Raw genomic sequence first — 134,662 nt, forward strand, 5'->3', positions numbered from 1 at the left:
TTTGACTCACACTGGTCTGTCCATCAGCTGGTAAACAAGGCACTGTGGCTGGGCATGATATGTGTGTGAGTGTGTGTCAGGTGACGGGGTTGGAAGTTATGGAGGAAGCTCAGGGAAACATAAGGAAGTTGTATGTGGGGTGCGTGCCCTCAGGAAGCCCACCATGCATTGGCAGTGGGCAGAGACTGCTATTTATGTGACCCTCTCTCCCTGGGCACAGGAAGGCAGTGACCCCGAGTCTGCCTGTGCTGAGGTTGGGGCTGCATGCCCCAATTCTGGCAGTGCGATGCGGACAGAAGTGACGCGTACCACCTCCAGACTTGGAGCTAAAACTGTCTTTTCATGTTTTCTCTTCCACCCCCAGCCCCCAGGCATCATTATGGGTCTGCCTATTTTGAGGACCGTGGCTATGAGTATTTCTGCACGTTTCTTTGCATTTCTGTTGAGTGTATCCCTAGGGCATGCCTGTGTTCAGAGCTGTAATAAGGCTCTTTCCATATGACCCCATCACCAGATGGAAGGAGCCTGAACCCCCAAGTCACCCCTTGGAGCAGGGCCAGCTGTTTGTCATGTGAGCAAGAAATAAACCTGCATTGTATTTACAGCTGAGATGTTTGGGGCTGTTTGTTACAGCAGCTAGTGTGACTTATCTTGACTAATGCAGGCAGATAACCCAGAAACATGCTGAATCCTACGATTAGGTCACAGGGCACGAGAGGGACCACTGACAGGCACCGCATGACAACGGGGGTCTAACGCTAGCTGGTAGATGATGTCAGAGCAAGGGACAGGCACCGTGAGTGGGAGCACCCGGCAAACAGTAGGTGCTCAATAAAATCGGTGGCACAAGTGAAATACGTGGGAACACTGGGAAGGCTTTGTAGGGGTGGCTGAAGTCATCAGCGCCCTGGAGGATGGGTGGGTTTTAGATGGGGTGCGGGAGTAGAAACTGCTACCCGGAATGAAGACAGAGGTAAGAGGGAGTAACAGCTTCCCAAGCTTTCAGAAGTCAGTGAGCAGCCACTCTGGCCGGAAGCAGAAGAATAGTCAGAGATGGAGCCAGAACCTGGACGCCCTCAAAGGCTAAGCAATTTAGACCTCAGGCTGCCGGTCAGTGGTCTCCAAAGTGGGGTGTGCACAACTATTGGGGTGCAGGAAAAAATATTAAAGTGCCCATTGATATTTATCTCACTCTTTTAAATGCCTGTGTTTCGTATAGATGAAGCTACTAAGCTCAGAGAGGTTGAGTAACTCACCCAAAGCCACAGAGCTAGGAAGCGTGTCTGACTCCAAAGCTGTGCTCTTCGCATATGCTAGACTCATGCAGAAAGGGGAGGGGTTGGATGGGGGCAGAGGCAGGTCTAGGGCAGGCTGGCTGGGAGGAGTAGAAATAGACCCCAGCCCTGGTTGTCTCTGCCTTGGCAGCAGGACAACGGCCCACTGTGGGCAGAAGTCAAGGACCCTGCCCACGCCTGCTCACTGGGCCCCTGGGGCCTGGTGAGAGAAGCCATGCAGGGAGCCTCAAAGGTGCAGACCTGGCTGGCCCATGACCCAGAGCTTTTTCTCACAATTAATTCGCACTCCCATGAGCAGGATCCTGGGAGCCAGGAGAGAGAGGACATGGGGCTGAGAGGTCAGGCTGGGCTGAGAGAGAGGAATGGGGAAGAGTCAGGCCGATCAGGGGCTTCTCCCACCCCCACATGCTCAGCGGCTAACAGCCCCCCCACCATGGCCAAGGGAACAGAGACTCCAGCCCTAACCTGGTTTCCCACATTTCACTCTTGCTGCATTTATGGGTGACATCTACCTTCCGATTTTTACCTCTTAAACAAACAAACAAACAAATAAACAAACAAAACTCTTACCAATTAGAAAAATAAAGCAAACGTTTTAATGAAAATGGAATATACATACAGAAAAATGTACCCCTAATAGCAGTATAGCATGATGAATTTTTATAAAGGGTAACGAACATCCAGATCAAGAAATAAAACGTTTACCAGCCCCCAGAAGCCCTTATATGACCCCTTGTGATCACTACCCCCATCAGTAACGGCCATCCTAAACTTGTTTGTGAATTTTATATGAATGGAATCAAACGGAGTCTGTGCTCTGTTGTGTCTGGCTTAGTTCAACATTAGGTTTGGGCTGTATGATACACCCCAGCATGCGTATTCCACATTTTATTCATCGTTGTACTGTTGGGGGATATTTGAGTTGTCCCCAGGGTTTGCCTATTTTGAGGACTGTGGCTGTGAATGTTTCTGCACGTTTCTTTGCATTTCCGTTGAGTGTATACCTAGGGCATGCCCGTGTTCAGAGTTGTAATAAAGCTCTTTCCGTTTAAAAGGAGAATCTGCCTTCCTGCTTTGTTTTTGCTTTTGTCAACTCTACTGATGTATAATTAACTATAATAAAACGCACCCATTTTGAGGGTGCAGGTCGATGACTCTAGATCAACATATACACCCACGTGAATATGACCACAATCAAGATACAGAACATTTCCATCCTCCCAGAAAGTTTCCTCACATCCCTTTGCAATTACTGTTCCCCACCCACTCCTCCCTGGGCAACTACCGATTTGAATCCTATCGCCATCTATTAGTTCTGCTGTTCTTGAACTTCCTATAAATGGAATCCATACAGTAAGGACTTGTGTGTTGTCTGGCTTCTCTCCCTCAGCTTCTCTCCCTCCCTCTCGGTCTGTGGGACTGTGTCAGTTCATCCACACAGGGTTCTTCTGCCCTGTTTGCCTGTTCCAGATGCTCCTTTATATTCTGTGTGTTTTTTGAATGTATCCATTTGTTCATCCATTCTCCTGTTGGACATTCGGGCTGTTTCCAGTGTGGCTATAATGAACAATGCTGCTCTGATCATCGAGACACACATTTTTGTGTGGACACATGTTTTTATTTCTGTTGGTTGAATAGCTGGGAGCTGCCTTGTTGGGTCATAGGGTAAGTGTAGATGTAACCTTCCAGGAAATGGCCAAACTGTTTTCCAAAGGGGTTGTACCAACTTGCCCTCTCCTAAGCCGTGAATGAGAGGTCAGTTGCTCCACATCTCCTTGCCAACCTTTAGTGGTGCCAGGCTATTTACAATGAGCTATACAGTAGGTCTGAAGGGTTACCTCATTGGGAGTTTTAATCTGCATTTCCCTAAAGACTAATGATGTTGAACATCTTTGCATGTGCTCATTAGCCATTTGTACATTTCCTTTGGTGAACAGTCTATTTGTCTTCCTGATTTTCTGTTTGTTTTTTTTTGGTACAGATTTTATTTATTTATTTGATGTATATAGAGAGAGTGAGAGAGCACAAGCAGGGGGAGCAGCAGAGGGAGAGGGAGAAGCAGGCTCTCTGCTGAGCAGGGAGCCCGATGCGGGCCTTGACCCCACAACCCTGGGATCGTGAGCTGAGCCGAAGGCGGATATCCAACCGACTGAGCCATGCAGGCGCCCCTCAGTCTTCCTGATTTTGATTTCTCTCTCTCCCTTCCTACAGTGCCCCTCCCCTGCCATCTACATCCTCAGTACCCTCTTGTTTCAGGGTACTGAAACAGTCTCCAAACTAGTCTCTTGCCCTCCAATGGGCTACTCCACTGTGCCCAATGACCCTTCCTAAACACACTACACAAGTCACTCCTTTGTTCCAAAGTCTGCTATGGCTCCCCGAGTCTGCAAGAACAAGCCCCTTCTCTCAGTCTGCCATTCTCTGTGCCTCCAGCACCCAGGCCCAGCCGTTCTCTCCTGCCTTCCTTAATAATCTCCCAACCCTCTCTATGTCTTGAAGATCCAAAACGCCTTGTTCTCTTCCTTCTCAGGCAGATTTAAATCTGTTCTAAATCAAGTCCGCCTCTTTCCAGGGAGGCTGCCAGCCAGCTCCACCCATGGGGACTCCTGGCTCCTGGAGCTCCTCTAACACATATTTGCCTCTGCTCCTGTTTGACACTCAGCATTTGCTTCCTAACAGCGTCACTTATATGTCCAGAGGGAAGCGAGGGGTTTCTTGGTACTTTGTTCCTACCTTGGTAGGAAGTTTCCCAGTTTATGTGATAAAAGCCATGGCATGCCACCTTTATAAAATTGTATTATCATACTGTATATTAATATCATATATGCTTTTTAAAAATTGTACATGTCCCCTCCCTGAAAATTCTAGTATATCTGGGAGGGGGGCACTTGGAAGTAGGGTAGTGTGGGGGAAAGGTACCGCCTCCTTCTCTGTTTTAAGAATCTGATATAAAGGGGTGTCTAGGTGGCTCAGTCAGTTAAGTGTCTGCCTTCAGCTCAGGTCATGATCCCGGGGTCCTGGGATCGAGCCCCGCATCTGGCTCCCTGCTCAGTGGAGAACCTGCTTTTCCCTCTGTCTCCTCCCCCCCTCCTGCTCATGCACTCTCTCTCTCTCTCTCTCTCTCTCTCGCTCTCCTTCTATCTCAAATAAATAAATAAATAAATCTTAAAAAAGAATCCGATTTAAACAAAAGATAATTGAATTTGGAGGAGACACCCTGGATTTGAGTTCTAGTTCTGCCATTTAGTAATTTTGGGGTGGGTGTTGGGCAGATCAGTTCATCTCTTGGGGACTCCATAGATTAGATGGGGATGACGCCTTACAGAGTTGTGAGAAAAGATAAAACCTAATAAGGATATAGAAGCCAATGGTGAAACACACACGTGTGTGTCTGTGTGCGCGCGTCTGCATGTGGTGAGAATTGGTCTATTAGATTGTAGCCCCTTAGAACACTGACCTGGTATGATATGATACTGTATGTGGAAAACCCAAAAGACCCTACCCCAAAACTGCTAGAACTCATATAGGAATTCACTAAAGTAGCAGGATATAAAATCAATGCACAGAAATCAGTGGCATTCCTATACACCAACAACAAGACAGAAGAGAGACAAATCAAGGAGTCGATCCCATTTACAATTGCACCCAAAACCATAGGATACCTAGGAATAAATTTAACCAAAGAGGCAAAGGATCTGTACTCAGAAAACTATAAAATACTCATGAAAGAAATTGAAGAAGACACAAAGAAATGGAAAAACGTTCCATGCTCATGGATTGGAAGAACAAACATTGTGAAGATGGCAGTGCTACCTAGAGTAATCCACACATTCAATGCACTCCCCATCAAAATACCATCCACTTTTTTCAAAGAAATGGAACAAATAATCCTAAAATTTGTATGGAACCAGAAAAGACCCCGAATAGCCAGAGGAATCTTGAAAAAGAAAAGCAAAGCTGGCGGCATCACAATTCCGGACTTCCAGCTCTATTACAAAGCTGTCATCATCAAGCCAGTATGGTACTGGCAGAAAAACAGAACATCGATCAATGGAACAGAATCGAGAGCCCAGAAATGGACCCTCAACTCTATGGTCAACTCATCTTTGACAAAGCAGGAAAGAATGTCCAATGGGAAAAAGACAGTCTCTTCAACAAATGGTGTTGGGAAAATTGGACAGCCACATGCAGAAGAATGAAACTGGACCATTTCCTTACACCACACACAAAAATAGACTCCAAATGGTTGAAAGACCTAAACGTGAGACAGGAGTCCATCAAAATCCTAAAGGAGAACACAAGCAGCAACCTCTTCGACCTCAGCCGCAGCAACTTCTTCCTAGAAACATCGCCAAAGGCAAGGGAAGCAAGGGCAAAAATGAACTATTGGGATTTCATCAAGATAAAAAGCTTTTACAGCAAAAGAAACAGTCCACAAAACCAAAGACAACCGACAGAATGGGAGAAAATATTTGCAAATGACATATCAGATAAAGGGCTAGTATCCAAAATCTATAAAGAACTTATCAAACTCAACACCCAAAGAACAAATAATCCAATCAAGAAATGGGCAGAAGACATGAACAGACATTTTTCCAAAGAAGACCAACAGATGGTCTATCCAAATGGCCAACAGACACAGGAAAAAGTGCTCAACATCGCTCGGCATCAGGGAAATCCAAATCAAAACCTCCATGAGATACCACCTCACACCCATCAGAATGGCTAAAATTAACAAGTCAGGAAATGACAGATGTTGGCAGGGATGCGGAGAAAGGGGAACCCTCCTACACTGTTGGTGGGAATGCAAGCTGGTGCAGCCACTCTGGAAAACAGTATGGAGGTTCCTCAAACAGTTGAAAATAGAGCTACCATACGATCCAGCAATTGCACTACTGGGTATTTACCACAAAGATACAAATGTAGGGATCCGAAGGGGTACGTGCACCCCAATGTTTATAGCAGCAATGTCCACAATAGCCAAACTGTGGAAAGAGCCAAGATGTCCATCGAGAGATGAATGGATAAAGAAGATGTGGTGTATATACACAATGGAATATTATGCAGCCATCAAAAGGAATGAGATCTTGCCATTTGCAATGACATGGATGGAACTGGAGGGTGTTCTGCTGAGTGAAATAAGTCAATCAGAGAAAGACATGTATCATACGACCTCACTGATATGAGGAACTCTTAATCTCAGGAAACAAACTGAGGGTTGCTGGAGTGGTGGGGGGTGGGAGGGATGGGGTGGCTGGGTGATAGACATTGGGGAGGGTATGTGCTATGGTGAGCGCTGTGAATTGTGCAAGACTGTTGAATCACAGATCTGTACTTCTGAAACAAATAATGCAACATATGTCAAGAAAAAAGAAAAAGAAGAAGATAGCAGGAGGGGAAGAATGAAGGGGAGTAAGTCGGAGGGGGAGATGACCCATGAGAGACGATGGACTCTGAAAAACAAACTGAGGGTTCTAGAGGGGAGGAGGGTGGGGGGGTGGGTTAGCCTGGTGATGGGTATTAAAGAGGGCACGTTCTGCGTGGAGCACTGGGTGTTATGCACAAACAATGAATCATGGAACACTACATCAAGAACTAATGATGTAATGTATGGTGATTAACATAACAATAAAAAAATCTGCTCTGAGAACACTGACCTGGTAAAGAAATCTTACCCTTTTATACAGAATCGGTGGGATAAGCTTATAGGAATTCGTGAAGGAAGATGTCATGGCAGAGGGCAGGAATCACTCATTAGTGTCCCTAACCTCCTCACAGGGCTCTCCACCACCTCTCTCCTCCTCCTGCTTTTCTTTCTCCTTCCCAAAGATCTCCTCGGCGATGCTGCTGTCCTCTCCCAGCCAGACCTCATTTTGAAAGGGACTTCAGTATGAAACCAGGGGGGATGTAAAACAAAAAAGAGAAAGGAGAAGAGAGCTCCACATGCCGAGAAGGGAGTCTGCAGAGCACAAGGGCTTGTCCCCCAAGGACCTTCAGCAGCTCTGGGTGGGGCTGCACTGATGGGAAGGGGCTGCTCCCAAGGCAGCGGGGGTGGGGCGGGTGCTGTTTGCCATAACCCTGGGCACCCTGGAGCAAGTGGAATTGCAGAGGGGTCCACCTGGAATGACTTTTGTGTGTCCTCTATAGTCATGCCTTTCTCTATGGTTATTCCTTTTAGAGTTTCTCACTCCAAAAGTCACTGGGCTGGAAAGTGATTCACCATTGCTAAAGTCAAGGACGAGGGGGACCCCATGCCCCATCTGGCTGGACGGAGTGAGTCCTTGAACTTTCTGCCCCATGAATTCAAGAACGTTTATGTGCCAAGAACTGTTCTAGTTACTAAAGACGCAGCCTGAGCAAGAGCAGCAAAGGTAAGGCCCTGCAAACGCCAGTCTATTGGTGGAGACAGACAGGTCAGGGTCCCACGTGGGAGTGTCTGAGTGCTACTAAGAAAATACACCGGCTGGGGAGCCTGGGTGGCGCAGTCCTTAAGCGTCTGCCTTCAGCTCAGGTCATGATCCCAGGGTCCTGGGATCGAGCCCCACATCGGGCTCCCCGCTGTGCGGGGAAGCCTGCTTCTCCCTCTCTCACTCCCCCTGCTTGTGTTCCCTCTTTCGCTGTGTCTCTCTCTGTCAAATAAATAAATAAAATCTTTAAAAAAGAAAAGAAAATACACCGGCTAGGGGATAAAAACGTTACATTGGACTCCAGAGGGTGCAGGGACAGGAGAACGCGAGGAAGGTGTCTGAAGTCAGGCGGTCAGAGAAGGAAGGCCCTGTTGGGGGGGGGGGTTCTTCATGGGGGTCGCTGCCGAGGCAGCCGGTGTTCCCTCCGGCCCCGGCCGGTTCTCGCTCCGGTGGCCTCCCCGCCTGCGCGCATCCGCCCCGCTCCTCCTGCGCCGTTTCTGGTCTCTCCCGCCTGGAGAACGCCCCCCGGGTGGGGCCGGGTGGCCGCCGCGCGCGGCAGGAGGAGCTCGGCTGCCCAGCACGCACCGTGACACCGAGGGCGGCTGTCCCCGGCTGGCGCGTGACTCCGCCCCGGCCCGCCCCTGCTCGCGTCGTGCGCCTCGCGGGCCGCCGCAGACCGTCCCCGAGTCCTCCTGGGTCGCCCTGGTGGCCGCTGGGCGCGCGGAGCTCATGGAGCCGGCTCAGGGCGCCCCTCCGGGGAACGGCGGGGGCGAGGCGCTGCTGGGCGAGCTAGAGGCGCTGGTCCGGGACGTGGAGAGGGCCAGCTCGTGGTGGGAGCGCCACGGCGTGGACTGCGCCATCCTCGGGCTCAGCCTCCTCGCCTTGCCGGCCGGTGAGCAGCACGGGACAGGGTGACAGGGGGCCGGGCTGCGGCTGGGGAGCGGGGTGCGGGGTGGGGTGGTGGAGAGGCTGGGGACTGGGGCGTGGGGGAGATGGTGCTTGCCGAGGACCCCAGGAAGGAGGGGTTCATCCCAAATCGAAAGTCTGGTGGCAGTGTCCTGCCGTAGGTCCCCAGAGGATGGGACACTGGAGGAGGGAGAAGGCCTAACGGCCTGCAGGGCGGTGGGGGTGGGGGAATTAAGAGGGATGAGAGGGACTGGGGGAGGGGAGGATGTTCCGCAGGGGCACCAGGGATGGGGTTTCCCCTGGACCTTTCCTGGTCGGGATCTGCCTCAGCACTCTGCTTGTGGCAGCCCTCAGGCCCCTGGCCCCGTTTAGCCTGGGTTGTAGGGGTAGGGGCTAGGCCCAGGTGTCCAAGAGCTGAAGGAAAACCCTGCCCACCCCCTATCCCCCCATCTCTCCTTCCTCCATACAGGGTTCTTATGCCTGCGCTCTGAGAATGTCCTGGTCCTTGGGCTGGGCATCACCATCCTGGGTGTGTCCCACTACACACTCACTGTCAAGGGCAGCCACTTGGCCACTCACGGGGCGCTCACAGAGTCCAAAGGCTGGAGCAAGATCTGGGAGCTTTTCTTTGTGGAGGTGAGCCTAGTTGGGGTAGAGGTGACTGCTGGTACTGTGTGGGCGGATCTCACTGTTCATTCCTTTTTTATGCAATGCCATCATTGTCTGGGGGCGTGCAGGTGTGCACAGCTGTGTGTGCCTATGTGGACACTGCTGCAGCTGTTGATATGTGTATCCAAGCGTGCAGCACACACTACAGTTTGTGCGTGTGTGTGTGTGTGTGTGTGTGTGCACGGCCCCCGGCCCTCTAGAGGGTGCTCACACGGGTGGGTAGAGAGCTGCATGAGGAATGGATGCATATCCACCTACGGCAGTGGACCTGGCCTGGGCACCCCTGTTTCTCACCCTTTTCCTCTATGGGTAAAGCCAGAGGCTTCCGGCTAGGTTGTCCTCTCTGGACTGGTGTCAGGCCTTTCCGGTTCCTCTGTGCAACTTGTCTCCTCCCCGCCCCCTTCCAGGTAGACCCTCACCTGGTCGCCCAGGTCCCTTATGAACAAATATGAAAGTTGGCAGCGAAGCAGTCCTTTTCTGCTCACGGCTTACCATGACCAATTAACTCACTTATTAACTTGATATAACTTTAAAAAATATATATTTTATTTATTTATTTTTCAGAGGGATAGAAAAAGAGCGAGCACAAGCAGAGGGAGTGGCAGAGGCAGAGGGAGAAACAAACACCCCCCCCGCCCCCCAAGGAGCGGGGAGCCTGATACGGGGCTCAATCCCAAGACCCTGGGATCATGACCTGAGCCGGAGGCAGATGCTTCACCGACTGAGCCACTCAGGCTTCCCGAACTTTATATAACTTTATTAAGGTCTCTATAACTACGTGCACGCGCAGACCCACAGATGACATTTCATACGGTTACGCATTTCCTACCTAGGGCTCTCCATTCCCCCTTTCTCCCCTTCCTCTCCTCTCCCACCTGCACACATTTCTAAAGTGCTAACAAGAGGAACCTTCAGGTTCCCGATCCTCACGGCCTGTTTCAAGTCACTTCCCTTCCCCCGGGGTTCCCGGGGTGCTGGTGCTAGCTAGACTCTGAGGCCTGGGGCCAAGGTCAGATGCTCCGTAGCTTGTAATCACGGGAGGGGAGAAGCTGGGGGTAGGATGAGCTCTGTGTGGACTTTCCAAAGCTGTCCCAAGTGCCAGGAGCCCCGGGGGCAGCTGAGGGTAAATAGGTGTGGAGTTTGGACTAAGTTGCGACAAGGGATTTGACTGGGGAACACAGAGGTGACTGTGTTCTCAAACTTCCCTGCGCAGCTGAATGACCTGGAGGCCCAGGCTTATTGGAGGAGAGCGCCCCGGCCCCTCTCTTCCCCAGGTTCCCCAGGTGGATCTGATACCCACCAACGTTTGAGAACTCCCTGGCTTCAACTCCGGGGAATGAGGTAGCTATGGTGGATGCCAAGCGAAGGCAGGGAACTGGGGACACGTCCCCTGAGAAGCTTCCCAGGTACCCCAGCCGAAGAGCTGGTACAGAATCACAGTGCCTGACCTGCCACGAGGGACCCAGGCAGCTTGGTGGCTGCAGGCTGTCTTGTCCCCATGAGCCCCAGGGCTGTGGCCTCATCTTTGCCTCTTTGTAAGTTCAGCTCTTGGCACAGGGCCGAGCTCTAGGTGGGCGTTCCGTCAGTATATGTTGACGGTGACTTTGCACGTGATGTGGGCAAAAGGTCCAGGGAAAAGCCAGCTAATGGAGGGTCACCATCTAGAGGCCCCTGAGTCCCTTGTGGTGGGGGAGGCTTGGTTCTGCAGGGCATGCTTTTCTGCCCCACACAGTGTGGTTCTGGCTATGCCCCTGGGGAGGGTCTGGTTTCCAGTGTGGGGCAGGGGATGGCTCAGTCTCCCCCTACCCCTGGCCTTAGTGGGGCAAGTGGGATCCTCGGGGAGGGTGCCGGTCTTGGCAGCCAGGCAGGGGCCGGCATTGGGGCACGGCTGTGGAAGCCACAGGCCCAGCCCACCGGCCTCCTGACCTGGGGCAAGTTACTCAATTCAGTGTTGGCTTCCTTGTCTAATAAACAGGGATCATAACATCACTGGCCTGGTGGAGCCAGAGCGAGGCTTAAATGGGACCATGGAGATCTGGATTTAGGGCCTGGGCCTGACTCTTGGATGCTCACCAAGTGTTGGCATTGTTTTTTTTTTTTTTTTTTCTGGAGGGAACATGAAGTCAGCTACAAGGAGAGGGTCAGCAGTTATGTTGTTCCTGTCCGTTAGTGCTGTTTGTGTTTAAGAGAAAGCCTCCCGCATTAGGCAAAGCTGGACAGATCGAGTGTGTGAGTGTGTGTGTGAGTGAGTGAGTGTGTGAGCGTATGAATGTGTTGAGGGCACTGTTTGCTACAGGGCTGGCCCACCCCCTGTTCACGTGGCACAGAGGGCAAGTTCTCGCTGCCCGGGAACCTCCTGGACCCTTGACTCCCCACTTCTGCCACGTCCTGTTGTCTTCTCTCTTTGATCCTCCTCTTGTTGGCTTCCTGTGCTCGACCCAAACCTTGACCCCCCAGGAGCCACCAGCACTACAGGATGATCTAGTTCTCTAGTCTGGAGCCCCAGGTGCCAGCAAGGGCCATTGGTGTCGCTGGGCAGCCAGCTTTGGCCAAGTTTGTCTCAAGGTCTGCTGGCTCCAGCTGGGGGTGGGACAAGGGCCTGGCCTCTCTGACCGCTTGGATCTGGGGGAGGGGCAGGCAGGATGGACAGGGCAGTGACACTCCAGTTGTCCTTGTTTCTTTGAGGTATCCCCAGTTATGCACACCTGCCCACACTAGAGTGAACTTCCCTCTGAAGACCTACTTCTGGTCCGCATGAGAAAGTTCCATTCCTCCTGCTAGTGAGCCTCTGAGCCTCTCCCCCGTCCACTGATGGCCCTCCTGCAGGAGCACCTGCCCCTCTCTGTCCTAGGTTGTGTGACAGCACTGCAGGAAGGCGTGGGCAGGGCCATCCTTGGTTTAAATCCCACAGCTTGGGAAGGATCGACTTCCCAGATCAGAGGGTTTAAGGACCTCCTTGTATTTCACAAACAATCAAGATGCTTCCAAAGAGGGAGGGAACAGTTCCAGCCAGTCACTAAGCTCTTAGTGTGTCTCAACTTCAAACTCTCCTTCTGAAGTTGGCTTTGTGCTTGCAAGGGTGGGGTCACAGCTGGTCCAAGGCGAGCATGGGGAACCCTGGCTCTGCCCTGGGGAAGGGGACGTCACACAGAGGAATGCCATCACCTTTGTTGGAGTCCCGTATAGTGGTAGAAACAGAGCTCAAAAGCCCCAGCTGGTCCTGATTCTCGAATGTTCTTGAGTTCAGTGTGGCCATTATCTTCTGGATGTCTCTCCAACTTTTCCTCTGTCTGCACCCGAACCCTGAGGGGCATTAGTCTGAGTATGCCCGACTATGATTTTTAATTTTTTTTATTTAAAAAAATTTATTTAGAGGGCAAAACTAGATCTGTAGTACAAAATATACTTTTGTGGAAAAAACCACAAACTTTAGTTTCTAAATAATTATAGATTCACAGGACTTTGCAAAAATAGGACAGAGAGGTTGAGTGTACCCTTCATCCAGCTTCCCCCATTTATTTGCGTTTATATATTATCTTTTTTTTTCAGATTTTATTTACTTATTTAGGGAGAGAGAGAGTGAGCAAGTGGGGGGAGGAGCAGAGGGAGAGGGACAAGCAGATTCTGTGCTGAGCAGGGAGCCCAACACGGGGCTTGATTCCATGACCCTGAGATCATGACCTCAGCCTAAATCAAGAGTTGGATGCTTAAACGACTGAGCCACCCAGGCGCCCCTTTTTATATAACATTTATATTTATTATTTTTTTAAAGACTTTTATTTATTCATTTGACAGAGAGAGAGAGAGACAGCGAGAGAGGGAACACAAGCAGGGGGAGCGGGAGAGGGAGAAGCAGGCTTCCCACAGAGCAGGGAGCCCGATGTGGGGCTCGATCCCAGGACCCTGGAATCATGACCTGAGCCGAAGGCAGACGCTTAACAACTGAGCCACGCAGGCGCCCCTATAACATTTAAATTTATATAAGTGACATTCGTATAAGTGTCCTTCAATAGCCAAACCAGGAAATTGAAATTGGTACTGTGTGTGTGTGTGTGTGTGTGTGTGTATTTGTGTGTGTACCTCTGCCATTTTATCATGTGTAGATTTGCAAAAGGGACTTGCAAGCAGCCCCCCACTCTACCCCCCCCCCCCGCCCAGCTTTGGTGTGGCTTCCTCGAGGATAAGCCCGAGGACTCTGGGAGGGGGGTCTCATGGCAATTCCAACTCCTGTGGGTCTGTAGAGCCCAGCTGCTGGTGGCGGGGACTGTGGGGGGCTTGCATATGGCCCCTCAGAGGCAGAGGACCCCGGAGCTGGCCAGGCAGTCATGTGTGGATGGCAGCCCGAATGCAGCCTTGAGGGAGGGGCTCAGGGAGAAGAGGTCCGGGCAGTGGCTGCCCCCCTGGGTGAGGATGCCAGTTTGAGGGGGAGCTTCGGGGGCTGGGACAGCGTCGGTCCAGGCTGAGTGGCGATGGCTGAGCATGGCTCCCCACATCACCGAGCTTCTCCTCCCTGCCAAGCCCTCCGCTGGGTGCTGGGGACACAACGGTGACCCAACGGTGACCCAGACCCGCTTCTAGTTCCCCAAGGGCTCAGAGTCAGGTGGGGAAACAGATACACACGAATGACATGGGAGTAATAAAAATCCTGATTATATCAGCGGACACTGACTGGACGCCTCCTGTGTATTTTACATGAATTATTGCAGTTAGTAGGCACGCCTCCCTGTGAGGTGGAGGCTGTTATTACTTCACTTCGTAGATGAGGAAACACTGGTCTGGGAGGTTAAGTCGCTTGGCCAGCGCTGCTCAGCTGGTAGATGGTGCAGCCCGGGACCGGGGCAGGTGGAACGTAACATCGAGCAGGTGGTGTGCAGGCTGTGAGCACAGAGAGAGCGTGGCAGGGACACGAGGCGGTATCTCCAGACATCTTTGGCTGTTGTGACCGGTGTGTGTGTGTGTGTGTGTGTGTGTGTGTGTGTGTGTGTGTGTGTTACTGGCCTCTAGTGGGTAGAGGCCAGGGGTGCATTTGGGATATACTTCTACAAGAAAATAATTGGTTGTTTATCTGAAATTTGAATTTATCTGGGTGTCCTATACTTTATCTGACAAACCTATGGCTGAGGCCCGTGGAACCCCAGAGGCCCCCATGACCCTGAAGCCAGCATGAAGGGACTGCTCAGCTCCTGGGAATCAGTGAGTGAGGGTCCACAGGGAGTCGGGGGCCTGTCCTCCCTGAGGGCAGCTGGTCCGGGACAGCCAGACGCCTTTCTTTCTCATCTGGTCTGCATTTGCTGCCCCCGTCCCTGTGCCCCGCTCTGGAGTTATGCCACCACGTGCTAGGCTGTCTGTCCCCCCCGGAGCTGGAAACCTGGTCATTGCCCTTGATCCCCCCTGCTCCTCCCACCCCTCCCCCTCTCAGACCCTGTGCCCCATGCCTGCCTGTCCCATCCCCTTTCCAACAGCCTGCAGCCCATCACCTGTCTCGTCCTGCCACTCCCCTTCCAATCCAGTAGAATGACCTATTGAAAACCGCTTTGCACCATAATTTTATTATGATACATTTTAATCCTGCGAAGTATTGTTTGTTTAAAAAATAAAAATATTCAAGGACACGTAAGAGATCAAGGGCCTCCCTTCCGTCCCAGGAGGAAAATGGGGAGCTGGGGGCGAGGTTGGAAGAAGACCCATCACCGGGCTTCTTGAATTCTGAACTATGTAAATGTATTACCTATTCAAAAAATAGGTTTTTTCAAACTACCACCTTAGCTATTAATTACCTTTGGCCACCGGCAGAGGTCTGAGGATGCTTCAGTGCACAGACAGCTAAGTGAAGGAATAAGTGACTGATGAGAGACTTGGGGCCCCTGATGTTTAGCGGAGGGAAGGTGTCAAGAGGACTTACAATGGCATCTGCCCCATGCACACTCTGGCCACTTGCATCGCCTGAGTGCTGCTAAGAGATTGGGGCCCTTAAGTCTCTGTGAGGGGCACAGAGCACGGTGACATCAAGAAGCAACACCAGCCTTGAGGCATGTGGCTGGCCCAGCTGGTGGAGTGTGTGCCTCTTGATCTCAGGTTCGGTGGGGAGATAACTTAAAAAAAAAAAAAGGAAGAAAAAGCAACACCGGCCGTGGGGCTTCTGGAACTCTCCTCGGGTCTGCGTGTGAAATCCTCTTGGGCGAGCCCTCTGCCTAATCCTTGTGAGCAGGACAGTCTGTTTTCCAGCTCCCTGTGCAGCATTTGGCCCCTGGCCCTGCCCTCCCGCCAATGGGTGCCCGTGGGCGGGAGCCGGCCGCAGTCTGCGTGTGGTCTTCTCTCCCAGCCCAAATCCACCCTCTCCTTTCCTCTATGGAAGGAACATCCAGATGGGAGTGAGAATTCCAGTGTTATGGAAATAGCCCCAAATCTGTTCTTATTCATGTAAAAAGGCCAACCACACACAGACTCTGGAAGTGTGTGCTGAGTCATGTGGAGCTCAGCCCCCCTCCCCCAATCCTGGGGTCCGGCCACGTGGCTGAGCTGCTGACTGGGGTCCCCACCAGGTCCCTGGGGGCTCAGTCCTGCTCAGGCGCCAGGCCGTTGGTGGCATCACTGCCCTGAGTGTGGTGAGCTGCCGGTTTGTCTGTGTGCAGAGGCGGACCTTGTGCCGGAAGGAAGGGCAACTTTGTCCCCATGCAGCCTGCAGGTGCCATTGGCCCTTGGAGCAGAAGTGCACGGGAAATGCGAATCGAAACAGTTGCTTCTCAGGGCACCTGGGTGGCTCAGTATGTTAAGCGTCTGCCTTGGGCTCAGGTCACGATCTCCGGGTCCTGGGATCTGGGATTGAGCCCCGCGTTGGTCTCCCTGCTCAGCGGGGACTCTGCATCTCCCTCTGCCTTTTCCCCCAACTCGTGCTCTCTCTCTCTCTCAAACAAGTAAATAAAATCTTTAAAAAAATATATGGTTTCTTTAAAAAAATAAAAAAAGAAAAACGGTTGTTTCTTCCAATTACATGGATAGAACTTTGAGGCTTAAAACACACTTGCAGGCCTTGGACAGGCAGGCTGGCCTCTGAGGACATCCCGCCAGACCCCAGCTGCAGCCCCCCGAGCCCGCTGCTGAAAGCCACTGCCTGTAACTCGAACCAGCCGCGTGGCCCCAATGGGTGCGTGCCCTGGAGACCAGCGGGCCTGGAAGAGATGTCACTTCAGCTGACACTGCCCACCCTGTGCAGCCTGCCCCAGGATCTGTGCCTCTGTGAGGTTACAAGAACAGTGAGCAGAATTCATCCCCGGGCAGGTTACCTCACCCTAGAGCAAGGCGCTTTGTCCTGCTTTCGTGGACTCCACAGCAAGGCTGTGCAGGGTGGGCATTTGCCTTCCCAGCATCTGCCTCCCGAGGGGCCCGGGCAGTGCTGGCTTGGCAGATCGGTCTCTTGTAAAACTGCAGTGGTCACGTCACTAGCTGTGCTCCTTGGAGTCCTTCAGCTGGAGCTTCCAGCTCCATTTTCACGCCATTTCAGTCTCTGCAGAGGGAGCATGAAGACAATGTCGTTCCTGATTTGTCTTCTCCTGGCTTTGGCTCTGCTGCCTGGACCCAGAGCCCGGGTTCCTGCTCCCCTGCAGTTAGCGGCTCGTCTCAGGGGTCTTATGGCTTACCTTGGGGGGATTCTGGGTTCCAATCCTCCCTCTGCCACCTTCCTAGCTGGGTGACCTGGCGTGGTCATGTCATGGGTGACCTAGCTGGGTGACCATGGCGTGGTCATGCCTCTACCTGTCTCAGTTTCTGCTTCTGTCAACTGTGGATCATAATGCCACGGACCCGCTAGGCTTGGAGGACAAACAGATCACACTTGCAAAGTGCAGGACATGGAGCACGAGGCTCACCGTGATCGGAACTGGGAAACTCCTCATGTTCTGGAAGCAGGCGGGCAGCCTCTTCGATAAAATTTGCAAAATCTTCTGGCCTGAATAAAATTTTGGAGGACGCTGACATCTGCATTTTAATTTGCATATATCTGCATAACACACACCTTAGTGCCTCTTTTGCATTCAGAATGACTGTCCTTCTTGGAGTCCCAGAGCCACTGTCCCGCTGCTCGTGGGCAGTTTGGAAGAATCCCATGAGGGTGAGGGTGCGTGCCAGAGGAGTCACCCCTGGAGAGAAGTTCACGCTCAGCCCCCACTGGGGCGCCTCACCCTAGGTGCCACCCTCATGGACAGACCTCCCCTCACTGCTGGGGGGCTCAGGATGTAGAGCAGCGCCGTGAAGATACAGATGTTTCCAAGAGAAACAGGCACAACATAATTGCAGTTGGAGCTTTACCTGCATGGCGCCCAGTCCTCCGACAGCCCCCTTAGGCTTGCAGGCTTACCTGGGTGGTCAGTGGCAGAGTGGCAACTGGGGCTGGCTTCCCACCTCCAAACACTTAGCATCGCCACACCGAGTGGATGCTGTCACTCTGCTGTCACGGAGACCTGAGTGCTGATGGTCCAATGAGCTCGGGGGTGTAGGGTGGGAAGGCCCTGGAAACACAGCATCCCGGGGGTGGGGGGTGTGTTTAAGAAACATATAAGAAACTTATATGCCTTGAGGCTTGCAAAGGTCCTGCTTTGCTTGATCGTGCCTGCCATGGACCCTGGTGCCCTCTCTGCCCCCCTCCCCTAGGTATGCTTGGCCTTCAGCGCAGAGTACGCCAAGTATGGACACGTCAAGATACACCATGGTTATACCAACGTGCTGGGCCTGGGGGACTCGAGCACGTGGAGACTGCCTTGCCTCAACCGCTTTGTGTACATGTTCCTTTCTCCTCTCTTGATCCCCATCATAACTCCACTGGTGGCTGTCGGTGAGTATGCCAGGGCCGTGCCCTGCAAGAGCAGGTTCCCCACTTCCCTTACTTCCCCTCCTGACTTCCTGGAGGCTGCTTGTGGAGGAAGCTGGGAGCCCCGAGGTAAGACCAGAAATTTTCTGAGACAGCCAGGCAGGGTGGAAGGAGCCTTGGACCCAGGGCCAAGACTGGCTCTGCCACTTACTGGCTGATGACCACAGGCAGGTAACGGACCCACTCTGACTCAGATTCTTACCTGGTCCTCAAGGGTGGTGTGAAGGCATCGTGAGGTCCTAGACGTAAAAATACTTCACAGATGCCTCGTGCTATATTACATGTCAGGGATCGTAATATTATGGGAACAATATCATTTGGTGGAAGGGGGGCTGGAGGGCGGCCCAACCTGGGTCCCAGCCCTGGATGGCACTTACCACTTCCTAGCAGAGTGGCCTTGGTCAAGTTGCTTAGCGCTCTGCTTCCTTATCCATAAAATGGGCGAATGTCCTTTTTGGGGCTGTGAGGATGAACAGATTGCTCTAGTTAGCACACTAGTTAGCCCCCATGGACCAGCAGGGAGCCTGTTTGTGTGGGATCTGAACCTTGCCTTCCCTCCCAGCCCCACACTCGATTTCTTGCTCCCTCTGGCAGAGCGGCTGAGGAAGGTGGAGCTCAGGTTGGCTGTGCGCACGCTGGGCCTGATTTCCCTGGGCCTCTATGCTCACTACTGGCTACTTCTGAACGTGTCTGGCTTCAGGAGCCCCGGCTCGGCCCTGCTCTGCATGTTCATCACCAGATCCCTGCTGGCCCACCCTTACCTCCATGTCAACATCTTCCAGGTGAGGCCTCCCCGACCTGGAACGCAGGCTAGACTCAGTGTTCTAAGGGAAGAGAGAGAGGCAGTCCCCCCACCTCCCACCCCAACTTCTCTGTGGGTTATCACAGAGAGTTTGGGTTTCAAGTAAAGTATTTGCTTCTCTTCAACCCTGGCTGCCATTCACATGTGGCTGGTAGATGGAAGATTTAAGAAACTTAAATGCCTAGGGCACTTGATCAGGTCCTGTGGAGACACAAGTGGTTAGGACCCCATCTCCCGTCCTCGGGGCACTTACTGGGACAGGCCCAAGTGACGTGAGCCGCGGGCCATCACCGAGGCCCCAGCGCAGGTCATGAGACAGGAGGAGCCAGAGACGGGAGGTCTCCAGGGGAGGCCAGGGGCTCAGCACTCAGGTCCATAGGGATGGGTCCCTGTTTCCTGGACATGAAGACGAGACGGATGAAGGTGAGAGCGTCCTTCATGCCCCCATCCCAGCACCGGCCACGCTCATCTCGGAGTGCGAAGCTGTGCCTACTGCCCGGGCCACCCGGCTGCCTGCCTGTCTTGCTAGAGCGGACGCTCCCGTTCACTTCCAAATCCCTTGGAGGAGGCACTTATCCATACTTGTTGAATGAAAAATTGCACAAACTTGATCTTGAATCCTGAGCAGAATTTTGATTCGTGAAAAGAGAGCAGAGAAGGGTCTCTCCAGGATGAGACAAAGGCATCGTGGCATGAGAGTGGTGGGCATGTCAGGATCATGGGGTCCAAGGGGTATCCAAGCCAAGCCCCTCATTGTACAGATGGAGAGAGAGGCCCAGAGATGCGTGAGATTGAGCTCAGAGCACAGACAGGAGAATCCCAGCCTCCTCTTGCCTCTCCACGGCCCGCCAGAGGTCCCCAGGTGGTAGGTGAGGATGTCCAGGGCGGGGCGGGGAGGCACAGGGCTGCCCGGCCTAGACCTAGGGTGTGACCCACATGTCTGTCACAGCACATTGGGCTGCCCATGTTCTCCCGGGACAAGAAGCCCCGGCGGATTCACATGATGAGCCTGGGTGTGCTGAACCTGCCTCGGCTGCCCGTGCTGGACTGGGCGTTTGGCCACTCCCTCATCAGCTGCCACGTGGAACACCACTTGTTCCCCTGGCTCTCTGACAACATGTGCCTGAAGGTAGGTGGTGGTTGGGCCGGCGAGGTTGGGAAGAAGGGACTATCTGAGGACAGAGGGAAGTGAACCCCGGGTCCCCCAGCTGGCCCGGTCAGAGGTACCCTGGAAGGCCAGCCCTGTGTCCAGGCAGCAGTGTGCGTTTCCGATCAGAGACAGGTGGGTTCCTTACTAGCACTGCGACTCTGGACAAGTTAACTGAATGTCCGGGAGCCTCAGCTTCCTCATCTGGACAATGAGAGTAAGCGGTGCTTGTTGGCACGCTTTAAGGATGAAATGAGATGGATCTGACGTGCTGGGCATGCAGTACGTGCTTGGCAAATGGGGAGCAGTTTTTATCCCCTATGCCAAGGGAGACTGTCATACAGTTGGGCACCCTGGGGGGGAGGATGTGGGGGAGAAGGCCCCCACCACCCCTTTCCCTTGCCTTCTGGGAGGGGAGAGGCAGGAATTCTCCCCGCCCCTCCGCTCCTCTAGAGCATCATGGAACAAGGCAACAAGAAATGGGGCTGGGAGGAGGAAGGGCCGCCCCTAGGGAGGGGGCTGTCCCCAGTTCTGGCTCAGCGGACCCTCCTGTCCACCTTCTGGCAGGTGAAGCCCGTGGTGTCCCAGTTCCTCCATGAGAAGAAGCTGCGGTACAATGAGGACTCTTACCTGGCTCGCTTCAGGCTGTTTCTCAGTCACTATGAGGAGTTAATGGTGCAGACCCCTCCCATCACCGAACTGGTGGGATTGCAGTGAGGGGTGGGCCACACAGTCACCCTGCACCCCCTCCCTGACCCAACCCTAGCTCTCTTGCTTCTGCTGGCCTGCCCTCACTCTAGGAGGGCCTGGGCCCTCCCCTAGTGCGGTGGCTGGGTTGCTGGTGGTGGAGTGGGGAGGCACTGGGGACAGTGAGGTGGAGCGCTCCGGCCGGGATTTCTGGGGATAACCTGCCTTGCTTGCTTTTCTGAGTTTTGAGGGGTATCTGGGGGAAAGGACTAATAGTGGCATTCTGGTCAGTGTGGACCTCAGCCAACCTTATCTCAGGGCTAAACAGCTGGATTCCTCCTGTGCTGTGTCTGAGCCTTGGTAGGGTTAAGGGAAGGTGATGGGGGGAAAGGAGGGGTCCTGGGCAGGGGGAGGCAAGGAGAGAGAAGGGCCAATCCCTCAGTTAGGGCCTCCCGAGTGCCAGGAGACCCTATGCGTGGCTGGCCACTGCTTCTTCCTGTGTCCTTTGAGGCTCTGTCTGCTAAGGAGCCTTCTGCCCAGGGACCACAGGGAGAGGTTACTTTGGGCAGACTTTCCTGGTAGCTCAGCCAGAGAAGCCTCGGCAAGACACAGGCTCAGCAGCTCCCAAGACCTGCAACATCAGTGAAATCAAAGTGTATGTGTTTTGTGGGGAGAGCCCTCCGGGGGAAATAAGGGCATAAATAAGAGTGTAAATAGCTTTGAGCTTGACCTTGGCTAGTTCTAGAAAAAGTCTGCTTTGTTCCGTGATGTTTAGAAGGGGTGGACCCGGAAGAACTATCAATTGCAAAGAGAAAAATTACTGGGAGGGTAGCCAAGTCTGGAGGGGGTGATGGGCTCAGTGTCTGGAGGACAGACGGCCTTAGAGGGGAGAGGAAGGAGGGCAGGGTGTAGATACAAAGGGTTTGGAGTCAAGAGCAGGGCTTGGCTGTGAACAGGTGCCCGCAGCCTGGGAGGGAGGCAAGGATACAGGGAGTCACTGATGCCAGCCAGAGGAGAGAGGCAGTGTGCTGGAGACACCACTGAGAATCAGCGCAAAGTGGGCAGCCTGGAGCGAGGGCTGGGGGCCACCCTAACTAGTGGCTGGATGACAGGGCACAAGGAAGAGCCCAGCTAGAGACTGAGGGAGGGACAGAAGAGGAGGCCAGGCCTATGACAGGAGCCCAGAGCAGTTAGTCCAAAGCAGGGTTTCTTACGTCCTAGTATTGACATCATGGCCAGATCGTTCTTTGTCACGGGGCCCTGTACTGGGCATCCCAGGATGTTTAGCAGCATCCCTAGCTTCTACCCACGGGGATGCCAGGAACCCAGGGTTGTGACAATCAAAAATGTCTCCAGACATTGCCAACTACCTGTCTCCTAGGGGGCAAAATCATCTCTGGTTGAGAACCTGCAAGTCATGTTCTGAGCACACAACTGCCTTGTTTTTCAGTGAAGCCTTTGGACAGGGTGGAGGGCGTGCTGGCTCTGCTGATGGGGAGGCTAAATGCAGCAAATGGGATGGGCAGAGTGGTTAGACAGCAGGCCGCGCCATCCTCTAAGCCTGGTCCTGGTGGAGAACCTGTCTCTGGGGTGGCTCTGCTGCCCCTCCAGATCCATTCTCAACCCCCCTCTTCTTCTCCACCCTGCCTTCCTCTACAAAAGACCACAGCTTCTGCCCGGCACCCTTTCCTATAGCGAGGGCTCTCACTACTTCTGCAACTGCTCCTTTGGGGCCTGGGGTGGTAATGGCTTCCAGTCTTTGCTAGCCAGGGGTGCTTCCCCATTCCCTTGATCCTGCCCACACCTCTGTACAAAGTTCCTTCATTAAACTCTTTTCAGCAGCCCTTCTGAGCGTGCCATCTCTTTCTTGCTGGGAGGTGGACCGATAGAGCCGAGTTTTGGACCCAAGCAGCCCTCTTGGAACAAGAAAGGGTTGGCAGCCTCCCCAGCCTACTGCTTTGCTATACGTTATTACTGCTCTTTTGAAATGCATTAACAGCTCAGAAATGGCCCTCAGGTCTGGGAATGTGATTAATCAAACTGCTAATTCTCCACATGAAAAAATGTAATGTCAGAAAAGGTCCCATTGCGTAGTCCTGGTTAATGATCAAAACCATCCTAATCCATACCAATGACTCATTGTTATTGATCTGGGCCTGAGTGGGGAAGAGGCAGCCCCCATACCAGACCTGGCTGTACCACAGGAGCCCGGGAACAAGGCACTTGATTTCTTTGAGGCTCGATTTTCTGTTACTCTAAGGATGTGGGCTGGGAATGCATGGGGCTTGAGAGGGAAGGAGGGAGGTGGTGATAGGAGAGAATGAAGCCCTCCCTGGACTCTACAGAGACCTAAGGCCTAATTTACAGAGGTATATGGGAGGTGGTAATATTGATGATGGTGATGATGATAGCTAACATTTTCAGAACTTATAGCAAACATTTTTTTTTTTTAAGAGGGAGTGGGGAGGGAAGGGCAGAGGGAAAGGGAGAGAGAGAGAATCCCAAGCAGACTCCACACCCAGCCGGAGCCCCACGCAGGGCTTGATCCCATGACCTGAGCCGAAATCAAGAGCTGGACGCTTAACCGACTGAGCCACCCAGGTGCCCCCACATAGTATTTTGGGCTTTGTGGACCATATGGCCTCAGTCATAACTACTGAAACACAAGTACTCAAAGCACATTGAGCCACAGAAAATATGGAAAGAAATGAGCATGACTGTGTGCCAATAAAACTTTCTTTGAACTTTAAGTAATTTTCACATGCCACAAAATATTATTCTTCACAATTTTTTAACCATTTAAGAATGGAAAAACCATTGGCTTGCCCTACTATGAAATCAGATGGTGGGCAGGATTTGGCCTGCAAGCCATAGTTTGCCTCCTCCTCGTCTAGTGGGACGGGCACCAAATACAATGACTTTGTAAAAACCAGAATAGTATTTACTTCTCAGTAGGAGAGAGCGGGAGTGACAAGGAGAGGCACAGGTCCCATTTCTTGAACCAGTTGCTGGTTTATATGGGTACATCTTGTGGTAATTCATCAAACAGTACATGTTAGTGATTTGTGCACTTTTCTGTTGTTAGACTTCAATAAAAAGACAACTAAAAAATGATAAGGCAGGGACGCCTGGGTGGCTCAGTCGGTTAAGCGTCTGCCTTTGGCTCAGATCATGATCCCAGCATCCTGGGATGGAGTCCCGCATGGGGCTCCCCGCATAGCGGGGAAGTCTGTGGTCTTCAATTTTGATCTCTTAAAATATCTTGCATTAAAATATTTTTTTACCTTAATTACTGAGGTTTTTGGCGCCCCCTGAAATTCTGCACCCGAGTGTCTTAGCAGCCTCACCTAGTACCAGTCCAGTTGGGACAGGAATGGGAGGTATGGCTCTGTCCTTAGTACCGAGGGCAAGCTGTTCCTCCCCTGTTTCTTAACCTACGTGAAGGGGAAGGGGGTGAGGTGGGGCTTGATCTCTCAGGTTTAAAATGCTGCCTGGCCGGAAGTGGACAGCATGTGGCTGGGGTAACACCTGCACAAGGCCCATGTGCGGCCAAGGCCCCACAGGAGCCCTTTTTCCCAGACTTCCGGACTCCGTGGTTATCACGCTAAGGGCAGGGAGGCTCCTTTGGAACTCGACTCGTGATTGGCTGGGAAGAAACCAGGCCCAGGCCAGGAGTGTACGCTATCAAAAAGGACCGGCCCATGCGTCATCAGAGAGCGACGAGCGCCTCCGAGGGGGAGAGGCTTAGTAAAGTTAGCTCCTTCCTAATTGGCTCTCTCCATCAGGCGGGATTGAAACAGCGATGGAGATTCGCTCTCGTTCAACGCTAGCCTCCAGATGATTGGGTTGGGGAGAAATTTATTAAGTCACCAAGGCTCGGAAGTCCTGGGGGCGGGCCCTCAGCGATAGGGGGTGGATCGGCGGGCCGGCTTGTCTTTTGGGGGCGGGCTTCTTTCCGGGATGGAGGCGTGGCCTCCACGCTGTGCGCTCCCAGAGCGCGGGAGGCGGGACTTGGGGGCGGGGGCAGGTCGGGGGCGGGGCCGGAGCCCGCGCGGAGCACGGATGCCCCCGCAGCGAGCGCGGGGCGTCTCCGGGATCCTGTCCTCTGGCAGGTTGCTCTTCCAAGCCATGGCTCCGCGTTGCTGGCGCTGGTGGCACTGGTCGGCGTGGCGTCGGACCCGGCCGCCTCCCGCCGGGAGCACCCCAAGTAGGAGCAGGGCACCTACCTGTAGGGCTGAATGGCAGCGCCGGGAGGCCTGCGAGCGTCAAGTGTGGGGGTCAGAGGGGAGCTGGGGCAGGGCTGGAGAGGGGCGAGAGGGGGCCAGGGGCGAAACCGGAGGGGTCCACTCCTACGGACGAGATTGGCGTGGGGTACGGGGGCAGGTGGGGGCCTGTGCGGTCACATGTGTGTCAACAAAGTGAGAAGGGGAGACCGTGAGGTGCACAGGTGTGAGACTGGGTGAATGGGGGTTATATGAAGGTCTGGAAGCCAAGAGCGAAGTCTGAGGTAGAACAGGGGTCTAAAGGAAAGACAGGGGTCTATAGGGACAATATAGCGTTCTGTGGAGAGAGAGTGGGTAGAAGAGCTACAGTCGGGCATTGTGGGAGATCCACGGGGGCAAGATTGGGATGATTTGGAGTCCGTTGGAGGGATGTGGTAGTCTAGCTGGGTGGGTAGGGAACCCTGTAAGAAAATGAAGTACTGTGCAGGGCAGCTTCAGGGGTGATGGGGATTGTTGAGTGGGCATAGTAAATTCATGGGTGCGATGCGGGGCTCTGGATGAAGACACAGCCTTTGGGGGTTCAGACAAAGTAAGGGATCCTGCAAACGCCAAAGCTTTGAGGAAAAAGAGGAGGAGTGTGCAAATAGGGGTGAAGCTTGGGAAGCTCCACCTTCTGCCTGATGCTGATGTTGGTTTGGGAAGTGCTGATCTGACCTTCCAACCCTTTTCTCTCCCCCCCCCACCAGGCTTCCGGCAGCAGTTCTCTACGCAGGAGCAGCCCCCTCAGATCTGTGTGGTGGGCAGTGGCCCAGCTGGTTTCTATACTGCCCAACATCTGCTAAAGGTAAGCCACATTTTCCTGGTTCCATCTCCTATGATTCACCTGCGGCTCCAATCTTGGGGGAAAGCCCCACCCCCTTTGAGTTTTAAAAGCACTCCTGGATCCCTGATGGGAAAGGGGCTCCCAGCACATCTAGACTGGACACTCCCTATATGCTTTGTCACCTACATCTGGGGCTCCCCACTCGAGGTCCTCAGCTATGGGAGAAGTGGTCAGTGGCAGATGGCCTGCTCTGCCACGTTGGCCAAGCCCTTCATGGAGTTTATGCAGACCTGCAGATGACTTTATCCTGCCCCTCATCTTCCCTTCCTCTCTCTCCTCTGTCCTCAACATCCTACGTCTTGAGGCTACCCCCTCTTCTCAGGGTTTTCTGTCCCTGTAGCCACCTTGTCATGCTCCAGCCCTCCCCATGCTATGTTGTTCTTTCAGCCTGCCCTCCGTCCCCCATTCCTCCCACCCCAAGGCCGGAGCCTCAAGGCTTACAGTGTTGGCCTTGTTGGGCCGGGCCCCAAGGCTGTTGGTTACCCTTGAGACTTGGGCAGATCTGGGTGGGAGGGAGGGGGGAGGGCGAACCGCAGGTGGGAGGGGGAGAGGGAGACCTAGGCTGACTAAGACATGACACAGTGGCCTTGCTTTGGAGGGACTTGGAGTGTCTGTGGAGAGAAAGGAGAAAGAATGAACATATTAACTGTACACACATATATGCAGAAACTGAAAAGGTGGGATAATCAATCGTCCTAGTTTGCCTGGGACATGGAGCTTTCAATGTTAAAGCCGGGAGGGTCTCGGAGAGACCAGCATGAGTTGGACACCCTGCTGAAAAGTGACCTAAACACGCCTTCCAAGCAACACAGGTGAAAAAGCTAATTACTGAGATGTGACCAGCATGAGCTGAGTTAGGCGAGGTCAGTCAGAAAGGGTTTCCTGGAGAAGATGCATTTGAGCTTCACTGAAGGAGGTGGGCTTTGGAGAGGACATGCCACATGTGGGAGGTCATGCATGGACAAACTGCCTTGTGGTAGAATAGCCCTGGGCCCTGGGATGGAGACCAGGGATCCCACGGGGTCTGGGGAGATCCTGGAGGGCTTTGTGTAAGGTACATTTGCTAGCTGAGCCTGAAATTTGGGGAGCGGGGAGAGTGGGCCTCCCAGGCAGGCTTCTCAGTGCCCCCAGTGGGAGCAGTGGCCCTGGCCTGCACTCAGCCGGCACACGCTTGCACGCACTTTCCTTGTGAGAGGCGCTGGGGGATGGACTCAGGAGCCAGTTACAAGCCAGTCCTTGCCCACCGGGAGTTCCAACTACTGGCTGTGCTCCCGGGACAGGAACGTGCGCCACACATGTGGGACGGTGGCACTTAGCTGAGCGGGCGCTGTACGGCATCTCATCTCCCCATGCCAACCTTTGAAGCAGGTGTCATGACTCTTACTTCGCAGGTAAGGACACCGAGGCTGAGTGACGTTGCCCAGGGTCCCCACCTGGACAGGGAAGATGCTAGGACCCGAGTGCAGGTGGTCTGATGGCAGAGCCGCTCTCTTTTTCTTTTTTTCTTTTTTAAAATTAAAAAAAATTATTTTGGGGCGCCTGGCTGGCTCAGTCAGAAGACCATGTGACTCTTGATCTTGGGGTCATGAGGTCAAGCCCCAGACTGGGTGTAGAGATGACTTAAATAAATAAAACTTAAAAAAATGTATTTTCATTGAAGTATAGTTGATACGCAATGTTACATTAGTTTCAGGTATTCCACGTAGTGATTCTCCACAAGTCTGTATGTGAGGCCCTTACTCTGTCTCACCTCAGGTGTAGCCACCGTCTGTCACCATATGTGGCCTTTACGATACCATCGGCTATATGCCCTGTTTCTGTACCTTTCATCCCTGTCATTCACCCACTCCATAACTGGAAGCCTGTACCTCCCACTCCCCTTCCCCCATCATACCCCCCCCCACACCCACCAGTCTGTTCTCTGTATTTACGGGTCAGAACTGCTCTTGAGTACCATGCTAGGCCATCCATTCAGCAGTGGTTTATTGGACGCTGACATGTTCCAGGCGTAGGCTCGACCCTAGGAACGTGGATATGAGCAGGACAGACGTAGCCCCTGTGCTCAAGGACATGACAGCCTAATGGGGGGTGGAGTTGTGGAGTCGAGGTGAAGAGGGTTTACCCAGGTTCTGAGGCTCGAATAGTGTAAGCACAGAAGCCAGGGGAGGGGGGCGTGGGGTACAGAGAGCTACGCCCAGCCCGGCCTGGAGGAAGAGATGTCCACATGGCTGTCTGAGGACAGAAGCTGCCAGGTGGACGAGGGGTGGGTGACAGGCAAGAGAGTCCCAGGCACAGAGAGCCACATGGACAAAGGCCGGAAAGGAGGAGAGGATGCCCCCCTGGGGACAAGTGAGCTGGGGAAGAAAGGCTTGTGGGTAAGGGCGGAGAGCTGATGGAGGAGGCAGGTGGGCCCAGATCCAGGGTACCTCGGAAGCCACTGCCTTGGAGGCAAGCAGTGTCTCGTGGTGCCATCCACTGCCCTCCCCTCCTTCCATCAGGGTCCTCGGGTGGTTATTCACATGCTCAGACCTAATCAAACTGTTGACTTCAAGGCTGGAACCTGGGAATCAACAATTTGTAACAAACACCCCAGGGGGTACTGCCCACTGCTCTGGGTGTAGTTGGCCTCACTGGAAGGGTTTAGGCAAGCACCCCGTTTTTGCCATGGAGCTCTCCTTGCCTGTAGGGCAGACAGTGGGGCAGGGCCGGTGGCCAGGAGAGCAACGGAGAGCTGCTGAGGGGGCGAGGGGGAGGGGAAGATAGGTGACTGGGCAGGGTTGAGGGGAGTCGGGGACAAACCCCTGGTTCTGGCTCAGGCTGCGGGTGGATGGGTTGGGAGGGAACACAGGAGCAGAAGGAAAGAGCTTTGGGGGCAGAGGGAGTTGACTTGCATCTAGGTGGGTTTGAGGAGTCTCCAGTGTCGTCCAGGGCTGTCAGGTTTGGAAGGGGGCAGCCGGGCAGGGGAGAGAGTAGAGCATCGGCATGTCTACAGGAATCCGAGGTCACAGAGAGTGGATGCAGCTTCCCCAAGGGAACGTGTGTCAGGGGGGTGGGAGGGGTCCCACACTGGAAGAACCTCAGAGAGTGTTTTCATTAGAGGGGGGCAGAAGGAAAGAAGCCTGAGGAGGAAGAGCCGGAGGGAGAGGAGGGAGCTGAGTTAGGGAAGAACGGGTCCCTGAAGACAAGGTCGGCCGGGAGAGAGATCCAGTAAACAGGCCAGCACGCCGAGCATTGCAGAGGTGGCCTTGGACAGGGCAGTGTGACCAGGAGGAACGGATCCGTAGCAGGAAAAGATGGAAGATAAAGGCAAAATGCTGGGCTGTGTGGGGCACAGACTGCCAAGCTGAGCAGTTTGAACTTTGCCCCTTAGCGGTGGGCAGCTGGGGAAGGTTCAGGGGCGAGGCGGTGACATAATAGGAAAGGACAGCTTTCTGACTGATCACCCACAGTGGGTCCGGTGCTGGACTAAGTGCTTCAGGCCTTGCTCTTTAATGAGAAGCTCAGAAACATTCCCCGTGGCACAGAAACATGCCCCGGGTTGGTCCCTGCTGTGTGGATGCAGCATCATGGGGTGTAAAGGAGGTGGTTCGGGCACTACCTGTGGCTGGCATGGGTGGGGAGAGCAGGAGACTCGGATGGGCAGACGGGGCGTGGGGGGCCTGGACTTGGGTACAGGCAGTGGGGGGAGGGCAGGAGGAGGTTCAGACAAAGGTGAGGAGGTGAGTGTGAGCCTTCGTAGGGGTGAAGGCAACTGGAGGGCAGGATCTCATTTGGCCCGGGTCCCACAGAGTTGGAACTATCACAGCAAGAGCCTAGGATGGGGGTGCAAGGCAGGGCAGTGTCATCGACCGAAGCCCCAACTGCTTGACTCCAAATCTGCGTCTCTCACTGTCCTGACCTTCTGGATGCTTCCCAACAACCCGGAGAGGGGGCTCTTATCTGTCCCAGTTTGCAGAGGAAGAGTCTGAGACCCAGCAGATCTTGGGACTGGCCAGGGCCATGTGGCTGATCGGTGGCAGAGCCAGACCCGACCTCTCTGCCCAACCACAACCCTTTGCCTTCCCTGAGGGCCCTCTAGGTGCCCCAGATGGCAGGCGAGGTGGGACCACCTATATAACTGAGCTCATTTTTTCCAAGACTGAGAGCGAGCCACTTCCATCTCCCTCTGACCCCCAGAAGCTCCGGCTGTGCCCCCCACCCCATGTCCTGGTGGTCCCTTTTCCAACAGGATGACTTGGGAGACTAGAGCTAAGGCGAGTATGCATTTCAAAGGGTAGTTGTCAGCTCCTCAGACTGGCTGGGCATTTCTAGAACTATCAAAGGGTTCTAGGGCAGGGCTGTGTGTCAGGCCTGGCCCAAGAAGATGAAGAAGCTCCCCTCGTACGACTCCAGTGGCGGGCGAGCTGCCTCCTTCCTTAGTGCCAGAGTCCTTGCCGTCTCAAGGGGCTGGCAGTCCCGAGGTCTGGCCTCTGCTGCCTGGGCTACTCTGCTGCCCCAGTCCTGCTGCCTGGCTCTCCAGGCAGACGGGGAGTCGGGGGCCTCTCTTTCTCCTCGTGTCCTCAGCGCACTGAGCCAGGCTCTCCTGCCCTGTCGGGGAAGGGAAGACCCATAGAGCCCAGCCACTCCCTCGGCCCCACCAGCTGCTCTCTCTCCCCAGCACCACCCCCGGGCCCACGTGGACATCTACGAGAAGCAGCTGGTGCCCTTTGGCCTGGTGCGCTTTGGCGTGGCGCCTGACCACCCCGAGGTGAAGGTGGGTCTCTCTGGGCTGGAGGAGGGGTTTGGGGACTTTGGTCAAGGTCAGGAGGGAAAGGAGGCTCCCTGGCTCCATGGAATGACCCCAGGCCCTCTGTGTGGATGCCGCACAGGTTCCCTCCTGGGGACACTGTGAGGCGAGGGTGGCACAGGCATGATCCCTGGAGTGCCCTACCCCTAACCCCTTCCCCTCTGGGGCCTGGCAGAATGTCATCAACACCTTTACCCAGACGGCTCGCTTGGACCGATGTGCCTTCCGTGGCAATGTCGTGGTCGGCAGGGACGTGGCTGTGTCGGAGCTGCGGGCGGCCTACCATGCCGTGGTGCTGGTGAGTGCGGACGGGTGGAGGGCAGGACAACAGCCCGAGGTAGGGTGGAAGGCAGTAGGGGAGAGGCCCCACCCACTGGGCAGGGCCTGGGGTGGCAACTGGGGAGGAGGAGCCAGAAGGAGGCCTGCCAGGGTCTGCCGGGCGCTTAGCCGGTGCCAAGCACTCTGGGTCTTTCCTCAGAGCTATGGGGCAGAGGACCATCAGGCCCTGGAAATTCCCGGCGAGGAGCTGCCCGGTGTTTTCTCGGCCCGGGCCTTTGTGGGCTGGTACAACGGGCTTCCTGAGAATCGGGAGGTGAGTTTGGGGAGCACTCCTGCTGCTTCTTCCTCCCCACTCCTCAGCCAGGGCCAGGGGCCGCTCTTGGATGCCACAGCTGGGGGACGAGGGAGCCACTGTCCGAAACTGGGAGGCTCCTAGGGAGATGAGATGTGAGACATCCGGCTGCCTGAGGGGGAAGGTCAACCAGGGAAGGCCTCTGGGAGAAGGTGGGGCTGAGTAGGAGAGGAGAGGCATCAGCTGAGGCTCAGGTGGGGTGGGCTTTCCAGGTGTGGGGAAGCCTGGGGGCTCGGCTGGTGACTGGACATGAGCTGAGATTAGCCTGCCTGGGGCCAAGGCTAGGGGAGCCCTACCCAGACCTCTCACTACCAGCTGGCGCCAGACCTGAGCTGTGACACAGCCGTGATCCTGGGGCAAGGGAATGTGGCTCTGGATGTGGCCCGGATCCTGCTGACCCCACCTGAGCACCTGGAGGTGAGTGGGCAGGTCAGGGGCTGTAGGGGTGGGGCTGGGGTCACACCGGGGAGAGGATGCCACTGCCTGCAGGGTTCAGGCCTCACCTTCCAAGCTGAGCTCAGTGCCTCTGTTTCCCTCTGGGGCCAGGCAGAGGCCTCCTGGAAGGCAGCCCTTGAGCTTTGCTTCATACCGGTTCTCCCTTCACTTTCTGTACCCCAGCTACATGGTTGGGCCTCTAAAAACAACAACTATTCAGTGTGTACATATCACTCCCCCTGCCAGTTAACCTGTGTTTATCTTAGTTCTTGGCTCAATTGTCCCTTCCTCCAGGAAGCCCTCCAGTACCACCTTAATAGGTCCATTTCCCTTCTTCTCATAGACTTGTCTCCTTCTCTTTCAAAGCGTGTTGTCACCACTACAACCTTTATACTTGTTGATGAATATTTGACAAGTATCACTGTCTCCACCAGATCAGAAGCTCTGTGAGGACCGGCACCATGTCTCTTTTGCTTACCGTTGACACCCCACCCCACCCCCATGCCCCTTGCCTAGTGCCTGGCTCTTGCTACACACTGAGGAAACACTTGTTGAAGGAAAGAGCAGGAGCCTGGGTTGCTACTGGTTGGAGCTATTTGCAGAATTGGAGGCAGTGCTCCATCTGGCCACCAGGAGGCGCAGTGGTGCAATTCCAGGCTGCAGACCTCCCCGCTGAGGGTAGGAAAACCGCCGCTGAATGCAAAGTCCCCTTGCCTGGTCAGCGTCCGATGACTTCAAGCTCTCCTTTTGTGCCAGAAAACGGACATCACAGAGGCTGCCCTGGGGGTACTGAGGCAGAGTCGGGTGAAGACGGTGTGGATAGTGGGCCGACGCGGACCCCTGCAAGTAGCCTTCACCATTAAGGTGCTGGGGCTGGAGGGGGGTCAGGGTCCCAAATAGATGGTCTGCCCTTGCGAGGTGTGGCAGGACTGAGCCCCTGAGAATGACTGCTGCCTTGGGGTGGGAGAGAGGGGGAGGCAGGCAGGGCCCGGGGGCCTGGCGCCTTCTGTGGTAGGTGGTGGTGGTATCTCCCATCTGGGCTGGGCTCTGGGGTGTGTGCAGGAGTGGACAGTGCTCTGGCCCTGAACTCCTCCCCTACCCCCTACCCCCACCCCCAAGGAGCTTCGGGAGATGATTCAGTTACCAGGAACCCGGCCCATTTTGGATCCTGCGGATTTCTTGGGCCTTCAGGACAGAATCAAGGGTGAGGGGCCCTGACCTGGCCCCCTAGCTCACTAGGGAGGGGATGGTCTAGGTCAGAGAGGGCTTGGGGGAGGGCTTTGGGAGAGAGGGTTGTAATCCAGGGACAGGCCTGCCTGAAATGTTCTCATTGCTGACAGAGGTTCCCCGGCAGAGGAAGCGGCTGACAGAACTTCTGCTTCGAACAGCCACGGAGAAGCCAGGGGTGGAGGAGGCTGCCCGCCAGGCGTTGGCCTCCTGCACCTGGGGCCTCCGCTTCTTCCGAAGTCCCCAGCGGGTGCTGCCCTCACCAGATGGGCGACGGGTAGCTGGCATTCGCCTGGCAGTCACCAGACTGGAGGTGAGTCTCGTGTTACCCAGAGACACCCCTTTCTCAAGTCTCCCCACCCCAGCCTGGTGTTGCCCACACTCTCCTCAACAGGGTGTTGGTGAGGCCGCCCGCGCAGCGCCCACTGGAGACACGGAAGACCTCCCTTGTGGGCTGGTACTGAGCAGTGTTGGGTATAAAAGCCGTCCCATCGACCCCAGTGTGCCCTTTGACCCCAAACTTGGGGTCATCCCCAATATGGAAGGCCGGGTTATAGATGTGCCAGGTGAGAGGATGCAGGGAGGCTAGGCACCAAACTATCGTGGGGGATGGAGAGGCTGCTGTCTCCCATTCATTCATTTGGCCAGTGACCCGCACTAAGAAACTACCCTGTCCCTGGACCCCATCCTGGGGCCCAGCCACCCTCCTCCTGGCTCGAGCTGGGAAGGAAGTTCCCCGGCTAGCCGACATGCCCACGTATGCCTGCTTACCTCGTCATTCACTTGACCGAGGCCTGCTCCGGGCTAGGCCCCCGTGCTCGGGGCTGGGATTAGAGATCACACAACAGCCCCTGTCCTGAGGGACCTGCCAGTCTGATTAAATACCCACATGGCTGCCTACTCATTCATCCCGTTCATGTTTAGAAGGGCCTGCTGAGACTGGAGGCGGGGCAAGGCCCATCTCCTACCCTCAGGGAGCTCCTGGCCCACAGCGAGACTGAGGCGGAAGGGGTGGCGTGGTAAAAACAGGTTGAGAAGATTCCAGGGCGCTGGGCCAGGAGCCACAGTGGGCCCAGGTGGCAGGGCTGCTGGGAGGACTTGAGGTGTGCGGATGTGTGTGCACGTGTGTGTGTGTGTGTGTGTGTACTGGGGGCTCAGGCTTGCCAGAAGTATCCAGCCACCTCCCCTTTCCTGAGCCCGTGTTGTCCCTTGCCAGGCCTCTACTGCAGCGGCTGGGTGAAGCGGGGGCCCACAGGGGTCATTGCCACAACCATGACCGACAGCTTCCTCACTGGCCAGATGCTGCTGCAGGACCTGAAGGCCGGGCTGCTGCCATCTGGTCCCAGGCCTGGCTATGCGGCCATCGAGGCCCTGCTCAGCAGCCGAGGTCTGGGCCCCGTGTGAGCTCTTGGGAGGTGTGGTGGGCAGCCCTGGGCCTTTCCGCTGTTTGGGAGGGGGTGCTCTGGGCTGGGGGTGGAAGAGGAGTGGGAGGCAGTGACTTATCTTCCTGTGCTTCAGGGGTCCGACCTGTCTCTTTCTCGGACTGGGAGAAGCTGGATGCCGAGGAGGTGTCCCGGGGCAAGGGTGCTGGGAAGCCCAGGGAGAAGTTGCTGGATCCTCAGGAGATGCTGCGGCTGCTGGGGCGCTGAGCCTAGATCCCAGCCTGGCTGGCAGGGAGAGAAGGCATGCTGTGCGCGGGAGAGGGGCCTGGGTCAGTCAGCGGGACTCTGCACCACAGCTGTGTCGCCTGCCCGCCCTGGCACCCGGTCTTGGCTGCCTCTTTTCCAGGAGCCTCTGAGCACTTCCTCCTGGCAGAAGGTTGCCCTTGCCAGAGATAACCTTAGATGGGGATGGGTGGAGGTGCAGGCTGACTTTCCTCCCTCCCACCTCTTTCCTGTCAGACTGTGGAGGGTCACCAGGTCAGGAATATACTGGAAATAAAACAGCTGTAATGGAGGGCCAGTGGTTGATATGTGACTTCTTTTGGGGCCTGGGGTCACCTTCCAGCCACAGCTCCCCTCCTGTCACCAGGTGGCGCTGCAGAGCCAGCTCCCTGCTCAGGGGCCTCTTGGGGGCTTGAGGGGGTTAGCCAGGCCTCGAACTCTCTCTCTCTCTCTCTCTCTCTCTCTCTCTCTCTCTCTCTCTCTCTCTCTCTCTCTTTCTCTTTCGGCTTGGCTCTGCTGCTGTGACCTGCCTGGCTGCCTTCTGCTCACGCTGCAGGCATCCTGGGACCCCAGCCTGCCTGCTCTGCTGGCCCTTCGGCCCAGTTCCCTTTCTGGTTAGCCCTCAGTAGAACCAAAACAAGAAGAGAAAAGCAGGAGTAAGGAGTCTGGGCAGCAGGTTGCCCCAGGCCATCCTGTGGCCGAGAGCATCTGGTATGGGTCCTCCCTTTCTGTCCACTCCCAAGGCCTTCCCACCTCTTGGTTTCCAGCCACATGGACAAGCCTTTTAAAAATAGTACCTCGTCTCTGTAGTGCTCTACAGTTTACAAGGCGTGTTCACCGTCTTTTATGCCAGGCCCAGAGGCTGGTCTCACTTCAGAGACCGGGGCCCTCGGAATTAACTGGCCCAAGGTCACACAGCTAGTGAGCTGTGGGCTCGAACCCAGGGCTCCAAATCGGCTGCGGTTTTCTCCGAGGCAGCACTTGGCCCCGAGTGTCAGGTCTGGGGACACAGTCCTGGGGAAGGGAGAAGGGACCCAGGCGTCCCACGCGCGGGCGGGCAAGGAGGGGCCTGAAGCGGGCGGCGGGGCGGGCCGGGGCGGGGCGGAGGCGGCGGGCCCCGGTGGGGCGGGCCCGCGCGGGCGGCGGCGAGCGCTCCGCCACGGCCGGCTGGCGAGCCCTGGGAGCCAGAGGCGCGGCGTGCAGCCCAGCACGGGACGGAGCCGGGCGCCGAGCGGACTCCGGGAGGGCGCGGGGCGCGGGGGCGGGGGCCCGGCCAGCTCAGCCCGCCAGGCCGCGCCACCGACCGACACGGGCCCCGCGTTTCCCGGGCTCCGGTGCCCGCCGTGCTAGGACGGAGCGCGCCAGCGCGCGGGGCCGAGGCTCCGGGACATGCAGCGTGCGGGAGGCGGCCGGCGCGGGCTCTCGGCGCGGGTGCAGCGCCCCTTCCCCCCGGTGAGTGGCGGGTGGCGAGCCGGGGACGCCAACTTCGCCGCCAACTTGGGGCTGGGCTCGGGCGCCGCGCGGGCAAGGACGGCGGAGACAGACGCGGGACTCCCGGGGACAGTCTGGCCGGCCCGGGGAGCCCGAGGAGGGGGCGGCTGGGGACCCGGGACCCTCGGGGACCAGGCCTGGGGTTCGGACCCGGGCGGGCGGAGGGGAGGCGAGGCAGGGAGGCCGAGGTGACAGGCGCGCGGCGGACGCGAGGGAAGGACGCGGGTGAAGCGCCCGAGACGTTCGTCTCCCCGGTCGCCGAGCCCTCCAGCTCCTCCTTCGCTGGGCGTCCGGCGCCGCGGGGGAGGGGGCGGTGCGGGGACGCGGGAGTCTGGGCCGCCGGCCCCCGCAACTGTTGCTGCTGGAAGCCGCTGGGGCGGGGAGCTGGGCCAGGAGCGGGGGCCGCCACTGCGCGAAGGGGGCTGGAGAGCGCCTGGGCAGAGAGGACGAAAGGGGGCTGTCGGTGGCTCCGGGAGCCCGGACCCCCGCCTCCCGGAGGTCTGCCGAGCACCTTCTGCGCGCCTCTCCCTTGACACCCCCGCCCCTTCACACGCTGCGAGTCCCCCAGATCCTTATCCCATCCCCCACCCCCAGCTCTCCTTCTTCCGCTCCTCTGCCCGGCGTAACGCTCCCTCCTCTGACCTCAGGGAATCAGCGCGGGCTTCCCGGGGTGGTGGGGACCCCGGTCTCCGAGGGCGCAAAGGCGCAAAAGGAAGGCTGGACGAAGGAGGACCATGGGGGAACCGTGAGCCCCGGAGCGCTGGGCCCTGGCTGTCGCACCAGCGGGTTGCTCAGGTCTCCCGGGGCTTCGGCAAGGATCCCCGACGGCGGGGAAGGGAAGCCCGGAGCCTCCTGCTGCGGAAGGCGTTTCGTGCCCAGGTCTAGGAGGGCAGGGCCAGGGACTTGTGAAGGCAAGGCATCAAGCAGCCAGAAAATTCCCAAGGGTGCGCCCCACGACCCAAAGGAAGGTCCTGCTGGGTGAGCGAAGCGGGGATCGCAGCCCGGTTCTTGACACTGGCACCACCCTGGTTCCCAGCCCTGCTCACCGGGCGGGACTTCTGGCTCGGTCCCCCAGCCCTCCCGTGGTGGTACCGCCCGCGCTCGGTCTCCGACCCAGGGCCACAGGGAAATCGAGGAAGGCTCATGTGCTTCTATCTTGCAGCCCGTCTAGTTTCTGGCTGCGCCAGTCGTTTTCAAGTCTGCTCCTTAACTCCGTCGTACTAAGAATTTGGATAGGAGCTTGAAGGGGACCCGGTAGATTGGAAACCAGATTTCTGGGTTCGCCCCAAGTCCTGGTATCCCGCCCACAGTCCGGCCTGCCAGGCGAGCTCTCCCTTCCCACCCCGCAACCTGCGGGGTTTGCGGGGAGTGGGGGTGGGGGGCCTAGGAACCGGGGACGCCTGCGGGGAGAGGGTGGGCTGTAGCAGCGCGGCGGGGGGCGCGGATGTGGTGCCCAGTTTGGCCGCCAGGAGGCGTGGCACGGGTCCCGGAGCCCGGAGTCGCCGCCGCCGCCGCCGCCGCCGCCGCCGCCGCCGCATCGCGAGTGTCCTTGAGACGCGGGTGACGGTGGCTCTCGTCGCTCGCGCCCCGTCCTCCCGCGGGGGGAGCCTGATGCCACGTTCCCTATGAATTATTTATCGCCGGCCTAAAAATACCCCGAACTTCACAGCCCGAATGTAAGAGATTCCTGCCAAGGGGAGGGGGCGGGGCGCCCCCCGGGGGGGGGGGCCCGGGACGGAATCAGCGGGGAGGGGGAGAGTTCATCGTGGAGGGAGACTTTGGTGCCCGCGCCAGTGCAAGTGAGATGCAGGGGCGGTCTTCTCCCCTGACGCCTGGGTTCGGATTTTAGCTCAGCAGAAGTCAAGGAAGGAAGGAAACCCGACGACAAAGTAGAGGCCGCTTACCAAAGGGCAGTGGATACGGCAAGAGCAGCTCGGGTCCCTCTGCTCCCCCGAAGCAGCGCAGCTGGTGGCTGGGGCCCCTTCCTGGGGCCAAAGCTCCTGGCCTGGGAGAGGGGGTAGCCACCAGGGTCTGGGGTGTGAGTGTGCATGTGCGCACATCCGTGTGGGGGAAGCTTGCCTGGGAATGGGGGAGGGGGGCTCGGCGGCGGCAAGAGCCATAAACACATGCAGGTGCTCAGGGAGCTCAAGGTGATGCCGAAGGTTTCTGAGAATTGACCATTGCGATGGTCCCCTGGGCCTTTATGGGGTCCCAGTGTTCACTAACTTAGCCCGTTAGTGAAAGGTGGGAGACCGTGAGAGAGTGCGGTTCCTAAGAGAAAGTCAGGTATGTGGCAGGGGCATCACTGAGTGGGCAAATACCTGCCAATCAGGGCAGTGGCCCAGCAGGGAGCTTCCCAGCCCCGGGGAGGGAGGGAGGGAGGTACGGCAGGAGGAAGGAGGTGGCCTACAGCCCCACCCAGACCCTATATCTTCTCACTGCCCGTGTCCAGAGCCTGGGGGAAATAGGGCAGGTGCCCAGTGGGAGAGGGATTTAGGTTGAGCTCTGAAAATTCTGGAATTTTGTTGTGTAGACAAGAGAGAAGCTGTGGGAAGAGGGCATTCCAGCCCAAGGGGACAACTGAGCAGAGACCCGGAGATGAGAACAGCGAGGGGCTGTCTGGCTAACAGACTGGCAGGAGTGTGGGCTCTGTGGAGGGGAGACAATGGGTTGGTGTCAGGTGTGTGGGGCCCTAGTCATGGGACCAAGGTGTCTGGACTTCATCTGTGGGCACCAGGGAGCAGCTGTGTCGTGTGAGGAGGGATGCAGCGCCCAGAACAACATTTCAGATCAATGGGTGGGGGGAGAGTGAGGTGGATGGGAGGTGGAGAGGTTGGGGGGCCAGGGCTGGGGGTATGACCCTCCTGCCTTGTGGGGGAGGCTGGAGGTCATGTGGTGATAAGACTCTGGGATCTGAATCTCTTTGAATCTGCCCTTGGCTATTGGAAGCACAGAGAGACTTCCCTGATGGGACCCCTCCCTGCAGAGGTATTCTGTGATCACTCCGGGTGAGAGGCACCACCTGCCTCGACTGCCTGTCCTTCTCAACCCCAATCCCAGAGGACACCTTCCCATCGAGGGAGTCTCTGGGGGTAGTGCCCCCCTGGGGTTGGGGGAGGGCCTGGGTCCTACATCTAGAGTCATGTTGTCCTAAAGAAGCAACATGAGTGCTGCAGGTGTCATTGTAAATTTTCTGTGGCAACACTAGAAAAAGTAAGGGGAAACAGGTGAAATTGGTTCTAGCGGTTTATTTTGTTTAACTCAGTGTATGGAGAATATTACTTCAACGTGTCATCAATATTAAGAATATCCCTGAGATAGTTTACGTTCTTTTTCTCACACCACTCAGTCTTCCATATCCAGCCTGTGTGACACTGACCGCGGACCTCAGTTTCCGGTGCCCACAGTCACCTGTGACCGGGGGTCGCTGTTCTGGGCAGCACAGACATGGAGCTCAGCGCTGCGAGGCAGAGATGGGGGAGCCTTGGGGCTGCCCAGGGGGGCAGGGAACCTACCGGGCCTGGGCTGTGGGCAGAGATGGGCACAGAAAGGCCTGGGAAAGGGAGGAGCAAGCACGGCAGTGCCCTTTGCAGGTGTCACTTGAGGTCCCTGATTGGTGGTAGCTGCAGTCCTGTGGCCCTGCCAAAAATGCTATCTTCTCAGCCTAAATTAAACCGGGTTCACCCTGGTCACCCTTTGGCTCTCCCCCGTTCAGAAGTTTTGCTGGGGATGTGATGAAGATGGAGAAGGTGGCATAGCAGTGGCCGATGGCAGCTGGGAGGGAGCGCTGCCTCAGTGGGCACCACTCACTGGCTTGGCTCTTGGTTCTGATCCAAAGCAATGATGTTTATTTAGCAGGGACGCACATCACGCCCTTGGGTTAGGTCAGAAAAATCTTGCACACCGATGATGGCCTGGGGAAGCAGCTCATGTGGAAGACACCCCAGGGTTTCAGGAGACCCTGAGCCCTGACCAAGTTGGTGGTGTCACTCTCCTGTGGAATGGTTGCTACTAGTTGAGGCCAGAGGGGAAGGGTGGGGACGTCTGGTGCCCAGGAGGGGGGGGGGCTCTGTGCCAGGCAGGGCCACACAGAGCAGGGCCCTCGGGGATGTTAGGCTCAGTTTAGGATGGAGAATATGGAGGCAGGGCAGAGAGTGTCACAAGCTACTCTCCGTCCCCTGGATGTGGGACTGTCACCCGTAAGATGAGGGTGCTGATCGCAGTGGGCAACCTCCTTGCTGCTGCGAGGTAGTTCCTGTGATTATCGCAAGAAAACCTAAGTGACTCCCCCAGGATCACACGGCTGCTAAGTGGCAGAGCTGGGACTTGAACTCAGGTCTGTCTGACTCAAAACTATGGACTTTGACACCATACTAGCATTTTCAGCGTCCCTTTCTACCGGGGCAGAACCCAGACAGATGCGTTTCCAAAGGTCTGGCCTTTCCAGCCAAGCATGCTGTTCAACAGCAGAATGGAAGGAATGAGCACCTATGGGGACTCACATTCTTCTAGCCCCTGCCCCTCCAGGCTGCCCTGGCGACGCTCAGCTAACCTGTCTCTTTCTCTTTATCTCTGTCTGGCTGTCTCTCCCTCTCTGCCCTTCTTTGTGGAGGGAGATTTTTCCCTCTTTTCTTTCCCACGGGATGTGTGTCTCTGACCCTGGGTGTTGCTCAGCTTTTCTCTTTGTGCTTCTGTCTCCCTCCCTGTACCTATCCTGATCTCTCTGCAGGACCCTCCGGTGGACATGGGTGGCGCCCTGGGGCCGGCCCTGCTGCTCACCTCACTCCTCGGCGCCTGGGCAGGGCTGGGCCTGGGCCAGGGTGAGCAAGCTGTGACGGTGGCCGTGGTGTTTGGCAGCTTGGGGCCACCACAGGCCCAAGTTCGTACCCGTCTCACCTCCCAGAGCTTCATGGACCTGCCTCTGGAAATCCAGCCGCTCACCGTGGGGGTCAACAACACCAATCCCAGCAGCCTCCTCACCCAGATCTGCGGGCTCCTAGGTGCGGCCCGTATCCATGGCATTGTCTTTGAGGACAACGTGGGCACCGAGGCCGTGGCCCAGATCCTGGACTTCATCTCCTCCCAGACCCACGTGCCTATTCTCAGCATCAGTGGGGGCTCTGCTGTGGTCCTCACCCCCAAGGTGCCTGTCCAAACTCATGTCCTCTCATCCGTCGGGCTGGGAGCCAGGCTGGCCCAGGGACAGACTTAGGTTCTGGGCAGCTGGGATTGGGTGGGACCAGCAGGGAGGTAGGGGCTGAGCGTGCAACATGGGCGAGGTGGGGAGAAGGCTGTGGGAAGGATGTTCCCATGTTCTAGAAGATAAACTTTCTGGGCTGCTTTCACATTGTGTCTGGATGAGGGGGTGTGGGTGGCAAGCTCACCTCTGGCTTTGGTGGGCAACCCTGGTCCACCTTCTCCCTGTTTCTCTGGCCTTTTTCGGTCAAGCTCCAGACCCAGCGGCAGAGGGCCAGGCTGGGCGGAGAACCTGATGCAGTTAACCTGCCGGGAGACCATCCAGTGGCAGGTCACTGTCCCAGGCATGGGGGTGGCATGCCCTCACAGAGTTTGCATCCTGTGGTGAGAAAGTTCTAAACACACATTTGTCTGCAGTCTCAGCTGGGACAAGCATTCTGAAGGAAAAACACAGGATGCCAGGAGGGTCTAAGAAGGCCCCCATTTGCATAGGGTGTTGGTCAGAGAAGGTCTCTTAAGAAATCATATCGAAGATCTGGAGGATGAGGGAGAGTTGGCAAGTTGTGTGTGTGGCGGGGTGGGGGGAGCGGGGACAGTATTCCAGCCAGAGGCATCAGGTGGTGTGAAGGCAGCCAGGTGGAAGGAGCCAGGAGTTCTTGAGAGAAGGCTGGAGAGGAAGGTGAGGTCCTGAGCACATAGGAAGATATTTGGGTTTTATCCTAAGTAATTGGGGGGCACAAGAAAGTGTTGAGGGGAGAGACCGATCTGGTTTGCCTTTCTTTTATGATTATTTTTTATTGTGGAGAAATTTGAGCATACGTAGAAGTAGAAGAGTACAACGACCCCATGAACCATCCACCCCCAGCCAACACCACCCCATCCTTACATCCACCCACTTCCCCCTCTTCTGTGTCATTTTGAGGCAAAGACCTATTGTCCCATCCAGAAATACTGCTCTATATATCTCTAATAGATAAGGGCTTCAAAACAAAACCACCATCCATTATCACATCTAAAAAACACAATTCCTTAACATCATCAAATATCCAGGCAGTATTCAAATTTCCCCATTGTTTCATAAACGTCATAAATGCATATTTTTAAATGTGTTTGCTTGATCAAGAAACAAATCAGGTTTCCACATAGTGATTGGCTGCTGTAGGTTCTGAGCCTCAATCTCTAGGATCCTGCTCTATCTCTCTTTTTCTTTTTCTTGCAATTTGTTTGTTGAAGGAACTGGGTTACTTGTCCTTTAGGGTTGTCCCGGATTCGTTTTTAAAAAAGACTGGGACAGTCGCAGTGTGGTGAAATCTTGGGGGCCTGCAGGGGCAGCAGGGAGCCCACAGTTAGGAGGGGATTGTGCTAGCCCAGGCGCCAGCAGGCAGTGCCCTCCGCATTTGGGATGTGGAGGCGGTGGAGAGGAGGAAATTTCTCCTCGCCAGGGCTCCGTGGAGGATGCTGTTTTCCCTGTTATCTTTGGGCCCGACAGTAACCCTCAGCATGGTGGTTCTCTACCTTAACAGGGCTTTAGAAAAATACAGACGCCCAGGGTCCCATCTCTGAGATTCTGAGTCAGTTGGTCTGAGGCAGCGCTTCCCAAACTGGGGGGCTCAAGAATTACCTGAAGAGCTTGTTAAAATACAGATTCATGGGCGCCATCCTCAGGTTCTGATCCAAGAGGTGTGCGATGCGCCTGAGAATGTGCATTTCCAGCAAGCTCCGCGGGGGCAGCTGATGCTGCTAGTTTTTGATCCAGCGTTGCTCGTCCGCTTGAGTAGTTTTAAAAGCCCTCCAGGTGATTCCAATGGGCAGCAGGGGTTAGGAACCACGTCGGGGCGGGAGGCAGGTGTTGCGGCACAGGGGCTCGCGGGGCGGGCGGCATCTTCGTCAGGGGACTGCGGGAGGGAGCAGAAGTTGGGGCGGGGCGCGCCGCCCCCGCCCCGACTCAGGCCCTGCCCCCGCCCCGCCCCCAGGAGCCGGGCTCCGCCTTCCTGCAGCTGGGCGTGTCCCTGGAGCAGCAGCTGCAGGTGCTGTTCAAGGTGCTGGAGGAGTACGACTGGAGCGCGTTCGCCGTGATCACCAGCCTGCACCCGGGGCACGCGCTCTTCCTGGACGGGGTGCGCGCCGTCGCCGACGCCAGCTACCTGAGCTGGCGGCTGCTGGACGTGCTCACGCTGGAGCTGGGCCCCGGCGGGCAGCGCGCGCACATCCAGCGCCTGCTGCGCCAGGTCGACGCCCCGGTGCTGGTGGCCTACTGCTCGCGCGAGGAGGCCGAGGTGCTCTTCGCCGAGGCGGCGCAGGCCGGTCTGGTGGGGCCCGGACACGTGTGGCTGGTGCCCAGCCTGGCGCTGGGCAGCACCGACGCGCCCCCCGCCACCTTCCCCGTGGGCCTCATCAGCGTCGTCACCGAGAGCTGGCGCCTCAGCCTCCGCCAGAAGGTCCGCGACGGCGTGGCCATCCTGGCCCTGGGCGCCCACGGCTACCAGCGGCAGCATGGTGCCCTGCCCTCCCCGGCTGGGGACTGCCGTGGCCACCCCAGGCCTGCCAGCCCTGCCCGGGAGGCCTTCTACAGGTGGGCTCCTGCCCAGGGCATGGGAGGGGGGCAGGGCGCTTTAACGGACCTGGGCTGCAGTGAGCTTGGGCTCGCTGGCCACACCTCCCACCAGCTGTGTGCCTGGGGCCAAGTTACCTCACCTCTCTGAGCTTGGGCTCCTCAACTGAAAAAAAAAGCAGGTGTGAAGGTGTGTTGAGGATTGTGGAGGGGGTGTGTCAATACAGGGAAGGAGAACAGTCAGGGCTACCTGGTGGTGGTGATGGGGGTGAGGTAGAAGGTGGGGGTGGGGGCCTCTGGTCCTGGGCAGGGCTGGGGGACACCCTGGTTTCTCTCCCCCACCGCAGGCACCTACTGAATGTCACCTGGGAGGGCCGAGACTTCTCCTTCAGCCCTGGTGGGTACCTGGTCCAGCCCACCATGGTTGTGATCGCCCTCAACCGTCACCGCCTCTGGGAGATGGTGAGAAGGGGGTGAGCCCAGGGTTCCTCTGTATCCTCTCATTTTGTCCCCAGCCCCTCTTGTCCCACAGCTGAGCAGAGGGTCCCTTCTGTCCTTCATCCAGCCCCTCATCCTTCAGGTCTCAGCTGAAGCATCTGCACTGCACCAGGGTGGGTGAGGCACCTCGGCTCAGGGCTCCCATGACACCCTAGCCTCCCACCACGATAGAACTTGTCAAACACTCCTCACAGAGTCCTGCTCCTGGGGGACTCACCCACAGCTATGCTGGCCAGACGGACATGTAAACATATAGAATTTGGGGAGCTCAGTGTTTGAGGAGAGATACGTGCAAAGCATCATGGGGACACAGAGAAGGGCAGGAAATCAGTTCTGTCTTCAAAGGAGGGAACTGGGGAAGGATTCACAGAAGTTGGGACATTTGGGCTGCACTGTGGAGGTAGGAGCCCATCAGGAAGGGATACTAGCCTGGTTTAGACAGAGGGGCAGAGGGTTTGAGGCATTTTTAAGTGATGTGTTTGGGGTGTGGAGGCTGAGGAGGGGTAAGGTGGACCTGAGTGGGGAAGGCCTTGAGTACTGGGTGAAGAACCTTATACTGAGGTCGGGGTGGGGGTGGGGTGGGGAGTGTGGTGAGACAGGCTCAGGTCTGGGCTCGAGGACGATGCGGTGGGCCAGCAGCAGTTTGGAGGCTAGATCAGTGAAGTGCAGGGACCAGAGGCTGGGAGGGGGCTGCAGGGAGCCCTCCCTTCTGGTCCATGCCCAGGCCCTTGCCCCGACTCTGCAGCTCCCCAAATGCTCCTGCCCCAGGTGTCCCTACGTTAGGGAGGGGGATTCTTGGGCCTGGCAGGCCCCACCGGAGGCCCCACCTAGAGGGTGGGGGGACTTGGGCTGGAGGTCCCTGGCTGAAGCTGGTCACCCTCTGCAGGTGGGGCGCTGGGACCACGGCATCCTCCACATGAAGTACCCGGTGTGGCCTCGCTATGGTGCGTCTCTCCAGCCTGTTATGGACAGTCGGCACGTGACGGTGGCCACGCTCGAAGAGCGGCCCTTTGTCATCGTGGAGAGCCCCGACCCTGGCACGGGCGGCTGTGTGCCCAACACCGTGCCTTGCCGCAGGCAGAACAACCACACCTTCAGGTCCGCGAGAACACATGGGGAGGCCCCGTGTGAGCCGTGTGCTGCCACTCAATGGCAGGCGGGTGTGGCCTGTGCTTGGGTGGGGGGGGGTGGGGGCCACCTGCTAAACGGGGAGAAGCTGCCGGCTCTGACTTCTGGTGGTCTCTTGGTGGCAGCAGCGGTGACACAGCCCCCTACACCAAGCTTTGCTGTAAGGGCTTCTGCATTGACATCCTCAAGAAGCTGGCCAAGGTGGTCAAGTTCTCCTATGACCTGTACCTGGTGACCAATGGCAAGCATGGCAAGAGGGTTCGGGGCGTGTGGAACGGCATGATTGGGGAGGTAGGCCTGCCCCCAAGGTCCACCTGAGCCCATCCCCCTGCCCGCTGGCCACCCCAGGCCCCACACATTGCCCACCACCCCTCGATGTTCCTGTGCTGGGGTCAGTCAGGGCGGGGCCTGGGCCCAGCTCCTGAGGCTCTTCCAGCCGTCCGGGAAGATGGGCTGTCACCAGTAATGCTCCCTGGGCTGGTCAGGACTACAATGGAGCTCTAAGGACCCCAGAGAGGAACAGCCGACTCAGGCCGGGGGGTGCCAGAAGGGTGGCCGGGGAGCGGCTGGGGTGGGTGCTCCAGCCGGTGGGATGCCTCCTCCAACCCAGGCCTGGCCCCCGTGGCCCCAGGTCTACTACAAGCGGGCAGACATGGCCATCGGCTCCCTCACCATCAACGAGGAGCGCTCCGAGATTGTGGACTTCTCTGTGCCCTTCGTGGAGACGGGCATCAGCGTGATGGTGGCACGCAGCAACGGCACCGTCTCCCCATCGGCCTTCCTGGGTGCGGCTCGGGGTGGGCAGGGAGGGCTCCAGGGTCTGAGGAGCATGCTCGGAAACAGGGAGTTTGCGGTGGGCCTCAGAGGGCCAGCCCGGCAGCCGCAGGGGCCTTGGAGGTTGGCCGGAGGCCTGAGCTGCAGCAGAGTAGGACGGAGAGAGAAGAGGTGAAGCCCAGGTTCCATTCTGAGCCCGGGTGTTGGGTGAGGAGGGTGGAGGGGCCATGTGGGGGCAGGAAAGCTGGGAAGGCAGGCTGACTTTAGGAGGTGCCTGGTGGGCTAGGACCCGCTAGGGGGGAAGCTTCCCAGGGAGTTGGAGGAGCTGACCCAGAGAGTGGGACGTGACGCCAGCTTGTGACCTGATGGGAATTCAGTGTTCGTGGGGCCGTCCCTTTGCGCCAAGCCTCACGCTAGCTGCTGGGGATATGGCCATAGTCCTGGGTGTCACCAAGCGCCCTGTCAGGAGGTCAGTGGGACTTGCAGTGTGAGGTTTACAGAGAGCCATGAGGACAGGCCAGCCTCAGCCAGGAGCAGAGGAGAGAATCCTCTTCCTGCTGTGTGGCCTTGAGCAAGTCACCAAACCTCTCTGAGCAGGGTTCCTCAGCCACGCGTAGAAGGCAACAGACCCCCACCCTGCAGGACGGGCATTGCATCAGGGGACCTGTGCTTCCTGCGGTGATGCCTCCTTGCTCAGGGAGACTGAAACCATTGGGCAGACTGGTCAGAGCAGCTTAGTTGGTCTCCCCAGCTCCTGGGGCTCCCGGGCCCTGTCAGTACGATCAAGAGTGAGACTTGATCTCAGAGACCCTGATTCCAGGCAGAACAGGAGTGTGGTTCGCAGTGCTGGCAGGGGAGGGAGGAGAGGGAAGGAGAAAATGCCTTGGGCAAGCTGCCGTGGCTTTGTGGAATCTGGCCAGGCCAGGAGGAGGAGGGGGAGGATGGGAGATGGCGTAGGTTGCAGGCCTTGCAGGCTGGGGATGGGGCACTGAGGGGAGAGCACAAAGGGCGTAAAATCTCTCTCTGTGAAAGAAAGTTGCGGGTGCGACAGGGATCCAGGGGAGATGTGCAGCCAAAGGGAAGTTTCCTGGGGTGGGGTGGTGGGATCTTGTCCCAGGGCAGAGGGGGCAGGGTAACCGAGAATGCTGGAGAGCCTGACCTCCCTGGGGGGTGGGGGTGGGGGTTCTCTCCTGGGGCTCTGCTGCTCTGAGAGTGAGAGACCCCTTGGCTCAGTCCTCCGGCCTGATGGGCCCCACCCTGACCAAGTGGATGCCCCTGCCTGCACCCAGTACTCTGGGCTGTGGGTGGGAGGGACGGTAGTGAGGCTTCTGAGCTGCCTCCCTCTGTTCCCAGAGCCCTACAGCCCTTCGGTGTGGGTGATGATGTTTGTCATGTGTCTCACTGTGGTGGCCATCACGGTCTTCATGTTTGAGTACTTCAGCCCTGTCAGCTACAACCAGAACCTCACCAGTGGCAAGAGTAAGCTCTCAGCTGGGCCTGGGAGGAGGGAGCATGGGGAGTGGGGGGTGGGGTGGGGCTCAGGGCCGCAGGGACCCTGCAGAGAAGGCTGGATCCTGGGGGAGGTCTCTGGCTTGAGGACAACCAGCAGGGGCCAATCAGATACATGAGAGGGAGAGAGAGAAACAAGGTGGGCTGGCTTGCCCTGGAGTGGGGATGGCTGGGGATGGGGCCCCACCCAGGACAGAGTGAAGAACTGGGTCCCCTCTGTGCCCACCCTCTCACTCCCAGAGTCTGGGGGCCCATCCTTCACCATCGGCAAGTCTGTGTGGCTGCTGTGGGCGCTGGTCTTCAACAACTCGGTGCCCATTGAGAACCCCCGAGGCACCACCAGCAAGATCATGGTCCTAGTCTGGGCCTTCTTTGCTGTCATCTTCCTCGCCAGCTACACCGCTAACCTGGCCGCCTTCATGATCCAGGAGCAGTACATCGACACTGTGTCTGGCCTCAGTGATAAGAAGGTCCTGGGGCCGCAGCCAGCAGAGGGCAGGGGGTGCCAAGAGCAAGGGCAGGCCTGTGGGACCCAGGAGGGGAATTTGGAATGGAGCAGGGAGCAGGAAGGAGCTGGGGAGCCTGGTGAGGAGAGGCTGGGACCTGGGGTGAGGGGGCGGAGGGCTCAGGTCCACCAACTGAGTGGCCTTGGAGAAGTCTCTTCCTGACCTGGCTTCAATGTCACCATTTGCAAAACACAGGAGTGGCCTGGACAGTCTCTCGGGGTCCTGTGCCCTGGGCCCAGGGGACGGGCTCGGGGAGTGTTGGTGCCTGCAAGGCTGGACGGAGGGTGATGAATGGCGCCTGTCCTCTGCCCACAGTTTCAGCGACCTCAAGATCAGTACCCACCCTTCCGCTTTGGCACGGTGCCCAATGGCAGCACAGAGCGCAACATCCGCAGCAACTACCGAGACATGCACACCCACATGGTCAAGTTCAACCAGCGCTCGGTGGAAGATGCGCTCACCAGCCTCAAGATGGGGTGGGTCCTCAGCTCTGCACCTACCCTCTGACTTCTCTACCCACATGTCTCCCTGATGACCAGCCTCACCTCTGGCCCTTCCTGAGAGATGCAAGGTGGGGACATTGAGCCTGGGATGTCCTGTAGGACTCCTGGGGAAGGGGGTAAGGAGGTCTTGGGACAGAGTAAACTTTCAAGCAAAACTAGATGCCCACCGTATGGCCCAGAGATGCCGCTGAGGTCTTGACCAGGGTTCAGCCTTGGCCTGAGGTGGTGGTTGTGACCTTCTTAGGGTCCTAGGGGCATGGAGGGGCTGGGCAGAGAGGGTGCGTCCTCTGGGGGTGGAGAGTTCCCTGGTCTCTCTGAGACGAGGGTAGGTGGGGTCCCCGAGCTACAAAGGGCTCTTCTCTGTATCCGGGACCCAGGAGAACCAGAGAAGGCTCTGCCCACCCCTCCCTCCTGGTCAGTGCTCAGCAGGCTCATATGGCCCAGATCCCTGTCAGGCCCCAGATTTGGTGTCCCCACCTCACATGACCCCTGGCCTGTCCCCAGGAAGCTGGACGCCTTCATCTATGATGCTGCTGTCCTCAACTACATGGCGGGCAAGGACGAGGGCTGCAAGCTGGTCACCATTGGCTCTGGCAAGGTCTTTGCCACCACTGGCTATGGCATCGCCATGCAGAAGGACTCCCACTGGAAGCGGGCCATAGACTTGGCACTCCTGCAGTTCCTGGGGGACGGTGGGTGCTGCTGCTGGGGGCTGGAGGCCCAGGGCGGGCCATGGAAGCTGAGGTGGGGACAGCTGCCTGATGGCTGGTCAGCATCTCTATTACTGTTCTCTGAGTCCCAGGGCCCATGGGCAGGACGAGGTCTCTGGGAGTGAGAGCTGGGCCCATGGGTGGGGGTATTTGGAGGGACAGCATGAAGACCTGGGGAAGAGGTGAGCTTGCCAGGACTACACGGGAGTCCCTGAAGGGCAGGAAGACAGGAGGAAGCTCAGGCCACACGGTGGGGCTTGGGGGGAGGCTCAGATCCTCTCTTTTTTCTCTAGACCCCTGTCCCAACCACTTCCATCTTGAGATCACCTAGGGTAGTGCCAAGGGCCTGCCCAGTCCCAGAGCCAGGGGCCCAGGCTTGCCTTGGTACCAGCGGCTCACATGTGTAAGCAGTCCAGCTGAACCTGCTCCCAAACCCAGAGGCTTCAGCGCAGTAAGATAAAACTGTGATTTTCCATCAGTACCACAGAATGAGAATGATAGCAATGAAGGTGCTGTGGTGTCCTCGGGGGCCTAGGCCTTTTGTCTCTGTGTGCCCAGCTCCGTGCCCGGCATGGAGATGCCCCATAAGTTTGGCCCCGATGTGAATGATAACATCAACCCAGCCAGCAAGCTTCTCCTGGGCATGTGGGGTGTGGGCACGTCAAAGGCTGGCCTCGCCTACCCCAGTCCCCCACTCTGCTTTCCTTTCTTCCTGCTCATTGACACCCCCTACCCCCCAATCCTGCCCCCGCTGGGCTAGATCCCTCTGTGGTCCTGCAAGGGGGTGGCACCCTGGCTCCAGACCCCTCCTTGCTCCAGGTTTGGGTGAGCATTGGGAGGGTCTTTCCTGAGCCAGTCGTCCCCCCAACCCCGTCCCAACCCTTGCCAGGGGAGACACAGAAGCTGGAGACGGTGTGGCTCTCAGGGATCTGCCAGAATGAGAAGAACGAGGTGATGAGCAGCAAGCTGGACATCGACAACATGGCTGGTGTCTTCTACATGCTGCTCGTGGCCATGGGGCTGGCCCTGCTGGTCTTTGCCTGGGAGCACCTGGTCTACTGGAAACTGCGCCACTCCGTGCCCAACACGTCTCGGCTGGACTTCCTGCTGGCCTTCAGCAGGGTGGGTGGGACCACCCCACCCCAGGCAGGCCCCAGCTTTAGGGGCACCAACCCAGATTAAGTCAGAGCTGGCCATGGCCCCATTCACAGATGTAAAAACTGAGGGTCTGCCCGCATCACACAGCAGATGATGAGAAGCAGAGCCCTTCTGCAGCAGGCGGGGCAGTATCTCTGAGCCAGGCTGACCCGGGTCCAAACCCTCACTGCTATTGACAAGCTGTGTGCCTTTAGGAAGAGAACCTCTTGGGCCTCAGACTCCGCCCGGGGAATTGCGCTCTCGGTTAAGGAGGCGCTTAACAAATGCTAGTTGCTTCCTAGGAGCTGGGGACGCCTGGGTTGGTGCTTGGACCGGGAGGTGGGCGGTCCCTGAGACGAGCTGGCGGCTCATGGCTGTCTCCTCCCGGCTGCCCAGGGCATCTACAGCTGCTTCAGCGGGGTGCAGAGCCTGGCCAGCCCCGTGCGGCCACCCAGCCCGGACCTGACCGCTGGCTCGGCCCAGGCCAACGTGCTCAAGATGCTGCAGGCCGCACGCGACATGGTGACCACCGCGGGCGTGAGCAGCTCCCTGGACCGCGCCGCGCGCACCATCGAGAGCTGGGGCAGCGGCCGCCGCGCGCCCCCGCCGCCCGCCTGCCCCGGCCCGTCCCCCGAGCCCAGCCCCACGGGCTGGGGACCGCCAGGCGGGGGCCGCGCCGCGCCGGGGCGCAGGGCCCCGCAGCCCCCGGGCCGCCCCCCGACGCCCAGGCCGTCGCTGCCCGACGTCTCCCGAGTGTCGGGCTGGTCGGCTCGGGAGGCGGGGCGGCAGGTGCGGGCCGGGCCCGGCGGGTGGCACCTCCGGGCCTCCGAGCGGCGCGCGCTCCCAGAGTGCCCCCTGTCGCCCGAGCGCTGCCACTACAGCTCCTTCCCTCGAGCCGACCGGTCGGGGCGCCCCTTCCTCCCGCTCTTCCCAGAGCCCCCGGAGCCGGAGGACCTGCCGCTACTCGGGCCGGAGCAGCTGGCTCGGCGGGAGGCCCTGCTGCGCGCGGCCTGGGCCCGGGGCCCAAGCCCGCGCCACGCTTCCCTGCCCAGCTCTGTGGCCGAGGCCTTCGCCCGGCCCAGGTCGCTGCCCGCGGGGTGTGGCCGCCCGGCCTGCGGGCGCTCGGCGCAGGCGCCGTTGATGCGGCTGCCGTCCTACTGGGAGGCCTGCCAGGAGGGCGTGTGGGCGAGGGTCCCCGCCTGGCCGCACAGACAGCCCGCCTGCCTGCACGCCCACGCCCACTTGCCGCTTTGCTGGGGGGCTATCTGCCCCCCTCTACCCCCCTGTGCCAGCCACGGCCCCTGGTTCACTGGGGCCTGGGGGCCTCCAGGGCACAGGGGCAGGACCCTGGGGCTGAGCACAGGCTACAGGGACAGTGCGGGGCTGGAAGAGGTCAGCAGGGTGGCCTGTGGGACACACGGCTTCCCTGGACCTTGTACCTGGAGGCGGATCTCCAGCTTGGAGTCAGAAGTGTGAGGGGTCAGAGACTCTGGTTCATGGTCAGCTGGATTCTCTGCCTGGCACTGTCAGGGCTGGTGGGGGCAGGTGACTTGCACTTTTCTGGCTTCTGCCTTGAAATCCTGGCTGTGGGCCCCCAGTGACAGATGTCCTCTATGGTCAGTTTGGTGACCTTGGCAGTCTCAAGTCCTGGTGTGGGCTCTTATGCAAACCCTTCCCACCTGTTCCTGAGTCACCGGGAGCAGTGGGGTCTCCCTGCCCCGCCGTTAGCTAGTTCTTAGTCATGACTGCTGGGCGCCTGGCGTGGGAGCATGGAGGCTGGAACTTGGGCTGAGGGCAGGGCGGTCCCACTCCTTACTCTGCCTGTCTGGAGTCTCTTCTCAGAGCATCTGGGGCATTAAACAAATCTTTTACAACCCACTGGTCCTGGCTGCCTCATTCTGCATCCCTGGACGGGGCACACCACAGCCCGTAGGCAATAGGAGCACATTGGGGGTATCCCAGGCAGGGTGTCTGCCTAGAGAAGCAGCTCCCTCTGGGGGAGTATCTGGAAGCTGAGGCCAAGGGAGGGCTCTGGGCAGCAGAAGCCACTTGGTATTCAGTGCCAGCTCCTACCCACCCTGGAGCTGGATGCGACAAATGTGCTCAGCATGGGGGCCCGGGTGGTGATGGATGGAGTTCATCCTTCAATCTCCTTGAAAAGAGAGGCTCATGCCAGGGGTGGTGGGTGTCCTGCCTTGCCAGGGGTCCACCTGGGAGCCTGACAGTGTATCAGTGGGAACGGGAGGTCTGCTGGGGGTAGCCTCCTGGGCTCTTCTGGGCCCTGGCTGGCTGTATTCTCTCCATGGTGAATGTGTGGGGCTCCGAACTGCCTGTCAGCTCTGGAAGTCTGGCAGAGGCAGCTTCTGAGATCAGACACGGCTCAGCCTTGCTGGTGCCAGGGCTCTTTGTGGGGGTCAGAGCCCCAGGTCAGAGAATCTGCTGGATGTCTCAGTCCTTCATTGTCCCTCTGGGCTCCCCGCCCCACCTCCTTGCTCTGTCACATGTCATCAGTCCTGGACCATCTAGAAGGCTGGCTCTTGCTTAAGAATTGTCAATGCTTTCCCATCTGTGGTTGTGTTTACCTCCCACAATGACTGTATAGCAAGCGAGCCCTCATTCTCCCATTCATTCCACAAACACGGTATGATTGGTGCCATCAGACGTTGTCTAAGTGTGCACATGGAAAGCCTGCGGCCTTGCTGTCCTTGGCAGGTTGGGTGAGGCAGGGCAGAAATTACCTCCCTGTAACAGGGAGGAGGCCGACACCACAAGCAGCCCCTGCCCTGTGCCCTTCCCACACCACTCTTGCTGGTTCCCTGTCTCCCAGTACTCCATGACTGCGGGTGGAGGGAGCCCTGAAAACTGAGGTTTTTTGTTTGGTTTTAGGCATGAAAGCAGCTGAAATGGTGGAGTGGGAGAAACTTTTTTTTTTTAAGATTTATTTGAGAGAGAGAGCAATTTAGCAGACTCTGCACTGAGTGTGGAGCCTGACTTGGGGCTTGATCTCATGACCTTGAGATCATGACCTTGAGATCATGACCTGAGCCTAAACCAAGAGTCAGACAATTAACCGACTGTGCCACCCAGGCGCCCCTGGAGTGGGGGGAAATTTCTAACACTGCTCCTTTCCTGGCTGGAGAGCCAGACTCTGCCAAGAATGGGTGTCCATTGCAGACAATGTCATGTACTCAGCCCTATGGATTTTCACGGATCCAGGTCTCAGCCACAGGTGGTAAATGTGGGTCTAGGTGAGTGCTCGAGGCCAGTGCCCTGGGAGTTGACCTTGACTACAGCCACAGGTGGTGAGAGAGTTAACTCTTGGCTACCAGCCCCTGGACCGGACCCCTCCTGGTCCCTGAATCTGAGCGCAGCTCTGGGTGGAAGGCTACAGCAGGTAAGCTGGGAGGAGTCTTGAGGTCCAGGCTGCTCTCCGCTCACTGCCCAAGATCATTAATAACCAAGAACCGGGAAGATAATTAAAAGCCAAATGTGGAGCTGAGCCTACTGCTGACTGGCTCCGAGGAGGGGCCAACCCTGCTCCTGGAGCCAGGCTCTTGGCTGCCTCGTTCCTGCTCTAGGAATGTATTCTGGGGAGAAGTGAGCCCCATGGGAAGTGGAGGCAGGGAGGACGCGTCCTACAGGTTCAGAGCTTGCTTGGCCTGGCTCCCCAGCCTCCTGCTCGGAGCCGTGGTGCCCCCTGCACCTCCGCGGGAGGACCAAAGAACAGCCCTGCACTATCGAAGAGGGCAGAAAGCCTGACAGGGGAGAGGAGGGAGCTGTGTCACCAGGCCAGAGACAATCAATCATCATAAACAAGGGCCTGACTGTGTAGCAAAGAGCAAGCAGAGTCCACCCAGACACCAGACACCTGCATGCTGGCTTTTTCTTTTGGTGGAATACGAGAGGAGGGAGGCCCCGGGTCACCTGTCTCACCCTGCTGCTGTGTGCGTTTCCTTGCCTGGCTTTCCTGGGAGCTCACTGTCCACACCACCACTTTCCTGGGGTCTGTGAACGGGCAGGGGACACAGGGCTTAGCCAAGGGCAGGCATGATGGCCTCGGTCCGGATACCTGGGCTTCAGTCCTGGCTCCAGAACTCTCCAGCTGGGCCTCAGTTTGGCTCTTAAGTTCCCTGGAGCCAGAGAGAGACCACTTTCTCCCCCAAAGCCCTCTAGACCCTGAAGAATTCAGACCAGTTTCCCATTTCCGAATTGTAGCCGGCAGTTGCCACAATTCTGCAGGAGGCTATGAAGCCAGCAGGTGCCGGGGACCCGAAGCAGGGTCTTCAGTGAGTCCTGGGTCTGTGGCGTCAAGCCGTTTTGGCTGGCAAGTGATAAGAGAGCCAAGCATCAGTACGTAATAGCTTTATTGAGCACTTTTGTGCCAGGCACTAAGCCTGGTCACAGGCTTCCCACAGCCGATCAGGGCTGCAGGTACTATTGCCTCCGTGTTACAAATGACGGGGATGAGCATGGAGGCTTGCCACCTGCAAGGGGCAGCTCTGACTTCTTGATCCACGTTCTCAATCCCTAAGTTACGCCAAGGTTCATGCGGAAAGCACCCAGCACCACGCCTGGCACATACCAGGCACTCAGGAAGCTATTCTTCTCCCTTTCTCCTACCGACACCATGAGCCCCAGCCCCGGGTGGGGTGTGGGGGAGAAGGTTTGCAAAGCTCTCTCCTGCAGTCCTGGGTCTTGGTTTCAGAAGGGCAGCTTTTCAGTGGCTGTTAGCATGGCCAGCTTGGGGTCAGCCCTTCCCGGGAATCGGACGCCACACCAAGAGAGGTGGAGACAGGTGTGGTCACACGCCCGAGGGCTAGGCCCTGCCAGGCTCCTCCCCTGGGGCTGGATTCCCCTGAGGTGGGGCGCAGCCCCCATCCTCTACCACTCTGACTTTAAGTCTGCCTATTGCCGAGGCTGCTCCCGGCCTCCATGTGGCGAGAACAGCTGTGTCGCTAAGGGCCTGGCAAGGTGCCCGCTGCCCACCTTCCACCACTCAGCAGTGCCTCCCAGCCTGTCACCTGCCATCTGCCCCATCCATAAGACCGTAGCCGCCCCTCTGGCCTCAGGTGAGGGAACAGGCAGGAGCCCCTGGCCCCAGGGCCCGAGGGCCCGGGGACTCCCACCTTGGCCCAGCCTGCCCTTGGGGCCAGTCTGGGTGAAAGGCACCAGGTGGAGGCTACTGAGGTTATGTGCTCCTCCACAGCCACATCTGTACCCAGGCCAGGCCGGCGGGCCTCTTCCTCTGTCCTCCCTGCCACTGGCCCCGGGGGCCCATCTGTAAAATGGAAATCATGATCCCACTCGCCCACCTTGCCACACCGATGTAATAAGTACTTGCAGCCAAGCGTGCCTGATGCGCTGGGTGAACAGGCATCATTGGGGGTCTGTCTAGCTGCTGGCGGTACCCCCCTCTTTCCCTAAGCCCCCCTGGCTATCAGTAGAGAGGAAGGCGACCCCATCTGACCTCCAAGTGGTCAGACAGCAGGTGAACGCCGAGGAGCAAAGGAGCCCAGACAGCAGTGGTGGGGAGTACCCTGGCTTACCATCAGTGACGTGGCCACTTAGGGCCGATTCGGTCCCTCCAAGGCCTGGGGCTGCGGGGCTCGGAGGAGGGGAATGCAGCCACTGACCTGGCACTGCTGTTTGCCTCCAGATTGTCACATAAATCAACCTGGGCTTTATGATGCTAATAAACTCACCTCCAATATTTGGTTTGGAGCCTGGGGCGGCAGGATGATTTAATTTGCTTTGTCCTTAAGCAAGAGGGGATGTAACTGGAGAAGGGGAAGTACAGATGTTTTGCGTTTTTAGCAAACAGCTGGGGAGCTCCAGGTAGGGCTGGAGCCACGGAGTGCCTGCCCCTTGGGAGCCCTCCCTGCTCTGCCCACCGGGGGCTGGAGCCTCCTGGGAAGAAGTCGCCGTGGCAGATGGGGTTAGGGTGGTCTAGTGTTCACATGGATGGAAAATCACAATACTTGGGGACGGACTAAGAAGTGTACAACAGTGAGAACACAGACCGCGGCCCATCACGCACGACCCGGGGTTCTCACGGGCTGTGGTGGCCAGGGGCCAGGGCGGGGGGTGGCATCGCCTGTGGACTCCCCAGTTCGTACACATCCCAGGTCTTCCTCCCTCTCCCTCCAAGACCACCATGGGCCCCAGGAGAGCCAGCGTGGTCACTTTTCAAGGTATGAATACCGCGCCATGCAGGAGGCTGCAAAGGTTCCTGAATGTGGGCTGAGCAAGGCACTGAAATCAAAAGGGGGAGGTGTTGGGGACCTGAGGACCTACCCCAGGCAGGCAGCTCCAGGTCAAGCTGCTCTGGGCTCCAGGACCCGTGGGCCAGGCCCAGGGCTGGGGGGGTGCCAGGGAGGGTCAGGAAGGACCCCCAGGTCCTGAAGCAGAAGGCACACTGAAAATGCAGAGTTCACTAGTCACCTGTGTTTCCAAGGAAGGCTGGCCCAGCAGACGCATGCATGCTTGTGACAGGGATGGGGCCACGGAAGAGCTGGTGAGGTGGCCAGAAACTCACCTCCCCTTCCATGAGAATGGTGCCTGGTGCCCCATCTCACTCCACAGCACCCAAGGGTCATGGAGAGTATGAACAGAGCACCCACAGCCTGGCTCAAAAGGGGGCCACCTTTAGTACTGGAGTGGGGACAGCCAAGCCTGCTGCTGCTGCCCCACAGGCCTGACCTCTTGGAGGGTGGGAAGCAGAGCCCCCTCACCGCCACATGCTCAGGGCGTTCCCAAGCCACTGTGGTGGTGGCTGGGGGTGGCTCCCTTTCGTGGTCCTTATACACTGCCCCCCGTAGTGCAGGAGACCCCGCGGGTCCCACGGGGCAGTCAGGAGAGCAGCGGATCCCTTTGAGGGGTCACAGGCGCTGGGCTTTAAACCGTCTCCCGGGCTGAGTCATCACGGGCTCAGGAGCTCAGGACTGGTGCTGGCACCCCACGGCAGGGGCCCTCACAGCGACAGTCCAGGGACCCTGGTGCCGATCAGCACTTCCTGTTCTTGTCACCGGGGCAGGCCAGGCCCTCCCCTAGGAGCGGCACCTGGCCACTCCAGGCCTGAGGGGAAGGTGGGACCTGGCAATCCTGGTGGGGAGGTTTAGGGCCTGGGACTCGCCCGGAGGCAGCAGCTACTTGTGCAGCAGATTCCCCAAACTAGGATGCATGAGGGGCTGGGACAAAGGAGGAGGGGACGTGGCGTCTGGTATGAACAGTGGCAGTGCCAGCACAGTGTCCCCACCGCGCGGGGGAGGAGCCTGCCCCTGGCGGTTGTCTGGTGGGGCCTGTGTGGGGAAGCAGTGGCCAAGCCCGGAGTCTGGGGCAGCTGTGTGCCCAGGCCGTGCAGCTTGGCTGGTCAAGGGCAGCTCCACGCAGGGGACCCGGGGGGGAAGGTTGCCCAGCGAGTGAGGCACAGTACAGACTGTGCAGAATCCTGGCGGGGAGAGAAGACCCCCGGCCAGAGACGTGGAGGGTCCCCTCCAAGAATCCGGCCTCGCCTGCCCCAAGGAACCCTGGGAAGGAGCTAGCTCTTGGCTCTGCAGGGGGGGGAGGTGAGCGGGGGCACTGGAGTGGTCTCTTACCATCAGGCACATCCTGCCATCAGACCTTGGTTTCGCTGAGGACGATGTTGGCGGTGACGAAGAAGAAACAGGAGAAAGCCCAGAGCAGCACAAAGCCCACCCAGAAGGTGTGGCGGAAAGGGGACCTATGCTTGTTGACGGTCCCGTAGCCCAAGGTCAACTGGGTGTCCTTGCGGCAGTGGTACACCAGGAAGGCGGGGATGACGTACTGGATGCCCGTGCCTGCGTAGGCCCCCGTGATGCCCACCAGGGACTCCAGGTCATGGGTGCAGAAGGCCACCAGCACCGGGGGCAGCAGGGTGATGGTGGGGAACACCACGCGGTCCACTACCCAGGGGTACGTGCCCCCCTCACGGTGGAAGAGCGTCTTCCAGTTGTTGCGGAGGGTCACAGCGATGATGGGGAAGTTGGTGCTGATGGTGAAGACGGGAAAGAGGCCCAGGAAGAAGCGCACGGCGGCCACGCTCACGACGTCACAGCGTGCAAAGTTGAGGGTGTACATGTCCATGAGGCTGTCGCCGCGGAAGCAGAAGATGGCGGTGAAGCAGAGGAGGCCATAGAAGGCGAGAATGAGCACGTAGTCCAGGAAGACCAGGCACGTGAGGTGGCGCTTGGAGGACACAGGTGTGACGAGGGACGGCAGAGAGTGCTGGCACATGAAGGAGTAGACGCACACGCCGAACAGGTTCCGGACCCCCGAGAGGTCAGCCAGGGGCGGGTGCCCCTGCCGGTGCCCGTGCCCGATGCGGACCAGCGCCAGCACGATCATGATGGCGAAGGCTGGAAGACAAGAGGGCAGTCAGCCAGCTGAGCGGGAACCGGCCCTCGCCCCGGAGAGCTGTCGGTGTGGTGGCGCCTGGCGAGGGGCCGGGGCTCCATGAGAAGCGGGGAGTTCACGTACAAGTCGGTGGGGGCTGCTGATCGTGCTCCCTCTCCCCAGGGCATGAGGGAGTGTCTGTCTTGGGGGATCTGGGCATGAGAAGGGGCTGTGCTGGGGCGGTGGGCAGGGCGGCCCCGCGCCGCCTTCTCTGAGGAGTGCGTGCTCCTGGCCGGGTGCCGCCGGGCTCCCTCGCGGGGCTTCCTCGGGGCCTCCTCCACTCGCTGGCCTGGAGCGGGCCCGGGGCAGGACTCACGGTCACTCTCCCTCTCTCTCGGCCTGTCTGAGGCACAGGGCCCCTCCCTGCGGGGGAGGCTGGGGGTCTCTCCACTGTCCCCTCAGGTCACATCACAGTCCCTGGCTCCCCGGAAGGAGGCCTTTCTCCTGGGACTCACAGAAGGCCAGACCAGTGTCTTCCCACAATGACACGTGGGAGTGGGAGCGACAGGGATGGAGCTGTCTGGCATAGGGGACAGGAGTGGGGAGGGAGCAAGGGAACAGGCCTGCGCAAACTGCCAATGAAGAAGATGGTTTGTTTCTTCCTCATCCCGCTCCTGCCCCGCCGCCGCTCCTGACTCTGGGTGCTCCAAGACCCTCCCTGCTCCAGAGACACTGCCTTCCGAGCTCTGGCAGGTCAAGGGGAAAGCGGAGACCCAGCTCCTCCTGTGGGCTCTCAGCCCAGGGAGCTGCCTCTGGATTAAGCCCTGGAGGGCGGAGAGGGGGTGACGGGACAGCCCGGGACCCCGACAGCCTGGCTTATCAGATGTCTGGGGCTGAGCGCAGGAGGGGTGTGCGGGGCAGAGATCTGTGCGGAGGAACCGCACCGCACCAAGTGCGCTGGGCCAGGGTGGAGGTCGAGTCCCCTGGGGGCCAGGTCACAACGCGAACTGAGCAGTCAGGTGGCTACAGCTGGATGACCTGGCGGGGACCTGGGGCCGCCCGGGGACGGGCTATTCAAGAGGCCGCGGCTGACAGTTCTGCGAGATTCAAACCCTGCTCTGCCGTCACCATCTCAGGTGTCACCTCGTGGCCTGGTGCCACTCACAGCTCCGAACGAGGCGAGTGGAGAAAGCTGTCCCTGCGGCTCGGCCTCAGGGCCCGGGGCGCGGCAGGAGAAGGCAGAAAGCCAGCAACTCCGAGTCACAGAGTCACGGCTGCCTCCAGCCCCGGATGCTGGCTAGTGCCTCCCAGCCCCCCTTCCTCCTCAACGCTCCATCTCCAGGGAGTGCTGGGACCCGCAGGCTTGCTGACCTCAAGCCCCGGGCTTTCCTTACTGCAAATACACCAAGTCACAGAGGTTTCCAAGACAGGAGGAGGTTTTAAAGCACATGGAGGCGTGGGCAACCTCCATCCTAAAGGTATAGCTACTGACGGGTGGCTTCTGGAGTCACCGTCTTGGGAGCTGTGTGTCATTATGTCAATGACGATATGGGACATTTTCTAGAACTTTCAGGGTGGCTTACAAAGGCATGGCTATGGAAGATTAAAAAAAAAAATATCTCACAATCCTCTAACTATAAATAGGCTTACATCACAAACGCTATCACCTGGATTAGTCACCCACCTTGTTCTCTTACTCAAGTCTATTTCCAAAAACTGGATCTACCCCCAAGGGCTAGATGCTGGATCCTATCCAGGAATGAAGATGCCGGAGGCTCTTGGGAGGCAATTCCAGCATTAAAAAGTGGCAGCTCCTGGAGAAGGCCCCAGAGAGGGACAGTCTCACCTGGGGGCCCTCCCCCGTAAGCCCCAGTCCCGTCAGCCACACGCTGTGCCGCTTTGTCGAAAGCTTACACAAGCCGTGTGCCTTGGCAGCACGGGAAAGCAGAGGTGCTCCATTTGCCCCCTGGATCCTGACCCAGTGCCTGCTGGGTGCCACTTAATGCTCCAGTCGGGGGTTAGAGGGGCATTCGTCAGAGCTGCATGTGATGAGCACACCGCTCTGAGCTGAGCAGCTCTTCCGAGGAAGGGCACACACACAATGTCTCCGGAGCAGATGCCTGAGGAACACCGCCCGGGCTTGGGAGGCGCTGAGGACTGGCTCTGTGAGAGGAGCCCCAGCGAGCCCTGGGAAGGGGCAGTGGAAGTGTGAGGCCCGGGAGCCCTTTGGGTCCCCCCACCCCTGCCCGCCCTCATCACTGCGAGGACAGAGGGTGGGTGCTGGCCTGTTCAAAAGAAACCAGGGATGCCCCGGACTTCATGTTGTAACGGAGGGACAGAGAGGGAAGGGACCGGAAGGAAGCAGGAGGGCCAGGTCCTGGACTAGAGGCACCAGGACTCACCCCTGCGCTGCAGTCCGGCCCCTCCGCTTGTGACCACACCCCCTTTGTCCCTGGCTCCTCCCTCCCGCGTTCGCTGGAGGAGCAGAGTTCAACAGCCATCTCCTAGATTGATGGTCCCATCCCTGGGAGACAGCTGCTCCCCAAACTCATTAGGCCTGATAATAAATCAGGATGAAAGGAGGGTGACAGGCTGTGAGCGACAGACTCTGTCAGGAAGCATGACAGAGAGCAGGGTTCTGAGCGTCCACACTGACGCCGGAGACGTGGCCGGCCACCGCTAGAGACCCTTGCGCCTAACCTGGCCACGGCTGTGTGGGAGGTGTGGACAGACACTGGACAGAGCAGTGAGCGCTCCCCGACGTCTTGCTGACCGGGGCCTGCAGTTCCCAGAGGGCAGGGGTGGCCTGGTTTCTCTCTGACCCTCCCAGGCCGTGCTCAGAGAGCCCAGGGGAGGGGACCAGGGTCACAGCCCACATCCACCCGTGACCTCGCTGGAACTCACACTCCAAGGGGTAAAGAGATGCAGCGAGTTGCCGGGGAGGATTCTGTGGTGGGGAAGGAGGTGAGGGCCTGACACATGTCACATGAAGAGTGGCTGTTGGCCTTGGGTGGCACAGCTGTGAGGTGAGGAGGCAAGACAAGAGACTTCTCTTTAAATAGCTGAAGTAACAGCCCGTGTGAAAAACTTGCACTTGTTTCGTGTAACTCACAGCTCGGCTGGGACCACCCACCCACCCATGTCCAGTCTTCGGGAGCCCTGGGCAGATGGCTTAGCGAAGATACCTCCCTTCCCTTTCTGGGGAGGCCAGGTTCAAAGTAAATTTAAACCAGGACATCCCGCATGACGTCAGTGTCCCATCACGGGGACATGGGCGACTTCAAGTGTGGCGGTCAAGGTGGTGCTGGGTACCAGGTGTCCTCTCCCTTACCCAGCTAACTAGGCTCTCAGAGGCATCAGAAGAGAATCCCTGCTTTCCAGAGGCGGCCTCGGGCTCCTCCCCTCTCGCCAGCAAGAGCCGGGTAAGCAGCCCGGCCAGGAGCTGCGGGGCCTCACGGCGGTCCGCCCTCACAGCCACACTCCCCTCAGAGTGGGGCAGGGGTAGCAACACCCTTCGGAACTCCTGCCCGGGAGGCAAAGGTGGTCCCAGTTTACCAGGGGAGGAGTGAGAGCCGAGAAGCAGCGCTCAGCCTCCCCCGCTTCCTCCCCATGAGTGCCCCTCCCCTGGGGCCTCACTGGCTGCAGGGAGCCACAGGTGGGCTGGGGCCTCCTAGGAGGAGCTGACTTGCTCTTGGGACAGGGTGGGGGGATGGGCAGGGGTCTGAGGGTGGGGCCCAGGGTTCTGGCTCCAGCTCTATCCTCCACGTGCCCAAACCCATCCCTGGGTAAGTGGGGAAGGGCCAGCCTGAGCTGGGGAATGGACAGGGAGGAGCGCCCCCCGGGGCCTCCAGCAGCAGAGCAAGTGCAGCTGACACTGCACTGGCCTCTGGGCCATGGCCGCGTGGGTGAGGCCTGGGCAGGGCTCTGCTTTCCTCACAAATTCCAGGGTCTGTGTGGTGCTGGCATGAGCTGGACCGCCTGCCCGGGCACCCCTGGAGTTGGGGAGCATGGGGCAGGGCGCTCCCTGCCTGGAGGGGGGCGGGGCAGAGTGCTCCCTGGAGCCTCCCCCCCCCCCGCCCCTCTGCCCACCGCCCCCAGGATGTCCCCCAGAGGTGCTGCAGGCACCCAGGCCATTCCGGCAATCAGCTGCTGCATCCTACCTCGTCTGCCCAGAGGCAGACTTGACCTCCCTCAAGTCTCTGACCTCTGAACCTGGCCCCAGAAGTCCTGAGGCTGTGGTAGGCCCCACCTGTGCTGCCCCGGATACCTGGCTGTTTTCTGAGCTCCGTTAAGTGGCTTTAGCTTGGACACATGCGAGGCGGAGGCCATCCATCAAGGTGGCTGTCACGAGGATGGCACTCTCTTCCCCAAGCAGAGAATCAACACGCCAGGACTAATGATAATGAATGGCCGTGGTGTGCCCATCCTCAGAGCTGGATCCGGGGAGGATCTGGCACCAGCTTCCTCCTTCACCACAGTGCTGCCCTCGGAGGACGTTGGGGCACAGATGTGTCTCTCCTTAGGCTGGTCAGAGGTTGGCCTGGGCCTCCTGACATTCAGGAGGGCTGGGGGGAGCTGACTGGGTAACACCTGGCTGAGCTGCTAACAGCTGAAGACCAAGCAGTTTCAAAGCCCTTAAGCAGGAGCGGGTGACCGGGCATCTGTTCCTTAAGTAACAGGACCAACTGGGAACGGAGAGCCGTTTCGCAGGTTCCCGAGACCCACAGGGCCGGGGGTGTGAGCGGGGGCTCACCTCCGGAAGCTCTAAGGCCTTGGAAACCACCCCAGGGAGGGCGGGAGGCTACTGCTCTTCCTCTAAACAAGCTCAGCTTCTCAAGTTACACCGGATTCAACTAGGTCCTGCCACTGAACTGCGTCACCTTGGGTGGTCCCGTCCCTTGTCATTGTCTCCATTTTACCACCTTTAAAAATGGAGGTGATCACAGCGCACCTCATGGAGGACGAGACCAGATGGCGCAGTGAAGCACCTGGGCGGAGCCCGGCCCAAGCCATCCCTTAGAACGTGGAAGGCACTTTTATCATCGTAGAAACCTTATCTCCCATCCTGAAAATCCTGGTCCTGGACCAGCAGGAACCTGCCAACCCACAGTTCTCACCTGATTCTCCTTTTGCTACGAGGAGGGGACTGGGATCATCCTAGGGACCCCACCTGCCCTGGCCACATCAGGTGCAGTCATAACCCTTCCAAGAACATCCCCTGTTCTGGCCCAGGCGTCAGACCTGGGCTGCTCACCCCTGTTCTGTGAACTAAGCAGCTCCCTCTTGCTCCACGTAAGGCCAAACAAGGACAACATGTCCCCACCACTCTAGGGAGACCCTGGGTGTGTGCTCTTTCCGAACAGAGCTGAGACTGAAAAGGAACTACCTTTGGATTTCTGGGGCTCACACTGGTCCATCCTCCTTTGGCCGTCACCCTCCCACCTGAGCACAGGCTGTGGGTCGGGGTGGGGGCTCCTTTCATGCCCCCAGAAGACAGGACATACTGGCCTGTCATGCTGGGAGGAGTCCCCTTGGGGAAAAATGAGAAGTTCCCTCACAGAGGTGCTTGTCTACAAACGCATCTGGGGCCTCGGTCAGATTTTCTCTCAGGCTGTAAGACGTTCTGGGATTGCTGGTCTCGCCTGTAGTAACTCATGAAAAGTCACCTGTGTTTCCATTGAACGGAGGGAATTCAAAGCCAATCTAACTATGTTCCCAGGCTGAGTCAGCCCCTGTGGTTTCAGGATTCCAGCTCTGTGATCCTCCTGGTCACTGTCATCGTCATCATCACGGACGAAGAGAAGGACGTCCGGATAATTAACTCACGGACTGAGCTTCCATTCTGTGGCTGTATTATTTATTTCAAAAGGGGCGCCTGGCTGGCTCAGTCAGCAGAGCACGCGACTCGATCTCGGGGTTGTGCGTTTGAGCCCCACGTTAGGTGTAGAGATTACTTAAAAATATTTATCTCTGAGAACTCAGAGCAGAGTTCCTTTTTCCAAGTGTGCTGGGAGCAGGGGGCCATGGGCAAAGAGCAGGTATTTGAGTCTCTAAAGCTATCAAGTCTCAAGTAGGAAATCAAGAGTTCTGGCCTTTCCATCCCTCCCCTTCCCACACCCTCCAACCACAGCAAGTGGCGCCCGGGAGGCAAGTGTCTCCATTTTTCATTCTTACTCTCTCAGAGCAAGCTCAGTTTGTAATGGCTGGAACAGTGAAGCCGTGGGGCCTCTGGCCAGTAGCCGACTAATCTCCTTCCGAGATTGCGGCTCTGTCACCTTTCCTGAAGGCCGCTCAGTCCTTTCCTTTTGTTGTGGACTGAATTATCTCCGCCTCCAATTCCTGTGCGGAAGCCCTGACCCCCAACGAGACTGCTTGGAGATGGGGCCTCTTAGGAGGTGACAACGGTTAAATGAGGTAATAAGGGCCCTAATCTGACGGGACCCTGGTTTTTACAGGAGGAGCCAGAGATGCCAGAGCTGCTTCCCTGCACACAGAGAAAAGCCTCCGGGAGGAACAGCAAGAAGGTGGCTTTCTGCAAGGCAGGGAGAGAGGCCACACCAGAAACCAACCCTGCTAGCACCTTGATCTTGGGTTTCTATCTTCCAGAACCAAGAAAGTAAATCTCTACTGTTTAAGCCACCCAGCTTTTAGTATTCGGTCCTGGCAGCCTGAGGGGACAGAGGCATCTCTTCAGCGGTAGCTAGATGCACAGACCAGGATGGAGAAAGCGCATGGGGGAAACAAGGAGAGGCAGTGCTCCAGCGAGTGCTCAGAGGCCCCTGGGCTGCACATAAGTCCGGGAGCTCCTGGGCTGCCGTGGGCCCCATTAGCTCTGAGACACCCAGGGCTGCTTCTGAGGTTCACACTGGCCTGCGTGAAGTCCAGTTCTGTGCAGAGACGCGTGTGCAATCCCCCCACTGGTCAGAGGCCTCGCCCTGCTGATCACAAGCTGGGCCTCACCTCTCTCCCCTTGCCGGTGTCCAGGCAGCTGGCCCACGACCTCCCAGCCTCCTGGGATCATCTGATGGGCTGGCCAGCACACGTCTCAGCCACATGCAGGGCAGAGCTGTTGACAACAAAGGCTGCTCACAGAAGCGGAGTGGCCGGGCTCTTGGGTCAGTCCCGTTAACGAAAGGGGCAATTTGGCGGCCTGGGGCTGGCTTTTCAGCAAACTTTAACTGGGTACCCACTCTGCCCTGAGAGCAGGAACACAGAAACTCCAGCTTCCTCCCTTTAAAGTGCGTTTGCAGAGAGAACTTTCAGAAAACCAAGAATCAAGACAGAGATGAGACATCTACAAAAAGGTTTTCTTGGATTCCCTCCACTGGCTAAGGAATGAGAAGCCGCACACTCGATGGCCCAGGAGAGCCCCGGACAGGGGCCCAGTGACAGGGTGGGTGGGGCAATGCTGCAGGCCGAAGCTGGCTGGCTGCTCGGGGATAAGGACCCCCTTCCCGGCCCTCTGAGAAGCACTGGTTGAGGGGACAGCAGTGAGTGGCTGTGGAGGAATTCATATACCAAGCTGACATGCCAAGCCAACAGGATGTGGGCCACAGATGGCCCAGGGGGAGAAGACCCCTGGCCGCTGCTGGTGACAGGTCAGAGCAGCCCCACCACGAGGCACTCAGCTGAATCAGTCCTGGATCTGCAGTGGAGTCAGCCAAGCAGCCGCAGAGAATTTTGGGGACAGGTAAAAGCAGAGCCCTTATGTTCCCAGGTGACGGTCTCCTCCTGGGGACCTTCTGCTACTCGGGCCACCACCGCCGAGTCCCACCTCTCCCTGCTGGCTCAGTCTGGAAGACAAATCTGGGGCACTTGCTGGGGGGAGGAAGGGAAAGCTGGGCTGAGGCGCTTCATGAGGTTCGAGTCTGCCCACGGACACTCAGAGAGGCTGGTGCCTGACCCACTTTGAGGGGAGCACAGAGACGGGCGTGATGAGCACCACGCTGCTCTGAACACACAACCAGAGAAAGGAGCCCCGTGGGTCCTCGCCAGCCCAGACCGAGGAGGGCTGCCGTGCTCCAGAGCAGTCTTTATTAGAAAGAATCAGGTTTTTAATAACACCAAGTGGGGCACCCCGAGCTGAGCCAGCTGTGTGCGTCCCCAACTGGGAGGCGTCTGCAGCGGAAGCTGGTAAGGGGGGTGAAGTAATGATGCCATCTCAGCCCCTCCTGCTGGACAGCTCATGTCAGCATCCCAGGTGGGGACAGTCTACAGTCATTTGCTTGGGGGTTTAGGGCTCAGGCTCTGTGGCCACAGCTACTGGGCCTGTGGGACAGCACTTTCGGCCGTGTCTCTCCTAAGTGTCCCCAGTCTACTGGCCACCGACAGAGCGAGAACCAGGACCTAAAGAAGCCACCCCAGGCTGTTCTGTGAGATGCACCTGCTTCTCATTTCTCTCAGGCTCAAGCTTCCTTGAAAGTGGTGAGGGTGGAGGCTGGTGGGGTGCCGGGGTGCACGGGGGACCAGTGCTGGCGTGAGGCAGAGGGAAGGCTGACAGAGCCAACTGGAGAGGTCTTACTGCCAGAGCCACTGCTCCTCCCGGAGGTGGCCTGGGCCATGTCCCTGATCTCATGGCCAGCCCCAAGGGAGGCTCCTGCTGAGGCCACCTCCGGGGATGTACCGGCCAACGGAGATGATGATGGCGGGGCTGCACATCGCGGCTGTTTCCTGAGTGCTGACCCCGGCCAGGCACAGTGCTACCAGCCCTCTGCACACGATTTTGGATCCCATTTTAACTTTGCGGCTGCTCCATGGGCGGGGGGGGGGGGGGGGGGGGGTCCCGCCCCAGACAAGGAACCTGGCTGAGGCAGGCTTGGGCTGTCCGTGCACGGGACCGGCATGGAAGGGAACAACGGGGGGAGGCGCCGGAGCCGAAGCCCTGGGGTGAGTGATGGGACAGCAAGCAGGGCTGGCCAGGGAGTCGGCTAAAGCCTGCACAGCAGTCTCACCTGCCGGACGGCACCTGGGATCCGGGTCTCCCAAACGGACCTGCCAGGGCTGCCCAGAACTTATCTGGGGAGAACAAGAGATGACTCAACACTGGCACTTGTCATACAGGTTCCGACATTCTCCTGGACGAGTGGCTATCAGCAAAGGCCCACTCTGGCAGCAGGAGGCGCTAATAACCGGAGGAGGGCCACTGGCCTGAAGGCTTGGGCCGTGTCCTAAGCTGAGGGGGCCCTGCTCGGGGCGGGGCTTCTGCGGTCTTCCCCAGCCTCCTTTCAACAGATGGCAGAACAAATTCCTAATTAAGCACAAGAAGGTCTCCGGCCCAGCACACTTATGTACGATCTTCCGGCCCCTCTGGTGCTCATTCTCCCCTTTGTCTCCTAGAACCCAAGTCGGCCTACTGCCACCCCGCGCTCCCGCTCGGCTCTTTTGGACAGTCTGGGCCCTAATCTGTGGAGAGGGAAGGGGCAGAGCGCGTGGGAGTGTGGGAAAGGAGGGAGGGTCGGGGGGGGGCAGGGCCACACAGCAGCTTCTCAGAAGCAAAACGAAAATGAAAAGGAGTTTGTTACAAACTGACAACTTGGAGCAGACTGGAGAGGACAAACGGGGCTTTGGTGCTTTCTGCTTTTGGAGGGTTCTAGAAAAACCACCTGGGGTGAGCTCAGGCCAGAGGAGAGGACCCCCCCCACCCGGCCCCGCAAACATCCTGCATGCAGACCCCGGTCCTTCCTGCAACAGGGCTGTCTGTTCGCTGGTGCCTGGCAGCTCCCTGGGACTCCTCCAACCCTGTCGTCCCCTTTCTCGGCTCCCTGCCTGCGGCAGCCCCGGAACCACAATGAGGGAAACCTCTCCCACCACCAGGGAGGAAAGGGCCCAGGTGGGTCCCATGCCCCCTGCCTGGAACTGAACCCTAGGCTTGGGTACAGTCTAGAGTTTACTTAACTGGGCAATTTTTCTTTCGCTTCTGAGGGCTTTGTGTCACAGAGAGGTTAGCTTTCCAGGCGCAGGGGTCTGAGCCTCTCCGGGAGAAGAATGACTGCCTGCATGGTCACCCAGAACGCTCTGGAGAACAGGTCTGCGGAGAGGCCAGTGCCATTTGATTCTCTCTCAGATCGAAGGGAGAAAAGAGGCGGACGACTTGCAGTGACAACAATGTCACCATGCAAAAACATGAGTGTGGACGACCTTCACGTGCCGCTCTCTCCCTCAGGCCCTCGCTGCTGCCTCCCAAGGCCACTGTCACCTCGCAGGGCCCAGGAGCCTGAGGGAGGGAGACGCGGAGCACCCCGCTGCAGTCCCTGGGGCTATCCAGCCTTGCTGGCCGGTGGGAGGGGGCTCTGGTTGGGAGAAGGGGAGGCAAAATGCCGTCACAGGAGGCAGGATGGTTCCACTCTGAGAGGAGGAGAGGGCTCCGAGAGCAGTGTGGGAAGGGGGCAGGGGCTGCTCTGAGACGCCTGGGAGGCCCCCGGGGCCCTGCTGGCAACCGAAGCTCAGTGCCTTCTCTGCAGGAGGAGCTGAGTCTGGAGGGGTCTCCCACCCTGTACCGAGACACTCACTCTTTGTCTACCACCAGCCTCCTCCCCTCCCTCTTCACAATCTCCTCCCTTTTAATGAACGTTTCGCTCACCAGACGCAGGGCGGACTTGGTCACGCTCAACAAGCTCAGGGGTGTCACGGAAGCTATTAACCGTCACTGTCTGGGCAGCCCTCTCATGGGCTGACGCCGGGATCCATCACGCTGGCTGAAGCACAGGAGGCCCCCCCACCTCTCCCCACCCTGCTCCTGCCCTCCCGGGTGAGGACCACTGAGGCAGCAGGTCAAGGACAGCCGGTCCCGAGTGGGGGAGGGGCAGGACTTTCGGGACTCTGGGGCCTGCTGCCGGGAGCAGAGGAGCGGTGACAACAGAGGTGGGCCAGGCAGACAAGAGGGGGCACACTTTAAAGACTGCTTTACTGAGAAAACTTTTCCTAGGTCACTAGGGCTTTCACCTACTTCCTGTGAGCAGACTCATAAGGAGAAGGGCGGACAGCAGGGGTTGTGATCCTTGCTGATCCCAACTTTGGGAGGTAAGCCCTCCTGGGACCCACAGGGGCTCCATTCCAGCACCTTATCCTTGGAGCCAGCGTGAGCCTTGTGTTCTAAAGTTCTCATTTTTCCCCAGGTGGTCATGCTACTTTAACCTGGGGCTTTGAAATGTGTGAATAAAATCTGCAAACCGCACCGCGGCGGTGCATACAGGATTGGACCAGCTGAGTGGGGAAGACCAGGAATCCCGCTCCACCCAGGCACTGGACAAGTGTCCTCCTACTCCCTGACTTGGCTGGGTGATGAAGGACAGGCGTACCATGTTAGAAGCCTCAAGGCTAGCATAGCGGATGACGCAGTCCTGCTCTCAATTCCGTGTAAGGAAGGACCAAGGTGGAAAGAGGCTACAGGCTGCCGAGTCGGGCTCAAGACAAGGCAGGACTTCCCAGTGCTGACAACCATCCCTTCTGAGCGGGGCAGGGGTCTTCCCCGTCGTGAGCTCCCGGCCAAGAGGCCAGCCTGTGTGCATGCTTGCGGAGCCTGCCCTTGCGGGAGCGGGGACTACGCTGGATGACCGCCATGGTCCCTCCCGACTGAAGATGCCAGGAACCCCGGCAATGGCTCCTTGTACTGGGATTCTATAATCCTGAGCAGGATGTGCGAGAACTACTGGAAATCATTTTTATCAGAAGCTGTTCTGTGCTCGTCAGGATCCAGTGTTGAGGGATGGCGTGGAGTGAGGAGCAAGGTGCACCCTGAATCCCGAGGAGGGGCGCTGGGGCAGATGCAGTGGCAAAGGGAGCTAGAGAGGAGGGTCAGGAGGGAGGAGTCCCAACCTCGGCTTCCTCGGGAACCTCTGTGCTGGGGCAAGCGAGGTGCCGGAGGCTGGGCAGACACCCTCTGCCAGGCCTCTCAATTACAACAGCAATGGTATTCTTTGCTTTTAGAACAAAACAGGAATACAAATGATCCCAGAGCATGTGCCGGATGATAGGGACCCCACACCCTCCTGTCTCCGGTCTAGGGGGGCTCAGCAGCTGGGGCCTTCCGGGATGGTGCAGAGGAACGAATGAGCTCCCTACCACAAACCTGCTTTGGGGGACAGACCCCCAAACCACCCCCGAGGACGATGGTGCTCTCGCTCAGGAGGGCATCAGTCAGAAGGCATCCTGGATGGGGTGTCTTTTCACGCCCCACTGCCGGCAATGCAGAGGCGGTTGCCACAGGCCACTTGGGTTTATGGCTGTGCCACTCTCGTGCCCTGAGGGAGCAGAGCCTGACCCGGGGCCTTCAGGAGCCCTGGCCTAGCCTGGGGGGACCGGAGAGACCCCGCATGGGCTTGTGAGAAAGGCCGGGCCGAGCTTGGGCTCCGTCCACACTATGCGATCTTCGTCGGGACTGTGTTTCCCCTGCCCCGCTCCTGGCTCTCGGGAGTCCCTGGAACCCCCGCCACCTTCCAGCTGTGCCGTGAGCACACACAGCCGTCCTGGAAAGTGTAAGGAAGGGACGCGAGGAGAAAGGGCAGACGCGAGAGGTCTCTCACTCACCAACCCATCTCATCAGGGAGGTCAGGATCTGCAGGTACTTGGTCTTCTGGACGTCAAAGAAGGTGAAGGGTCCGAGGAGGAGAGTGAAGACAGCCTGGGTGACAGAAACAAGCGTGAGGGGGTGCAGGGGCCGGGTGCACGTGGCACACGGCACGTGTGTATCGGAGGACACGCTGTCCACGTGGCCTCTGCCCCGGCAGCTGGTCCTAACCACGATATGCACCTGGGCCAGTGGAGGCTCCCCGGGAGCCAAGAGCATCGAGTGGGGAGTTCCCAGGGGTGCAAGAGAAATCCAGAGCCGTGCTTCTGGGCTGTTCCTCAGGCCTCCTGTCCTGAGACAACTTTCTGGGCAAGCCCCAGGCATCACCCCAGGGACATCACCTGCTACTTCTCTTCAGCAAATGCTCAGGGTTCCCGGGCCCTGCACGGAGCCGGGCACGAGCCCCGCTGAGGGGTGAAACAGCAGGAAGATGAGGATCTGAGAGGAACCCAGGCGCACCCTGGGCCCCCAGCTCTACGGGGCAGACAGCAAACAGGGAGGAGCGGATGCAGGGGCCCCGACAGCGCAGTGGAGCGGCCCCGACAGCTGTGCTGAAGGTTCAGAGGAAAGGACTGAGCAGGATGTCGTTAATCAGCAAAGTTTATGACTTGAAAGAAGGGAAAGCCTGGCGAGCCAGAGCCAGCGGCTTCCGGGGCAAATCTCTCAGAGGACCATCCTGGACCAAGAGGGGACAGGACCACAGCCAGGAAAAGTGGGACTTGAATTCGGGGCTCAGTGCTCTTCCCCTGTGGGGAATAAGGAAAACCAAGTGGTTACTTAGAAAAAAAAAGATTCAAACTCTATCTCAGAAAACCAGTCTGTGGGAAATCTGGACCCTCTCTGCAAAGGAAAATGGGGGTAAGCCTGGCACAGCAGAGCCAGGCTGGGGGCTGAGGGAAGGTTAGGATTTCCAATGCCAAACTGGTTGCTGAGGGAGCAGAGGAATTAAAAGCTGCTGGTTGGAGTTATGATGATGGTACCATTTCCAATCTGCCACTCGGAAGCAGCAGCGGAGGCAACAGACCTTATTAACATTTACACTGCGCCATTTTATCATGTTAATGCTAATGACACCCGCCAGAGGTACAGCAGGCGGCGAAGGCCCGAATATGGGGAGCAGGGCCCACTCTGGGGAGTTGGGCTCTGGCCCTGTGACCTGGGGGGAGACATCACAGCTGCTCAGCCTGGCGGCCAGTCCCCGCGGCTCCCTGGCTCCCCCGTGACAGGGTGACAGGCGGGCGGGTGCTGGTGGAAGGGGGGCTGTGCCCGTCCCTCTCCCACCCCCATCCGCGAGGACAGCGGGAAGTGGAAGAAGCTGTGACCTCTTATCCAAGTCCATTATCACTGTGAGGATGACACCAAAGACTAAAGTACCGCTTAAGGGGAAGGCTCTAATTAGCTGGGGGACGAGGCCTCCAGGCAGGCTCCAGGGCTTGGGAGACTTCTGGAAAGGGCTTTCTGCTGGGGGCCTGGAGCCAGCTCTGCTTCCTCTAGGAGGAGGGGAAGCGCCATTAGGCCAGGGGTGCTTGGGGTGGGGGTGGGGCGGCGGGGGAGGTGGCGTCCCCTGCAGGCCGGACTCAGTGAGGCAGAGTCAGCAGCTCCACACAAGCCGGCATGCAGCACCATCAGCCCGTCCTTTAGGAAAATAACCACTTTAGGGAGACTTCAACAGAATTTCTTTCTTGAAGGCAGGGAGAGGGAGAGATCTTGAGGAAGAATATATACAAAGCCACTGGCCACAAATGTTTCCAAACAACCGTGGGCTGCTCAAAACTGGACTCCTGGAGTGCCCTCGGCAGGTGTGGGGGCCTCCCCTCCGACCTGCGGTGCCCACTGCACACACGCTGGACATTTTCTTAGGGGCAGCTTATGTGGGAGGTCGGAGCTCATCTCTGAAGCCTAAAGACTGGTTTTCAGAAGGTTCTACTATGTAAAACCGAGGTGGGGAGGTAGGAGGGGAGGTGGGGGGGCAGGGCGCTGTGCAGCGGAACCAGCCCCAAAGGCAGGCAGGGAATCCTGCTACTGCAGCCTGCCAGGTCCTCTCCCAGATGCTAGATCCGTCTTCATCCTCCTCCCTGGCAGCTGTTCACCAAGATCCTTTGACACAAGAGGATGTATTTCATAAAACCCTGTAGGGTGAGATCCCAGTCCCCCAAGAGCTTCCCTCTTTTTAAAGACACTAAGCATACAGGCACATCTGAAAAAGGTCGAGCAGGAAGTGTACGTGTGATGCCATCCGAGCGGTGGGGAGCAGGACGGCAGAGGGGCTCAGAATGAGGGTCCACCCCTGCCTGGCCCTCCCACATCGGGTTCTAGGGACAGCAGTGGGGCCTGGAGGTGGAGGGTTCTTTTGGAAGATTTGGTCAACAGCTAAGACACCCACGGCGGGCTGGTGGCCGGGATGTGGTTCTGGGAGCACAGACTGACCACACCACTCTGCAAGCGGGAAGCGCAGGGCCCGCGTGGTCAGTGCAAATGTGCACAGACCGCCAACGGCAGCCCTTGCACGGCCGCTAGCTCACGCATCGGAGGGAGCCCAGACCAAGACACACGGCACAGGCTAGGGCTAATTAAGGAACAGGTGTCCTCTGCAAATTAGTTAGAGCCAGACTCGGCGCCCACAGGGGCCAGCGTCCAAAGCCGGAAAGGACGCCTCGGTGCGGCTGCCAGGTCTCTGGGAGGCAAGGGGGTGTGGGCGGAGAAACGGCCCCCATGTTCCCAGGGTCTAGCAGGGACGGAGTTCATCTCTGAATGCTGAACAGCCAACCGTGGCACCTTCTGTTTTCCCTTTCCTTTTTCAAAAAGAAGAGATAAAAAGCCAAGAGACAGCCTATCCTCTTGGGTCTTCTCGTCTAGCCCATACGACATTATAAATTAGCTGGCTCCTGAGCAACGGTCCAACCCCCAAATGCCGCTGATCAGTTCAAACTCAGCCTCTGTTCAAGGACTCTCCGAGCCCAACTCATTCCAGGAGGCAGGGACAGCAACTGCTGCAGCCAAACGCGTTCCGGAAAAAGAAAAAGAAAAAGAAAAAGAAATACAGAACAATTCTTTGGTTTCTAATGAAATCTTCAAATTGGTCGCCGGGAACAAAGTCTGAGACAGACCTGGGAGGGTGCAAATGGGGCTGCTCGGGTCTCTTCTTTGGGTCGGTGAGTTTAAATGTGCACCAAAGGCCCCATGGCAACCTTGCCAGCCTTGATGGACACAAGGCAGCTCGCGTTGCTAAGGCCCCACCAGCAATGCTTGGGCATGGCTTTTACAGTGTCCTGGTGGCCCTCCGAATTTAACTCGGTGTCTACAGTTCCATCCAGCTGCCTCTCTCCTGCACCCCCATGTAGGTTAAGCACACCCCCACTCACCTCCAGCCGCTCCGGCTCCGAACTCCCACCAACCTCTGACTCCTTCTTCACTCTCTGTACTAGTGTGTGACTTAAAACCACAGAAGGGCATTTCTCACAGTTCTGGGGCGGGGTGGGGTGGGGAATGGAGCCCAGAGCGTGGGCTCCTGACCTCACCTGGCTGGGGCTGTGGTGGGGACCCCCAGGGGAACTTCACAGAGAAAGTGACACCTCAGGTAAGAGCAACCAGGGAGGCAGAGTGCTGGGGAGAGTTCAGGACTGTCCCCGGGGGGTCTGTCTTGATCCCTTCGTCCCTGCCCTCTCCTTCCTGGGCCCAGGGCCAGCTGGTGCCAGTGTCGTTCCCCATGCTCAGCCCCAGCCACACCTGCGTCTTTCTTGTTCACTTCAGAAATGACAAAGTCCAGGGACCCACGATCTGGTTCCAGCCACCTTTTTCAACCTTGTCTCTGAAGACACCACCCCCAGAACCTACTCTCCAGCAGCCCTGGGCTGCAAGTCCCTGATGTGCCCAGAGCCTTCCTGCCACTGGGCCTTTGCTCGGCAAGCTCCATTTCTGTTGGCCCAAATTCTGCCACCAATCCCAGTCCAAAGTCTGCTCCTGCACCCCGTTGTTGTCTTCCACTTCCCCTCCCTGGAATCAATCATGTTTCCCCCAGGATCCCTCGCCGGGCAGCAGCTACAGCTCCCGCACATCATGTTCCCACGGTGCTGGGCATGGTGCCCCCCACGGAGGGCTGACCCAGCTGCACGTGCCCCAGAGGACAGGGCTGGCAGGAGGAGGCACAGCTCTGCCAGAAAAGAGACCCAATGGCAAGGGAATAGATCCCAGCCCTCGGCCTGCCTGAGGAGGGAAGGGAATCCCCTCCTCAAAAGCAGTCTGAGAGATTTGGGAAAGGCCGGCGTGGGTTGCACTCGGTGATTTCCAGGACACGATGGTGGCTTTGCTGAGACCCTGAAGGGCAGATGCTCATGCCCACACGTGCCGGCTGGCGTCTGGGAGCTGAAGGCTAGCCGCTAACTTAAGCCACCACTTTCCTCTTGGGAGTGGTTGGGAGCTGTGTGAGCAGCCAGCCCTCAGCTATGGGAGAAGCACATGCTACGTAAGAGAATGGATCTTTCCACCAGAAACTCTCAAGTCAGAGCTGCTAAGGGTGAGCCATGCTCACCACCTGCCTCCCTCTTCAACTCCACCTCGTTTCATCCACAAAACCAGCCCAGGCCTGGCTGTGGGCTATACGTCTACCTCGACCCTGTCTCCCTGCTGCTGGTCCCACCGACCACAGCCTCATGACAACGCTGTCCTGGGGGAACCTCACCACCCAATGCTGCCGGTCCCCCGCGCTTTACACAGTGCTCACGCGTGCGGTTTCGTGTCAAGCTCCTGGCCATCTGTGAGGTTGCCAGGCAGCTGACAATGCCTCATTTTAGTGATGAGGGGGCCGAGGGACCAGGGAGGTGTGCTGACGGTAAGAAGGCGGCTGAGGGGAGTGAGTGGGAGTCTCCTGACCCCGTCCCTCTGACTGATACGATCCACGGCGCATCCCATTAGAGGCTGTTTTCCCGACACCTCCTGTCCCCACATTGCACCACTTCTCAGCCTCATACCTTTACCCTGGTGAACCCACCCGCCCGGCACGGAGTTTCACGCTCCACCTCCCTTACTCCCATTGTCTTTGAAGCTCTACTCGGGGACCAGTCTCCTCCGCACGGAGCTCCTCTCTTGGGCTCCTGACTGGATCACCAAACACACGGTCGGTACCACATTGCCTAATTCTGGTAGGTTCTGAGTTGCTTTCTCATGGGTTAATTTTGTGTGTCCCCCCACAGCCCCAGAGTGCGAGCAGCATGATGGCAAGGCCTGCATCCTCGTTCACCCCAACACCCAGGGAGGCTTGGCACGTGTGAGATGCCCACTGAACACCTGCAGAATACAGTGAATTTGGTGGGGAAGTGCCTGGTGGAGAGGTGTAACCCCACAGCAGGGGGAGAGGCAACCCCAGTCTTGCTGACTTGTCTTGTACCCTCTCCCAGTCCCTCCTGCCACGGGCAGTGTCTGAGCTCACCGAGGGCACAGCTCACAGGTAGGCAAGCCACCTGCTCCGCCTGAGAGTGGCTCACTGTGTCAGGAAAAAACTCTTTTCCTCAAACAGTTGTGAAATCAACATGCTTTGATTTAGGAAGAGCAAACTGAAACAGCATTTGCTCTGAGTGGACCCACTGGTTTTAGGAGAGAATGATATTCAGCCCTAATAAGGAGAAAAGGACCCTCTGAGAAGAGCCCGGGGCTCTCGGCTGCCCTCCATCAGCCACCTCTCCCTGGACCCCCAGCAAGGAAGGGGCTTGGACCCCAGTGGGCTGTGACCGCTCTGAATCCGCCCGGCCCCCAGAAGGGGTGATGTCTTAGAAGAAACCGAATGTCAAGAACCTAAAGGTCTTCAAAGCAGGGACTCTTTCCACGTCTTCCTCTGGGAGACAGTGGATTCATAATTCCCAGTCACAAACCGGCCACCCATCAGTTCTTCTTACAAAACAAAATTAAAGCCCCAAATCCTGTTCATGGTCATCTCTTCTCCTGCTGGGAAGATGTGCAGTGACCTGCAGCTTCTAATCAGAACTTAAACTTGGGTGAAATTCAACAAGACCCATAGTCCATCTCACCTCCCTCGAAAAGGAGCAAGGGCAGGGAGGGGGTCGAGAGAGAGAGAGAGGGGGCCTGCTGTTCATGGAGGAAAGGGAAGGCAGGAGAGGAAGATGTGCTAAAGAGACGACCACCCTACAGAACAAATGTCCGAAGACCCTCTGAGCCAGTCCACGGGACAAAGACCGATACACCAATTACCTCCTGCAACAAGGGACAGTGAGAAAATCTAGCAGAGAAGCAGTTAGCTGACCGTCGATCCAGCCAGGGAAAGCTCCCTCAAGGCCCTGTCCCCCAACCTACTCAGCAAAGGGGCAGCATCTGGTGGGGACAAAGGCCAAATGGTCAAGGAAGCCAGCGGTGGCCAGCAAAGCGCAATCCCTTCTGTGTGTTCTCTGGTTCCCGGGGCGGAAGAAAGCCTGGAACTGGCACTACCATGAACACAGAGGAGGTGGTGGACCGGGGGGACCTGCTGGATGGCCAGTTCCTGGCGTGCCTGATTTATTTAGTTCCTCTAAAAATGAGGGCTTTGGGGCTCATCTGCTTATGGCTCCCACAGTGCAGAAAGATGGAGCTTCCACGAGACCAGGATTCAGCCACCAGCAGCTGCCTCTGCACACCACCCATCGGCTCCCGGAGTGTCAACATAAAAGGCGAGCTGATCCACTCGGAGCCTTCCTGGTCTAGGGTTTGGGGTGGTGTGGAGGCCTTGATTTCTCTGTTAATTTAGCCCAAGTGATGAAGTAACAAGTCTTAGGACGTGGAATGCCAACACATTGCCCGATCTGCCCTAAACACGTGGGGATCCCCAGGGGCTGACTATAGAATATGTGGTCCTGGCACGCACGAGGCTCAGGCTGCTGGTTCCGGCAGAGGCGGGGACGCGCTGATGGCTCAGCTGAGCTCTGGAGAGATCCTGGAGGCTATCTCAAGTGACAAAGGCAACAAGAGCCCAGATTACAGGGCGGCCCTGGTTCCAGGGCACCAAGGGTTAAGAGTTAATTGGGGTTAATGACAACGCAGCATGAACCCATCCCTAAACGGGAACTGAACTTTCAAGGCGTCCTTGAAGTGCGGTGAAGAAGTGTTCAAGGATTCTATTTTTATTTCTCAAGTGGCTGTGCACATTTCAGTTTGGGAGTTTTTATTTTCCCAACTTGAATGACAATGTCTGGGGATTCATCCACAAAAAAGGAGAGATCGGAGTCAGCAAGGGACCTCAGAGGGACCACAGGCTTCAGGGCTGTGGGCACTGGGCCAGGGTTTGCCTCTGGCGCCGCCCTGGCTAACCATGAGACCCCGCAGTGCAAGTGAACCTCTCAAAACATGTCACGTGTGCACAGGTGGCCAACAAACATCAGCCCTGGCCATGATCCCCGATGGTACTGGCACACACCCACGTTCTCACACCCCATTGGTCCTCCAGACACCCCAGGTCAGGGAATCCAAGTAGCAGGGGCCAAGTGAGGACCTCCAGCCAAAGAACATCAGGTTGCTTCTATGCTTAATGGACTTCCATCACCTGCACCCAAGTGCAATAATGGCCCAAATGCTCTGTGGGAGCTCAAGTTCTTCCCAACCAGACAGAAAGGATCAGCCACCATGCAGAGGACGGTGAGAGCCCGACAACAGGTGTGCGTCTGAACCCGGGGCGGCAGCCTCTGTGCACCAAGCTCAGTGAACCATTATCACAAAACCCTATGATGGGATGCATCACACCATCTAGAGTCCACAGGATCTAGATCCACAGGGATCAGTGCTTGCACATGAAACTCCACGAGAAGGGGGTTCTCCCACAGGGCAGAGCTCAGCAGCCACCTTCTGAAGGCCCAGCCCAGTGAGGGGCTGGCCCAGAGCACGAGCGGAGCCTTGCCGTGGGAGGGGGCTCTGCCAGGACAGGCTGCTGGGCTTCAGACACCAGCCCAACCATGATGGAGATGCCGCCGGCCCTTCACCTATCCAACCCTTGAGTTTTGTTTCCCTGGGGGAGGAGGAGTAATGGAGACAGATGGAGCACAACCTCCCATCCACAGCACAGATGAGCATCACCCCCCACCCCCTGAAGGTGCTGCTGAGGGCAAGTTACCGCATCTTATTGTCCCTGTGCCACCACCACCCTCACCTAGAAGGGACTGGGAAATGCTTACTGAATGGACCGAGAAATGGAAGACTCAGGGAATGCCTGAAAATAAAAATGGAGAGTTGATGCCTAGATATTCTGAAGAAGTATGTTTCTGGAGCACATACCCTTCTCCAGCTATCACCTCAAGATGTCCTGCAGCAGAAAACCAAGTCCACGCACGCCAAACGGTTCAACCCCACTTGGAAGGCGTGAGCGCAGAGACATGTCCTACCTGCAAAAGGCAAGTGTGCACTTGCTGGAAGAAGCTGGAAGAGGCGCTTAGTGGCCCCCGCACTACAGAACAGAGGCAAAAAACCAATCCTGCACGGCAGCCAATCAGACCAGGATTAGGAGGTCGGCCAGGAGGAGAGGAGGAGAGACTTGTCCCACTGCCCGATTAACTGGGAAGAGGATAAAGCTCTGAGGTGCCCTCCCTGCAGAGCCACATGCGGGCCAGTGAGGTCGCACCCGAACAAGTTCTGCCAAACTACTGGTGCAAACCTTGTCTCAACACTGGGGAGCTGCTGGGAGAATGATTTCAAGAAGCCACGGATGGGGCAGCAGCTCCCAACCTTGCACATGCAGACAGCTCCCACTGTCACAAGCCCAGAACGCCCCCGCCTGGTGGCTGGGAACGGGTCGGCACAGAAGAGGAAGGATGAGAACCTCCTGGACAGAGCGGTTGGAATTGCTCCCGGGAGGCCGGCAAGCGAACGGCAGCCATGACACAGGCTGCGTGGGATAAGCACTCCCAGACCGTCCGTACCAGTTCCAAGGGGGAGGGCTGGACGCAGGGCTGTCCTGGCCCCTGGAGTGCTGCTGGCTGATACCCGGGGAGCCTGGGTGACACCAATCCCAGCCCTGTCAGCCTGGAGATGGCCAGGGCACTCACAAGGCACTTCCTGGGCTCTGTTACTCCCCAAACACACCGACTGGAAGGCTGCCTGTGACCGTCTGACAGCTGAAAGCATCCCCAGGTCCCTTCCTCCAAACCTCCTGCTTCTCTTTTCTCAAGGCAACTGGAAACAAAGCAGACCTAGGAAAGGACCCAAAGAACCTCCTTCTCTGAACCCTCTGCTCTAAACATCCCCTGCCCTACTTAGATGAGATAGAAATCTTCAGTTAGGGACCTGAGGTTTGTAACCTATCTTTATGGTTTGTCCTCTGGGAGGCCAAAAAAAGGAAAAAAAAGAAAGCACATCTCCACCTGAACCCATGGATGGCAAAAAAGAAAGATCAAGAAACTCATCCTGGAGCCTGGTTGCCGAATGCGGTGTTAAAGATGTGTGGGACAAGGAGCTTCCTGGGAGGGAGTGACAGGTTACAACCCACAGCAGGGCCCCCTCAGTACCCGGAGGCCTGGCTGTGCACTGCCAGGAAACAGCTCACATACGGTGATGGCCACGGGACGCAGACTGAGTCTTTCCAGAACGCACGCTGTGGCTCCCAGGCAACTGTTTTCACTATCACGTCATAATCTCTGGCCCCAGACTCTGGGATAGGGACAAGTCCCACATACCTGGTCCAGGTGTCCCCCTACCCAATCATCTCCAAGCCCCCAGCTGGGAGATGGTTGGGGCTGCATTTGGAGGGGATGCTATCGGCAGGGAGAACTGTGCCCACAAACAGGCCATTCTCACCCCAGAGCCTCCCCCTGCCTCTGAGCCGTCACCCAGAGAAGGCTTTGCCTTGGAGACAAGGGAATCCACACCACTAACACCCCGAGTGCCCACACACAGCACCTTCCATCGAAGACCTCTTCTTGACCCCGACACCCTGGGAATTGGTTACTGGCTCCAGTTTAGAAAGCTGAGCTAAAGGGGATAAAGTAACTTGTCAAGACCTTGTAACGACCGAGACGTGGCTGAGATCAGAACTTAGGCTGTGTGTTCAAGGCCAGCCCCTTTCTTTGGGCATCTACTGCCTCCCTGGGTTATGCCCTGGAGAAAGTCTCTCCACCATCTCCACCCCCAGCAAAGCTGCCTCCCTCAGGGGCAGGGGCGGAGGGCTGGGCCGGCCCGGTGGCGTCAGCCTGGCACAGCTGCTGTCCCCCTCAACCCCTATTGGAGGATAGGCCTGCGCACCTGTGTTGTCTCTTTCTCTGCTGAAAAGCCAGATGGTGCCCGGTGGTGGGCAGAGTTCCAAGGATTTGGTGCCAGAGCTGTAACCCTTGTGGTTGGGGGGGGGGATAATAAATATTGTGGAAAACCCACATAGTCACTCACCTAATGATTATATGCCATCAGGCTTATTAAGGGCAGCCTGGCTCCTCGCAAGCATGAGAGAGAGGGATGGGTCCACACCCACCTGCCCAGGTGAGAAGACAGAGGCCTGACCTTGACCGAGGACGGCTTTAAGGGTAGTGATGACAGGAGGCGGACCGGACAAGGCGGTGTGTGTGAGAGCAAGGCAGGGGGCTCTGCCTGGAGAAACACCCCTGCGTTTGGAGGTGGCCTCTGTCCTAACACTTCACTGCTTGCATTTTAGGCATCAGTGAGGAGGTGGCAGAGAGATGGGGGAGCCACCCTAGACTTCCTGGCATGTGGTCAGCTCCTGACTGTTGCCCTCTGCCTTCAGCCCCCAAAGACAGGGTGCCCCTAAGGCCATGCTGAGGGGTCACTTTGTCCCGGCAGTGAGGCACAGAAGATGACCCGTGCCTTTGGGAAAAGAGGAGGAGCCAGCGGGATGTGGAATTTTTTTGGCGGGAGCAGTGGCTGTCAGCCATGATGAACCGTGGGCATCAGCAGCCCCAAGGGCTTACGGAGGGATTGGACCCGTGCCGGCCACAGACCCCGCGGGGGCAGCACACCCGAGTGCTCGTGTTCATGCAAATGTTCACACAGCAACTGCCCTCTGTGAGGCCTATGCTGGTTCCAGACGTGTAGGTCAGGTACAGCCCTGACCTCGAGATGCTCACAGGGAGACCAAGTAACCGAATACACACGGAAGTCCAATCATCGCCATGGCAGGGGTTGGGGGGAGAGTAATGGCCGCAGGTGTCTTGAAAGGAGGCCCCTGAGTTCAGGCCAGAGTCATGAAAGCACCCAGTGACTTTGGAGGACAGTGGCCAGTGAGTGTGGGGCAGTGGTGAGAGAGAAGGTTCCAGAAGGAGACTGGAGCAGACCACACCACGTGAATGTGAATGAGCGTAAATGTTGCGTTATGGAGAGGAACTTCTAACAGGTTTCAAGCAGGGAAATGACAGTCACATTTACCTAAAACCTGTGTTGAAAGAATGAAGTAACAGAAAAGCTCTGTGGCCTTGGGGCAATTCTTCTGTCCCCAGGTGAGGCGCCAGGCCTCAGGCTTTCCTGAGTCCTCTGGGGAGGACTCCTCTGGGTCCTAATGGGACAAGGTTTAAAAGGGACTATACTGTGTTCTGGGGGGCAAAAGAGAGAAGGCACGGCAGGGATGTCCCGGCTAGTGGGTCACGTAATAAATGGGTAAAAATGCCACCTGGGCCCTTGCGGCGAGCCCTGTGGGAGCCAGAGTGAGTGAGCAGATGATGCCAAGACGTTACTTTCTCCCGCACTGCAAACTTGTCTTACTGGTACTCACTGTTTAGCCACTGAAATCTCTTCGGGGAGAATCAATACCGGCTCTGCATGTGTCTATTTATGCCGGATGTCAAGGAAGGGGAGACGAAGGGGAGACAGCACTACTCCCCCCAGCACTGTGCTTCGCCTCACACACGAAGAAACTAGAGGTACTCTTCCGGCTGGGCCATCTGACCCAGGGTCTGGGAAGAGCTGTAGGGGCCAGGCTAGGGGTCAGTGGGTCCTCAGAGGTCCTTAGAACAAGAGGCCTTGAGGGGAACAGGTAGACTCTGCTGTGAGGGAAGGGGGTGGGGAGCCCCTGGGCCATCCGTCCTGCCCCTCAGTGGCAACCCTGGAGAAAAGCACCCACCCATCACCCCCCAACCACCTGATTCTGTCAAGAGTTAGGCTGAAATACTTTTGGCGGCTGGTGCACGGGCCTCCTGGGCCTTAGAACCTGCCGAACTGCTGGCAACCCCAGTAGCCAGGTGGCATCTGACTGCTTTTAGTGTCCCCGTCCTGAGGATGTGAGGAGGCTGGCCACGGCCCGTCAGCTCGGGTGCCTGGTGTTTGTGCAGCACTGGACAAGAGGTGCCAGCTGATGGCTGGAGGTGTTCGGGCGCCTTCCCTGCCTCGCTCCACTCTGGCCACCGTCTCCGTGCAGGACGAGTGGACAGCGGTGGGACTGCTCTGCGCTGGAGCGGGAGGGGAGCGAGGGAGGGAAGTCAGGTGCCCAGGACACGGGAGCCCTGCAGAGAGGAGCACAGGCCAAGCTGGCTCCACCCCTTCTCTGCTGACGTCAGACCTCGAAATAGACAGATTGGGGAGCAGGAGTCTTTGCCGACACCCAGTAACCTTGGAGGTGGGGAGGGAGGGGAGACAAGGCATCAAGCTGGCTGATTAACAAGCTCTGTCCAACTGGGTATAAGAAACTGCACTCACACCCCCAGCCTCCTCCCTAGTTGATGGTAGGAGTGAAAAGCCTCTCTGTGGGGCTGGCATGGTGTGGGCTCTAAGAGGAAGCCAAGAGCACTGCCCGTAGGGACACAGGAGGGACCTGCTGGCCCTGGGTTAACAAGAAGGCACTAGCAAAGGGGCTCCTGGGGACACCCAGAGCCTGAGAACAGTCTGGTCAGAGAAGTGATGTTCTCTGTCTGCACTGAAGTGCATGAGGCATCAACTCCAGCAGGTTACCTGTGACGCCAGGCTGGACACCTGTGGACGTGGGGCCATTGTCTTCCACTGGAGGAGGCAAGGCACAGGGAGACCCTGACGGCTGCCTCCACAGCAGCAGCCTGGGGGCAGTTCTCTAAGGTAGACCAGAGCAGGCCTCTCCCCAGGAGACCGTTTACCATGGGGACAGGCCCTCAGCCAGCCGGATTTCTCAAAGGGGAGAGGACACAGATTTCTCCTCAGGACTGGTTGAAGGTACAGATTCCTGGACCTCGAAGCCTTAGCTCTGCTACATTGGGCCGGGGGTAGAACTCAGGAATGTATACTTTTAACAAGTACCTGAAGATGGTTCCTGGAACTAAACCTTGAAACACAGTTAAGGCTCATACTGCTGACCTGGGGGAAGGCAAAGAGCTGGACAGTGTTCCTAGGGGCCGTGTACCTCTTTCGTGGGTGGAGCACAACCTCCCTACAGCGGTGAGGGTTACACGTCACAGCCCCATCAGTCGGCACCCCGCACCCAGACCGGCAGTCTCTTCCCTCCTCTTGTCAAGGTTTCCAGAGAACGTCTCAATCTGCGGCTAGAGGAAGTCCTTCCCAGAGCCAAACTCATGATGCCCTGCTGCGCTCTGTGACCCTTCCTTCCAGATTCACGCTCACCACGAAGCATCTGCTCAGCAAAGCGCTCTGCAGCACCTCCCTTTGCACTTGAGGCTTATTAAAATGTACCTTGGTCTGCTCTCAGCTCATCCACGAGACAGCCTGAGCTCCTGCTAATTAATCAGATGTCATCATTAATATGCACCCTAATTGTTCAGCTCTCCTGATGCCCATCACGCTCGGGCCCCAGGCATCTCTGCCGGCTGCAAACCCTCTGGACTTCCTCGGCTCCTGCTTTCTCCTCTGGGCGGGCCTGCGGTCCGGAACACGTGCCCAAAGACATTTTGATTCTCAGCACAGTTTGCACGGCCAGCGCCGCCGGCTGGGATGCCAGCAACATGGAGGAGCGCAGTTATTACTTTAGAATAAGTGCTTTATTTAATTAAACAATTACTGCTGGGGCCCTGGGGCGCAATTTATAAAGACACCAGATTCTGCTCACAACAGACACCCTGAAACAGGGAGTGAGCATGCTCAGGGAGCAGCCAGAGCCCCACAAACCTCAGCAGGGCCCCCGAGAGTACCACGGGTCCTCAATGCAATGAAAGCATCAGACAGACATAGAACAAGAGGGGAAAACGGGTTGGCAGCTACGGTTCCCATCCTGGTTAACACAAAATATTTAAGAACATTCCACCTTCCTCTAAAACCACTTGGCAGGGGCTGTTGGGTTCTAGATGATTTTTTTGTTTTCCCCTGTACTTTTGGGGGAAATGAAAAGGAAGTGGGGAGGAGGGGAGCGGAAGATGTGAAATCAACCAGGATATTTTCTTCAAGAAAACAAAGTCACTTTTAGCTCTTTGCCCAGAAAGGGAAGGCTGGAAGCAGAGGGGATGTGGAGCATGGAGATGGCCTGGGCCGAACTGTTTGGGGTCAGCCTGGAGCAGCTTGAGGGCAATGGCTGAAAACGCACTCAGGTTGGTGGCAGGGTCGGCCCAGGACGCTTGTGAAGAGAGGAGCACCAGACATTGATCCCCACTTGTACCACTCATGGAGAAGGCGCGCTCAAGCCTCCAGCTTGGGCTGCCTGGGATCAGCGTGGAGTGTGGATAAAGCGGTCCTGAAAAAGCACAGTGCAGAAGGTCCTCAGCAGGGATGAGCACTCCCCACGGAGACCTATTTGGAAGTTTCCCAACCAAATTGGCCTGCGCAGGAGTGTGCGCCGTGGGTATACACTTAACAAGCCCCGCGAAGCTTCCCAGGCTGCATGTGTGTGCGAGGGCGTGTGCATCCCTGACTCTCTTGTAGGTGGGCTGCTCGCGTCCACCCCAACCCCACGTTACGTCTGCCTGCTTCCACACGAACCATGCTTTGGATTGCTGCACCTTTGCAGGTGAACACCTGGATACTACCTTTAGGAGAGAGAGGCTTCTAAAAGCTCTATTTATAAATACTTAGTGTTCATAGAATAACATTGTACACCCATTAGAAAAATTAAGCACTCAAAAGAAACCTGCAGCCAGTCCTGCAAACTAACAAACTTTGTAACAAATAATTACCCCCTAGTCTGTTTTATCCATTTGGACTTTCATACAGCAGGGTTTCTTAAGAGCTGAGCATGCTGGGGTGGGGGTGGCCAGGTGATGGCACACAAGATGATTTCCCCCATCCCAGGGCACCTCCCTGGCTGAACTGAGGAAGGGGGTAGTGCGGAAGGATGAGAATCCAGGCCGATTTATCTGAGATCTGCTCATGGGCCCAGGAGTCAAAACAGCTTGCCCTGCGCAAGTGGTGTTTATAAGCACGTACTAAGCACGTACTCGTGACTTGCCAGACAATGGATATGGGGGCAGGGACCTGGGACATTCTAACAGGGCAGAGAGATGCTCAAATTGCCATTGTGACGAGGGGGTCTGGGCTCAGGAGCTAGGATGTAAGTGCCCTCCACCCACCAGGTCAGAGTAGAGAATGCAGGACCCTGACCAATGGCAACAGGCAGCTTCTGAGACTTGGGGGAAGGACAGTTGGGGCTGTCCAGGAGAAACTAGTCCAAATTCCCATCACCTGGTATCTTTACTGGGAGCACGGGATTAAGCGTCACTATGCTGGTGTATCAGGTGTCGGCCATGGCAGACGCAGGATGTGGGGGTAATGGATGGCAGGCTTAACGCCAGCCGACACAACCCATGTCCCTGAGAGGCACAGTAAAAATAAAAACAATCTCTCAGAGAGCTGGAGGAGGAAGCTCAGCCCCAACACCCAAAGGTGCTGGGGGTGGGGTAGGGGGCAGTCGCCATGGCCCAGGGAGGTGCTACCCAGCTCTGCACCGAAAGGTGAGGGCTGGTCTAGAGCAATGCTGGGCAGCAGCTGGGCAGGCACTGGGGATGCACAGGAGGCTGTGCTCAGGCGGCGGGAGCAGCAGCAGCCGTGGGTGATGGGCGGGGGGCTGGGGGCTCATAGGGTCCCTTGGCAGGAGTTGGAGACAAACCACAGTGCTGGAGTGAGTGACAGAGCAATCTGAATTTCATTTAGAAAGGGCTGGGCTGGGGGATGGAAAGCACACCAAAAACCAAGAGGCCATTCCCGGGATGAAATATATAGACAGCTCCCTAGAGGAAAAAAAGAGAGAGAGAGAGAGAGAGAAAGAAAAACACAGGCCTGTCCCTGTATTATTGATTTCCTTGAAAAAGAGAGACAAGCTAATCCTTTCAAGTCAGTCACTTCAATGTGAGCACCGGTGCCTGTTTGAAGTCAGCACTCCCTCAACGTTACAGACCCAGCTCTTGTTTGGGTAGTGGGCCCACGCATTTTTGGGGCAACGGGCAGGAAGTCATTTGTCCTTGAGACCCAGGATCATGGATTGAAGGTGGAGGCTCAGCACCTGGGGGAGAGGCGCATGAGGACACTGCAACCAGCTGAAGACACCGCAGACCACCCCCACGCCAAGTTCCCGGCGTCGGCCAGGCACGGGTCCTGAGGGCTGCCCCGCCCACTGCACCTGCAGTGACTGCCCGGTACGACTGGCATCTTCTCACGAGGGGGGAGAGAGAGAGGCCAAGGAAAATGGACCTTTCTGAGCATCCAGAACGCGAGAAGGGGAGCTTGTGACAAGAAGCACATTGTGGGGAGGAAGGGGAAAAAAAAGACGGGCTTCCCTGGTAGGTCACCATCCTACAAAGGGCACACTTTGATGTTCCAGACCCCAGGAGCAAGCCCACGCAGCCAGGAAGCTCTCGGTCCATTACGGAGTCCCGACCCATGTACGTCAGACAGGAGGGCATGGTGGCCCAGAGAAGGGAAACTGCCATCAGGCCATTTGTGAGTTTAGGGCTCTGCTCTCCACTTCCAGATGGAGTCAGCCCACGAGCCCTCCATAGAGACAGCTCATTTGCCCTCTGGGGCCACACTTCCTAGCTAACTGCTGCTGCTTTCCACTCCAGGTTCCTGACGGTGGCAAATCCAGGAGCAGCGTCCATGCATGTCCTACTGGAATTGTGCTCTGGGGCAGCCGGCGGTGCCTCTGGAGGCGTGCAGCAGTGTTTCCGAGAGTCCCCACACCCTGTCAAGTCACTGTGGCTGCTAAACCTCGTTGTGTCACACTGTTTCCCTCCTTGCTGGTCCTGAAGGCCTCTAGGCCACCTCCTGCCCCAGAATTGGTAAGAATAAATATTCAAGTGATGGCAGCGGTGACCCACTTATTAGCAGATGCCAGAACCCCAGGGCACAGTGGCTGATGCTGAAAGAACACAGAAAGGGACTGTGGGAGGGACAGGAAACGACCTTGGGAAGACATGTCCAACTCCAGCGCCCCTTGAGTGGATGTGAGAAGTCCGCTCCACTATCTAGGAGCGAGGGGCAACAAGAAAGACAGCAAATCAGTCAAGCAGACAGGCAGGGTGTGTGGACACGGATCACTGAACGGACACCATCCTTGAGCAGTGTCGCCCCGCCTCTCTGCAAACATCAAGCTCTAAGGGCTGATGGCCGGCCACGACCCACTCCTTCTTTCTGGCCTTGCCAGCAGGACTGCCTGCAAGCCTAGCAAGTCTGTTACTGGGGTTGGAGGACCCAATGGGAAAGGAGAAAGTAAGTGGTAATGTGTTACACCCACGCAAAGCCGCCATAGGAAGAGTTGGTCAAGGCCTGGCGCAGTCATGCGGGCGCGCACTCCCCTCTCCACCTCCTTACAAAAAGGACATTTACCCGTTTTAGGAAGAGACCCTGGGGTTTTAAAAAAGGGACTCCATGCTGTTTTAAATGTTGCAGACGACAGAGACAAGTACTGCTGCGTGCGTAAGCCTGAGCCAAGATGGAATCAGAAAACCGGACTTCCTGGCAGAGGGAGAAACCGGACTCTCGGTGAAAGCCTAGGAAGACCCTTCCGATGTTAACGTGAGCCCGAATCGGATGGCCCTATACGTGTAGGAAGAGCCCAGCAGGCAGAACTCCCGAAACTCCCATGCAGCCCCCAACACACAACCTGCTTCTTCAAGGGGGTGCCCAGCAGAAGGTGGGCACCCCCTGCCAGGCACGTGCAGGCCGCCATCTCTCCCCCAGGCCACCCAGGCCCTGGAGGTGGATCTCACGGCTCCTGTGTCAAGGCAGGATGGCAAGCCAGGGTGACCTTGTCCTATCCCAAGGCAGCCCACGAGGGGCCCCCGCTCGATACCATCAGTTTGTGGCCTAGTCTCCAGGCAGGATGAGCTCCGCTCTGCCATCTGCGCTCCCGGCTCTGCTTGGCCGGCACCTGCTGGGCTGCCGGTGACCCAGCGGCATCTGTCCACCTGTAAGAGGCCGAGGCCGCTCCTGCAAACCGGGAGGAGCTCTCGGCCCTGGGAGAGTCCCACTATGGCCCCAGGGCTTCCCTCTGACACTCTACGGGGCGGCGGCAGTGACAGGGCCAGGCCCTGGGCAGGGGGTGTGAGGGACAGGCTGGGAAGTGCTGCTGGGACGAGGAAGTGAAAAAGTACTTGGCAGTGCCCTGGACTCCAGGGGATGGCGGCACACAACCTGCTTCCCAGACACTGGGGACAGTTGGATTCCTGGACGGAAATGATTTCCGTACAACCCTAGTACCACTTCACCCCTGGTCCGTGGCTCCTTCTCACGGCACAGGAGAGAGTGAAGTGCTCAATTCTGACTCTGTTTCCTAGCAAAGCCGGAGCTCTGCAGAAAGAATCCCGATATTCCCCAGCCTGGGGGCGAGGTTACTGGTTTGAAAGAGTTGGGGCACCCAACACTTTCCCACTGATCCTTCAAAGGAGCAGGAGAGGCGGGTGGTGGGGTTCTGAGAATCTAAGGCCAGCTGATAGCAAGTCCTGATGTTGATTCTCATGGGCTCTTGCCAGGGCCCAGGTCACTGAAGGCTCCAGCTGCAGTGGCTTGTGGGGACGGCCCTGGAAAGCACGTGTGACTCACGGGACCCCTGCTCCCAGTGCCCCGCTCTGTGGCTACTCCAAGGAAGGAGAGGGAGAGACTGACTCATATCAGCTGCGCTGGCAATCACAGGATGTGGACGGAGGTCGCAGGGTAGAGGGGAGGAGGAATTTTCCATTTGTTAAGGTCAAGGGCTTTGGGAGGTGACTGGTAGCCGCTGGGCGAAAGCTCCCTTCTTATCATGATGCTATGCACAGGCTGGCCTCTAGCTATACAGTTAATACCCCAAATATCCTCATTCTATGTGTGCATTTCAGTAGCGTTCCTGGGAAGATACAGAAAAGATTGTTTCCAGAGAACTTTCTGGAAATTAAACCACAAAATAAAAGCCTGTACCTTTATTTCCCAGAATGGACTGTCCCAAAATAGCAATGAAGAGATGGTTATTACAGGGCCCTTCCAAACATGCCGGCTGGGAAGGTGCATCATCTGCCTGAGACAGAGAGGTGGTTGTGCACGGGCTGGGGGTGCTTTAAAGCTGCCTGCTGCCTTGCCTCGCCTTTTGGTGAAGTCTCGCTGCCAGCAAAATCAGAAACCGCAGGTAGAAAGAGATGCAGTGGGAGTCTCTAGAAGGGACGAACAATCTTCTGAACGTGAATGACTGAGGGGTAGGGGGAGAAGTACAACCCTCCTCCTTAATGATCTGAAGAAGCCACCTGAGGGAATGAAGACATACGGTTGAGCCCCGTGGGTCAGATTCGGGAGGGGAAGATCCCTCACCTGCAACAGACAGCTCAGGACCAAGGAAGGAAACCTCCGAGTTTGCCAATCTGTCCCAGCTCCCTGACAGGGGGAGGCCTGTGGGTGGAAGCCCAGCGCCCAGCGTGGAGGGTCGGAAGGCACGGTTCTTCCGGAGCCACAGACCCTGGGAGCCACACGCAGAGTTGTAAAGTAACTCCTGAGACAATGTGGAGGTCTGTCTGCCTTACATTTCTCCAAGCCAGGCAGAAGAGCACATCTCAACAGAATACTTGCTGCGCCAAGCCCCCACCAGGGGCCCGGGAGGTGGGGGAGGGGGACAACCACCCATCGAGAACAAGGCTCTGCTTCTGCTCACCCTTCCCATCTCTGTAGCTTTCACAGGCCGGGTGGCAATCAGCCCTAGGAGTTATAAGTGCAGTATCTGCAAGATGAAGGCTTTCCTGAACGGCTCCTTCTGTTCCGTCAGGGAATTACTGAGATTCAGGGAGGGAGGCTCCCATCATGTGGAAGGTTTACAGGAATAAGTGAAGGAACAATTTAATAAAGCACTAATAATGTTTCTCGATAATTTATCAGGCGAATGGCAGCGGCCAATGTTCCTAGCACTCCGTATCTGTCTTGCTGTGGAGAGGTTGGGCCAGGCAGATTCAGCACAGACTCTAACAGCCTCTCCTGGAAAGACCCAGCTGCGGTCTGGTCCCTCTGGCAGGTGCCTCTGCCCTGGACATGCTCCTGTGTCTGTGCTGAGCCTCTTGGACCCCTGCCTCCACGTCCTCCTTCTGCCAGTTAGAGGTCCAGGTGGGTCGTTACACTCACTGATACTTTTGCTAATTTTATCAATGACAGTTTGTTGAAATGCTGAGAGGCTAAGAGGCCTCAGCTGTGCTGCCCTCCTGATCTCCCCCTCCCCCTCCCGGCTGGGGGAGGGGAAGTAGGGAACGGTGCCAGGGAATTAACTTGCTACCAAATTCCTACCAGACCTGCGGTGGGGAGATATGAGATACGATTCTACTAAAAGACAAGTTTCTAGTCATGGGTGAATGCGCGAGACAAAAACCAGACCATCCGACCACTCCGGCAATGCAGGAGAAGAAAACCAGTCTCTCCCCAAGCTTGGGCCACAGGCCGGCTTCAGTAGGTCCACAGGGTGGGGACTGGGAAGGCAAAACCACCATTCAGTGGCCCTGGGTTAACAAACTCAGAACCAGATACCAGCTGGCAGGGCCTGCCAAAACCTTTGCCAGGATGGGGGTAATTAAGTCAGGAGGCCAACTCCGCGAAAGGCTCGGCTCTCTCCCGAACCCTGCCTTCCCCTCCAAATCAGCTAAGTGGCCACGTGTCAAACTGTGTGTCACCTCGCACACCTAAATCTGTGTCAGGGTTAAGGAGGACCAAGAAGAGGCAGAGAATATTAATAGATGCTGCAAAAGGGTGAGGGAAGCATTTCTGAGTCCCGCCCACAAAGCAGGCAGAGATAAATAACGGCCTGTGGTTTCGTATCTTATTACCCAAGACCCGTCTGGCATGGTATCCAGCTCCAACCCGCCCCTCCTGCCCATGGCACAAAGCAGTCGAGAACAGCCTGGAGATTCATCTTCTTCCCCCACCTGCAGGGAGGAGGGGAGACAGCTGGGCTGATCCCTATCTGGAGAGCCTATTTGTGGTCGGGTCCAACCGAAGGGATGGCTCAGTCCTGCCTGCCCAGTCAGGAAGCCCGGCACCTCCCATATGCTCTTGGGCTGGCCAGCAGTAAGGTCAAAATGTGGCAAGTCTCCAGGAAATTCGTTCTGACGCTCTTAAAGAGCTGTGCTAAGAGCTATGCCCCTCAAACCCCGAGCTCAATTTACAAGAGTTCACAGCCAGGAGCTGGCAATGACCCGAATGCTAACTCCGAGCCACATGTGACCGGACACGTAGGCTATATTCTCAGTAACGTGACATGGTTTCTGCCCAGGACCATGGCCCCAGTAACTAGGCAGAGCGGGAAGCTGTGTAGACCCTCCTCTCTGCAGAGGGAGCTCGATCAGAGAATAAAGTTCAAATGCCCCAGGCCAGCCGGGGTGGGCAGAGGCCGAGGCGCCGAGGCGAGGCCACTCACCAAGTAGATGCGGTAGGCGTCCACGCGGCGCAGGGGCCCCCAGCACGGGTCCGTGTCATTGTGCTTGCTGTCGGCCTCCACACCACAGGACTCGTTGCCGGTGGCACTGCTGATAAAGAGAAGAGCGGCTCAGTGTGGCCCCCGCCTGGGAAGCAGACAGGATGGAACGTCCCACCACGGAGCCTCCACGCCCACCGAAGCTGCTCCCGGGCCGACCACCTCACTTGCCAGGAATCACAGTCTCCTGTCTCTGGGCAGGTGCCACCTACTCCTGCAGCAGCATTTCCCAGCAACTCGGGGGCCCCCGGTGGGGATCCCAGGCATCTTCCCAATGGGGCAAGGAGGGGGACAGCGGTGTTGAGCGGGCTTCCAAAGCACAGAGCACAGCCAGCTGAGGGATGCGCAGAAAAGGGCCTCGGGCCTCTCCATGCTTCAGATGCTGACACGTTGGCTGGGCCTTGTGCTTCTACCAAAAAATACCTTGACTGGCCGAGGAAGGCTGTTCGACTACAGCCAGTGTGTGTGTGTGTGTGGGGGGGGGGGTTGAGGGGGCCACTCACCAGGTCACCTGCATGAGGGAGAAGGGCACGGCGGCAGCGTAGATGGCCAAATCCCCATACAGGTAAATGATGATGCAGAAATAGAACAAGTTGACCCCCACTGAAAGGAACAGAGTCACTGTCAGGGAGCCACAGGGGCGCCTGTGTTCCTTCCTGACAGTCAGGTCTCTACCTCTTCCACACCATTCCTTTCTCCAGGCTGTTTACTTTCTACAAAAAGAAAATAACTAAGTCCCGTGGCTTGTTCTGGCTGGCTACACTGTGATGTGGCAGGAGACACGGCTGCCTGTGATGTCACGGTCACCTCAGAGAGGCTAAGTGGGGCTGCGGGCCTCAGAGGCTCTGAATCCGGGCAGGTGCAGGGCTGGCTGGGGAGGATCAGAGGGGCCTTCACGCTTGGGACAGGCTGCCAGGCAGGAGGAGGAGAGAGGCCCTGAGTCAGGAGCCTGAGCCTGAGTGTGTCTGGACCAGCCAAACACAGGACTCTATGAGAAAGGCTGGTACTAAGGACCTGAAAAGCAAAGAGAACAAAAAAACAGTCCAGCTTCTGAAGCTAAAATCAAGAGGGTAAAAAGCCCCTGATTTCCAAAGACCAAGTGCCTCATTCAGAGTCTGACTGATCACCAAGCCCCAGGGATGGGAAGGGGTGGCCAGGGGTGCTGGTGACAGAAGGGGCAGCAGGAGGGGGCGTGCAAGATGAGCTCACGGTCAGAATGTTTGCCAGGGAGGATGCTTCCCTTGGAAGGTGCACGTGGAAGCTCCCTCTGCAGCGGCAGACCTTGCTCCCTTCTCCCTCCGGTGGGGCCTGAACCAGGAGATGGAGACGCAGCTTCCAGCCCTAGTGTCACTGATCTCGCTTCCTGGCCGTAGCAAGTCCCTGACCATCTCCCATCCTGTACAGTGAGAATTCCACCTGTGCTAAATTCCATATGTGATTCCAGCTTTAAAGACCAGGTGTAACAGCTCTGAAAAAAGCATCCAGGCCCTACAACCTCAGGGTCATGGCCGCAGACAGCCAGTCCAAACTCCCGTTCAGACTGACTGCTCGTGTTTGATGTCACGGGTCTCAAGCTCCCGGTTTCTCTGAGAACAGAAAGAAAAATGAAGTGACAGCTCCCCTCTAATGCTGGTGGCTCAGAAGAGCCTCTAGGATCCCCAAGGGGAAAGCCAGGGACATGTTCCTCCTGGGCTATTTGAGGGCAGCTCTGCTCTGAGGAGTCGGGGGGAAAAAAGACTAGGAAAATACAGTCCTTGCAAGAACCCCAGAGGGCCTCAGAAAGCATCGATGTCCAAGCTCAGTGGCCCCTGGGGTCTGGCTGCCACTCACACCCCAGGCCCCAGGTACAGCCTGTGCCTCAGCTTGTCTTTCTGCTCTGATGCCAATGCTCTCTGCAGAGGCACTGTCCCCTCCCCACTCACCCTCTCCTCCACTCATCTGTGGACTGCAGTTTCAGCTGTTTATAAACTGCCATTGGCCCTCCCTCATCAATAAACTTCATTACTAGACACAAAACGGGAGGATCAATGAGCTTCCTGAGAAGACAGTAATGACGAGGCCTGGCATTGCTAGTCACAAGAAGTGAGTCTGGACCCCAAGGGGGTTTGTTGTGGAGGGTGACAGTCCTTCCGACAGGGAAGAGAATGACCCTTGAATTAGAAATAGGGCAGAGCAGTGGGTTTCACCTGGGAGGGACTTTGCCTCGCCACCCCCACCAGGGATTATCTGACAATGTCTGAGGATGTTTTGGTTGTCATGACTCGGAGGTGCTATGGCACCTAGTGGGTGGAAGCCAAGGATGTTGCTCAGCCTCCCACAACGCACAGGATGGGCCCCAAGACAAAGAATGAGCCAGCTCGGATGTCAACAGTGCCGAGCGTGGGAAACCCTAAGCAGAGGAGAAGGCGTCCCCTGAGCATGAGGCTGCTCTCGTCTGAGTGTGCTCCTTTCCTATTAGATCTGGATGAACTAGAAGTCTAGTCCGTGAGGGGACGGGGAAAAAAACAAAAACAAAAAACACATGGGTTCCCAGAATTGTTAAAGAAGTCGGAGTGGACTGTAAAACATGCTAATCAGAAAGGAGTTTCAAAGGCGTTATGTCCTCTCTCCAAATGTATGTCTTCTTTCCAAAGCCCGCATTTGGAGGGGGACTGCGTGCGGTTGCCAGGAGGACATGTTCACACTCTTCATCTAATGAGATGGGAGAGATAGAAACAATAGAGGAAAAGCACAGAGCGGGCTGCACACAACCAATCTGGTTTTCATGGATTCTGGAACCCTCTGTGAAGCTGGTAGCGAGGCAATCTTTGGCTGATGATCATAATCTTCCGGACTGGACAGTCAAATCACACCACCAATGAAAAACCGAATGCTTAATGTCCTGAGAAGCAGTCAAGAAGACTGGTTTCTATGATCCCCCAGGCTCCAAGTTACTGCAGCCACATTCAAGACTAGAAAGAGCCAGTGGAGATGCCACCCCTGCAAACAGGGGCTGTGACAAAGGGGCAGAAAATCTCCCAAAGAGAAAATCCTTACAGAGAAGAGAATTTATTGAGATCTGTCTGTCTATGAAGGGGAAATGGGCAGGTTTGGGCACCAAAAAGCCAAGCTCTTAAACAGCTCATCTTCCTAAAGAACAACATTTGCCATGGAGGTACACAGTGTTGTCACTGAACATCTGAGCTGGGGCAGGGGGATCCTCTCGGCTGCAGGCAATCCCACTACAGAGCAGGCAGGGTGGAGAGGGCTCATAGACAAGAGTCCCAGACAGCAACCCGTGCGTGGACTCCTTGCGCCCTCTGCTGGCCACCAGGGCGTTGGGGGGGCGGACGGAAAACGAGAGAGAGGTACATACACACAGGCGTGTGCACAGTGTATCCTACCACCATCATAGGTATCTGCCCTGCGTTGTCCTAGACTGAACAGTCCAGAAGAAAAGAGAGACAAGTCAGAAGCAATCAAGCAAGAGGCACAAAGCTACCAGCCGGCTCCACTGGCTTCCTTGGAAAGCTGCTTAGGATTCCTGACCTCCACCAGCAGGAGGAACCAAGTAGCTGCTTCTCTCTTCCCAGCGCTGATGAACGGGGAGGGATCCAGGAACACAATGTGAACGCTTCAGGCCTCTCAGCAAGGCGGCTGCTCAAATGTGCTGGGAGCTGGCCGACAGTCTGCTCCTCTGCATCGCCTGCCCCATCCCTAGCTGTCAAGGTCTGTCGGAAAGTACCCCCCCTTTGCCCTCACCCCACCTTGAGAAAGAACTTATACCTTTATTGAAGAACATGGAGGCCATCTGTCCCATTTCCACCCGGTCTGTGATTTCAAAAAGGTTCAGAGATCCACGTCTCTCTGTGGAGCCAAATGGACAAGGAAGAGGAAGCGGTTTTCATTTGGAAAAGCTCCTGGAGGAGGTTCTGAGCTCACTAAATTCTCCACAGTAAGGAAATCCTAAAGCATTTCAAATTCTTGTGAAAACTTCTAATGTTTCCCACTTGAAATATTTTAAAACAGTCTACAGAAAGGGATCCCAGGGATGCTCGCTATGGATGGGGGGGCCGTGGGGTGGGGGGAGCTGGGACACCTGGCCCTGGTTCGCCCGGCAGGACCCGGGTGGGACAGGCGGATGAAGGCAGACACCCCACATTTATTCACGCTTCCAGTGTGCCCTGGGTACCGAGGTAAGTAACCTGCCCAAGCTGCAAACATTAGCGAGCGGGGGAGCCAGCAGGGTGAAGCGGAGACCCCAGGCTCGTGATCTGGCCAGAGGGTCTGTGTAGAGACTCCCCGTCCTCTCTATAAAGAAAGGGAACCCTGTGGACCAGAGGGAGGTGCCAGCCTGCCCAGAACCCCAAGACTTACGCACTGACAGGATGGGCCGTTTCTCTGCCCGCTCGTAGTTGTCCTGGACAAGGACATCACTGTCAGAGGCCGTGGAGGAGTCGTCATCTTCCTCCTCCTACGAGGGGTGGGGTGGGGAGGGAGCACATAATGCTACAGAAAATCCATGGAAAACTGAAGAACCCATTTCCTTTGTTATTTCTTTTCAGAAGGTGTCTGACCAGCGGCACCCCCCAGCACCTCCATGCTGTCTGACCAGGGGCACCCCCCAGCACCTCCATGCTGTCTGACCAGGGGCACCCCCCAGCACCTCCATGCTGCCACACTAGGAGGTGCAGACACTCAGATGTCAGATCTGAAGCTGCAGCACAGTTCTGGGGTTCAGAATGATGAGCAAGCTCAATTAAGGGTTCAAGGGACCCATGACATGACATTCAGAGAGCAGAGACTGCATCTGTTCACTAAGTGTATGTGGCTGTCAAGCCTCAGCTCTGGGACAAGGGTCTTGGAGTAGTGCTGTGGACATGAGCCCGCCATCCATCGGGAGGGAAAGAACTGGCCCCCGAGGGCCACCTCTCGTGGCACGCGTTGGACCCAGGCACCGCCCGGAGAAAGGGCAATACACGCACCTGGTGGTTTTCCATCCTCTTCCAGTGGAGCTGAGCGTTGGCCGCCGCCATGGCCTCTACCACGAAGGTAGTCGTCACAAAGCTGCAGGGGAAGGCCACAGGGGAATTGCCAAGGGCAGGGAGGAGGTCGGAGGTGGTACAATGAAACAGGAAAAACCATTTTAAGACCTGACCAGACCAGCAAGTCCAAAGCGTTCTCTCTTCTGAGAGCTGCTCCTGAGGGAGCTTTCGAGATGCATCTGACCTGATAAAATGTGCGTGCACGTGATGACTGGCGTGCTTGCCTTGACTGCCCTGTCCACGTCTAGAATGTGATTTGATGCACGGGAGAGAGGGATGTGCAACAGGCTGATGGGGGGGCGGGTAGAGTGTGAGCCTGGGGGAAGGGGGATGTGGGGCGATGCGGTGCCACACACCAAGAAGGGGCCTGCTGGGGGCAGGGCGGGGAGCAGGCCGATTCACAGGGAGCCTTCCGAAAGCTTTGGGGCAGGGCAGTGGGCAGCTCTCACCTGTCCTTGATGGGACACAGATGAGTGGTTACACACACTCACGGACAGGAGCACAAGCATGGACAACTGAAAAGGGACATTTGGCTGTGGAATGTGTTTCCATGTTTCCTTCCTTCCTTCTCTGGCAGTACCTTTACTTTCCTAATAATCTAGATAATGTAAAAATAAGCTTGCATTTTTACGGCTTGAATGGAAAGGGACACTGGGAGGTGGCAGCAGACATTTGCTAGAGAGTCAGACTAGAGTGAAAAGCCATCTTTGCTCTTCCTCTCAGCAAAGCTGATGCCCAGAAACCCGAGGACTGCGTCCCTCCCTGCTGAACCCCAGCAGCACAGTCACCCCCTCCTTCTCAAGGCTCCACCCCAGTCCTCCTCAAGGGCCCTTGCCGGCCACAGGCTGACTGCTCAGCCCAGTGGGGCAGGCATTCGACCCACACCCGCTCCATCTTGGGGGGTGGAGGGCAGCCGGCTCTGAAACTCCCATTCCAGCGCCCCAGCACCTTCTAGAAAGGTTTCTCATTATCTTGCTTAAGTGACCATTTTAAGGACTTTAGATTTTCCCTTCCTTTTGCAAGTAAAACTAGAATCAATCTCAGTTAAGGCATAAAGAGGCTTCTCATGGTTGCACGAAGCCAACTCATCGATCATGTTCAAATATAAATGGGTTGAGCGGGGAGGGGACATGGCAGCCCCTACCTGGGGGCCCCCAATAACCACTTCCCAGTCAGATGGCTGCCCATGCTGAAGGTCTTTTAAAGGGGAGAGCAGAATCACAGAAGGACAAGGATTTCTAGGGCTCTTGGCTGCCAGGACCCCACGGATGGCCACAAAACCCCCCAAAAGAAATTGGGTGAAGGAACAGAGAAATGCGGGCATTCTCCTATCCCATTCAGCCTCTTTGAGTTCCTCGCTGGCTTCAACTGTAACCCTGTCATCCTTCCAAGAGTACCCGCTCCTCCCTCTTTCCCATCTGCCGAACCGCTGCCTCTGTGACCACCGACTACCTGCCAGAAACTGCCGTCACCCCCACCTCCCCAGCCTCACCCCGCCCTGCTTTGTAGGGTTTTTTCCCACATTACTCATCACCTTCCAACTTACTCTACAATTCTCTTATTATCTCCACTCCTTATGTCTCCCCACAGAGAGAGAGAAAAAAGTCTTGAGGGCAGGGATCTTTGCTCTGTTCACCCAAGAACAGTGGCCAGTATCGCCTCTCCTGGGGAGGTACCCCTGGGGGGTGTTTCCAGGTGTTCCGTTACCTCTTTTTGGCAGTTTGTGGATTCCTATCTGGAAATGCACAATCCTAAATCCCTTACGAGCCTGGGGTACTTGCTGAGTGAGTCCCCACTTGCACGCAGAATCCCTGAGAGGAGCCTCAAGTAGGCTCTCCCCTCTGCGGAGCGTAGCTGGGGAAGCCCACATACGTGGCTCAAGGAGTAGTAGCCCCTGAAAGCCTGGGAAGGCACTGGCCCCGTATTTGCTGCCAGGCACGAGGTGAGGTGAGGTTAACCCTTGATTGTGTGTGTACCTGTGTGTTTATCACTTACTCCATGAACTACCTTAAGTGAATTCTAAATCCCAAACTGATTTCTCTTATCACCGCAGATGTTTGTCCGATTCTTTTTCTGGGGCTAGGCGGTATTTTCTCAGAGAACAAAAATTAATGGTACCGTTAAGAAAGTATACAACAGGGGAAATCAACCAGCCGGGGAAGCAATGTGAGCATCACGTGAAACATTCCAAAGCCTAGCCAGATGTCTGGATTCTTAACTGATCAAGTTGTGTGACGGCTAGCACAAGACCTGGAGACCTTTGTGTCTCCTTTCTTGTTGCTGGACCACCCTGGTTAGGATTCACCGGGGACATGTGCCTGCCCCCTCAGGCATGCTTCCTCGTGTTAATGAAGAGAAGTCAGGGCTCCCTGGGCAGGTTTCCCCCCCCCCCCCCCCCCGTGTGCCAGCCTCTTACCTCATGAAGCCCAGGAACACCAGCAGGACCAGGCTGACCAGCCACCCCGCGGTGGCAAAGGCCTTGGGCATGGTCAGCGCACCTGTGCCCACGATGAGGTTAAACATGTACACCAGTCCCACCTGGAAGCAACAGAAGTGCCGTTCAAGTCCCCAAATGAATTAACCTACCCCCCCCCCCAGCGGCTCCCAAAGATGACACTGGGTGACTGCCAAACTGGAAGCAGGGAAGCCAGACATGAGCTGGGGAAGCAGGTCAGAAGGCCTAATTCTGCCTAGCTTCAAGGGAGGTGTGCTCTGCCACCAGCTACTGGGGAAGCGAACATCAACACTCTAAAGGCTCAAGTCCCACATCCTGTCGCTCTTCCCAAGATGTCTCTGCTGATCGGGTTCCTTCTCTTCTTCTGCTGTCACCACCCCGCCACCTTGTCATTTCCTATTACTCAAAGCTGCACCCTGGATGTTAGCTCCCTGCCCAACCAGGCTGTAGGCTTCCTGAGGACATACCACCACATCAGGGGACCCTGCACAAGGATGAACCTAGTGCTGACCTAAAGAAACCTCTACTCTTCTGAGACCTCTGAGCACGTGACCCAACCCTGCTCCCCACCCATTCTTGCCACTGTCCTTTGGGATGCTGACATATCATGCTGCTTCCTTTTCCCTACCATCCTTCCCACACTAACTTCAGGGATTTTTATGAAAATTGAGATATAATTCACATGCCATAAAACTCACTCTTTTAAGATATTTGCAAACGACGTATCTGATAAATGATTAGTATCCAAAATATACAAAGAACTTAACTCAACCGCTAAAAAATAATTAATCCAATAAAAAATGGGCAGAAGTCATGGACAGACATTTCTCCAAAGACATATAGATGACCACCAGACACAAGATGCTCAGCATCACTCATCATCCGTTACCTCTTTTTGGCAGTTTGTGGATTCCTATCTGGAAATGCACAATCCTAAATCCCTTACGAGCCTGGGGTACTTGCTGAATGAGTCCCCACCTGCACGCAGAATCCCTGAGAGGAGCCTCAAGAGAAATGCAAATCAAAACCACAATAAGCTATCATCTCACACCTGTCAGAATGGCTAAAATCAACAACACAGGAAACAACAGGTGTTGGTGAGGATGTGGAGAAAGGGGAACCCTTGTGCACGGTTGGTGGGAATCCAAACTAGTGTAGCCACTGTGGAAAACAGTATGGAGGTGCCTCAGAAAGTTAAAAATAGAACTACCCTATGATCTGGTAATCACACTACTGGGTATTTACCCCCCAAATACCAAAACCCTAATTCAAAGGGATACATGCACCCCTATGCTTATAGCAGCACTATCTACAATGCCCAAATTTTGGAAGTGGCCCAAGTGTCCACTGATAGATGAACGGATAAAGAAGAGGTGGTATACATATACAACGAAATAGTATTCAGCCATCAAAAGAATGAAATCTTGCCACTTGCAATGATGTGGATGGAGCTAGAGAGTATAATGCTAAGCAATGGAAATCACCATATGATTTCACTCGTGTGGAACTTAAGAAACGAGCAAAGGGAAAAAAGAGAGGGAGCGGGTGAGAGAGAGACAAAACAAGAAATAGACTCTGAACTATAGAGAACACATCGATGGTCACCAGAGCGGTGGTGGCTGGGGGACGAGATGAAACAGGTGAAGGGGATGAAGAGCATACTTGTCATGATGAGCACCGAGTGATGTACAGACTTGCTGAATCACTACGTTGTACACCTGAAACTAAGATAACACTGAACGTTAACTACACTGGAATTAAAATTAAAAACTTAATAAAAAAGTTCTTTTAAAGGACACAGTTAAGTGGTTTTTAGCACAGTCACAAGGTTGTACCACCACGTAATTCCACTTCATCACCCCAAAAAGCAAGCAGCTGCCCACTAGCAGCACCCGCCCTGCCCCTGACAACCAGCCTCCGAGTAGAATTGCTAGGTCACTGACCTCAGGTTTTAAACTCTCATTCTCGCCAACTTGCCTCTAGCCGTTAACTGTCATTTTCCTTTTTCGTCTAGCTGTTAACTGTCATTTTCCTTTTTTCGACTCTAGCTGTTAACTGTCATTTTCCTTTTTCAAGATCTCAACCAGGAAATTCCTTTCTCTGAGCTGAAGCCTCTGCAGCCCTGGCCATTCCCTTGGACACCTGTAGTCGCCCCGCCCGCCCGACCCAGGCCACCCTCTCCACTCTGGCATCACTTGTGCTCTTCGGCATCATTTACGACGGGCTAGTTCCATGAAGCATGGTCTATCCCCGCCTCACACACCCTCCCCTGTGCTGCCCCTCCTGACCCCAGCCTTGGATGGAACTAGCACCTGCTTCCTCTGCTCCCTATACGAAGCTGCTAAGAGTTCCTGGAAATTTTCTTTCTTTCTTCTTCTTTTTCTTTCTTTTAATTAGAATGACTGGTCCCACGACAAGCGAATGGTTCCTTCACCTGTGCTCCGCAGCATCAGACTGTCTTTCTTCCACCACGGCCTTCTCGGCATTTCCCACAAGAAACCATCAAACCTCACTCTCCGTGCCCCAGCCCGACCCCACCCCTCTCAGCTGAAGGCTGCGTCCCGTGTTATGGAGGTGACTGAGGACATCTGACATGCCCTCCCCAAGCCCCACTCTCTCCTCACTCAAAAATCAGTGTCTGGGGCGCCTGGGTGGCTCAGATGGTTAAATGACTGCCTTCGGCTCAGGCCATGATCTCAGGGTCCTGGGATCGAGTCCCACATCGGGCTCCCTGCTCCTCGGGGGCCTGCTTCTCTGTCTCTCATGAATAAATAAATAAAATCTTTAAAAAAAAAATCAAGTGTCTGCATCCTCCTGATGCCCTCCCTTCCTGTGGGGAACATGTGTCCTTCTTCCTGGGGGACGCTGAGCCCTGCACCCAAACTTCTGGGCTCAGTCCTTCTTTCTGGAATCTTCTTCATACCAGCTCCTCCCCTCTGCCTACAAGCATCCTTGACACTTTGAAACACAATTCTCCCACTTCTCTTAACCAAACTCATTGAAGTAGCTACCTAGTTCCTCTGCCTTCATTTCCAAGTTTCTGTACTTTGTGGTTTCCAACCCCAGAGCTCTTTTGAAACTACATTCTTCAAAATCACCAGTGACCTCCTATTTGCCTAATCCAAGGGCTTTCTTAGTCTTTATTCCTTATTACACTCTGACGTAAGCGGTCTCTTTTCCTCTCTATTCATTTTTCCCTAAGCCACTTCACTCAGTCCTGCGGCTTTAACTACCACGGCTGGACAGAGGGTGACTGGGCCTCTCTCCACACCAGCCTTCCTGCAGACCTCAAATCCACTGTCTGCTGGTCACCCCCGCCTCCTCCCTTCTGCGTATCCCCGCGCTAGCCACTCTCCTTCTGAAGAGTCTTCTGTGGCTACCTCTGGTCCAATTCCCATTTAATTGCTTCCAGCCTGGACTGGGACAGCCGCTTCCTAACTGGGCTCCCTGTGCTCTATGACATCGGCTGACTTACAGCTGGCTTTCCTGTTAAAAACAACAACACAAACACTTCATCTCTGGGAACACCTACCCATCTCTCATTTTTACTTCCCCATTCTTAGAAATATGCACTTTTCTGTATTTTAAAAATTTTTCTAAAATAACCAAATACTGAATTTTTTTTTTTATCAGAAACATACAAATTGGGGCCCGTTTTCCAAACCTTAGTCAGAATTTATTTATTTTTTTAATAGAGATGGCTGGGGGGGCGGGGGAGAAGGGGCCGGACAGTGGTTAGGGAGGGGCAGGCTTCCAGGCAGGTGCTGGGAGCGCACCTGAGCGCTGGACAGGAAGGCATCCCGTGGACGGGAGAGAGCTCTGCCCACAGTCCATTTACATTTGGCAGAGGGCACCTGCCCCCCTGTGCCTCCTGCCCAGCCCTTCAAAATCCCACCCAACACTCGGACACATTCAAATGCTGCTTTCAGCACAAAACCCTTCCAGTCCTGCTCCCCTCTTTTGAACCCTGGAACAAGAACACTTATGTCCTAGTTTGGTTTTCAATGTTATCTTTTCCCCATTGCTCCATGCGAGGCTCACCGTGGCCTGGGTCTCACTTCTCAGGGTGCGTGGCACGCAGCCTCCAGCCAGGGATCTTCAGCCGAGCTGACTGGACCTGGCTAGGTCTTCTCTGACGTAAGTCCCAGTCTTTGTCCCGTTTTAAACATCACAGTCCCCGTTTGATCCCACAGACAGATCCCAGAAGGATTAAAACAAGTTTGAACCATGTTCCTACAGCTCCCTGCAGCTTTGTTCTCTGCATATTGCTTTTCTGAGCAGTAACATTTAGGAAGGGCGGACCCTTTCTCTTTATGGAAAATGGCCCCAGTGAAGGTTCTCGTGATGGAAGTAAAGAGAAAGTGATGGTTCTTAGCCAAAAGTTTTATAAGGAAATGAAATAGTACAAGAGGCATTTGTGAATTGTGATGCCTGAAGGTCTTGAGATGTAAAGGTCAAGGGTCTATTGTAGAGCAGGGGCTTTCAGCCTGAGCACTTTTGACATTTGGGGCCAGATTCTTTTTTGTGGTGGGGCTGTCCTGTGGATTGTAGGATGTTTAGCAGCATCCCTAGCCTCTACCGACTAGGTTCCAGTACCCCCAACCTTGTACCTGTGTTGTGATGATCACAAATGTCTCCGGACATTGCCAGATGTCCTGGGGTGGTGTGGTGTGTGTGTTTGTGGGGGGGGAGCAGCCAAGATTGCCACCAGCTGAGAACCACTGCTGATAAACACAATGAAATAAACACACTCCCAACGGACACTTCAAGTAAGTCTCAGTGCAAAAGATCCTTTAAGAACTTTATGAAGAAGGGCGCCTGGGTGGCTCAGTTGGTTAAGCGACTGCCTTCGGCTCAGGTCATGATCCTGGAGTCCCGGGATCGAGTCCCGCACCGGGCTCCCTGCTCGGCAGGGAGTCTGCTTCTCCCTCTGACCCTCCCCTCTCTCATGTGCTCTCTCTCTCTCTCATTCTTTCTCTCAAATAAATAAATAAAATCTTTAAAAAAAAAAAAGAACTTTACGAAGAAGCTAATTAGGGATGGACAATCAGGAGCAGAAATGGTAAATCAGATTTGTCCTATGCCATTGCTATTTTTTAGTTTCCAAAGCAAGAACTCTGGGCCTAGTGGGGCTCTGGGAACCCTGTAGGATAACATGAGACTTCTTTACCTCCCTGGTGAGAGTTAAAGCCTCTCGACCTTCAATAAAGGTGCTGGTGTGGGGTCCCCAGGTGGCTCAGTCGGTTAAGCGTCTGCCTTCGGCTCAGGTTGTCGTGATCCCAGGGTCCTGGGATCCAGCCCCGCAACGGGCTCCCTGCTCCCCGGGAAGGCTGCTTCTCCCTCTCCGTTGCTCTCCCTGCTTGTGCTCTCTCTCTCTGACAAATTAATAAATAAAATCTTAAAAAAAAAAAAATAAAGGTGCTGGTGAGGACCAATTACAAAGACCATGGAACAGGAGACAAATCCGAGCTGAGCCACAGGCCAGGTCAAAAGCAGTTGTGGGGCAGGAGGAAGAGGAAGGAGACAGTCTCTTCTGCCAGTAGTGTGGGGACCAGCTCCTGGAAGGTGTGGCCGAAAGCAGAAGAATCAAACCTCGCTACAGGCTAAACTGCCTCCTCCCATTCTCCATCATTCCCTGGGATGGTGGATCCGTGCCCCCGGGCTCTAGGGAGTTCAGCGCACAGTGTTCCTGCTGCCTTACCTCCCACCCAGTGGTGTCACCCACAGACGGGTGTTTAGGCAAGCGTCATGGGCAGTTTTCGTCCACTCCCCCAGTGACAGTTGTTAAAGGAAACAGAAGGCAGCAGAGATGCGGAAGCAATGACTAGGATTTAAGGCTGTGAAACCAGCGACCTTTCCTTCGAAAGCAACGGCAATGATCTTTGGCAAGACTGGGCTGGCGGGGCCCTCAGCAGCTGGGCCTTGTCTGGGTGGTGGTCTACGTCATCCTCTATTTGGGTCACATAATCCCTGCAGCCCTGAGCCGCTCCTGGTCCCCGTACACAGGAAACCCAGACATGCCTGTTCTGAGATCATTTCTGGGGGCGGGGGGGACGTGCGGGCCTGAACCATGTTTTGAACCCAGCGTTACCCTTGAGAGGGCCTCTCACCGGAGTCCCCCTGTGAGGCCGGTCTGCCCATTACACATAATCTACGCAGAATAATGCAAGCTAAGGCAAGCATCCCAGGCACCTGTGAAGAGGAAAAGAACGGACAACAGGGCAACACCGAAGTAGGGAGAGGCTTTGTGTTGATAACAACCCAGGTCATGGGCTGATGCACCTTCATGAACCAAGTAAGTGCTCAGTATCTCAGTTTCCCAAGACCTGAAGAGCAGGTCCTGCCTGCATTGTGTTGAGCAGGGGATTCAAAGCAATGTCTAGTGAAGTGAGTTCCACTGTTTTCCTGGGCTCAGCGGTTGGTGAATCTATGCCCTTCTCCTGGTCTCACAAGGGATTAAGAACCACTCTCCCTAGGGAAACCTCAGGAAGAAGGTACAGTGTCTCCTCAAACCCTGACCTCTAACTCCTGGCTAATGCCACCTCACCCTCGACACCACCCACCCATCTCTTCTCTACATTTCTCTCCACCGGTAGGATAAGAGAATGCAAGCCATTGTTTATGGCAAATGCCCAGAGTATGCTCTTAAACACAGACCTCAAACAAAACCAAACACACAGGAAAGTTGGGGGTGGGGAGCAGAACCCACTGAGGCCTTTAGGCCTCACTGCCCAATTTCCTATGGGTACATACTGACATGTGAAATGATTATGTGAATAACTGGAGACACAAGAAAAGTGAGCATATCAAAGTTTTTTCCTTTCTAAAACTCAGTTACAGAAATAACTCATTTTCTCACCTCTAAACGTATAGATGCTCTGAGCAGCAGCAGGGGGCATGGCAACTTTTATGGGTAGTGGGGACATTTCACTGCTGATACCAAGAGGAGGCTGTGAGCTGTTACACAATTCCGCAGATGAGAGGAACACAATTAGATTCAGTCCAAAGTTCAAGAAAGAATTTTTCCCCTGATAAATTATGGAGAGAAAGGAGGCTCCTTTGGTGCTACACACAAAAGACAGAGACCCAGTAGGAAGACCGTGGTGTCAGAAAGCCTTTTTGCCCGCTATTTTCTGAGATGCCTTCTCAGGTATCACGCCACAGCTCTAGAGTCTGTGAAGTTAGCAGAGACAAAGCAGGGACCCCCCAGGCTAGGAACTAAGTGCAAAGCGGGGAAGCTGCTCAAGGTTAGGTAAATTCTAGAAAGAGGACTGTTGTTACTTCAGGCAGTGCTGCTTTTCCCTGGGATACTTAGTAGCACCATGAGTCAATCATTTGATTATTCCGATCCTCCAGCTAGGTATCCAGGCAAGAGGACTCCATGATGTAACCAGGACCAATCTTTCATTACACCAAGAAGATAAACGGAGTGCACCTGTGGGAGGTGGGGTGCTGGGGGGAGGGTAACAGACCCAACACAGTAAGAAATCAATCCTTCTAATTGTTCTAATTGCAGACTCCGGCAAATTGCACTTGGAAGTCTCTGCAAGCCTTCTCTGCCTCTTACGCCACCCAAGACTATAAAAGTTGCACAACTTACAATTCAGCTGGCAACCAAAGTGCTTTCAAACTGCTGAGATGAGCAAACCCAGAGTCAACAGCTGTCAATCACCATCCCCAGAGTAGTAGCACCGTTTGCAAGTGCTAGTGGCCACGCCATCAAGATCACAAGGAATCAGCAAGTCAGCTTTCTTTCCTTGACCACTCTCTGACCAGCATCCAACTCGTGAACAAACTCTCATCACATGCTCTGAGCCAGGACAGCCGAAATGCAGCGGCTGCCCATCCGCGTTCCCCACCGTGGCTTTCACCAGGGTCTCAAAGCTGCTGTCCTCACTAGTACAGTCCCCGAAGCGCGGAGCTTCTCTAGGAGCCCGCGGCAACGATGTGGGTAAAACAGGTCCCGAAAGTAAAACTCACGTAGGGAGAATAGAGCTCCCCGGTCTCTGTGATTTCACCCGCCATTTCCAAAGGTGAGGAAGGGTCGCTGGGCAGCCGAGATTCCTCTGGTTTCTTCCCTGCCGGGGCGGCGGCTGCTACGGCTCCCTAGGGCGAAAGAGCAGACTTCAGCTTTCTGATAGACGTCGCTGGCGCTGGGGGACAGTTCTGGAGAGCACCCCCGCCCCGTACTTTTATTGCAGACATGGCCTCGATACCCGTCATGAGGCAGCTCTGGAAGACTGACACCTGGATGGTTTCCTCCAACTTTTCCCCTGCTGTGCAGGGCATGAAGGTATTCAATGCCGCTCAGACTCCAAGTGATAGAAGGAGACCCGCAAGCCACTAAATCTCGCTCACCACGAGGCGCCCCCTTTGTACCCTCTGCGGTGGCCATCCACATTCCATGCCAGGAACGGCGAGCTCACTACCACACAGGGCAGCCCATGTAACAGTCTCCTCCGCCTAGGGCAACAAACTTGTTTGCTTAGGGCTAGGGCTTGCCCAGGTCGCTCCCCAACCCAACTCCTTGCTCCCAAACCTCTCCTTTTTAACGCTCTTCCATTTCCCAGCCCCCCCAACCTGTTTTCTGCCCTGCCTTCGGGCTCCTCAGCCTCAAGCCTCCCCCTCTTCTCAAGGGCCCCGCTCCGAGCCTTTCCCCGACTTCTTCTTCCCTCCTGGAGCAGCCCGAGCCTGGCGCCGTCCAGGCCCATCCCACCCTCCCGTCCAGCCGGACACCTGCACCCCGGCTCGCTCCGGGCCGCCGCCGCCGCCGCCGCCGCCGCCGCCGGCCCCTTCGTCGCCGCCGCCGCCGCCGCCGCCGCCACCGGCGCCAGCTGTCCCTCACCAGCGCCCACAGCGCGCATGCGCCCGCGCCCGGAGCCCACCTTGCCCGTGCGCGCCCTGGGCGGGGCGCAGCACGCTGATTGGATGCCTCGCGGAGGCGGGACCGGGATTGGGCCGGGGCGGCTGCCGTCTGCGTGGCGGAAACGGGGGAGGGGCACTCCCCGACGCGTGCGGGAAGGGGGGCCGCGGGCCGGAGGGGAAGCGGGGCGGGTCGGAAGAGGTGGGTCGCCCCCTCTGCTGGGGACGCTTTCTTCGGGGGGCAGTGGGTTCGAGCTGAGCCGCTCCGGGACCCCGGTGGTTGGGGCGATCGAGGAGAGTGGCCTACGGGTTCACGCAAAGGGGAGGGGACTGAGAACTTAAGCCCGCCTCACCCCGGAGCGGCCTGGTTAGACCTGGCTCGGTGGGTGGGGAGGAGAGAGGGCCCGAGGCCGGTGGCGGGGGTGGTCGCTGGGAAGAGGGTCTGGAAATAGGTTTAAAGCGGGGCTGAAGGTTAATCCTGGGGCGGCGTCTCGGGATGGGGGCACGTGATGGGAGCTTTGGGGTTAAGTCTTGGTGCTTGGGTTTGAGGCTTCGTAGTTCAGTGAGGTGGGATGGAAGGGACACGCAGAAATGGCAGCTCAGGCTTAGCCCCATGAGATGCGACGCAAGGATTTTGTAATTATCTTTAATCGGCCCTCTTCCCCTTCTCGCAAGGGGTCTAGAGTCCGTGTTCTCTGAAATGTTTGGAAAGAAAGAAGGACCAAGACTCTTCTGACAACTTAGCTCTGGGAGGCATTTAGGGAACTGAAGGCCCAGGGCTCCCACCCTAAGTGGGAGGAAACACAGGGTCCTGGTCTTTGCCCTCCCCTCCTGCAGGCTGCTACCATGAGGTCAAACGAGAACACCTTGCTGCTGGGGAAGAAGGTGGTGCTGGTGCCCTACACCGCAGAGCACGTGCCTAGGTAACAGTCCATCTAACATGGGGTGCAAACCAGCTCTCCCAAGATGCAGCTAGGAGGGTCAGCCTTCCTTAGCCCAAATCTCAGAGGCTGTTTCCTCTAAGAAGGAGAAACATTGCTGTGAGAAGTCATTACAGAAAGAAGTGATCACTGAAGCAGAGGATGAGGACTTCCCTGGAGGAAGTCACCCCTCCCCCTGCTTTTCCCTTTCATCCTCTCGGCTTCCTTTTTGGACTTTCAGCAAGGAATTATTTTATGTAAACTAAACGGGTGTAAGAAAAGAAACTGCGTAATTGTATATCAGTGACTTTCCTCTGTTGCCAGTGAATATGCTTAGGTTTTTTTTCATTTTTAAGATTTATTTGTTTATTTTAGAGAGAGCGGGAGTGGGGGGGGGGAGGGGCAGAGGGAGAGAGAATCCTGGAGTAGGCTCCCCGCTGAGTATGGAGCCCAGACATGGGGCTCCATCTCAGGACCCTGAGATTATGACCTGAGCTGAAACCCATAGCCGGCTGCTCAACCAACCGAGCCACCCAGATGCTCCAAATATACTCAGTTCTTGAAGACATGATGGTAGCTTGTAAAACTGAGCTGATGGGTCGTTCTGACGTCTACTGTTTGGAAAGGCCAGAACTGAGTCTCAGGGTGGGACTTTTGCTGGGGCAGTTGGCAAATGTCCTGTAGGCTGGGATGGTGGCGATGTAGGGGTGTATTCTCTACTTGTAGTTTTTCTTTTTTAAAGATTTGATTTATTTGAGAGAGCAAGCGTGTGCACACAGGGGGGGTGACCTGGGCTCGATCCTAGGACCCCAGGATCATGACCTGAGCTGAAGGCAGACACTTAACTGACGGAACCACCCAGGCGCCCCTGTAGTTTTTCCTTTTGGGGGGGGTTCCTGTCTGGCCTTTGTGGAGATACGTCCAGCCATCCTTACTGAGGTCAGCTTGCCATATACTTCTGCTCAGGAATTTGAGGAATGTTTGACTTCAGACTACTCCGCACTGACCCCTGAGACAGGATGGGAAGCTGGATAGACAGAACTGATCCCTCCTGCTGGTCTCTTGGAAGACCAGCCTGCTTCTAGGTCTTGTGCTTATGGCCCTCTGCCTAAGGAGCTATTATAACCCTTTCCTTGGATTTTTTTGTTGTTGTTGTTGTTAAAGAGAGGAGAGAGAGAGAGAGAGAGAGTGAGCCCGAGTGTGAGCAGTGGGAGGGGCAGAGGGAGAGAGAGAGAGAGAGAGAGAATCCCAAGCAGGCTCCATGCCCAGCTCGGGGCTGGCGCGGGGCTCCATCTCACAACCTGGACATCATGACCTGAGCCGAAATCAAGAGTCAGACACTTAACTGACAGCCCACCGGGCGCCCCTCCTTGGATCTTTTATGAGCCCTGTGTTAGCCCTGTGGGGTTCTCCTTCCTACCACCCACTTCTCAGACCTGTACTTCTGAATCAGGCCCTTCCTCTGTCCTTGCAGGTACCACGAGTGGATGAAATCTGAGGAGCTGCAGCGTTTGACCGCCTCCGAGCCACTGACACTGGAGCAGGAGTATTCGATGCAGCGGAGCTGGCGGGAGGACACGGCCAGTGAGGAGCGCCGGCTCTGGGCTGGGCTGGCAGCGGGAGGGCTGGCTCCAGAGGTGGTCTCCAGGTTCCCTCCGTTTCTCATTCCAGCTGTAGCCCTCCTGGGCCCCAGTAACCTTATGAAAACCCCTTCATGGAAAGTCTGGAAGGTGCCTGAAACCGTCATACCCTGATGCCCACGGAAGCCAGTCCCTGTGACTGAGGCTTCTTTTCCCCCCCCTCAGGGCATCAGGCTTGGAAGGATTTAGAGGAAATAAAGCATGTGGGGCTCTGGCTGTAAGTCGAGGCCCTGCCCCTCACATCTCTTGCTCAACCGCAGCTGTGGTTCCTGCTCTCTGAGAGTATAGCCGCTGTCTGGACTCCCGTCTTTTCCTGCATGAGGCAAATTTAGGGCTTTGGCATCAGCTAAAGGAAGCTCTGGGCCTGTTTTCCTCCTGGCACACAGTGCTCTACAGTTCTCTGGTTTGGGTAGGAAGACTGTCATCCCTTCCCTTCCTCGGGGAGGGTGGGCGATAACCCTGCCGCCTCTTTCCTTAGAGTGCACGTTCATTGTGCTGGATGCAGAGAAGTGGCAGGCCCGGCTGAGCACCACTGAAGAGAGCTGCATGGCGGGAGATGTAAACCTCTTTCTCACAGATCTATGGGACCCTTCCCTGGGGGAGATTGAGGTCATGATCGCAGGTTGGTCCCACCTGGCCCTGCCTTCCCTCCCTTCTGGCCCTCGGAGCCGCTGAACCTTGAGCCAGCTGAGGCTGCGTAAGGCACTCAGCTCAGTGGGAGGTTCCGCACGGGGGAACCCGGCACCGAGCTGGGGCACGCTGCCGCCTGGCACTCCAGTGGCCTGCTGGTTCACCCGTGGTCGTTTGCTTTATTCCTGTCTTCTGCTTAGGGGTGAATTTAACCTTCGGTTTTGTGGGGGGGGTCTTCCAACTTTATTCTGCCTCATCCCCACTGGGGGCCTGAGTGCTGGGAACCCTCCCCAAATGCATGACCTTCCTTGGAGCATCTTCCCGTGCTGCGGGGGAAGCCCCGCTAGTTTGTGTTCTCCTTGGTCCCCAGCTTTCCCCTAACACTGTCCTTATGAGGCAGGACGCTGAGGTTCAAGGGTCAGCTCTGGGGTCGGGTTGCTGGGTGCCTCTAATTGGGAGCCCTTGGGTGAGTCGTTTCAGCTTGTGTGTCTCTTTCCCTATCTGCACAACGGCAGTAGTAGTACCAGCCGTGTCGAGCTGAGGATGAAATGAGGTCTTGGCTGCCTCACAGCTGTGCCTACAGCGGAGCCTGGCACATGGTGCCAGTGATTGCCATTGTTTCTCCTAGAGCCCAGCTGCAGGGGCAGAGGCTTTGGCACCGAGGCTGTTCTCATGATGATGTCATATGGTAAGGAAGCCTGAGAGACAGTGGAGAAGTGGCCAGGCCCCCGGTGAGGGCAGGGGCATGTTGGGAGCAGGCCTTCTTCAGGCCTGAGGGTGGGGGGCAGGTGACGGGTGCCTCCACTGCAAAGTGGGAGAGGAAGTGCAGGGGCTGTGAGGGGTTGCTTCATCCTGTGGCTCGTCCCTCTCTCCGATCTTCTCTGGGAGGAGTGACCAAACTAGGTCTGACCAAGTTTGAGGCTAAAATTGGGCAAGGAAATGAACCGAGTATCCGGATGTTCCAGAAGCTGCACTTTGAGCAGGTAAGGATGTTGCTGGTGGGAGGGCGAGGCCCGGGGCGGGGCTTAGTGGTGCTAGAGCTTGTGGCTGTAACTTAGCTGCCCCTGCTGTCCCTGGCTCACATAGGTGGCCGTGAGCAGCGTCTTCCAAGAGGTGACGTTTAGGCTGATAGTGAACGAGCATGAGCGGCAGTGGCTTCTGGAGCAGACCAGCCATGTGGAAGAGAAGTGCTATAGAGATGGGTCGTCGGAGTCCCACTGACAGCTGGCCTTGTTGGCAGCCACCCTGTGTGAATGGGGGTGTTGGGACCACGCAGTCCAAAAGCCCAGAGCCCTGTAACAGAAGGTGAACTGTCGGGGCCTTTGGGGCATAGGGCCCCTGGCTCCGCTGTAGCCTGGGACTCTCCTTGTGGGGCCCTTCAGACTCTGGGCTGGACTTGCCTTGGCCTCCCTCAGGCTGGCCATGTGGATGAGTGACTTCAGGGCCAGCCCATCCTCCTGGCCAGCCCTGGACTCCTGGAACCTGGTGTGGACAGCGTGAATCCCCAGGAGGCAGGGTGGAGGTGGGAGCAGAGGCGAATGAGGGCCTGGTGAATGGAAGGCCAGAGGTGCCACCCTGGGGTGGAGGCCCTGGCTAGGAGTAAAGCCTACTGCACAGCACCTTTCCCGGCTTTTCCTTGAGCCTATGTGCAGGTGAGCCACCAGAAGGCGCAGCCTGCCGCATCCAGTCCAGCGTGGTAGGATCAGGGCGGGAGGAGCTCAGTCTGCTTTTGTCCTGCAGAAGCAGGCTGAGTGTGACCCCAAGAAGTTTGGAAGTGAACGAGCTAGGCCCTGAACAACAGGTGGCTTGGAAACTAAGTGGGCGAGTATCCTCGTTCTTGCTTCTTCCTCCTCTTTGGATCCAAGAGTGTTTTGGATGCAGCTCCTTGTGGCTGGAGCACCCCTCTATCAGTGAAGCCTGGAGCCGCTGCTTATTTGCAAGGGCTGCAGGAGGAAGCAGAAGCCACTCAGCAGTACCTTTCTGAAGGGGGGGACCTGTGACCTCCCAACTTGGCGCCTCGCTTCTCAGCCTCTGGGAGCAGCTGTGCCTGACAAAGCCACAAGGGGGCGCCGGAGGCACAGGTTTGGGAAGGCGGGGCTGCCCGACAACAGGACACAGGACACCCCTTGATTCCCAACTGTCCCATCATAATCTCCGTGGCCATTGAGAGGCCAGATATGTTTCAAAATGTAGTCATGGAAGAGACCCTCGAGGGTACTTGGTATTCTCAAAGGGGGGAAACCTTCAGGTGAGTTGCAGTGATTTGCTCAAGGTAGCGGAGCCAGAACTATTGCTGGGGTCCTCAGTTCCCAGCCTCCCCCCCTACCCCATCTGGCATATTCCAACACTTCTATGTAGGTGAAAAACTAGATCTGACTTTGCTTGCTGAGTACAAAGGGGTTTGTTGTGTGTCTGGCCCCTCAGTGATAAGGAGTTCCGTCAGCTTCGTCAAGAGGCCCCCACGGCTTCCCCACCCAACAGGTGAGGTGGTAGGGGGGTCCCTCTGCTGCCCCGTGGAGCAGTCTTTAGGCCTGGCTTACCTGTGAGGGGCTTCCACGAAGGGTCACAAGCTAGAGGCAAGGTTGGGAGGGGGTGGGCCGGGCCCGAGGCCAGGGTGCGATGAAAGGGTTTTGAATGGTTTCTCTTAAGGATGGTGGGAATCTAAGCTCTAACAGGAGGCCAAGATGACCAGATAGTGATCCAGCCTTCTCTGAACCCTAGGGGCTCCCTGGGTCCTCTTTGATTATCGGTCTCCTTGAGCATCAGTTTCCCTTCCTTCCCTCCAAGCACCTCTGGGCCTGGCAGCCTCAGCCCTTGATGGCCACCCTGGCCGACTTCCAGGATGTGGCCTCAGGTACCAGGGGTGGAAGAGACCTGGGTCTCTTGAGGAGGAGCAGGGTATTTTGCCCTTGGAAAGTCCCCTCCACCCCACCTGCCACAGAACACGTCCTGGACCACAGCCCTCTGGTCATGTCCACAGCCAGATAAGATGGGGAATCCAGTGCGAGCTCTGGACACTCCTGGGGATCCCGCACCCCACTGGCTGTGAGTGGGAGAGATTAAAGCCATGTCTTTGCATTCCAAATGCAGCTCCATCCGGGATTCACAATTTCAGTGCTCTGAATTAGAAACTGCATGAAGTCCTCTGAGCACGCGGGTCTTCCCTTCCACTTCCTACAATAAAGGTTTCTCAGGGGCAGCCTTGCATGCATCCAGGAGCTGGGCAGGTCCTACTGCCATGGGACCTGTGCAAAGCCCAGGCAGCTACGGGGCCCAAGGCCCTCTGAACACAGCTGCCCACATTCTACTCCCCGCCCCTGGAGTCTGAGAAGCTTGGACTGTCCTCCCCTCCAGCTGTACCCCACCCTCTCAGCCAGAGGCTACCCTGGGAACACCCAGAGCTCTAAAAGAAGACACAGAGGCTGAGGCAGTTTGGAAGCCAGTTGAATTTCTGGAGTTTCCTTACAATAGGGTGGTTGGGCAGGAGTTAGACCGTCTCCATGCTGCCTGGGGCTCCAGGGTAGGAGCAGAAACAAAGTTTAAGGCTGAGGTTGCCGCTATGTCCTGGATGCAACAACGTGGGAAATCATGTTAAATCAAGGAAATAAAAAATCCCTCTAAACTCTGATACTGCACTCAAAAAAAAAAAAAAATCAAATGAACAAAAATAAGATGCCCAAGCCACAGCTCAAGGATGATGGACCCCTGTCCATTCCACAATGCTGTTGCTGTCATATGAAGTCCTTGATCAACCCTGGACTCAGTCATCACTTGGGGTCATGAGGGAACAGGACCTCTCACCGGGTCTTGCTTGGTGTGGGTTCCAGTGATGTCCCTGGAGAGTGGCAAGGGGCTGAAGCACTCAGTAAGGAGGAGCAGGAAAGAGTCTTGTTTTCTGATTGGGGCAGGATGGAAACACATTCACCTTCCCGGAGGTAAGGGAAGAGCATAGTTCTAGAAAAATCAGATTCACCTGATGTCGGGGCGGGGGGGGGGGGGCTGATGATTTGTGTGTTGATTGGGGGTAGGGGGAGACAGGGAGTGAGTGAGGAGGAGGGTGAGTGAGCTGGTTTGGGGCCTGGGGGCTGGCCAGGCCCTCCCAGGTGCCTGAGGGAGGATGCTCAGAGGTTGCCGAAGAGTTCATTTTTCTTGCTCCAGTCCATCTGCGGGGCCCGCTTGCTGCTGCGCTTCTGGTGGGCCCGCTCTTTGGCCACGGCCAGGGAGATGTTGAAGTCCAAGATGGGGTCGGAGGAGGAGGAGGTAGACGAGGGTGCCGTGGAGTCCTGTTTCCTGGGGCTGTCTTGGGAATTCAGCTGCAAAGAGGCAGCGGCAGAGGGCAGGAGTCAGCGCCTGGCCAAGCGTCCTGGTCCTCAGCCTCGGCAAGGTGGCTCCCTTGGGGCAGTGCCCAGGGAAGCCAGGTCACAAGGACAGAATGTGGCATAGCATGTGACCTCCAGGGCAGGCTGGTGTGCCAGGAACGAGTGTGGCCTGGGAATGGGCTTCCTGTAACCCAGTGCCAACCCTCTGCCCGCCCAGCCGGCAGCCTACCTCCACACTGGTGTCAGTGGAGATGGATCTTGCCAGGGCTGATCTGGGGCTCTCAGAGGCCACCTCGGCCAGAGCTTCACGACTGTTCTCCTGGCACAAAAAGGAGGGGTGTGGGTGGGGAAGTCCTGAACAAGAAAGGGTGTTCCCAGGGAAGACAGGTGCCTTGGCCTGAGAAGCTCCACTCAAGCCTTTCCCTTCGATCCCAAAGCCCCACTGCCTGAGTCTGCCGGGGGGGGGGGGGGGGGGGGGGGCTTGGGGATTGACGTTTTACATTCCTCTAAGGATCAGAGGGCAGCCTTGGTTCCACCACCCAGGTGGGAGGGACCATTGTGGGATTAGCTGAATGGCTCACAAGCCCCCCCAACTCCCCAGCCCTCCCGAAGTAGCCTTCAGTGTTGACTAGCCTTTTGGGCCAGTGACCATGGAGGGGCTTCATGGAGTGTGGAGATACTGAGGGCCTCTGCTTGGCACAGGGAACTGTGTGATACTCCTTGAATTTCTTGCAGCCCACGTGTTTCCTTGGACTTAACCCCAGGAATCTTGAAACCTTAACCTCAAAGCAGCTAAGAAGGGCTTTGAAGGAATAAGGGGATGAGAGTTCTAGGCCCACAGATGGAGTGACAGAAGGTTCAGGTGGCCCAGGGCCACCCCCCCCCCGCAGTAGCCCTTGGGGATGGGAACCCTTTGAGCAGACCCTTCAGAGAGCTCCAGCTCTGTGGTCTGACTCTGAGCCAGCCTGTCCCAGAGTGAAGGTCTTGGCCAAGGCTTCAGCTTGGTGCTCAGCCTCCGCCTGGGTTCCTCTACGGCCTCAGCTGGCAGCAGGCCCCACCATCTCTTCCCCAGCCTCCACTGCCTTCTCTTCCCTTCTGCCCGGGGAGGAGGGGAGGAGGGGAGGAGGGGCTTTGTTCTCCCAACCCAGACTGGAAGTAGCAGGGCCCAGGCAGCGTGCGTCCAGACACTGAAGCTCTGTTCTTGGGGGGAAGAAAGGCCTCTTCTGTACGGTGGGGAGTTGAAGGCGGGGCTTGTCACCAGGATGGCGGGCTGCAGATGGGCCTGGCTAGGCCTCTCCCTCCCAACTGCCTTGGCTCTACACAGGGGTTGAGGGGTGCACCGGCAGTTACAGAACTTGGAGCTCAGGAGGGAGCAGCTTGGAAATGGGAGTTTCAACCTGAGCCAGACCTCCATCCTTGTCCCAACCATGCCACCTTCCACCCTTCTCCTGCAGCCCCTGGCTTGAGAGCCAGAGAAGCATTAGAGGGTCTGCCTTTACCTTATGAATCTCCCCGTTTGTAAAGGGCTCAGGCAAGGGACCTAGGAGAAGGGAAAAAAAACAAAACAGCAGAGGTGAGTCCAGAAGCTCTGGGGAATGTGGATGGAGTAGCGCCCAGAGAGGAGGGATAGCTTCGGGGTTTGGGCCATAATTAGACCTTGTGCCCTACATCAGTGTTTAGGTCTCTTGACTGCAACCCTCGGGAAGTACTGCCGACATTCTGATGACCCAGCGCGCACACACAGACTGCGTGTAACAAGTTTCACAAAACGACATTTACTCTTACTACCTCCTAATGCTCTCCAGTACTTTCAATTCAATTTCATTTAAAGAAGTATGCTAGTCTCTGCCTATTAAGTTGATCTTGCGAACCACGGATGGGTAATGAGCAATTTGGAAAAACCACTGTCCTAGAGGGAGAGGAAATTCCCGGCTGGCTGCCTAAGAATCACCTGAGAAGCTTGTTAGAAATGCAGATCCCCAGGCCTGGGCACCAGAGCCTGACGTTTCCTAGGAGAAGACGCCATCACCAGAGTTGGAACCACACCCCAGATTCTGGTTAGTACCTGCCTCAGCTGAAGGAGAAAATAATCCCCACTCCTGCTTGCCAATGTGAGGGTGAGGGGGTGCTCAGAAGGAGAGAACACCAGCCTGGGGTCCCCCTCAATGGGCTCACTCAGGTACGGGCCCCACCTGGCTGTTAAGGTGGGACTGTTCCACCTCTGGGGCTGGCCAGCCTGGGTGGGTTTCTTCTGAACTCTTAGTTTACGATCGCCATGTATCTTTCCAGCTGGCCTGGACGTGGGGCTTACCTGACTGTCACATTTCTTCCCCACTGCTACCCACCCTCTTCCCACAGTTGGCTGGACAGGGGCTCACTGGGAGGAGCGGAGGGCAGCCTGGAGGACCCTCCCCCCCACCAGATATCTGGGGAGGAGACTTGCCCTCAGGCCTCTCCCTGTGTAGCTCCTCCGGCCTGAAGGCTACAATCACTGGCGGCCCATCCCACCCAGCCAGAGAGATAAGAAGAAGGAATGTCTGAGGGCTGATCTCTTAGGTGGGGGAAGGATGCTGGAGGCCTCGGGAAGGTATTTGAGGAGCTGTGTGGAATTCAGATCTCAGCTGTCTTCCCCATACCCTGTGGCCAAGAGCAAGGCTGCAGCTTCTCGGGGCCTCAGTTTACCCCTCACTTAAGATAGCCACTGAGTTCTCTGGTTTCTGTGAACTTGGGAAACAAGGGTAAGGTGCTGCCCCACCTTCCATGCCTGGAGTCGGCTTCCACCTGACCCCTCCACCTAGGAATCTAAGTCTGTGGCAGGACCTTTAGGTGGATCACCCCCCCCTACAAAATAAAACCCTTGACACCTTTAAGGAGGCCCCACCCACTGCGAAGTCCAAAAAAGTTGTATCCCCCCGCACCAGCCATCTTTCCAGGGAGAAAGTCCAGACCAGGGAGAAGAGCTTTGCTTAACTCCTCCCTGCCCTTGGGCAGTAGCCTGGCCCTGTTTGGCTGGGGCTTGGGCAGGGGGAGGTGCCAACGTGATATGGGGGATGGGGAGGGCAAGGGCCCAGGGGCCAAGGAGGGACCCACTGCAGTCTAGAGCCAGTGAGCCTGGGTTTCCAAGACAACCTGAGAAGGGAGGGGAGGCCCTGGGCCCCTGTCACTGGACTCTGATCTGACCAAGCAAAGCTGGAGTTTTTAACCCTTCCCTTGCATGAGCGCTGCCTGGAGAACCTGCTCGGGGTGCAGGGGCTGGGGGCTGAAGCCTCCCTCTGGTGCTGCAGCTTCGGTCTGGGAATAAGTACCTCCGTCCTGTCCCGCCGTCTCCTGGGCTGGCCTAACCCTGTCCTCTGCAGTCCGCAGAAACCCACTGCCATCCCGCCTCCTCCCTGACATCAGGCCCCTCTTTCCCAACCTTCGCTTCTGGCCTCCCCTGAAGGAGAGAGAGGAAACTCTGAAGCAGGAAGCTGCCCACCGCTTGCCCGGGACCCAGTAAAACCTAGAGCACTGGCCAACATCCCTGACTTGGGGGCTGCCATCTGCTCACCATTCAGGTGCTCCTGAGATGGGATCACTTTGCATTTCTTGAAGAACTCATCAGTCTCCTTGTCGACCACCAGCAGCTTGGTCTCATCCCCACCAGCCTTGATGGCAGACACCACATCGCCGTGCTGCTTGCCCTCCACGCAGACCCCGTTCACCTGTGGGGGGTGGGGGGGTGCCGGGGTTACTGGCACAGTTTTGGGGGGTAGGTGGGGGCGGTATGAACGGTCCTTTCCGTGTCCTCGCCATTTGGCAGTCTGGGGAGGTGAAGCCCCCTGCGCCCCCGCCCCCGGCCTGTGGAGCCTTGAACTAAGCCAAGTGGTCCTCCCACTTGACAATCAAGTGAGGAGGCAGGACACATGAGAAAAGCCAAAGAAAATATCCAGAAAAGACTAAACAAACACAGCTGTGACACAAGGGACAGGAAAGATCGGGGAGGCCTGGGATGGGCCCGAGCGTTTCTATGTACTAATATCTGACTTCCCGCTCTGGGCCATGGTTTGCTCCCGTGTAAAATGAGAAGTCTTGGGAGAGCTGTTCTAGCTCTAAGGTTCTAAGACTGAGATTCTGGGTCCTGCCCATGGCACGGGGTTCATGTTTCCGTTCCTCCTGAGCACCACACAAGAGTGTCTGAGTTCACCTGCCACCATGGAGGCCTCAGGCAGTAGGAAACTGCGGGCGGCCCCACACATCTACTGGAATGGCGGGGTGAACCCTGGGCCACTGAGTGTGTGTCTCTCAGTGAATAAGAACCCAGAGAAGGTGGGGGCAGGAAAGAAGTCCATCCACCATCCACCACCCTTCCTTTCTACCTTCCTTCCTTCCCTCCCTCCTGCCCACCCACCCACCCACCCACCATGCTTCTCCTCTCTCTGGCTCCCTCCCTCCATCTGAGATCTATGTGCTGCCTGGACCCCTTGGGCCAACCAAGGAGCAGGTAGCAGGTGGTGGGATGGCTACCCCAGGAACTGCTTATCTGTGTGGAGGCAGGCAGGAAGGGGGTGCCTGGAAAGAGGACAAGAAGCGTCACCTCCACGATGCGGTCCTGAGCCCGGAGTCCTGAGGCCTCGGCAGGTGAGTCTGGGTCCACTGCCCGGATGAACTGGCCTGGCCTGGACTTGTCGCTGTGCAAGTTGAAGCCGTAGCCATTGGCACCCTTCTTCATGGTGCAGAGCCGAGGCCGTAGCTCACGCTGTGGGGATAAAGGAGGGTCCGTGGCCATTCTCCGTCATCCTAGGTCCCACCCTCCCTGCCCGGTGCCTGACCCCTTCCCCTAGCCCCCAAGGAACACATGGGAATCAGGCAAGTTTGCTGAGGTCCCACAGAGCAAGTTGAGAGAATGCTGGGCTGGGACCCAGAAGACCTGGCATCGTAGCAAACCGCCCAGGTGCCCCGTCCAGGCCAGTTACCTCCTTCTGGCAGATGGGAGGTGGGACCAGTTTAGCTCAAGTCCCTCCCTTTGTGACATTCTAAGGTTAACTGTGTTATTTTGACTGTTACCTTATCCCTCCCCTGTAAATGTTCAGTCTGGCCCCCTTTGGGGTGGGGGTGGTACGGCTGTTAGCCTGGCTGGGTGACTGGGGATCTGGGCCCCTTGGTACCCAGTTCTCTGCAGCAGGGGAGACAGGGCAGGTGTTTACTGAAAGCTGGTCAGCATGTTTATAGTAAAGCCTTTCCCCATCCAAGCCAAACGGCCCAGGCAAAAGGCAGCAGGCGGCCAGATGACCCCAGACCTGGGGGAAGCACAGCCAGGGGTCCTGGACAGGACAGGGACCCCCACCAGCAGAAGGCTGGGGGTGCAGGAAGCAGAACCCCAAAGGCCCTGTTGGGGAAACCTGAATGGGGAAGGGGCCATGAAAAGCAGGGCTGGGCTGCAGGGAGCCCTGCGTGGCTGTGGCCACGGCCCAGAGTGGGGGCTGACAGGGCTCAGGAAGGTTTTTCTCCAGCACTCGGACACTCAGCTGAAAATGGTTTTCACCATCCTTGGTCCAACTTAAGTAGCTTAGCTTAGACGTTGCAGCCCTAGGACCCATTTACACAATGGAGGGAATCTGGGTGTGCATGGGCCAAGCAACTGGAACCTTGGCCAGAAGCTTGAGCCCAAGGCCTGACTTGGGGGTCCCTCTTCCCCTCCTCCCAGGCCTGGGCAGGGCTGCAGCAGCCATCCTCCTAGTGCCGGGTGATCCCCCAGGCCACCAGTCAACGAGCGAAGGCTGGAGTCAAGGCCCTGGCCCCAGGGTCAGCTTCCCTACTTACTAGCTCTGTGACCCGGGGCAAGTCATTTCCTTTTTGCGCCTCTGGTTCCTCATTTATAGGGTCCCAGGGTCGCCGGGAGGCCAAGTGAGGTAATTCATACAGGTGGGAACACTCCACAACTTCAAAATCCCTGTGCACATGCAGACCTTCCCAGTGCTGGGAACACTAGAACAGTCACATGAATCCGAGAAGGGAGATTCTGGGGGGTAGGGTGGGGGCCAGGCTGCTCTGAAACGCCAGTCCCCAGCTGGGAGCAGAGCTGGCCAGGGAGGCAGTGAAGGAAAGGAGAGCTTACAGGCCTCCTGCCCCAACTTGCCAGTCCCAGGAGGCAGCTACCTCTTGAGGCTCCTCACCCCTCCACTCTCATGGGGGGTGGGGGTGGCCAAAGGATGACTTTGCCTTCCTTCCACTGCCCGGGCAGGTCTTTCCGTGTTTCAGGATGTTGGTGTGGGGTGTGGAGAGGAAGACAGAAGAAGGGGTGATGGTTGGACCTGTGTTCACCCTGATCTGGGCCAGAGGCCCTGGGCCCTTCCCTAGTTTCTCCTTCAGCAGGCTCCCCTCACCCCATACAATAGCAAAGCCAGAGAAGCAAGCATTAAAAAAAAGTTGGGGGGGGGCAGAGGGGGTGCCCAGTGGTTGTGAAGCATCCTCTTCTCCCCAACTGTCAGCAGGGTGCAATCCCAGGAGGGCCCCCCTCCTCCCTGCGTGCTGCTGCTTATCCCCTGGCAGCCCCCACAGGATCTTGTTCGGGAGTAAGTGAGGCTCTTCTCTCCCCTCCAGCTAATCCCTCCACAAAGCCGCTGGCCCAGCCCTCCCCCAGGCCGAGGTGAGCAGGAACAGGTCTGACCAGTTGCTACCACTGTGCAGGCTCAGCTTTCTGCCCCAGCCAGGCAGAGCCCGCAATCACCCTGAGAAAGTGGGGAGGAGAATCGTGCAGGGGGTGGGGGGGAGGTGGCGCGAGCAGCTGTGACGTCCCTGCTTCTCTCCACCTCCTCTCATTCCAAAGAGCCTTCCCGTAGCAACCTGGCTGGGGCTGGTCACCCCCATTCTCAAGACAGGGAAACAGAGTCCAGATGTTAAGCCCGCTGCCTGATGTCACCTTGCTTCACAGTGGAGGAGCCGGAGCTCCCACAAGCTCTCTGACTTGGATCCCATGTTCCTTCCACCATCCATGGGCTGGCCCTGAAGGACCCAAGTCCAGACTGGGAGGAGGCCTCAGCGGGAGTCATAAACATGGGTTGCTCTCCCACAGTGGCGGCGGCCTCTGCTGGGAGGCAGCTGGTCGCTGATGAAACCACAGCCTTCCTTCCGGGTGCTCAAGGCCCCTTGCGGCCAGAGCTCCAGCCTGAGCTTGGGATAAGCGATGCAGCAGTGGGCAGGCCTGGGCTGGGGCAGCCTGGCGGTCAGGCCTGGGTCTCAGGGCCGCAGGCTTCTCTTACTGATCCTCACTCCCCTCTGCCAGTCCCAAGCCATGGGGATTGGAGGAAATGGGGCTCAGCTCCCCCCCTGCTCCCTTCCCCCTGTATTGGGACCTGTTCCATTACCCTCTGGGGGGGGGGGGGGGGGGGGGGGGGGGGGGGGGCAGGAAGCTCCAGGTGGTTTCCCGAAATGTTAGACACCTACAGAGCCCCATCCAGCCCCCTCCTTCCTAGGTGTCTGGGGACTCCCTCCCTTCCCAAGGTGGGGGACTTCTCTTCTTCCAGGGAGACCAGCCTGTTTTTCTCCACCCCTCCCCCAGCTGTCTCCAGGAGATGTCACTGCCAGATGCTGAGTCAGCCCATCAGAGGAGCCCATCCCAGCAGCCAGGGTGGAGGCTGGTGCTGGCAGGAGGAGTCCCTGGGCAGAGCTTGGCCACTGTTGTTCCTGGGCCTGCACCCCCAGCGCTGAAGTAGAATCTGGGTTCTGCCTCTGGGGAAAGGGGGCAGATAGAAAGTCCAGGCCATCTTGGTCTGGTGTGTGCCCCCAGGAGCTTGGGAGGGGCCCTGCGCCACAGTACCAGCTCCAGAGGGGTCCAGAGCTGGGGGTGGGGAGGCAACTTCAAGGGGAGCATGGCCTCAGAGCGTTCAGAGTGCCAGGTTGGGCTCCCAGTAACTATGACAGGTCAGAAGTAGAAGTCAGGACCTGCTCAGTGAGGAGCCTGGTGGAGACTCGGAAGCAAGAGGAAGGAACAAGAGGCAATGGTGGCCAAAGGACAACACAAGTGAGCTGGGGTGGCTGGGGGGCGGGGCGGGTCTGAGTCTCACTTCCAGGCAACACCAGACAAGCTGTCCAGAAAAGACCTTGCCAGACAGCTGCCTCCAGAATCTTCTCCTGGAGGCTTCTTCCACCCTTAAGTTGTCAGGCTGTCCCAAATCCTGTCACAGGCCCCTGTGGCCGTCCCCTCCATTCCCCCTTCTCTCCCAGGGAGCCCAGCCTGGCCCCAAGTGGCCGCCCAGTCACCTCCACCCCCGCAGCCCTAGGAGTGGACGGACAGGGAATTCAATAGGCGCCACCAGCAACCACCTGGAAAGCTGAGGAAAGTTGATACCCTAATCCCAGCACCCGTCTCTGGGGAGCAGGCCCAGGGCCACTCCCTGTTCGTCCTGGGGGAGGGCTGCTGGGGGCCAACGCCCCATTGGGCCCAGCCCCTCCCTGGCCGATGTCATGGCTATAGAAAACAGCCAGGCTGCTTACAGAAGGCCAGCCAGCTCTGGGCCCCAGAAGGAATGGGCTGTTAGAGCAGGAAGACCACCAGGGTAGCTAGGGGAACAACAGAGGTCACGTGACCCTCACCTCCCAAGATTGCCTTTCCCCATCCCAGCCCAGCCCAGCCCAACCAAAGGCTCTTGTTTATGCAGATAAGATTGAAGCCTGCTGACCCAGGGAGATCAGCCCCAACAATGGGGTGGGGGCCAGGGGGCCAGGGGAGTGGTTCTGGTGGGGGTGGGATACGGGGTATCCTGGGCATTGGGAACGGTGGCTGCTCTGGGAGGCAGCTTGGTTGTTTAGAGACACAAGCTTGGGGCTGGTGCTAGCTCTTCAAGGAAGCCATGACGGACGGTGAGAGCTGGCCTGGCCTGAGGGTAACATGTGACTGGGCAGCAAGGGGGCACTGTCCTCAGGACAGGTTGGGAAGTGACCAGGAGCTCAGACCACTGGCCAGTGTCCAGAGCTCTAGGCTAAAGGCATCATCTCCTCACCCGAGGTACAAAAAAAGCCTTGGCAGCCACTGACCCATGCCCCTTGGCCCTGGTGTGTCTTTACTTCACCCTACAGAACCTTCCCCACCCAGGTCTGTGCAGACTGAGGGATGTTGGACACCTCCATTTGCAAAAAAGGACCTACTCTAGCCCTTGATCTTGTCCTTCCTGTTTCTCAGTGGGAAAGCCCCTCTCAGGAGCCCAGCTGGGTGGATCCGGGAGGGAGACCTATGCTAAAGTGGGAGCTGCTTCTCCCAGGCCCCACGCAGGGGCCCTGAGTCAGCTTCTTCCTCTGGTTCTTTTCTCCTGGTGCTGGCCAGAGACCCACCCGAAGGAGTTTGGCTCAGGTCTCCCCAGGGCTGGGCAAGCCTGGGATGGAGCAGGCTGGTACGTGGGCTGCTGCCTGGCTGGACACCATCCAGGCTGGCCGCCCCATGCCCGCCTGCTCCACAGGCAATGCATCCTCACCCTCCTCCCAGAAGTCACTGGATTTAACTGCTGTCCTGAGAGGGACAAAGACCTTCAGAGAGCTTGTGTAATTGGGGCTCTATTAAAATAACAAATAGAAGCTAATGTTTACTGAGCCCGTACTGTGTGCCAAGGACCGCACCAGGCTTTTATGTGCGTTTTCTCATTCAAACCCAATTATAGTCCTGTGAGGAAGGTATTACTGCCCTTGGTTCCCAGATGAGGGAACTCAGGTTCAAAAAGATCACATAAATCGCTCAGGTACACAGCTGAGGTGAGAAGGCAGGCTCCGAACTCAGGTGGGGAGCAGCCCTGCCCAACAGGAACAGCGTGTCGGTCATGCAGGCAATTTAAAATTTCCCAGTAGTCGCATTAAAGTAAAAAAGAAATTAGAAATTAATTATAATGATCTTATTTCACATAATGTGCCCAAACTGCTACCATTTCAACATATCCACTTCAAAATTATTAACAGCATATTTTAGGTCTTTTTGTTCATAGGAAGTCTTCAAAATCTGATGTGCATTTCTTACTTCCAGCACACCTCAACTGGGACGAGCACATTTCAAGCGCTAAGTGCCACACATGGCCGGTGGCTGCCACAATGGCCTGCTCATATTCTAGAGGCCTCACCCTCAATCATTAGGCTGCCAGCCCTCAAAACTATTTTTTAAAGATTTATTTATTTTAGGGGCGGTGTGCCTGTGCAAGTGGGGAGACTCTCAAGCAGACTCTCTGCTGAGCGTGGAGTCCCACCGCAAGAGCTCTATCCCATGACCCAGAGATCATGACCTGAGCTGAAAATCATGAGTGCACACTCAACTAACTGAGCCACCCAGGCGCCCCCCCCCGCCCCCGCCAAAAACACGTTTCTAAATCACCCTTCCCATACACAGACATTTGCTATTTTCTTTTTCCACACACACATTCAAACTGGGCACCATGACCTTATAACACACCCAGGGGAGGCAGGAGACTGACTCTAGGAAGTCAGAACTCTAGCCTCAGACAACACAGCAATGAGTGAATTAGGGAATCTGTGCCGCTCATCCTTTTCTAAGGCACAGGAACCCAAACATTGCCCAGAGGGCCAGGGACATGGTGAGTTGTCCTACTCCAGGGGTGAAGGAAGGCCAAGGCCAACAGTTAAGGTTGGCCTTCAGCAGGGGCCCTTTGTGCTACAAGGAAGCCCCAGAGCCAACAAGGGTGGGTTCTTAGGACTCAGGGGGTTGGGGTAAGGAGCCAGGCCACTTCTGGGCTGATGCGTTTTCCTGGTGGTGCTGAAGGACACCCCCTAGAGACAGAAGCTACCGGGACCCTTCCTTGCAAGGAGCTGGTGCAAGCAGCCTGAATTTCTTCCACTGTGATGGCTCTTATGTGGCCCAGATGTAATGGGCAGAGACACCCAGCTGGACAGTCAGGCCCTCAAGCGTGGCTGAATGGATGTGCAGGCACTGGAGTCAGAGGGCCGGGTTCCAAGATACACCCCCATCCATGTGGTAAGGTCTCACTAGCTGAGAGCCCTGGGGCCGCCCACCTGAACCGACCAAGCCTCCGTTTCCACGCAGACCATGGGGGCTGATATCTGCCTCATGGGCGGTTTTGTAGATTGAATGACATTAAGGCATATTATTTTTTTGTTTATTTTTCTAAAGATTTATTTATTTGAGAGAGAGAGAGAGAGAGAGAGAGAGAGAGACTTGGGGCTCTATCTCATGACCCTGAGATCATGATCTGAGTGGAAATCAAGAGTCAGATGCTTTAACAGACTGAGCCATCCAGGCGCCCCAACATAAGGCATGTTTAGTACACAGCACACTGCCAGACACAAATAATAGCTGTCATTTACTGAACAATGACTATCCGCTCACAAAATGGAGAAACTAATACCTAACTTGCAGGGCTGTCACAGGGGAATCCGTGAAATGGACATCAGTATCTTTATGACAGAAGGCTGCACTAGAACTCTGAGTTTCCTTCCCCGCTCGGGCTACTCCATCTCAGAGCAGCGACAAACAGAGGAACATCTAATACCGGGGTCGAGAACTCTGGCTTCTCTCTGTAAAAGGCCTGCAGCACTAATTCCTAAGTGCTCGCCCACCTTCCCAGGGCCCCGTGGGATGGGAAGTCTGGAGAGGAAGAGAACGGGCTGCATCTAGACATACGGAGGATGCCCCATTCTGTCTCCAAGAGAATTACCTCCAGAATTATTGATTTAACTCGAGAGGAACCTGAAGGTAGGAACCAGGGTAGAAGGAGATCCCAAATATATGGCTTCAGAGAAGGAAGCAACACTCAAACTATCACATACCCTGTCTATTTAAAATCCAAACATCCGGTGCCTGAGTGGCTCAGTTGGTTGGGCAGCTGCCTTCAGCTCGGGTCATGATCCTGGAGTCCCGGGATCGAGTCCCGCATCGGGCTCCCTGCTCAGCAGGGAGTCTGCTTCTCCCTCTGACCCTCCCCCCTCTCATGCTCTATCTCATCCTCTCTCTCAAATAATAAATACAATCTTTAAAAAAAATAAAATAAAATCCAAACATCCCACAGCTCAGACTCTGTTCTGCCCTCCCAAACTCCCAACTTGGCCAGTGGGAAATGGCCTGCCTGTCCTGGGAAAGAAGTTGGTAGGCTGCCAGTGAATTCTGCCCACCCACCCACCTTGCTGCCTAGGGTGCGTGCACTGTTTCTTTTTCTTTTAATTTAAATTTTATTTATTTATTTTTTAAAAGATTTTATCTATTTAAGAAAGTGAGTACAAGCGACCTGGGCGGGGAGGAGCAGAGGGAGAGGGAGAGGGAGAAGCAGGCTCCCCACTGAGCAGGGAGCCACATGCGGGGCTCCGTCCCAGGACCCTGGGATCATGACCTGAGCTGAAGGCAGCTGCTCAACCGACTGAGCCATCTAGGCACCCCAAATTTATTTTCTAAGTAAGCTCTGTGCCCAATGTGGAGCTCAAACTCACGACCCCAAGACCAAGAGTCACAAGCTCCATGGACTGAACCAGGCAGGTATCCCAGCCTGCGCTGTTTCTGCCTCTGGGATCAGGGTCACATCTGGCAGGAATGCACCCCAAGCTGGGTACTGACACACACACACTCCTATCATCTCATCAAATCGCCCCCAAACCCTGCAAGGTGGGTTCTGGTGTTCCCATTTCACAGACGTAGAAGCTGAGATTTGCAGGCAACAATGGACAATTTTAGCTTTCTAGTCCCCAGATGGAAGCTGCTAGCAGGCAAGAAAAAGGAGTGGGTAGGTTCTGCCTGGAATTTCGATCTCTGGGTGTGCCTGAGGCACAAACAGGCCCAGGTGTGCTGGACTGAGATGAATTAGGATAAAGGTGCCTGATGGGGGCGCCTGGGTGGCTCAGTCGTTAAGCGTCTGCCTTTGGCTCAGGTCATGATCCCAGAGTCCTGGGATCGAGCCCCGCATCGGGCTCCTTGTTCGGCGGGAAGCCTGCTTCTCCCTCTCCCACTCCCCCTGCTTGTGTTCCTTCTCTCGCTGTATCTCTCCCTGTCAAATAGGTAAATAAAATCTTTAAAAAAGAAAAAAAGGTGCCTGATGGCTGTTATGCATTCATTCATTCAAGAATTATGTGAGCCCTTCCCTACTCTGTGCCAGGCACGGCGAGGGGGATAGAAACACAAAGCAGCCACAGCCTTCGCCCTCCTCACCATGGCAGTGGGTCAAGATCATGAACAGATGATTCGAATATTGTGTGTTCACAGCAATAAAAGATGTAGAGGACTGGGACCAGGAGGGGAGCAAAGAAAGCGCTCATTCTGCCTGCAGGGTAAGGCTATGCGGGCTGTGAGTGGTTTTGCAGAGTGTGCCTCGTGGAGTGGGTTCCCAGGCTGAAGGGTATCGTCGGGCTGCCAGATTGGGAAGGGCTGTGGAGCACCTTCTGATTATTCAAGAGCAGTGGCCTCCGACTGAGCGTTCACAGAGCGCCAGGCTCGGACACAGCTGCACTTGCCCAAGGAGGGGCAGGTCCAGGGCTAGCTGCCCCGCGGGGGGACATGTAATGTGCGAAATACTTACCAATTCAAATACCAACAGGGACGTTTGCAGAGCAGTAACTTAGTGCCAGGCACCAAGCTACTGCCTTTACAGACCCGCCCGTGTAATCCCCAGCCCATGTAGCAGCGGCTACGCTCCAACTTCCACAAGAGGAGACAGAGGCCTTGGAGGTTAAGACACTTGGCTTGGGGCGCCTGGGTGGCTCAGTCGTTAAGCGTCTGCCTTGGGCTCAGGTCATGATCCCAGGGTCCTGGGATAGAGCCCCGCATCAGGCTCCCTGCTCGGGCCGGGAGCCTGCTTCTCCCTCTATCCACCCCCCTCCCCGCTCTCTGTCTCTCTCACGCTCTCTATCTCTGACAAATAAATAAAATCTTAAAAAAAAAAAAGACACTTGGCTCGAGGTGGGGCCCAGCTAGTACAGCTGTGGTGACTCAGGCCTGCTGCCCACCCACCACTGTGACTGTGGGGGCTGTGAGCAGGGCTGTTGCCGATCCTTCCTTGGTGGGGGTGAGGAAAGCCACCGAGGGAGCAGGTGGGCACAGCTGGAAGTCCCCTCCCCCTCCTCCTCAGACTGTATTACAGCCACCCCACACCCTCTGCCCTGTAGGATTCTTGACCCAGGTTGGTCTTCCCAATGAGATGTCACCTGCCACCCAATCTCTGCATGGCACTTGTCCACCTAACACCTTTTGCACTTGTGAGAACCAATGAAGATACCGTAACAGTCTCCATTTTGCAAACAAGTTCAGGCTAAAACTAATTAGTAAAACTCAAATTCTTTATATGAGATGACTTTTAGGGAAAAAGTCTTACTATGTTTATTAACTTTTTTTTTTTTTTTTTTTGCAATGACAGGGTGGGTCACCTGCATGGCCACCATACCAGATTTCATGGACATTTCCTACCAGAGGAACTGGCTTTGCATGAGGATGAAAGCATCCTCGCACAAATGCCTGGGCAGAAAGGTGCTCCATTCAGCATCCACTTGGGGCTCAAGTACTTCCCACTATTTGTAAAATCCTAGAGGAGGCAGGTGTCACTGTATGACAGCACTCCCCATTTTACAGATGGGAGAACCAAGGCTCAGGGAACTTCTGTGACTTGCCTGTTGACCTGAAGCCCCAAGCGGCCTGGTGATGGTGTCCCCAGGACTGGCTGGAGGGTATTCTATTCCCTACTCCTGGCCTAACAAAGTGCGCACAAATGCAGATGTCCCGTCACCATCTGGGGGAATCTGATTCTGTGGTCAGCCGAAAGCAGAAAGTCAAGCTCGGCTGCTTTCTCAGATGGTATGGTTGGGAGTGCATATGCTGGGTCAAGCCTCCAAGCCCCTGGCATCCTCTCACCTCCCCCCAGATCCTCCTGCACCCAGCAGCAAAAACAAAACAAAACAAAAACAAAAACGAAAGGGCAAGGGGGAGGAGCTGAACATAACAGCATCTTGGCAGGGGATGGGGAGTGGGGAGGTGGTTACTTGTGCCAGTGCCAAAGTCCAAAAAAAAGGGAATGACAAATCGATACACTCAGCTCAGCACAAAGTTCAAACTGGATTTCTGCCTGGGACCAGAGGTCATGGGTTCCAACTCCCTGGTGTCAAACCCCTGCCAGGGATGCTCCGATCCTCCCCCATCCTTGCCAATGCCAGCTTGGCAGTGGCAGGAAGTGGGAGCCTGGCGGCCCTTGTATTCCCAGCACCCAGCTCTGGCTGGATGGGGCTCCTGGTGACCTCACTTCCTTCACTTCCACCAAACCAGCTGGTCCTCTCCAGATCCACCTTCTACCTTCAGGCTGAAGGGTGCCCTTTCTCTGTCCAGGGAGGCTTCTGCGGGCATCACGGACACTCCTGCCACACGCTGCCACCAGGTGGAGAGCTGGTGCAAGCCAAACGGGCCCTGGGAGGCCCAGGCTCTGCTCCCTACAGTCTGCACCCTAAGGCCTCCCCCTTCACTCTCTGGGGACAGAAGGCTCTCATCACAACTCCTGTTTTCCTACTGCGCTGATCCAAACTGGGACCGTTTGGAAAACACCAAACATGGACAAAAAGCAACCAGCCTGCTTGCTGTCCTGGGACGGGAGTGAGACAGACAACGACAGGGCAAGACCACCTGCCTCTGGTGAGTTCCCCTGGCTTCTGCATGGCCCAGCGACACCCGACCACTCTCTCCCCACCCTCCTCCCAGCCCCTTCCCTTCCTCCAAGATCCTCCCCTCCCAATCCCAGATACAAGCGAGCGCTTACTCCTCACATTCCTGAGACTCATAAATCCTTCTGGGTGGCAGAGTCGCCACCACCCCCGAGACGCCTCTGCACCTCCTCCCCGCACCCCACCCCCACACATCGCCCTGAGCCCGTGGGGCTCCCTCTCTTAAAAGTCACACTGTACTTCAGGAGGATGAAGTCCAGCCGGGCTGAAGTTAATGATACACGCACCAGCCGGCGGGGGTGGGGCGGTCCCTGGAGAACCCTGTCGGCGACCCCTCCCCTCCTTGCGCCGGGGCTCGGGACGGAAAGGGGGTTGTTACTCTGGCTTTTTGAAGTCGGGGTGGCGGTTGCTTCACCCCAGCTTCAGCTACCACCCACAGAGGCCGGGGAGGAAGCTGGCACCTCTGGGGCTGCTGGAAGTGCGGTGGCCGAGGAGGGGAAGGATTGCGGGGATCCGAAGAATGGAAACGGACACCGCCAGCAGAGCCAAGGAAAGGGGACTGCACTCCCTTGAGCTGCCCTCCCTCACTCCCACTCCCAAAGGCCAAGGGACAAGAAGTGCAGGTGGCAAGATGCTCAGGGTCCCAGCCCGGTCTGGGAAGGGGCGTGGGGGTAACGGGACGCAGCCCCAACCTAGCAACTTGGACGCAGCCCCAAGCCAGTGCGACCTGTCGGTAGGCGGAAGCAGTTCCCCCCTCGAGGATCTAGTTTCAGAAAGAGGAGGCAGGCGCGGGGTTGGACGTCCAAGGGGCGCCTGGGTCTCCTCCCGCTTCCCCCTCCCATCCCCTTCCAGTCGCCGCCGGGTCAGGGTCCACACTTACCCGCTCCGGACGGCTCTTCTCGGTTTCGTGCGGCTCCGGCGCGGCGGCCTGCGACTCATTTTCGCCACCAGCCCCCTGCGTCTCGGTGGCGGCCGGCGGCTCGGCCTGCCCGGGCCCGTCCTGGGCGTTCAGCAGCTCCTCCCGGACCTGGACACCCAGCTTCTGCAGCCGCTCGTCCGTCTCGGGGTCGACCACCAGCAGGCGCACTGCGTTGAGCGCCGCGCGGATGCGGCTCACCACCTGTTGGTGGGTCTCCTTCTCTACGTTCTCGCCGTTCACCTCCACCAGCCGGTCTCCGGCAAGCAGCCCCGCCTTCTCGGCTGGCGAACCGGGCTCCACCAGCCTGATGAACTGGCCCACCTTGCCCTTCTCCCCGTGCAGGTGGAAGCCGTAGCCGTTCGGGCCCTTCTCCAGACAGCAGAGCCGGGGTAGGGGCGCCCCGGCCGCCGCGTCCGCGCTCATCTCGCCCTGCGACGGCTCAGTGGTGAGACTTGGGTTCCCGTTGGGAGCCGGAGGCGGGAGGAAGCCTCAACCCTTCTCCCCGCCCTGCGGACTGGCAGGCGGGAGGAAGCACCGCAGAGAATCCCCGCGCCGCGGGGTGGGCTGAGCGAACAGGTGTGCGGCGAGCGGCGGCCGCGAACTGCGAGGAGTTGAAGCAGGAGCGCGTGGACCAATCCCCACCCAGCGCGGCGTCTGAGCGATCTCGAATCGGCTCCAGCCCCTTATTCCGGGGGCGGGGCCACACCGAGGGTGTGGACACCGCAGCCCAATCAGAGACCACGGACAGGGTCGCTCGGGCCGGGTGAACGACGCCGGCCAATGGGAACGCGCGGGGGCGGGGTCCTGGGCTCGGCGCGACGCCCCGCGGCGCGAGAAGAAAGAGGGCTCAGGAAGTGGAAGTGTTTTGTTACCAAGTGGACAAAGTTGAGGCGGGGGGCGGGGCGAGCTCCCGGTACTGGGCAGAGGGGCGCTTAGGCTTCTGGTTTTCCCTACCTTTGGCGGGGATTGAGGAGAGCCAACCCACGAGTAAAGGACTCTAACGTTTTAACGA

The 134,662-nt window shown here is 56.8% G+C and overlaps 7 protein-coding genes across 14 annotated transcripts; 4 read left to right on the top strand and 3 right to left on the bottom strand.

The window, feature by feature from the left end:
• The first annotated feature begins 8,340 nt into the window (after nucleotides 1-8,340).
• Nucleotides 8,341-22,642, top strand: FADS6 (fatty acid desaturase 6). Its single transcript, XM_025859934.2, has 6 exons — nucleotides 8,341-8,594; nucleotides 9,078-9,244; nucleotides 17,924-18,104; nucleotides 18,735-18,922; nucleotides 19,892-20,071; nucleotides 20,657-22,642. Exons 1-6 carry the CDS (start codon nucleotides 8,432-8,434, stop codon nucleotides 20,804-20,806), a joined length of 1,029 nt encoding a protein of 342 aa, XP_025715719.1. The 5' UTR covers nucleotides 8,341-8,431; the 3' UTR covers nucleotides 20,807-22,642.
• A 2,158-nt stretch (nucleotides 22,643-24,800) lies between these two features.
• Nucleotides 24,801-34,917, top strand: FDXR (ferredoxin reductase). Of its 3 annotated transcripts, XM_025860009.2 has the most exons (13): nucleotides 24,801-24,983; nucleotides 25,569-25,687; nucleotides 25,772-25,843; nucleotides 30,540-30,635; nucleotides 30,844-30,966; nucleotides 31,147-31,260; nucleotides 31,615-31,716; nucleotides 32,491-32,598; nucleotides 32,854-32,938; nucleotides 33,075-33,274; nucleotides 33,356-33,527; nucleotides 34,178-34,348; nucleotides 34,480-34,749. In XM_025860009.2, exons 1-13 carry the CDS (start codon nucleotides 24,839-24,841, stop codon nucleotides 34,608-34,610), a joined length of 1,638 nt encoding a protein of 545 aa, XP_025715794.1. In that variant the 5' UTR covers nucleotides 24,801-24,838; the 3' UTR covers nucleotides 34,611-34,749. The 3 variants fall into 3 exon arrangements, with proteins under 3 accessions (XP_025715794.1, XP_073742102.1, XP_025715792.1); XM_073886001.1 differs by lacking the exon at nucleotides 25,569-25,687 and having other exon boundaries at nucleotides 24,802-24,983; nucleotides 25,746-25,843; nucleotides 34,178-34,361; nucleotides 34,480-34,917; XM_025860007.2 differs by lacking the exon at nucleotides 25,569-25,687 and having other exon boundaries at nucleotides 24,803-24,983; nucleotides 25,746-25,843.
• Nucleotides 34,918-35,888: 971 nt separating this feature from the next.
• Nucleotides 35,889-52,496, top strand: GRIN2C (glutamate ionotropic receptor NMDA type subunit 2C). Its single transcript, XM_025859933.2, has 13 exons — nucleotides 35,889-36,077; nucleotides 40,846-41,259; nucleotides 43,286-43,884; nucleotides 44,211-44,325; nucleotides 45,248-45,459; nucleotides 45,615-45,780; nucleotides 46,121-46,274; nucleotides 47,617-47,742; nucleotides 48,013-48,242; nucleotides 48,594-48,754; nucleotides 49,286-49,473; nucleotides 50,381-50,613; nucleotides 51,025-52,496. The coding sequence occupies exons 1-13, from the start codon at nucleotides 36,015-36,017 to the stop codon at nucleotides 52,102-52,104; spliced, it is 3,741 nt and encodes a 1,246-aa protein (XP_025715718.2). The 5' UTR covers nucleotides 35,889-36,014; the 3' UTR covers nucleotides 52,105-52,496.
• Nucleotides 52,497-54,974: 2,478 nt separating this feature from the next.
• Nucleotides 54,975-109,601, bottom strand: TMEM104 (transmembrane protein 104). Of its 3 annotated transcripts, none has more exons than XM_073886180.1 (10): nucleotides 109,485-109,601; nucleotides 108,729-108,854; nucleotides 100,710-100,831; nucleotides 98,234-98,315; nucleotides 97,626-97,722; nucleotides 97,035-97,115; nucleotides 93,773-93,872; nucleotides 93,213-93,318; nucleotides 71,506-71,599; nucleotides 54,975-59,003 (listed from the first exon to the last, which is right to left on the bottom strand). In XM_073886180.1, the coding sequence occupies exons 2-10, from the start codon at nucleotides 108,771-108,773 to the stop codon at nucleotides 58,243-58,245; spliced, it is 1,488 nt and encodes a 495-aa protein (XP_073742281.1). In that variant the 5' UTR covers nucleotides 108,774-108,854; nucleotides 109,485-109,601; the 3' UTR covers nucleotides 54,975-58,242. The 3 variants fall into 3 exon arrangements, with proteins under 3 accessions (XP_073742281.1, XP_025715540.1, XP_073742282.1); XM_025859755.2 differs by having other exon boundaries at nucleotides 93,213-93,321; XM_073886181.1 differs by lacking the exons at nucleotides 108,729-108,854; nucleotides 109,485-109,601 and adding an exon at nucleotides 104,790-105,092 and having other exon boundaries at nucleotides 93,213-93,321.
• LOC141371339 (uncharacterized) lies at nucleotides 93,879-97,022 on the bottom strand. The gene has a single exon (XM_073886182.1). It carries the CDS (start codon nucleotides 95,053-95,055, stop codon nucleotides 94,393-94,395), a length of 663 nt encoding a protein of 220 aa, XP_073742283.1. The 5' UTR covers nucleotides 95,056-97,022; the 3' UTR covers nucleotides 93,879-94,392.
• Nucleotides 109,602-109,694: 93 nt separating the features above from the next.
• Nucleotides 109,695-114,419, top strand: NAT9 (N-acetyltransferase 9). 4 transcript variants are annotated; one of them, XM_025859916.2, is made up of 7 exons: nucleotides 109,695-109,812; nucleotides 110,448-110,533; nucleotides 112,005-112,114; nucleotides 112,649-112,792; nucleotides 113,429-113,488; nucleotides 113,689-113,783; nucleotides 113,887-114,419. In XM_025859916.2, exons 2-7 carry the CDS (start codon nucleotides 110,457-110,459, stop codon nucleotides 114,019-114,021), a joined length of 621 nt encoding a protein of 206 aa, XP_025715701.1. In that variant the 5' UTR covers nucleotides 109,695-109,812; nucleotides 110,448-110,456; the 3' UTR covers nucleotides 114,022-114,419. The 4 variants fall into 4 exon arrangements, with proteins under 4 accessions (XP_025715701.1, XP_073742118.1, XP_073742117.1 ...); XM_073886017.1 differs by having other exon boundaries at nucleotides 113,704-113,783; XM_073886016.1 differs by lacking the exon at nucleotides 109,695-109,812 and adding an exon at nucleotides 109,817-109,854.
• A 1,804-nt stretch (nucleotides 114,420-116,223) lies between these two features.
• Nucleotides 116,224-134,470, bottom strand: NHERF1 (NHERF family PDZ scaffold protein 1). Its single transcript, XM_025859913.2, has 6 exons — nucleotides 133,612-134,470; nucleotides 121,693-121,854; nucleotides 120,667-120,820; nucleotides 118,619-118,659; nucleotides 117,349-117,438; nucleotides 116,224-117,113 (listed from the first exon to the last, which is right to left on the bottom strand). Exons 1-6 carry the CDS (start codon nucleotides 134,071-134,073, stop codon nucleotides 116,922-116,924), a joined length of 1,101 nt encoding a protein of 366 aa, XP_025715698.1. The 5' UTR covers nucleotides 134,074-134,470; the 3' UTR covers nucleotides 116,224-116,921.
• Between the last annotated feature and the right edge of the window lie 192 nt (nucleotides 134,471-134,662).

This window comes from Callorhinus ursinus, unplaced genomic scaffold (assembly GCF_003265705.2).
Source record: "Callorhinus ursinus isolate GAN/ISIS: 27379988/994484 unplaced genomic scaffold, GSC_fseal_2.0 scaffold68, whole genome shotgun sequence".
NCBI lineage: Eukaryota > Metazoa > Chordata > Mammalia > Carnivora > Otariidae > Callorhinus > Callorhinus ursinus.

Bases quoted from the DNA above. Each gene is read 5' to 3' on its own strand.
- NAT9 (XM_025859916.2), top strand. From the start codon at position 110,457: ATGAGGTCAAACGAGAACACCTTGCTGCTGGGGAAGAAGGTGGTGCTG. The intron at 112,115-112,648 runs GTGAGGAGCGCC...CTCTTTCCTTAG, and splicing joins CTGGCGGGAGGACACGGCCA to AGTGCACGTTCATTGTGCTG. The intron at 113,784-113,886 runs GTAAGGATGTTG...TGGCTCACATAG, and splicing joins AGAAGCTGCACTTTGAGCAG to GTGGCCGTGAGCAGCGTCTT.
- GRIN2C (XM_025859933.2), top strand. From the start codon at position 36,015: ATGCAGCGTGCGGGAGGCGGCCGGCGCGGGCTCTCGGCGCGGGTGCAG. The intron at 36,078-40,845 runs GTGAGTGGCGGG...ATCTCTCTGCAG, and splicing joins TGCAGCGCCCCTTCCCCCCG to GACCCTCCGGTGGACATGGG. The intron at 44,326-45,247 runs GTGAGAAGGGGG...CACCCTCTGCAG, and splicing joins GTCACCGCCTCTGGGAGATG to GTGGGGCGCTGGGACCACGG.
- FADS6 (XM_025859934.2), top strand. From the start codon at position 8,432: ATGGAGCCGGCTCAGGGCGCCCCTCCGGGGAACGGCGGGGGCGAGGCG. The intron at 8,595-9,077 runs GTGAGCAGCACG...TCCTCCATACAG, and splicing joins CCTCCTCGCCTTGCCGGCCG to GGTTCTTATGCCTGCGCTCT. The intron at 18,923-19,891 runs GTGAGGCCTCCC...TGTCTGTCACAG, and splicing joins TCCATGTCAACATCTTCCAG to CACATTGGGCTGCCCATGTT.
- LOC141371339 (XM_073886182.1), bottom strand. From the start codon at position 95,055: ATGCTTTCTGAGGCCCTCTGGGGTTCTTGCAAGGACTGTATTTTCCTA.
- TMEM104 (XM_025859755.2), bottom strand. From the start codon at position 108,773: ATGGCGGGTGAAATCACAGAGACCGGGGAGCTCTATTCTCCCTAC. The intron at 98,316-100,709 runs GTAAGAGGCTGG...CTTCCCCTGCAG, and splicing joins GTGTTCCTGGGCTTCATGAG to CTTTGTGACGACTACCTTCG. The intron at 93,322-93,772 runs GTGAGTGGCCCC...TCTCTTTATCAG, and splicing joins TCCCTCATGCAGGTGACCTG to CAGTGCCACCGGCAACGAGT.
- FDXR (XM_073886001.1), top strand. From the start codon at position 24,839: ATGCCCCCGCAGCGAGCGCGGGGCGTCTCCGGGATCCTGTCCTCTGGC. The intron at 31,261-31,614 runs GTGAGTTTGGGG...TCTCACTACCAG, and splicing joins GGCTTCCTGAGAATCGGGAG to CTGGCGCCAGACCTGAGCTG. The intron at 33,275-33,355 runs GTGAGTCTCGTG...TCTCCTCAACAG, and splicing joins TGGCAGTCACCAGACTGGAG to GGTGTTGGTGAGGCCGCCCG.
- NHERF1 (XM_025859913.2), bottom strand. From the start codon at position 134,073: ATGAGCGCGGACGCGGCGGCCGGGGCGCCCCTACCCCGGCTCTGCTGT. The intron at 121,855-133,611 runs GTAAGTGTGGAC...TTATCCCCACAG, and splicing joins AGAAGAGCCGTCCGGAGCGG to CGTGAGCTACGGCCTCGGCT. The intron at 120,821-121,692 runs GTGACGCTTCTT...CACCCCCCACAG, and splicing joins CTCAGGACCGCATCGTGGAG to GTGAACGGGGTCTGCGTGGA.